The sequence below is a fragment of the Anopheles nili genome (genome assembly GCF_943737925.1).
Source record: "Anopheles nili chromosome X unlocalized genomic scaffold, idAnoNiliSN_F5_01 X_unloc_3, whole genome shotgun sequence".
Taxonomy (NCBI): Eukaryota; Metazoa; Arthropoda; class Insecta; order Diptera; family Culicidae; genus Anopheles; species Anopheles nili.
The window spans coordinates 276,372-420,550 of record NW_026525489.1 but is presented as its reverse complement, the minus strand read 5'-3'; the positions used below and the strand labels follow the sequence as shown (position 1 = coordinate 420,550).

Below are 144,179 nucleotides of genomic sequence, written 5' to 3'. Positions count from 1 at the left end.
TCGCACACGTACAATCTTAAACAGTGTGGTTTTGATTTCATCAGAAACTAAATCCGCGAACCATTTCACAAACATTTGCTAATTATAAAAATCACATTTATATCCTCATAAGGACGTTTGATAGATATGGAAACACCGTTCCCAATTAAAAACCAGATAGCGAAGCTGCTATAAGTTAATACATGGGGTCATTTGGAAGCCCACAAACAAAAGTAAAAGGTAAAACCGTTTTTGAAACATTTGCTAAGGATTGAAATCACATTTATGTCGTCACAAGGACTTTTAATGGATATCGCAACATCGTTCCTAATTCAAAGCCAGATAGCGAGGCTTTTATTACTGAAATCATGGGATCATTTAGAAGCCCACAAACAAAGGTTTTATATTTAAAACCAACATGTAGATCAATCGATTTGATCGGATTGTTGAATGGTCTTGGATTCAAAATCCAGTCTGCATGAAAATCTAATGCAACTAGCAACGTTGAACATTTTCATTCAATCTTAATTGAAATGTTTAAGCAGAATTCAAATGTCATATCATTTCACCATCAGATCAATTAACTGTAATGATCGATAAATTCAGTAAGACATTTTATGAAATCGTCGCACACGTACAATCTAAAACAGTTTGGTGTTATTTTTAACAGAAACTATATCCGTGAACCATTTCTCAAACATTTGCTACTGATAAAAATCACATTTATATCGTCATAAGGACTTTTGATGGATATGGCAACACCGTTCCCAATCCAAAACCAGATAGCGAAGCTTCTATAACTCAATACATGGGGTCATTTAGAAACCCACAAACAAAAGTAAAAGGTTGCACCATTTCTGAAGCATTTGCCATTCATTTAGAAGCCCACAAACAAAAGTAAAAGGTTAAACCATTTCTGAAACACTTACTAAGGATAGAAATCACATTTATATCATCACAAGGACTTTTAATGGATATCGCAACATCGTTCCTAATCCAAAGCCAGAAAGCGAGGCTTTTATAACTAAAATCATGGGATCATTTAGAAGGCCACAAACAAAAGTATTAGATTTAAAACCAACATGTAGATCAATCGATTTGATCGGATTGTTGAATGGTCTTGGATTCAAAATCCAGTCTGCATGAAAATCTAATGCAACTAGCAACGTAGAACATTTTCATTCAATCTTAATTGAAATGTTTAAGCAGAATTCAAATGTCATATCATTTCACCATCAGATCAATTAACTGTAATGATCGATAAATTCAGTAAGACATTTTATGAAATCGACGCCCACATACAAACTTAAACAGTGTCGTGTTAATTTGATCAGAAACTAAATCCGTGAACCATTTCTCAAACATTTGCTACTGATTAAAATCACATTTATATTGTCATAAGGACTTTTGATGGATATGGCAACACCGTTACCAATCCAAAACCAGATAGCGAAGCTGCTATAAGTTAATACATGGGGTCATTTGGAAGCCCACAAACAAAAGTAAAAGGTAAAACCGTTTTTGAAACATTTGCTAAGGATTAAAATCACATTTATATCGTCACAAGGACTTTTAATGGATATCGCAACACGTTCCTAATTCAAAGCCAGATAGCGAGGCTTTTATAACTGAAATCATGGGATCATTTAGAAGCCAACAAACAAAAGTATTATATTTAAAACCAACATGTAGATCAATCGATTTGATCGGATTGTTGAATGATCTTGGATTTGAAAACCAAATTTTGAAAGGGTCGTTTATGTGTATGATACTCCATAGGGTTTTGGTGTTATTTTCATCAGAAACTAAATCCGTGACCCATTTTTCAAACATTTGCTAATGATGAAAATCACTTTTATATGGTCAAAAGGACGTTTGATAGATATGGCAACACCGTTCCCAATCCAAAACCAGATAGCGAAGCTGCTATAAGTTAATACATGGGGTCATTTGGAAGCCCACAAACAAAAGTAAAAGGTTAAACCGTTTTTGAAACATTTGCTAAGGATTAAAATCACATTTATATCGTCACAAGGACTTTTAATGGATATCGCAACACGTTCCTAATTCAAAGCCAGATAGCGAGGCTTTTATAACTGAAATCATGGGATCATTTAGAAGCCAACAAACAAAAGTATTATATTTAAAACCAACATGTAGATCAATCGATTTGATCGGATTGTTGAATGATCTTGGATTTGAAAACCAAATTTTGAAAGGGTCGTTTATGTGTATGATACTCCATAGGGTTTTGGTGTTATTTTCATCAGAAACTAAATCCGTGACCCATTTTTCAAACATTTGCTAATGATGAAAATCACTTTTATATGGTCAAAAGGACGTTTGATAGATATGGCAACACCGTTCCCAATCCAAAACCAGATAGCGAAGCTGCTATAAGTTAATACATGGGGTCATTTGGAAGCCCACAAACAAAAGTAAAAGGTTAAACCGTTTTTGAAACATTTGCTAAGGATTAAAATCACATTTATATCGTCACAAGGACTTTTAATGGATATCGCAACATCGTTCCTAATTCAAAGCCAGATAGCGAGGCTTTTATTACTGAAATCATGGGATCATTTAGAAGCCCACAAACAAAGGTTTAATATTTAAAACCAACATGTAGATCAATCGATTTGATCGGATTGTTGAATGATCTTGGATTAAAAATATAGTCTGCATGAAAATCTAATGCAACTAGCAACGTAGAACATTTTCATTCAATCTTAATTGAAATGTTTAAGCAGAATTCAAATGTCATATCATTTCACCATCAGATCAATTAACTGTAATGATCGATAAATTCAGTAAGACATTTTATGAAATCGACGCCCACATACAAACTTAAACAGTGTCGTGTTAATTTGATCAGAAACTAAATCCGTGAACCATTTCTCAAACATTTGCTACTGATTAAAATCACATTTATATTGTCATAAGGACTTTTGATGGATATGGCAACACCGTTCCCAATCCAAAACCAGATAGCGAAGCTGCTATAAGTTAATACATGGGGTCATTTGGAAGCCCACAAACAAAAGTAAAAGGTAAAACCGTTTTTGAAACATTTGCTAAGGATTAAAATCACATTTATATCGTCACAAGGACTTTTAATGGATATCGCAACACGTTCCTAATTCAAAGCCAGATAGCGAGGCTTTTATAACTGAAATCATGGGATCATTTAGAAGCCAACAAACAAAAGTATTATATTTAAAACCAACATGTAGATCAATCGATTTGATCGGATTGTTGAATGATCTTGGATTTGAAAACCAAATTTTGAAAGGGTCGTTTATGTGTATGATACTCCATAGGGTTTTGGTGTTATTTTCATCAGAAACTAAATCCGTGACCCATTTTTCAAACATTTGCTAATGATGAAAATCACTTTTATATGGTCAAAAGGACGTTTGATAGATATGGCAACACCGTTCCCAATCCAAAACCAGATAGCGAAGCTGCTATAAGTTAATACATGGGGTCATTTGGAAGCCCACAAACAAAAGTAAAAGGTTAAACCGTTTTTGAAACATTTGCTAAGGATTAAAATCACATTTATATCGTCACAAGGACTTTTAATGGATATCGCAACATCGTTCCTAATTCAAAGCCAGATAGCGAGGCTTTTATTACTGAAATCATGGGATCATTTAGAAGCCCACAAACAAAGGTTTAATATTTAAAACCAACATGTAGATCAATCGATTTGATCGGATTGTTGAATGATGTTGGATTAAAAATATAGTCTGCATGAAAATCTAATGCAACTAGCAACGTAGAACATTTTTATTCAATCTTAATTGAAATGTTCAAGACAGCAGAATTCAAACGTCATATCATTTCACCATCAGATCAATTAACTGTAATGATCGATAAATTCAGTAAGACATTTTATGAAATCGACGCACACAAACAAACTTAAACAGTTTGGTGTTACTTTCATCAGAAACTCAATCCGTGAACCATTTCTCAAACATTTGCTAATGATAAAAATCACATTTATATCGTCATAAGGACTTTTGATGGATATGGCAACACCGTTCCCAATCCAAAACCAGATAGCGAAGCTGCTATAAGTTAATACATGGGGTCATTTGGAAGCCCACAAACAAAAGTAAAAGGTAAAACCGTTTTTGAAACATTTGCTATGGATAGAAATCACATTTATATCATCACAAGGACTTTTAATTGATATCGCAACATCGTTCCTAATTCAAAGCCAGAAAGCGAGGCTTTTATAACTAAAATCATGGGATCATTTAGAAGCCCACAAACAAAAGTATTAGATTTAAAACCAACATGTAGATCAATCGATTTGATCAGATTGTTGAATGGTCTTGGATTTAAAATCCAGTCTGCGTGAAAATCTAATGCAACTAGCAACGTAGAACATTTTCATTCAATCTTAATAGAAATGTTCAAGACAGCAGAATTCAAATGTCATATCATTTCACCATCAGATCAATTAACTGTAATGATCGATAAATTCAGTAAGACATTTTATGAAATCGACGCACACAAACAAACTTAAACAGTTTGGTGTTACTTTCATCAGAAACTCAATCCGTGAACCATTTCTCAAACATTTGCTAATGATAAAAATCACATTTATATCGTCATAAGGACTTTTGATGGATATGGCAACACCGTTCCCAATCCAAAACCAGATAGCGAAGCTGCTATAAGTTTATACATGGGGTCATTTGGAAGCCCACATACAAAAGTAAAAGGTTAAACCGTTTTTGAAACATTTGCTAAGGATTAAAATCACATTTATATCGTCACAAGGACTTTTAATGGATATCGCAACATCGTTCCTAATTCAAAGCCAGATAGCGAGGCTTTTATAACTGAAATCATGGGATCATTTAGAAGCCCACATACAAAAGTATAACATTTAAAACCAACATGTAGATCAATCGATTTGATCAGATTGTTGAATGGTCTTGGATTTAAAATCCAGTCTGCGTGAAAATCTAATGCAACTAGCAACGTAGAACATTTTCATTCAATCTTAATTGAATTGTTCAAGACAGCAGAATTCAAATGTCATATCATTTCATTATCAGATCAATTAACTGTAATGATCGATAAATTCAGTAAGAAATTTTATGAAATCGTAGCACACAAACAAACTTAAACAGTATGGTGTTGATTTCATCATAAACTAAATCCGTGAACCATTTCTCAAACATTTGCTTCTGATTTAAATCACTTTTATATCGTCATAAGGACTTTTGATGGATATGGCAACACCGTTCCCAATCCAAAACCAGATAGCGAAGCTGCTATAAGTTAATACATGGGGTCATTTGGAAGCCCACAAACAAAAGTAAAAGGTTAAACCGTTGCTGAAACATTTGCTAAGGATTAAAATCACATTTATGTCGTCACAAGGACTTTTAATGGATATCGCAACATCGTTCCTAATTCAAAGCCAGATAGCGAGGCTTTTATTACTGAAATCATGGGATCATTTAGAAGCCCACATACAAAAGTATAACATTTAAAACCAACATGTAGATCAATCGATTTGATCGGATTGTTGAATGATCTTGGATTTAAAATCCAGTCTGCGTGAAAATCTAATGCAACTAGCAACGTAGAACATTTTCATTCAATCTTAATTGAAATGTTCAAGACAGCAGAATTCAAATGTCATATCATTTCACCATCAGATCAATTAACTGTAATGATCGATAAATTCAGTAAGACATTTTATGAAATCGTCGCACACGTACAATCTTAAACAGTGTGGTTTTGATTTCATCAGAAACTAAATCCGTGAACCATTTCACAAACATTTGCTGATTATAAAAATCACATTTATATCCTCATAAGGACGTTTGATAGATATGGAAACACCGTTCCCAATCCAAAACCAGATAGCGAAGCTGCTATAAGTTAATACATGGGGTCATTTGGAAGCCCACAAACAAAAGTAAAAGGTAAAACCGTTTTTGAAACATTTGCTAAGGATTGAAATCACATTTATGTCGTCACAAGGACTTTTAATGGATATCGCAACATCGTTCCTAATTCAAAGCCAGATAGCGAGGCTTTTATTACTGAAATCATGGGATCATTTAGAAGCCCACAAACAAAGGTTTTATATTTAAAACCAACATGTAGATCAATCGATTTGATCGGATTGTTGAATGGTCTTGGATTCAAAATCCAGTCTGCATGAAAATCTAATGCAACTAGCAACGTTGAACATTTTCATTCAATCTTAATTGAAATGTTTAAGCAGAATTCAAATGTCATATCATTTCACCATCAGATCAATTAACTGTAATGATCGATAAATTCAGTAAGACATTTTATGAAATCGTCGCACACGTACAATCTAAAACAGTTTGGTGTTATTTTCAACAGAAACTATATCCGTGAACCATTTCTCAAACATTTGCTACTGATACAAATCACATTTATATCGTCATAAGGACTTTTGATGGATATGGCAACACCGTTCCCAATCCAAAACCAGATAGCGAAGCTTTTATAACTCAATACATAGGGTCATTTAGAAACCCACAAACAAAAGTAAAAGGTTAAACCATTTCAGAAGCATTTGCCATTCAGTTAGAAGCCCACAAACAAAAGTAAAAGGTTAAACCATTTCTGAAACACTTACTAAGGATAGAAATCACATTTATATCATCACAAGGACTTTTAATGGATATCGCAACATCGTTCCTAATCCAAAGCCAGAAAGCGAGGCTTTTATAACTAAAATCATGGGATCATTTAGAAGGCCACAAACAAAAGTATTAGATTTAAAACCAACATATAGATCAATCGATTTGATCGGATTGTTGAATGGTCTTGGATTTAAAATCCAGTCTGCGTGAAAATCTAATGCAACTAGCAACGTAGAACATTTTCATTCAATCTTAATTGAATTGTTCAAGACAGCAGAATTCAAATGTCATATCATTACACTATCAGATCAATTAACTATAATGATCGATAAATTCAGTAAGACATTTTATGAAATCGACGCACACGTACAAACTTAAACAGTGTGGTGTTGATTTTATCATAAACTAAATCCGTGAACCATTTCTCAAACATTTGCTACTGATAAAAATCACATTTATATCGTCATAAGGACTTTTGATGGATATGGCAACACCGTTCCCAATCCAAAACCAGATAGCGAAGCTGCTATAAGTTAATACATGGGGTCATTTGGAAGCCCACAAACAAAAGTAAAAGGTAAAACCGTTTTTGAAACATTTGCTAAGGATTAAAATCACATTTATATCGTCACAAGGACTTTTAATGGATATCGCAACACGTTCCTAATTCAAAGCCAGATAGCGAGGCTTTTATAACTGAAATCATGGGATCATTTAGAAGCCCACAAACAAAGGTTTAATATTTAAAACCAACATGTAGATCAATCGATTTGATCGGATTGTTGAATGATCTTGGATTTGAAAACCAAATTTTGAAAGGGTCGTTTATGTGTATGATACTCCATAGGGTTTTGGTGTTATTTTCATCAGAAACTCAATCCGTGACCCATTTTTCAAACATTTGCTAATGATGAAAATCACTTTTATATGGTCATAAGGACGTTTGATGGATATGGCAACACCGTTCCCAATCCAAAACCAGATAGCGAAGCTGCTATAAGTTAATACATGGGGTCATTTGGAAGCCCACAAACAAAAGTAAAAGGTTAAACCGTTTTTGAAACATTTGCCAAGGATTAAAATCACATTTATATCGTCACAAGGACTTTTAAAGGATATCGCAACATCGTTCCTAATTCAAAGCCAGATAGCGAGGCTTTTATTACTGAAATCATGGGATCATTTAGAAGCCCACAAACAAAGGTTTAATATTTAAAACCAACATGTAGATCAATCGATTTGATCGGATTGTTGAATGATCTTGGATTAAAAATATAGTCTGCATGAAAATCTAATGCAACTAGCAACGTAGAACATTTTCATTCAATCTTAATTGAAATGTTCAAGACAGCAGAATTCAAACGTCATATCATTTCACCATCAGATCAATTAACTGTAATGATCGATAAATTCAGTAAGACATTTTATGAAATCGACGCACACAAACAAACTTAAACAATTTGGTGTTAATTTGATCAGAAACCTGATCCGTGAATCATTTTTCAAACATTTGCTAATGATTTAAATCACATTTATGTCGTCATAAGGACGTTTGATGAATATGGCAACAACGTTCCCAATCCAAAACCAGATAGCGAAGCTGCTATAAGTTAATACATGGGGTCATTTGGAAGCCCACAAACAAAAGTAAAAGGTTAAACCGTTTTTGAAACATTTGCTAAGGATTAAAATCACATTTATATCGTCACAAGGACTTTTAATGGATATCGCAACATCGTTCCTAATTCAAAGCCAGATAGCGAGGCTTTTATTACTGAAAACATGGGATCATTAAGAAGCCAACAAACAAAAGTATTAGATTTAAAACCGACATGTAGATCAATCGAATTGATCGGAATGTTGAATGATCTTGGATTTAAAATCCAGTCTGCATGAAAATCTAATGCAACTAGCAACGTAGAACATTTTCATTCAATCTTGATTGAAATGTTCAAGACAGCAGAATTCAAATGTCATATCATTTCACCATCAGATCAATTAACTGTAATGATCGATAAATTCAGTAAGACATTTTATGAAATCGACGCACACTTACAAACTTAACCAGTTTGGTGTTATTTTCAACAGAAACTATATCCGTGAACCATTTCTCAAACATTTGCTAATGATACAAGTCACATTTATATCGTCATAAGGACTTTTGATAGATATGGCAACACCAGATAGCGAAGCTTCTATAACTCAATACATGGGGTCATTTAGAAACCCACAAACAATAGTAAAAGGTTAAACCATTTCAGAAGCATTTTCCATTCATTAAGAAGCCCACAAACAAAAGTAAAAGGTTAAACCATTTCTGAAACACTTACTAAGGATAGAAATCACATTTATATCATCACAAGGATTTTTAATGGATATCGCAACATCGTTCCTTATCCAAAGCCAGAAAGCAAGGCTTTTATAACTAAAATCATGGGATCATTTAGAAGCCCACAAACAAAAGTATTAGATTTAAAACCAACATGTAGATCAATCGATATGATCAGATTGTTGAATGGTCTTGGATTTAAAATCCAGTCTGCGTGAAAATCTAATGCAACTAGCAACGTAGAACATTTTCATTCAATCTAAATTGAAATGTTCAAGACAGCAGAATTCAAATGTCATATCATTTCACCATCAGATCAATTAACTGTAATGATCGATAAATTCAGTAAGACATTTTATGAAATCGACACACACGTACAAACTTAAACAGTGTGGTGTTATTTTCAACAGAAACTATATCCGTGAACCATTTCTCAAATATTTGCTAATGATACAAATCACATTTATATCGTCATAAGGACTTTTGATGGATATGGCAACACCGTTCCCAATCCAAAACCAGATAGCGAAGCTTCTATATTTCAATACATGGGGTCATTTAGAAACCCACAAACAAAAGTAAAAGGTTAAACCATTTCAGAAGCATTTGCCATTCATTAAGAAGCCCACAAACAAAAGTAAAAGGTTAAACCATTTCTGAAACACTTACTAAGGATAGAAATCACATTTATATCATCACAAGGACTTTTAATGGATATCGCAACATCGTTCCTAATCCAAAGCCAGATAGCGAGGCTTTTATTACTGAAATCATGGGATCATTTAGAAGCCCACAAACAAAGGTTTAATATTTAAAACCAACATGTAGATCAATCGATTTGATCGGATTGTTGAATGATCTTGGATTAAAAATATAGTCTGCATGAAAATCTAATGCAACTAGCAACGTAGAACATTTTCATTCAATCTTAATTGAAATGTTCAAGACAGCAGAATTCAAATGTCATATCATTTCACTATCAGATCAATTAACTGTAATGATCGATAAATTCAGTAAGACATTTTATGAAATGGACGCACACGTACAAACTTAATCAATTTGGTGTTAATTTGATCAGAAACCAAATCCGTGAATCATTTTTCAAATATTTGCTAATGATTTAAATCACATTTATGTCGTCATAAGGACGTTTGATGAATATGGCAACAACGTTCCCAATCCAAAACCAGATAGCGAAGCTGCTATAAGTTAATACATGGGGTCATTTGCAAGCCCACAAACGAAAGTAAAAGGTAAAACCGTTTTTGAAACATTTGCTAAGGATTAAAATCACAGTTATGTCGTCACAAGGACTTTTAATGGATATCGCAACATCGTTCCTAATTCAAAGCCAGATAGCGAGGCTTTTATTACTGAAATCATGGGATCATTTAGAAGCCCACATACAAAAGTATAACATTTAAAACCAACATGTAGATCAATCGATTTGATCGGATTGTTGAATGATCTTGGATTTAAAATCCAGTCTGCGTGAAAATCTAATGCAACTAGCAACGTAGAACATTTTCATTCAATCTTAATTGAAATGTACAAGACAGCAGAATTCAAATGTCATATCATTTCACCATCAGATCAATTAACTGTAATGATCGATAAATTCAGTAAGACATTTTATGAAATCGTCGCACACGTACAATCTTAAACAGTGTGGTTTTGATTTCATCAGAAACTAAATCCGTGAACCATTTCACAAACATTTGCTGATTATAAAAATCACATTTATATCGTCATAAGGACGTTTGATGGATATGGCAACACCGTTCCCAATCCAAAACCAGATAGCGAAGCTGCTATAAGTTAATACATGGGGTCATTTGGAAGCCCACAAACAAAAGTAAAAGGTAAAACCGTTGCTGAAACATTTGCTAAGGATTAAAAGCACATTTATAACGTCACAAGGACTTTTAATGGTTATCGCAACATCGTTCCTAATTCAAAGCCAGATAGCGAGGCTTTTATTACTGAAATCATGGGATCATTTAGAAGCCCACAAACAAAGGTTTTATATTTAAAACCAACATGTAGATCAATCGATTTGATCGGATTGTTGAATGGTCTTGGATTCAAAATCCAGTCTGCATGAAAATCTAATGCAACTAGCAACGTTGAACATTTTCATTCAATCTTAATTGAAATGTTTAAGCAGAATTCAAATGTCATATCATTTCACCATCAGATCAATTAACTGTAATGATCGATAAATTCAGTAAGACATTTTATGAAATCGTCGCACACGTACAATCTTAAACAGTGTGGTTTTGATTTCATCAGAAACTAAATCCGTGAACCATTTCACAAACATTTGCTGATTATAAAAATCACATTTATATCGTCATAAGGACGTTTGATGGATATGGCAACACCGTTCCCAATCCAAAACCTGATAGCGAAGCTGCTATAAGTTAATACATGGGGTCATTTGGAAGCCCACTAACAATAGTAAAAGGTTAAACCGTTTCTGAAGCATTTGCCATTCAGTTAGAAGCCCACAAACAAAAGTAAAAGGTAAAAGCGTTGCTGAAACATTTGCTAAGGATTAAAATCACATTTATGTCGTCACAAGGACTTTTAATGGATATCGCAACATCGTTCCTAATTCAAAGCCAGATAGCGAGGCTTTTATTACTGAAATCATGGGATCATTTAGAAGCCCACAAACAAATGTTTTATATTTAAAACCAACATGTAGATCAATCGATTTGATCGGATTGTTGAATGATCTTGGATTAAAAATATAGTCTGCATGAAAATCTAATGCAACTAGCAACGTAGAACATTTTCATTCAATCTTAATTGAAATGTTCAAGACAGCAGAATTCAAATGTCATATCATTTCACCATCAGATCAATTAACTGTAATGATCGATAAATTCAGTAAGACATTTTATGAAATCGTCGCACACGTACAATCTTAAACAGTGTGGTTTTGATTTCATCAGAAACTAAATCCGTGAACCATTTCACAAACATTTGCTAATTATAAAAATCACATTTATATCCTCATAAGGACGTTTGATAGATATGGAAACACCGTTCCCAATCCAAAACCAGATAGCGAAGCTGCTATAAGTTAATACATGGGGTCATTTGGAAGCCCACCAACAAAAGTAAAAGGTTAAACCGTTTCTGAAGCATTTGCCATTCAGTTAGAAGCCAACAAACAAAAGTAAAAGGTAAAACCGTTGCTGAAACATTTGCTAAAGAATTAAAGCTTATTTATATCGTCACAAGGACTTTTAATGGATATCGCAACATCGTTCCTAATTCAAAGCCAGATTGCGAGGCTTTTATTACTGAAATCATGGGATCATTTAAAAGCCCACAAGCAAAGGTTTATTATTTAAAACCAACATGTAGATCAATCGATTTGATCGGATTGTTGAATGATCTTGGATTAAAAATATAGTCTGCATGAAAATCTAATGCAACTAGCAACGTAGAACATTTTCATTCAATCTTAATTGAATTGTTCAAGACAGCAGAATTCAAATGTGATATCATTTCATTATCAGATCAATTAACTGTAATGATCGATAAATTCAGTAAGACATTTTATGAAATGGACGCACACGTACAAACTTAAACAATTTGGTGTTAATTTGATCAGAAACCTAATCCGTGAATTATTTTTCAAACATTTGCTAATGATTTAAATCACATTTATGTCGTCATAAGGACGTTTGATGAATATGGCAACAACGTTCCCAATCCAAAACCAGATAGCGAAGCTGCTATAAGTTAATACATGGGGTCATTTGGAAGCCCACAAACAAAAGTAAAAGGTTAAACCGTTTTTGAAACATTTGCTAAGGATTAAAATCACATTTATATCGTCACAAGGACTTTTAAAGGATATCGCAACATCGTTCCTAATTCAAAGCCAGATAGCGAGGCTTTTATTACTGAAAACATGGGATCATTAAGAAGCCAACAAACAAAAGTATAAGATTTAAAACCGACATGTAGATCAATCGATTTGATCGGATTGTTGAATGTTCTTGGATTTAAAATCCAGTCTGCATGAAAATCTAATGCAACTAGCAACGTAGACCATTTTCATTCATTCTAAATTAAAATGTTCAAGACAGCAGAATTCAAATGTCATATCATTTCACCATCAGATCAATTAACTGTAATGATCGATAAATTCAGTAAGACATTTTATGAAATCGACACACACGTACAAACTTAACCAGTTTGGTGTTATTTTCAACAGAAACTATATCCGTGAACCATTTCTCAAACATTTGCTAATGATACAAATCACATTTATATCGTCATAAGGACTTTTGATGGATATGGCAACACCGTTCCCAATCCAAAACCAGATAGCGAAGCTTCTATAACTCAATACATGGGGTCATTTAGAAACCCACAAACAAAAGTAAAAGGTTAAACCATTTCAGAAGCATTTGCCATTCATTAAGAAGCCCACAAACAAAAGTAAAAGGTTAAACCATTTCTGAAACACTTACTAAGGATAGAAATCACATTTATATCATCACAAGGACTTTTAATGGATATCGCAACATCGTTCCTAATCCAAAGAGAGAAAGCGAGGCTTTTATAACTAAAATCATGGGATCATTTAGAAGGCCACAAACAAAAGTATTAGATTTAAAACCAACATATAGATCAATCGATTTGATCGGATTGTTGAATGGTCTTGGATTTAAAATCCAGTCTGCGTGAAAATCTAATGCAACTAGCAACGTAGAACATTTTCATTCAATCTTAATTGAATTGTTCAAGACAGCAGAATTCAAATGTCATATCATTTCACTATCAGATCAATTAACTGTGATGATCGATAAATTCAGTAAGACATTTTATGAAATCGACGCACACTTACAAACTTAAACATGGTGGTGTTGATTTCATCATAAACTAAATCCATGAACCATTTCTCAAACATTTGCTTCTGATTTAAATCACATTTATATCGTCATAAGGACTTTTGATGGATATGGCAACACCGTTCCCAATCCAAAACCAGATAGCGAAGCTGCTATAAGTTAATACATGGGGTCATTTGGAAGCCCACAAACAAAAGTAAAAGGTTAAACCGTTGCTGAAACATTTGCTAAGGATTAAAATCACATTTATATCGTCACAATGACTTTTAATGGATATCGCAACATCGTTCCTAATTCAAAGCCAGATAGCGAGGCTTTTATTACTGAAATCATGGAATCATTTAGAAGCCCACAAACAAAGGTTTTATATTTAAAACCGACATGTAGATCAATCGAATTGATCGGATTGTTGAATGATCTTGGATTTAAAATCCAGTCGGCATGAAAATCTAATGCAACTAGCAACGTAGAACATTTTCATTCAATCTTAATTGAAATGTTCAAGACAGCAGAATTCAAATGTCATATCATTTCACTATCAGATCAATTAACTGTAATGATCGATAAATTCAGTAAGACATTTTATGAAATCGACACACACGTACAAACTTAACCAGTTTGGTGTTATTTTCAACAGAAACTATATCCATAAACCATTTCTCAAACATTTGCTTATGATACAAATCACATTTATATCGTCATAAGGACTTTTGATGGATATGGCAACACCGTTCCCAATCCAAAACCAGATAGCGAAGCTGCTATAACTCAATACATGGGGTCATTTAGAAACCCACAAACAAAAGTAAAAGGTTAAACCATTTCAGAAGCATTTGCCATTCATTAAGAAGCCCACAAACAAAAGTAAAAGGTTAAACCATTTCTGAAACACTTACTAACGACAGAAATCACATTTATATCATCACAAGGACTTTTAATGGATATCGCAACATCGTTCCTAATCCAAAGCCAGAAAGCGGGGCTTTTATAACTAAAATCATGGGATCATTTAGAAGGCCACAAACAAAAGTATTAGATTTAAAACCAACATATAGATCAATCGATTTGATCGGATTGTTGAATGGTCTTGGATTTAAAATCCAGTCTGCGTGAAAATCTAATGCAACTAGCAACGTAGAACATTTTCATTCAATCTTAATTGAATTGTTCAAGACAGCAGAATTCAAATGTCATATCATTTCACTATCAGATCAATTAACTGTGATGATCGATAAATTCAGTAAGACATTTTATGAAATCGACGCACACTTACAAACTTAAACAGTGTGGTGTTGATTTCATCAGAAACTAAATCCGTGAACCATTTCACAAACATTTGCTAATTATAAAAATCACATTTATATCCTCTTAAGGACGTTTGATAGATATGGAAACACCGTTCCCAATCCAAAACCAGATAGCGAAGCTGCTATAAAATAATTCATGGGGTCATTTGGAAGCCCACCAACAAAAGTAAAAGGTTAAACCGTTTCTGAAACATTTGCTAAGGATTAAAAGCACATTTATATCGTCACAAGGACTTTTAATGGATATCGCAACATCGTTCCTAATTCAAAGCCAGATTGCGAGGCTTTTATAACTGAAATCATGGGATCATTTAGAAGCCCACAAACAAAGGTTTAATGTTTAAAACCAACATATAGATCAATCGATTTGATCGGATTGTTGAATGATCTTGGATTTAAAATCCAGTCTGCATGAAAATCTAATGCAACTAGCAACGTAGAACATTTTCATTCAATCTAAATTGAAATGTTCAAGACAGCAGAATTCAAATGTCATATCATTTCACCATCAGATCAATTAACTGTAATGATCGATAAATTCAGTAAGACATTTTATGAAATCGTCGCACACGTACAATCTTAAACAGTATGGTTTTGAGTTCATCAGAAACTAAATCCGTGAACCATTTCACAAACATTTTCTAATTATAAAAACCCCATTTATATCCTCTTAAGGACGTTTGATAGATATGGAAACACCGTTCCCAATCTAAAACCAGATAGCGAAGCTGCTATAAGTTAATACATGGGGTCATTTGGAAGCCCACTAACAAAAGTAAAAGGTTAAACCGTTTCTGAAGCATTTACCATTCAGTTAGAAGCCCACAAACAAAAGTAAAAGGTAAAACCGTTGCTGAAACATTTGCTAAAGATTAAAAGCACATTTATATCGTCACAAGGACTTTTAATGGATATCGCAACATCGTTCCTAATTCAAAGCCAGATAGCGAGGCTTTTATTACTGAAATCATGGGATCATTTAGAAGCCAACAAACAAAAGTATTAGATTTAAAACCAACATGTAGATCAATCGATTTGATCGGATTGTTGAATGATCTTGGATTTAAAATCCAGTCTGCATGAAAATCTAATGCAACTAGCAACGTAGAACATTTTCATTCAATCTAAATTGAAATGTTCAAGACAGCAGAATTCAAATGTCATATCATTTCACCATCAGATCAATTAACTGTAATGATCGATAAATTCAGTAAGACATTTTATGAAATCGTCGCACACGTACAATCTTAAACAGTATGGTTTTGAGTTCATCAGAAACTAAATCCGTGAACCATTTCACAAACATTTTCTAATTATAAAAACCCCATTTATATCCTCTTAAGGACGTTTGATAGATATGGAAACACCGTTCCCAATCTAAAACCAGATAGCGAAGCTGCTATAAGTTAATACATGGGGTCATTTGGAAGCCCACTAACAAAAGTAAAAGGTTAAACCGTTTCTGAAGCATTTACCATTCAGTTAGAAGCCCACAAACAAAAGTAAAAGGTAAAACCGTTGCTGAAACATTTGCTAAAGATTAAAAGCACATTTATATCGTCACAAGGACTTTTAATGGATATCGCAACATCGTTCCTAATTCAAAGCCAGATAGCGAGGCTTTTATTACTGAAATCATGGGATCATTTAGAAGCCAACAAACAAAAGTATTAGATTTAAAACCAACATGTAGATCAATCGATTTGATCGGATTGTTGAATGATCTTGGATTTAAAATCCAGTCTGCATGAAAATCTAATGCAACTAGCAACGTAGAACATTTTCATTCAATCTTAATTGAAATGTTCAAGACAACAGAATTCAAATGTCATATCATTTCACCATCAGATCAATTAACTGTAATGATCGATAAATTCAGTAAGACATTTTATGAAATCGACGCACACTCACAAACTTAAACAGTGTGGTGTAAATTTTATCCGAAACTAAATCCGTGAACCATTTCTCAAACATTTGCTACTGATAAAAATCACATTTATATCGTCATAAGGACGTTTGATGGATATGGCAACACCGTTCCCAATCCAAAACCAGATAGCGAAGCTGCTATAAGTTAATACATGGGGTCATTTGGAAGCCCACAAACAAAAGTAAAAGGTAAAACCGTTGCTGAAACATTTGCTAAGGATTAAAAGCACATTTATATCGTCACAAGGACTTTTAATGGTTATCGCAACATCGTTCCTAATTCAAAGCCAGATTGCGAGGCTTTTATTACTGAAATCATGGGATCATTTAGAAGCCCACAAACAAAGGTTTAATGTTTAAAACCAACATATAGATCAATCGATTTGATCGGATTGTTGAATGATCTTGGATTAAAAATATAGTCTGCATGAAAATCTAATGCAACTAGCAACGTAGAACATTTTCATTCAATCTTAATTGAAATGTTCAAGACAGCAGAATTAAAATGTCATATCATTTCATTATCAGATCAATTAACTGTAATGATCGATAAATTCAGTAAGACATTTTATGAAATGGACGCACACGTACAAACTTAAACAATTTGGTGTTAATTTGATCAGAAACCTAATCCGTGAATCATTTTTCAAACATTTGCTAATGATTTAAATCACATTTATGTCATCATAAGGACGTTTGATGAATATGGCAACAACGTTCCCAATCCAAAACCAGATAGCGAAGCTGCTATAAGTTAATACATGGGGTCATTTGGAAGCCCACAAACAAAAGTAAAAGGTTAAACCGTTGCTGAAACATTTGCTAAGGATTAAAATCACATTTATATCGTCACAATGACTTTTAATGGATATCGCAACATCGTTCCTAATTCAAAGCCAGATAGCGAGGCTTTTATTACTGAAATCATGGAATCATTTAGAAGCCCACAAACAAAGGTTTTATATTTAAAACCGACATGTAGATCAATCGAATTGATCGGATTGTTGAATGATCTTGGATTTAAAATCCAGTCTGCATGAAAATCTAATGCAACTAGCAACGTAGAACATTTTCATTCAATTTTAATTGAAATGTTCAAGACAGCAGAATTCAAATGTCATATCATTTCACTATCAGATCAATTAACTGTAATGATCGATAAATTCAGTAAGACATTTTATGAAATCGACACACACGTACAAACTTAAACAGTTTGGTGTTATTTTCAACAGAAACTATATCCATAAACCATTTCTCAAACATTTGCTTATGATACAAATCACATTTATATCGTCATAAGGACTTTTGATGGATATGGCAACACCGTTCCCAATCCAAAACCAGATAGCGAAGCTGCTATAACTCAATACATGGGGTCATTTAGAAACCCACAAACAAAAGTAAAAGGTTAAACCATTTCAGAAGCATTTGCCATTCATTAAGAAGCCCACAAACAAAAGTAAAAGGTTAAACCATTTCTGAAACACTTACTAACGATAGAAATCACATTTATATCATCGCAAGGACTTTTAATGGATATCGCAACATCGTTCCTAATCCAAAGCCAGAAAGCGAGGCTTTTATAACTAAAATCATGGGATCATTTAGAAGGCCACAAACAAAAGTATTAGATTTAAAACCAACATATAGATCAATCGATTTGATCGGATTGTTGAATGGTCTTGGATTTAAAATCCAGTCTGCGTGAAAATCTAATGCAACTAGCAACGTAGAACATTTTCATTCAATCTTAATTGAATTGTTCAAGACTTTCTTCTTTCTTTCTTTATCAGGCGCTACAACCGCTTGGCGGTCTTGGCCTGCTCCAGGAGAAACCGGAACCGCTCGCGGTCGAGCGCCGTCGTCTGCCAATCGTTGATCCCGGCCTTTTTGGCGGACGCATCCACGCCATCACTCCATCTCAGTTTGGGCCTACCACGCCTCCTCTGTCCATGTGGGCAGCCTAAAAGGACTTTACGGGCTGGGTCGTCCGGTGCCATTCTAATGACATGACCAGCCCACCGGAGCCTGGCGAGTCTAATTCGCTGCACGAGTTCGTAGAGCTCGTCATTGTATCGGCTCCTCCATTGTCCTTCCACACATACGGGGCCAAAAATCCTTCTGAGCATCTTCCTCTCGAACGCGGCTAAGAGGGTTTCGTCAGTTTTGGACAAGGTCCATGTCTCAGAGGCGTATGTGAGTACTGGAACTATGAGTGTTTTATATAGTTCCAGCTTCAGCCGTCGCGACAGGTATTTTGAGTGGAGAAGTTTCCTCAGGCTGTAGTATGACCGGTTGGCTGCCAGCACCCTTGCGCGTAATTCAACTTCTATGCTACTGTTGGTGCTGACTTTTGACCCAAGATAGGTGAAGTTTTGGACGACTTCAAAGGTTCGCTCACCTATCTGTACGTCACCCCTGCGTAGACTCGCATTAGTATTTGTTAGCAGGGCCGCTGACGGTGCCACCATCATTTTGGTTTTTGCCTCGTTAATCTCCAAACCGAGGTTCTCAGCCGCCTGCTCAATCCGTTTGTAAGCCTCTGCTACATAGGAGAGCCGCAAACCAATGATGTCTATGTCATCAGCGTATGCCAGAATCTGGATTGACTTGTAGAAGATGGTCCCCGAGGTTTCCACTCCTGAGTCTCGGATGGCCCTCTCTAGCGCCAGGTTGAAAAGGAGACAGGCAAGCCCATCGCCCTGGCGCAGACCCTTGGTGGTAGCAAAGGGCCTTGAGAGTTTTCCATCCACCATCACCTGGCATGTGACGTTGGTCATGGTCATTTTAACAAGCCTGGTAAGCTTGGCCGGGATTCCAAAAGAGCTCATTGCGTCGTAAAGTTTTACCCTGGCTATGCTGTCGTATGCGGCTTTGAAGTCTATGAAGAGATGGAAAGATTGGAGCTGTTGCTCCGCCATCTTCTCCAAGATCTGCCGCATGGTGAAGATCTGGTCAGCGGTTGATTTTCCTTTTCGGAATCCCCTCTGATAGTTTCCCACTATCTCTTCTACGAATGGGACAAGTCTCTCTTGCAAGACTAAGGAGAAGATCTTATAGGCGGTATTCAACACCGTAATACCCCTGTAATTGCTGCACTGTAGCCTGTCTCCTTTCTTGTATATGGGATAGATGATACCAAGATTCCAATCACGAGGTATCGATTCGCTATCCCACACCTCAGTAATTATTTGATGAATTTCGCGTTCAAGTGCTGCACCTCCGTTTTTGATCAGTTCGGCTGATATTCCGTCGGTGCCGGGTGCTTTATTATTCTTCAACCGACGGATTGCTTTTCGGGTTTCGTCCATGCTAGGTGGCAGTAGCATGACATCATCCGCTAGTGGAGACTCTAGCTGTTCGTTGAACTGATCATTTAGTAATTCATCAAAATACTGAGCCCATCGCGAGAGGACCTCTGGCTGGTAGCTGACCAGATTTCCATCCTTATTTCGACATCAGGTCACCTTAGGTATAAAGGTTTTTCGATGACCTGCTATCTCTTGGTAAAACTTTTTTCCTGGGCCGTATCGCACTCTGATTCCTTGGAGCTCCTGCACTCGTTGTTCTTCCCACTGATGTTTCTTGGTGCGGTGTACTCTTTTTTCTTCTCGTCTGAGCCGTATGTAATTCTCTGCGCATGCCCGCGTTCTATGCCGCTGCTGCATTGCTCGGTATGCGCAGTTCTTACGTTCCGTCACAAGTCTACATTCGTCGTCGAACCAGCCAGATTTGGTGTTGCCCCGACGTGGTGGTAGTGTGGATTTTGCACAGTTCAATATCTTTGTTTTTAGAGCGCTCCACCGTTCGCTCGTAGTGTTGTATGGATTTGCTGGTAATAGAGACTCTCCTAAAGCGGATTCGAATGCCTGTTGGACTTTAGCGTCCTTTAGGGAGTCCGTGTTGAGCCGGGCCTGCATTTTTTCCTCATCCCCTTTGTCACGGGGACGGGCGATTCTGCAACGTATCACTAAGCCAACCAGATAGTGATCGGAATCGATGTTGGCTCCTCTATAGGTTCTGACGTTTAACAGGCTCGACTGTCTTCGGCGGCTTATCAGCACGTGGTCGATCTGGTTGGAGGTGGCTCCATCTGGGGACACCCAAGTAGCTTTGTGGATGTCCCGACGCGCAAACTTGGTACTTCCCACAACCAGATTACTTGCTGCTGCAAGTTGGACCAATCTATTACCATTGTCATTACTGTGCTCATGTAGACTGTGATCACCAATGTATTGGCGATACATTGGCTCCCTACCGACTTTTGCATTGAAGTCCCCCAAGATGATTTTGAGGTCATGCTTAGGGCACTTATCAATGATTTTTGCGAGGCGGCCGTAGAAAAGGTCCTTCTCCTCTTCGTCTTTGTCTTCGGTAGGGGCGTGAACGTTTATGAGGCTGATGTTGAAGAATTTGCCTCGCATGCGCAGGGTGCATAGCCTATCGTCTATAGCCTTGAAGTCGATGACCTCGGATTTCAGCCGCGGACCCACGGCGAAACCCGTTCCGAGCATATGGTGGCGGTCGTGGCAGCTGTAGTACAAGTGGTACCGTTTTTCACCACGTCTGTTTAGCACACCATTCCCTAGCCATCGTATTTCTTGTAGTGCTACAAGGTCCATGTTCAGTGTGGCTAGGGCGTCATCTAGTTGCTTCAAGGCTCCGGCTCTGTGCAGAGTGCGTACGTTCCATGAGCCCATTATCAATGTCCGGGGGCGTTGCAGGGGTCGGTTGCCGTTGAGTCCAGTTCGCAGAATGTCCTGATTGCTTTCCGTAGTCTAAGTTTACTCGAGGCAGGGTGACTGGCCCCGCGCTCGAGCCCCCAGTACCTCTGGAGGGCCTCGGAGCAGTTAAGTTTAGCGTCTGGCTGTACCCCCGACGTTCAGACAGCCCGGTTACCCGCGCTGCCCACCCCCCTCCTGTTTAGCCATGCGTCACCATCCGCCCAAGGGGTTGGAACCAGCCCGTTTACCCAAGCTTAGATATACGATGATACATGTTACCGCTCTGCACGTCGGGGACGTGACGGAATAGGAGTTGGAAAGGAGAGCCTGTGTAGCCTTCTAGAGGCGCCGGATCCTAACCCATTAACAGAGCAAGTCATATCATTTCACTATCAGATCAATTAACTGTGATGATCGATAAATTCAGTAAGACATTTTATGAAATCGACGCACACTTACAAACTTAAACAGTGTGGTGTTGATTTCATCAGAAACTAAATCCGTGAACCATTTCACAAACATTTGCTAATTATAAAAATCACATTTATATCCTCATAAGGACGTTTGATAGATATGGAAACACCGTTCCCAATCCAAAACCAGATAGCGAAGCTGCTATAAAATAATTCATGGGGTCATTTGGAAGCCCACCAACAAAAGTAAAAGGTTAAACCGTTTCTGAAACATTTGCTAAGGATTAAAAGCACATTTATATCGTCACAAGGACTTTTAATGGATATCGCAACATCGTTCCTAATTCAAAGCCAGATTGCGAGGCTTTTATAACTGAAATCATGGGATCATTTAGAAGCCCACAAACAAAAGTATTAGATTTAAAACCAACATGTAGATCAATCGATTTGATCGGATTGTTGAATGGTCTTGGATTTAAAATCCAGTCTGCATGAAAATCTAATGCAACTAGCAACGTAGAACATTTTCATTCAATCTTAATTGAATTGTTCAAGACAGCAGAATTCAAATGTCATATCATTTCACTATCAGATCAATTAACTGTGATGATCGATAAATTCAGTAAGACATTTTATGAAATCGACGCACACAAACAAACTTAAACAATTTGGTGTTAATTTTATCAGAAACTAAATCCGTGAACCATTTCTCAAACATTTGCTAATGATAAAAATCACATTTTTATCGTCGTAAGGTCTCTTGATGGATATGGCAACACCGTTCCCAATCCAAAACCAGATAGCGAAGCTGCTATAAGTTAATACATGGGGTCATTTGGAAGCCCACAAACAAAAGTAAAAGGTAAAACCGTTGCTGAAACATTTGCTAAGAATTAAAAGCACATTTATATCGTCACAAGGACTTTTAATGGATATCGCAACACGTTCCTAAATCAAAGCCAGATAGCGAGGCTTTTATTACTGAAATCATGGGATCATTTAGAAGCCAACAAACAAAAGTATTAGATTTAAAACCAACATGTAGATCAATCGATTTGATCAGATTGTTGAATGGTCTTGGATTTAAAATCCAGTCTGCATGAAAATCTAATGCAACTTGCAACGTAGAACATTTTCATTCAATCTTAATTGAAATGTTCAAGACAGCAGAATTCAAATGTCATATCATTTCACCATCAGATCAATTAACTGTAATGATCGATAAATTCAGTAAGACATTTTATGAAATCGACGCACACAAACAAACTTAAACAATTTTGTGTTAATTTTATCAGAAACTAAGTCCGTGAACCATTTCTCAAACATTTGCTACTGATAAAAATCACATTTATATCGTCATAAGGACTCTTGATGGATATGGCAACACCGTTCCCAATCCAAAACCAGATAGCGAAGCTGCTATAAGTTAATACATGGGGTCATTTGGAAGCCCACCAACAAAAGTAAAAGGTTAAACCGTTTCTGAAGCATTTGCCATTCAGTTAGAAGCCCACAAACAAAAGTAAAAGGTAAAACCGTTGCTGAAACATTTGCTAAGGATTAAAAGCACATTTATATCGTCACAAGGACTTTTAATGGATATCGCAACATCGTTCCTAATTCAAAGCCAGATTGCGAGGCTTTTATTACTGAAATCATGGGATCATTAAGAAGCCAACAAACAAAATTATTATATTTAAAACCAACATGTAGATCAATCGATTTGATCGGATTGTTGAATGTTCTTGTATTTAAAATCCAGTCTGCATGAAAATCTAATGCAACTAGCAACGTAGAACATTTTCATTCAATCTTAATTGAAATGTTCAAGACAGCAGAACTCAAATGTCATATCATTTCACCATCAGATCAATTAACTATAATGATCGATAAATTCAGTTAGACAGTTTATGAAACCGACGCACACAAACAAACTTAAACAGTTTGGTGTTAATTTAATCAGAAACTAAATCCGTGAACCATTTCTCAAACATTTGCTAATGATGAAAATCACATTTATATCCTCATAAGGACGTTTGATAGATATGGAAACACCGTTCCCAATCCAAAACCAGATAGCGAAGCTGCTATAAGTTAATACATGGGGTCATTTGGAAGCCCACAAACAAAAGTAAAAGGTTAAACCGTTTTTGAAACATTTGCTAAGGATTAAAATCACATTTATATCGTCACAAGGACTTTTAATGGATATCGCAACATCGTTCTTATTCAAAGCCAGATTGCGAGGCTTTTATTACTGAAATCATGGGATCATTAAGAAGCCAACAAACAAAAGTATTATATTTAAAACCAACATGTAGATCAATCGATTTGATCGGATTGTTGAATGTTCTTGTATTTAAAATCCAGTCTGCATGAAAATCTAATGCAACTAGCAACGTAGAACATTTTCATTCAATCTTAATTGAATTGTTCAAGACAGCAGAATTCAAATGTCATATCATTTCACTATCAGATCAATTAACTGTGATGATCGATAAATTCAGTAAGACATTTTATGAAATCGACGCACACAAACAAACTTAAACAATTTGGTGTTAATTTTATCAGAAACTAAATCCGTGAACCATTTCTCAAACATTTGCTAATGATAAAAATCACATTTTTATCGTCGTAAGGTCTCTTGATGGATATGGCAACACCGTTCCCAATCCAAAACCAGATAGCGAAGCTGCTATAAGTTAATACATGGGGTCATTTGGAAGCCCACAAACAAAAGTAAAAGGTAAAACCGTTGCTGAAACATTTGCTAAGAATTAAAAGCACATTTATATCGTCACAAGGACTTTTAATGGATATCGCAACACGTTCCTAAATCAAAGCCAGATAGCGAGGCTTTTATTACTGAAATCATGGGATCATTTAGAAGCCAACAAACAAAAGTATTAGATTTAAAACCAACATGTAGATCAATCGATTTGATCAGATTGTTGAATGGTCTTGGATTTAAAATCCAGTCTGCATGAAAATCTAATGCAACTTGCAACGTAGAACATTTTCATTCAATCTTAATTGAAATGTTCAAGACAGCAGAATTCAAATGTCATATCATTTCACCATCAGATCAATTAACTGTAATGATCGATAAATTCAGTAAGACATTTTATGAAATCGACGCACACAAACAAACTTAAACAATTTTGTGTTAATTTTATCAGAAACTAAGTCCGTGAACCATTTCTCAAACATTTGCTACTGATAAAAATCACATTTATATCGTCATAAGGACTCTTGATGGATATGGCAACACCGTTCCCAATCCAAAACCAGATAGCGAAGCTGCTATAAGTTAATACATGGGGTCATTTGGAAGCCCACCAAAAAAAGTAAAAGGTTAAACCGTTTCTGAAGCATTTGCCATTCAGTTAGAAGCCCACAAACAAAAGTAAAAGGTAAAACCGTTGCTGAAACATTTGCTAAGGATTAAAAGCACATTTATATCGTCACAAGGACTTTTAATGGATATCGCAACATCGTTCCTAATGCAAAGCCAGATAGCGAGGCTTTTATTACTGAAATCATGGGATCATTAAGAAGCCAACAAACAAAAGTATTATATTTAAAACCAACATGTAGATCAATCGATTTGATCGGATTGTTGAATGTTCTTGTATTTAAAATCCAGTCTGCATGAAAATCTAATGCAACTAGCAACGTAGAACATTTTCATTCAATCTTAATTGAAATGTTCAAGACAGCAGAACTCAAATGTCATATCATTTCACCATCAGATCAATTAACTATAATGATCGATAAATTCAGTTAGACAGTTTATGAAACCGACGCACACAAACAAACTTAAACAGTTTGGTGTTAATTTAATCAGAAACTAAATCCGTGAACCATTTCTCAAACATTTGCTAATGATGAAAATCACATTTATATCCTCATAAGGACGTTTGATAGATATGGAAACACCGTTCCCAATCCAAAACCAGATAGCGAAGCTGCTATAAGTTAATACATGGGGTCATTTGGAAGCCCACAAACAAAAGTAAAAGGTTAAACCGTTTTTGAAACATTTGCTAAGGATTAAAATCACATTTATATCGTCACAAGGACTTTTAATGGATATCGCAACATCGTTCCTAATTCAAAGCCAGATAGCGAGGCTTTTATTACTGAAATCATGGGATCATTTAGAAGCCCACAAACAAAGGTTTAATATTTAAAACCAACATGTAGATCAATCGATTTGATCGGATTGTTGAATGGTCTTGGATTCAAAATCCAGTGAACGTTCGCGTAAGTTTCGGATCACTTTATCAATAATTTCGCTGCTAGTGGTGTCGAAAGGCAAAGATAGCAAAGAGAGGCCATTCCTTTAATTCTCTTAGTTTTTATACAATTTTTGAGTGCCACTCACGGGAGTGGCAACTCACTATTCACTCAAATCATCACTCGCTGGACTGTCAAACAAATAACTCCTTAACGAAACCAATTGTTCGTTAAGGTTGAACATCTTGGGCGAACATCCAGTCTGCATGAAAATCTAATGCAACTAGCAACGTAGAACATTTTCATTCAATCTTAATTGAAATGTTTAAGCAGAATTCAAATGTCATATCATTTCACCATCAGATCAATTAACTGTAATGATCGATAAATTCAGTAAGACATTTTATGAAATCGTCGCACACGTACAATCTTAAACAGTGTGGTTTTGAGTTCATCAGAAACTAAATCCGTGAACCATTTCACAAACATTTGCTTATTATAAAAATCACATTTATGTCATCATAAGGACGTTTGATAGATATGGAAACACCGTTCCCAATCCAAAACCAGATAGCGAAGCTGCTATAAGTTAATACATGGGGTCATTTGGAAGCCCACAAACAAAAGTAAAAGGTAAAACTGTTGCTGAAACATTTGCTAAAGATTAAAAGCACATTTATATCGTCACAAGGACTTTTAATGGATATCGCAACATCGTTCCTAATTCAAAGCCAGATAGCGAGGCTTTTATTACTGAAATCATGGGATCATTTAGAAGCCAACAAACAAAAGTATTAGATTTAAAACCAACATGTAGATCAATCGATTTGATCGGATTGTTGAATGATCTTGGATTTAAAATCCAGTCTGCATGAAAATCTAATGCAACTAGCAACGTAGAACATTTTCATTCAATCTTAATTGAAATGTTCAAGACAACAGAATTCAAATGTCATATCATTTCACCATCAGATCAATTAACTGTAATGATCGATAAATTCAGTAAGACATTTTATGAAATCGACGCACACTCACAAACTTAAACAGTGTGGTGTAAATTTTATCCGAAACTAAATCCGTGAACCATTTCTCAAACATTTGCTACTGATAAAAATCACATTTATATCGTCATAAGGACGTTTGATGGATATGGCAACACCGTTCCCAATCCAAAACCAGATAGCGAAGCTGCTATAAGTTAATACATGGGGTCATTTGGAAGCCCACAAACAAAAGTAAAAGGTAAAACCGTTGCTGAAACATTTGCTAAGGATTAAAAGCACATTTATATCGTCACAAGGACTTTTAATGGTTATCGCAACATCGTTCCTAATTCAAAGCCAGATTGCGAGGCTTTTATTACTGAAATCATGGGATCATTTAGAAGCCCACAAACAAAGGTTTAATGTTTAAAACCAACATATAGATCAATCGATTTGATCGGATTGTTGAATGATCTTGGATTAAAAATATAGTCTGCATGAAAATCTAATGCAACTAGCAACGTAGAACATTTTCATTCAATCTTAATTGAAATGTTCAAGACAGCAGAATTAAAATGTCATATCATTTCATTATCAGATCAATTAACTGTAATGATCGATAAATTCAGTAAGACATTTTATGAAATGGACGCACACGTACAAACTTAAACAATTTGGTGTTAATTTGATCAGAAACCTAATCCGTGAATCATTTTTCAAACATTTGCTAATGATTTAAATCACATTTATGTCATCATAAGGACGTTTGATGAATATGGCAACAACGTTCCCAATCCAAAACCAGATAGCGAAGCTGCTATAAGTTAATACATGGGGTCATTTGGAAGCCCACAAACAAAAGTAAAAGGTTAAACCGTTGCTGAAACATTTGCTAAGGATTAAAATCACATTTATATCGTCACAATGACTTTTAATGGATATCGCAACATCGTTCCTAATTCAAAGCCAGATAGCGAGGCTTTTATTACTGAAATCATGGAATCATTTAGAAGCCCACAAACAAAGGTTTTATATTTAAAACCGACATGTAGATCAATCGAATTGATCGGATTGTTGAATGATCTTGGATTTAAAATCCAGTCTGCATGAAAATCTAATGCAACTAGCAACGTAGAACATTTTCATTCAATTTTAATTGAAATGTTCAAGACAGCAGAATTCAAATGTCATATCATTTCACTATCAGATCAATTAACTGTAATGATCGATAAATTCAGTAAGACATTTTATGAAATCGACACACACGTACAAACTTAAACAGTTTGGTGTTATTTTCAACAGAAACTATATCCATAAACCATTTCTCAAACATTTGCTTATGATACAAATCACATTTATATCGTCATAAGGACTTTTGATGGATATGGCAACACCGTTCCCAATCCAAAACCAGATAGCGAAGCTGCTATAACTCAATACATGGGGTCATTTAGAAACCCACAAACAAAAGTAAAAGGTTAAACCATTTCAGAAGCATTTGCCATTCATTAAGAAGCCCACAAACAAAAGTAAAAGGTTAAACCATTTCTGAAACACTTACTAACGATAGAAATCACATTTATATCATCGCAAGGACTTTTAATGGATATCGCAACATCGTTCCTAATCCAAAGCCAGAAAGCGAGGCTTTTATAACTAAAATCATGGGATCATTTAGAAGGCCACAAACAAAAGTATTAGATTTAAAACCAACATATAGATCAATCGATTTGATCGGATTGTTGAATGGTCTTGGATTTAAAATCCAGTCTGCGTGAAAATCTAATGCAACTAGCAACGTAGAACATTTTCATTCAATCTTAATTGAATTGTTCAAGACTTTCTTCTTTCTTTCTTTATCAGGCGCTACAACCGCTTGGCGGTCTTGGCCTGCTCCAGGAGAAACCGGAACCGCTCGCGGTCGAGCGCCGTCGTCTGCCAATCGTTGATCCCGGCCTTTTTGGCGGACGCATCCACGCCATCACTCCATCTCAGTTTGGGCCTACCACGCCTCCTCTGTCCATGTGGGCAGCCTAAAAGGACTTTACGGGCTGGGTCGTCCGGTGCCATTCTAATGACATGACCAGCCCACCGGAGCCTGGCGAGTCTAATTCGCTGCACGAGTTCGTAGAGCTCGTCATTGTATCGGCTCCTCCATTGTCCTTCCACACATACGGGGCCAAAAATCCTTCTGAGCATCTTCCTCTCGAACGCGGCTAAGAGGGTTTCGTCAGTTTTGGACAAGGTCCATGTCTCAGAGGCGTATGTGAGTACTGGAACTATGAGTGTTTTATATAGTTCCAGCTTCAGCCGTCGCGACAGGTATTTTGAGTGGAGAAGTTTCCTCAGGCTGTAGTATGACCGGTTGGCTGCCAGCACCCTTGCGCGTAATTCAACTTCTATGCTACTGTTGGTGCTGACTTTTGACCCAAGATAGGTGAAGTTTTGGACGACTTCAAAGGTTCGCTCACCTATCTGTACGTCACCCCTGCGTAGACTCGCATTAGTATTTGTTAGCAGGGCCGCTGATGGTGCCACCATCATTTTGGTTTTTGCCTCGTTAATCTCCAAACCGAGGTTCTCAGCCGCCTGCTCAATCCGTTTGTAAGCCTCTGCTACATAGGAGAGCCGCAAACCAATGATGTCTATGTCATCAGCGTATGCCAGAATCTGGATTGACTTGTAGAAGATGGTCCCCGAGGTTTCCACTCCTGAGTCTCGGATGGCCCTCTCTAGCGCCAGGTTGAAAAGGAGACAGGCAAGCCCATCGCCCTGGCGCAGACCCTTGGTGGTAGCAAAGGGCCTTGAGAGTTTTCCATCCACCATCACCTGGCATGTGACGTTGGTCATGGTCATTTTAACAAGCCTGGTAAGCTTGGCCGGGATTCCAAAAGAGCTCATTGCGTCGTAAAGTTTTACCCTGGCTATGCTGTCGTATGCGGCTTTGAAGTCTATGAAGAGATGGAAAGATTGGAGCTGTTGCTCCGCCATCTTCTCCAAGATCTGCCGCATGGTGAAGATCTGGTCAGCGGTTGATTTTCCTTTTCGGAATCCCCTCTGATAGTTTCCCACTATCTCTTCTACGAATGGGACAAGTCTCTCTTGCAAGACTAAGGAGAAGATCTTATAGGCGGTATTCAACACCGTAATACCCCTGTAATTGCTGCACTGTAGCCTGTCTCCTTTCTTGTATATGGGATAGATGATACCAAGATTCCAATCACGAGGTATCGATTCGCTATCCCACACCTCAGTAATTATTTGATGAATTTCGCGTTCAAGTGCTGCACCTCCGTTTTTGATCAGTTCGGCTGATATTCCGTCGGTGCCGGGTGCTTTATTATTCTTCAACCGACGGATTGCTTTTCGGGTTTCGTCCATGCTAGGTGGCAGTAGCATGACATCATCCGCTAGTGGAGACTCTAGCTGTTCGTTGAACTGATCATTTAGTAATTCATCAAAATACTGAGCCCATCGCGAGAGGACCTCTGGCTGGTAGCTGACCAGATTTCCATCCTTATTTCGACATCAGGTCACCTTAGGTATAAAGGTTTTTCGATGACCTGCTATCTCTTGGTAAAACTTTTTTCCTGGGCCGTATCGCACTCTGATTCCTTGGAGCTCCTGCACTCGTTGTTCTTCCCACTGATGTTTCTTGGTGCGGTGTACTCTTTTTTCTTCTCGTCTGAGCCGTATGTAATTCTCTGCGCATGCCCGCGTTCTATGCCGCTGCTGCATTGCTCGGTATGCGCAGTTCTTACGTTCCGTCACAAGTCTACATTCGTCGTCGAACCAGCCAGATTTGGTGTTGCCCCGACGTGGTGGTAGTGTGGATTTTGCACAGTTCAATATCTTTGTTTTTAGAGCGCTCCACCGTTCGCTCGTAGTGTTGTATGGATTTGCTGGTAATAGAGACTCTCCTAAAGCGGATTCGAATGCCTGTTGGACTTTAGCGTCCTTTAGGGAGTCCGTGTTGAGCCGGGCCTGCATTTTTTCCTCATCCCCTTTGTCACGGGGACGGGCGATTCTGCAACGTATCACTAAGCCAACCAGATAGTGATCGGAATCGATGTTGGCTCCTCTATAGGTTCTGACGTTTAACAGGCTCGACTGTCTTCGGCGGCTTATCAGCACGTGGTCGATCTGGTTGGAGGTGGCTCCATCTGGGGACACCCAAGTAGCTTTGTGGATGTCCCGACGCGCAAACTTGGTACTTCCCACAACCAGATTACTTGCTGCTGCAAGTTGGACCAATCTATTACCATTGTCATTACTGTGCTCATGTAGACTGTGATCACCAATGTATTGGCGATACATTGGCTCCCTACCGACTTTTGCATTGAAGTCCCCCAAGATGATTTTGAGGTCATGCTTAGGGCACTTATCAATGATTTTTGCGAGGCGGCCGTAGAAAAGGTCCTTCTCCTCTTCGTCTTTGTCTTCGGTAGGGGCGTGAACGTTTATGAGGCTGATGTTGAAGAATTTGCCTCGCATGCGCAGGGTGCATAGCCTATCGTCTATAGCCTTGAAGTCGATGACCTCGGATTTCAGCCGCGGACCCACGGCGAAACCCGTTCCGAGCATATGGTGGCGGTCGTGGCAGCTGTAGTACAAGTGGTACCGTTTTTCACCACGTCTGTTTAGCACACCATTCCCTAGCCATCGTATTTCTTGTAGTGCTACAAGGTCCATGTTCAGTGTGGCTAGGGCGTCATCTAGTTGCTTCAAGGCTCCGGCTCTGTGCAGAGTGCGTACGTTCCATGAGCCCATTATCAATGTCCGGGGGCGTTGCAGGGGTCGGTTGCCGTTGAGTCCAGTTCGCAGAATGTCCTGATTGCTTTCCGTAGTCTAAGTTTACTCGAGGCAGGGTGACTGGCCCCGCGCTCGAGCCCCCAGTACCTCTGGAGGGCCTCGGAGCAGTTAAGTTTAGCGTCTGGCTGTACCCCCGACGTTCAGACAGCCCGGTTACCCGCGCTGCCCACCCCCCTCCTGTTTAGCCATGCGTCACCATCCGCCCAAGGGGTTGGAACCAGCCCGTTTACCCAAGCTTAGATATACGATGATACATGTTACCGCTCTGCACGTCGGGGACGTGACGGAATAGGAGTTGGAAAGGAGAGCCTGTGTAGCCTTCTAGAGGCGCCGGATCCTAACCCATTAACAGAGCAAGTCATATCATTTCACCATCAGATCAATTAACTGTGATGATCGATAAATTCAGTAAGACATTTTATGAAATCGACGCACACTTACAAACTTAAACAGTGTGGTGTTGATTTCATCAGAAACTAAATCCGTGAACCATTTCACAAACATTTGCTAATTATAAAAATCACATTTATATCCTCATAAGGACGTTTGATAGATATGGAAACACCGTTCCCAATCCAAAACCAGATAGCGAAGCTGCTATAAAATAATTCATGGGGTCATTTGGAAGCCCACCAACAAAAGTAAAAGGTTAAACCGTTTCTGAAACATTTGCTAAGGATTAAAAGCACATTTATATCGTCACAAGGACTTTTAATGGATATCGCAACATCGTTCCTAATTCAAAGCCAGATTGCGAGGCTTTTATAACTGAAATCATGGGATCATTTAGAAGCCCACAAACAAAAGTATTAGATTTAAAACCAACATGTAGATCAATCGATTTGATCGGATTGTTGAATGGTCTTGGATTTAAAATCCAGTCTGCATGAAAATCTAATGCAACTAGCAACGTAGAACATTTTCATTCAATCTTAATTGAATTGTTCAAGACAGCAGAATTCAAATGTCATATCATTTCACTATCAGATCAATTAACTGTGATGATCGATAAATTCAGTAAGACATTTTATGAAATCGACGCACACAAACAAACTTAAACAATTTGGTGTTAATTTTATCAGAAACTAAATCCGTGAACCATTTCTCAAACATTTGCTAATGATAAAAATCACATTTTTATCGTCGTAAGGTCTCTTGATGGATATGGCAACACCGTTCCCAATCCAAAACCAGATAGCGAAGCTGCTATAAGTTAATACATGGGGTCATTTGGAAGCCCACAAACAAAAGTAAAAGGTAAAACCGTTGCTGAAACATTTGCTAAGAATTAAAAGCACATTTATATCGTCACAAGGACTTTTAATGGATATCGCAACACGTTCCTAAATCAAAGCCAGATAGCGAGGCTTTTATTACTGAAATCATGGGATCATTTAGAAGCCAACAAACAAAAGTATTAGATTTAAAACCAACATGTAGATCAATCGATTTGATCAGATTGTTGAATGGTCTTGGATTTAAAATCCAGTCTGCATGAAAATCTAATGCAACTTGCAACGTAGAACATTTTCATTCAATCTTAATTGAAATGTTCAAGACAGCAGAATTCAAATGTCATATCATTTCACCATCAGATCAATTAACTGTAATGATCGATAAATTCAGTAAGACATTTTATGAAATCGACGCACACAAACAAACTTAAACAATTTTGTGTTAATTTTATCAGAAACTAAGTCCGTGAACCATTTCTCAAACATTTGCTACTGATAAAAATCACATTTATATCGTCATAAGGACTCTTGATGGATATGGCAACACCGTTCCCAATCCAAAACCAGATAGCGAAGCTGCTATAAGTTAATACATGGGGTCATTTGGAAGCCCACCAACAAAAGTAAAAGGTTAAACCGTTTCTGAAGCATTTGCCATTCAGTTAGAAGCCCACAAACAAAAGTAAAAGGTAAAACCGTTGCTGAAACATTTGCTAAGGATTAAAAGCACATTTATATCGTCACAAGGACTTTTAATGGATATCGCAACATCGTTCCTAATTCAAAGCCAGATTGCGAGGCTTTTATTACTGAAATCATGGGATCATTAAGAAGCCAACAAACAAAATTATTATATTTAAAACCAACATGTAGATCAATCGATTTGATCGGATTGTTGAATGTTCTTGTATTTAAAATCCAGTCTGCATGAAAATCTAATGCAACTAGCAACGTAGAACATTTTCATTCAATCTTAATTGAAATGTTCAAGACAGCAGAACTCAAATGTCATATCATTTCACCATCAGATCAATTAACTATAATGATCGATAAATTCAGTTAGACAGTTTATGAAACCGACGCACACAAACAAACTTAAACAGTTTGGTGTTAATTTAATCAGAAACTAAATCCGTGAACCATTTCTCAAACATTTGCTAATGATGAAAATCACATTTATATCCTCATAAGGACGTTTGATAGATATGGAAACACCGTTCCCAATCCAAAACCAGATAGCGAAGCTGCTATAAGTTAATACATGGGGTCATTTGGAAGCCCACAAACAAAAGTAAAAGGTTAAACCGTTTTTGAAACATTTGCTAAGGATTAAAATCACATTTATATCGTCACAAGGACTTTTAATGGATATCGCAACATCGTTCTTATTCAAAGCCAGATTGCGAGGCTTTTATTACTGAAATCATGGGATCATTAAGAAGCCAACAAACAAAAGTATTATATTTAAAACCAACATGTAGATCAATCGATTTGATCGGATTGTTGAATGTTCTTGTATTTAAAATCCAGTCTGCATGAAAATCTAATGCAACTAGCAACGTAGAACATTTTCATTCAATCTTAATTGAATTGTTCAAGACAGCAGAATTCAAATGTCATATCATTTCACTATCAGATCAATTAACTGTGATGATCGATAAATTCAGTAAGACATTTTATGAAATCGACGCACACAAACAAACTTAAACAATTTGGTGTTAATTTTATCAGAAACTAAATCCGTGAACCATTTCTCAAACATTTGCTAATGATAAAAATCACATTTTTATCGTCGTAAGGTCTCTTGATGGATATGGCAACACCGTTCCCAATCCAAAACCAGATAGCGAAGCTGCTATAAGTTAATACATGGGGTCATTTGGAAGCCCACAAACAAAAGTAAAAGGTAAAACCGTTGCTGAAACATTTGCTAAGAATTAAAAGCACATTTATATCGTCACAAGGACTTTTAATGGATATCGCAACACGTTCCTAAATCAAAGCCAGATAGCGAGGCTTTTATTACTGAAATCATGGGATCATTTAGAAGCCAACAAACAAAAGTATTAGATTTAAAACCAACATGTAGATCAATCGATTTGATCAGATTGTTGAATGGTCTTGGATTTAAAATCCAGTCTGCATGAAAATCTAATGCAACTTGCAACGTAGAACATTTTCATTCAATCTTAATTGAAATGTTCAAGACAGCAGAATTCAAATGTCATATCATTTCACCATCAGATCAATTAACTGTAATGATCGATAAATTCAGTAAGACATTTTATGAAATCGACGCACACAAACAAACTTAAACAATTTTGTGTTAATTTTATCAGAAACTAAGTCCGTGAACCATTTCTCAAACATTTGCTACTGATAAAAATCACATTTATATCGTCATAAGGACTCTTGATGGATATGGCAACACCGTTCCCAATCCAAAACCAGATAGCGAAGCTGCTATAAGTTAATACATGGGGTCATTTGGAAGCCCACCAACAAAAGTAAAAGGTTAAACCGTTTCTGAAGCATTTGCCATTCAGTTAGAAGCCCACAAACAAAAGTAAAAGGTAAAACCGTTGCTGAAACATTTGCTAAGGATTAAAAGCACATTTATATCGTCACAAGGACTTTTAATGGATATCGCAACATCGTTCCTAATTCAAAGCCAGATTGCGAGGCTTTTATTACTGAAATCATGGGATCATTAAGAAGCCAACAAACAAAATTATTATATTTAAAACCAACATGTAGATCAATCGATTTGATCGGATTGTTGAATGTTCTTGTATTTAAAATCCAGTCTGCATGAAAATCTAATGCAACTAGCAACGTAGAACATTTTCATTCAATCTTAATTGAAATGTTCAAGACAGCAGAACTCAAATGTCATATCATTTCACCATCAGATCAATTAACTATAATGATCGATAAATTCAGTTAGACAGTTTATGAAACCGACGCACACAAACAAACTTAAACAGTTTGGTGTTAATTTAATCAGAAACTAAATCCGTGAACCATTTCTCAAACATTTGCTAATGATGAAAATCACATTTATATCCTCATAAGGACGTTTGATAGATATGGAAACACCGTTCCCAATCCAAAACCAGATAGCGAAGCTGCTATAAGTTAATACATGGGGTCATTTGGAAGCCCACAAACAAAAGTAAAAGGTTAAACCGTTTTTGAAACATTTGCTAAGGATTAAAATCACATTTATATCGTCACAAGGACTTTTAATGGATATCGCAACATCGTTCTTATTCAAAGCCAGATTGCGAGGCTTTTATTACTGAAATCATGGGATCATTAAGAAGCCAACAAACAAAAGTATTATATTTAAAACCAACATGTAGATCAATCGATTTGATCGGATTGTTGAATGTTCTTGTATTTAAAATCCAGTCTGCATGAAAATCTAATGCAACTAGCAACGTAGAACATTTTCATTCAATCTTAATTGAATTGTTCAAGACAGCAGAATTCAAATGTCATATCATTTCACTATCAGATCAATTAACTGTGATGATCGATAAATTCAGTAAGACATTTTATGAAATCGACGCACACAAACAAACTTAAACAGTTTGGTGTTAATTTAATCAGAAACTAAATCCGTGAACCATTTCTCAAACATTTGCTAATGATAAAAATCACATTTTTATCGTCGTAAGGTCTCTTGATGGATATGGCAACACCGTTCCCAATCCAAAACCAGATAGCGAAGCTGCTATAAGTTAATACATGGGGTCATTTGGAAGCCCACAAACAAAAGTAAAAGGTAAAACCGTTGCTGAAACATTTGCTAAGAATTAAAAGCACATTTATATCGTCACAAGGACTTTTAATGGATATCGCAACACGTTCCTAAATCAAAGCCAGATAGCGAGGCTTTTATTACTGAAATCATGGGATCATTTAGAAGCCAACAAACAAAAGTATTAGATTTAAAACCAACATGTAGATCAATCGATTTGATCAGATTGTTGAATGGTCTTGGATTTAAAATCCAGTCTGCATGAAAATCTAATGCAACTTGCAACGTAGAACATTTTCATTCAATCTTAATTGAAATGTTCAAGACAGCAGAATTCAAATGTCATATCATTTCACCATCAGATCAATTAACTGTAATGATCGATAAATTCAGTAAGACATTTTATGAAATCGACGCACACAAACAAACTTAAACAATTTTGTGTTAATTTTATCAGAAACTAAGTCCGTGAACCATTTCTCAAACATTTGCTACTGATAAAAATCACATTTATATCGTCATAAGGACTCTTGATGGATATGGCAACACCGTTCCCAATCCAAAACCAGATAGCGAAGCTGCTATAAGTTAATACATGGGGTCATTTGGAAGCCCACCAAAAAAAGTAAAAGGTTAAACCGTTTCTGAAGCATTTGCCATTCAGTTAGAAGCCCACAAACAAAAGTAAAAGGTAAAACCGTTGCTGAAACATTTGCTAAAGATTAAAAGCACATTTATATCGTCACAAGGACTTTTAATGGATATCGCAACATCGTTCCTAATTCAAAGCCAGATAGCGAGGCTTTTATTACTGAAATCATGGGATCATTTAGAAGCCCACAAACAAAGGTTTAATATTTAAAACCAACATGTAGATCAATCGATTTGATCGGATTGTTGAATGGTCTTGGATTCAAAATCCAGTGAACGTTCGCGTAAGTTTCGGATCACTTTATCAATAATTTCGCTGCTAGTGGTGTCGAAAGGCAAAGATAGCAAAGAGAGGCCATTCCTTTAATTCTCTTAGTTTTTATACAATTTTTGAGTGCCACTCACGGGAGTGGCAACTCACTATTCACTCAAATCATCACTCGCTGGACTGTCAAACAAATAACTCCTTAACGAAACCAATTGTTCGTTAAGGTTGAACATCTTGGGCGAACATCCAGTCTGCATGAAAATCTAATGCAACTAGCAACGTAGAACATTTTCATTCAATCTTAATTGAAATGTTTAAGCAGAATTCAAATGTCATATCATTTCACCATCAGATCAATTAACTGTAATGATCGATAAATTCAGTAAGACATTTTATGAAATCGTCGCACACGTACAATCTTAAACAGTGTGGTTTTGAGTTCATCAGAAACTAAATCCGTGAACCATTTCACAAACATTTGCTTATTATAAAAATCACATTTATGTCATCATAAGGACGTTTGATAGATATGGAAACACCGTTCCCAATCCAAAACCAGATAGCGAAGCTGCTATAAGTTAATACATGGGGTCATTTGGAAGCCCACAAACAAAAGTAAAAGGTAAAACTGTTGCTGAAACATTTGCTAAAGATTAAAAGCACATTTATATCGTCACAAGGACTTTTAATGGATATCGCAACATCGTTCCTAATTCAAAGCCAGATTGCGAGGCTTTTATTACTGAAATCATGGGATCATTAAGAAGCCAACAAACAAAAGTATTATATTTAAAACCAACATGTAGATCAATCGATTTGATCGGATTGTTGAATGTTCTTGTATTTAAAATCCAGTCTGCATGAAAATCTAATGCAACTAGCAACGTAGAACATTTTCATTCAATCTTAATTGAATTGTTCAAGACAGCAGAATTCAAATGTCATATCATTTCACTATCAGATCAATTAACTGTGATGATCGATAAATTCAGTAAGACATTTTATGAAATCGACGCACACAAACAAACTTAAACAATTTGGTGTTAATTTTATCAGAAACTAAATCCGTGAACCATTTCTCAAACATTTGCTAATGATAAAAATCACATTTTTATCGTCGTAAGGTCTCTTGATGGATATGGCAACACCGTTCCCAATCCAAAACCAGATAGCGAAGCTGCTATAAGTTAATACATGGGGTCATTTGGAAGCCCACAAACAAAAGTAAAAGGTAAAACCGTTGCTGAAACATTTGCTAAGAATTAAAAGCACATTTATATCGTCACAAGGACTTTTAATGGATATCGCAACACGTTCCTAAATCAAAGCCAGATAGCGAGGCTTTTATTACTGAAATCATGGGATCATTTAGAAGCCAACAAACAAAAGTATTAGATTTAAAACCAACATGTAGATCAATCGATTTGATCAGATTGTTGAATGGTCTTGGATTTAAAATCCAGTCTGCATGAAAATCTAATGCAACTTGCAACGTAGAACATTTTCATTCAATCTTAATTGAAATGTTCAAGACAGCAGAATTCAAATGTCATATCATTTCACCATCAGATCAATTAACTGTAATGATCGATAAATTCAGTAAGACATTTTATGAAATCGACGCACACAAACAAACTTAAACAATTTTGTGTTAATTTTATCAGAAACTAAGTCCGTGAACCATTTCTCAAACATTTGCTACTGATAAAAATCACATTTATATCGTCATAAGGACTCTTGATGGATATGGCAACACCGTTCCCAATCCAAAACCAGATAGCGAAGCTGCTATAAGTTAATACATGGGGTCATTTGGAAGCCCACCAAAAAAAGTAAAAGGTTAAACCGTTTCTGAAGCATTTGCCATTCAGTTAGAAGCCCACAAACAAAAGTAAAAGGTAAAACCGTTGCTGAAACATTTGCTAAGGATTAAAAGCACATTTATATCGTCACAAGGACTTTTAATGGATATCGCAACATCGTTCCTAATGCAAAGCCAGATAGCGAGGCTTTTATTACTGAAATCATGGGATCATTAAGAAGCCAACAAACAAAAGTATTATATTTAAAACCAACATGTAGATCAATCGATTTGATCGGATTGTTGAATGTTCTTGTATTTAAAATCCAGTCTGCATGAAAATCTAATGCAACTAGCAACGTAGAACATTTTCATTCAATCTTAATTGAAATGTTCAAGACAGCAGAACTCAAATGTCATATCATTTCACCATCAGATCAATTAACTATAATGATCGATAAATTCAGTTAGACAGTTTATGAAACCGACGCACACAAACAAACTTAAACAGTTTGGTGTTAATTTAATCAGAAACTAAATCCGTGAACCATTTCTCAAACATTTGCTAATGATGAAAATCACATTTATATCCTCATAAGGACGTTTGATAGATATGGAAACACCGTTCCCAATCCAAAACCAGATAGCGAAGCTGCTATAAGTTAATACATGGGGTCATTTGGAAGCCCACAAACAAAAGTAAAAGGTTAAACCGTTTTTGAAACATTTGCTAAGGATTAAAATCACATTTATATCGTCACAAGGACTTTTAATGGATATCGCAACATCGTTCCTAATTCAAAGCCAGATAGCGAGGCTTTTATTACTGAAATCATGGGATCATTTAGAAGCCCACAAACAAAGGTTTAATATTTAAAACCAACATGTAGATCAATCGATTTGATCGGATTGTTGAATGGTTTTGGATTCAAAATCCAGTGAACGTTCGCGTAAGTTTCGGATCACTTTATCAATAATTTCGCTGCTAGTGGTGTCGAAAGGCAAAGATAGCAAAGAGAGGCCATTCCTTTAATTCTCTTAGTTTTTATACAATTTTTGAGTGCCACTCACGGGAGTGGCAACTCACTATTCACTCAAATCATCACTCGCTGGACTGTCAAACAAATAACTCCTTAACGAAACCAATTGTTCGTTAAGGTTGAACATCTTGGGCGAACATCCAGTCTGCATGAAAATCTAATGCAACTAGCAACGTAGAACATTTTCATTCAATCTTAATTGAAATGTTTAAGCAGAATTCAAATGTCATATCATTTCACCATCAGATCAATTAACTGTAATGATCGATAAATTCAGTAAGACATTTTATGAAATCGTCGCACACGTACAATCTTAAACAGTGTGGTTTTGAGTTCATCAGAAACTAAATCCGTGAACCATTTCACAAACATTTGCTTATTATAAAAATCACATTTATGTCATCATAAGGACGTTTGATAGATATGGAAACACCGTTCCCAATCCAAAACCAGATAGCGAAGCTGCTATAAGTTAATACATGGGGTCATTTGGAAGCCCACAAACAAAAGTAAAAGGTAAAACTGTTGCTGAAACATTTGCTAAAGATTAAAAGCACATTTATATCGTCACAAGGACTTTTAATGGATATCGCAACATCGTTCCTAATTCAAAGCCAGATAGCGAGGCTTTTATTACTGAAATCATGGGATCATTTAGAAGCCAACAAACAAAAGTATTAGATTTAAAACCAACATGTAGATCAATCGATTTGATCGGATTGTTGAATGATCTTGGATTTAAAATCCAGTCTGCATGAAAATCTAATGCAACTAGCAACGTAGAACATTTTCATTCAATCTTAATTGAAATGTTCAAGACAACAGAATTCAAATGTCATATCATTTCACCATCAGATCAATTAACTGTAATGATCGATAAATTCAGTAAGACATTTTATGAAATCGACGCACACTCACAAACTTAAACAGTGTGGTGTAAATTTTATCCGAAACTAAATCCGTGAACCATTTCTCAAACATTTGCTACTGATAAAAATCACATTTATATCGTCATAAGGACGTTTGATGGATATGGCAACACCGTTCCCAATCCAAAACCAGATAGCGAAGCTGCTATAAGTTAATACATGGGGTCATTTGGAAGCCCACAAACAAAAGTAAAAGGTAAAACCGTTGCTGAAACATTTGCTAAGGATTAAAAGCACATTTATATCGTCACAAGGACTTTTAATGGTTATCGCAACATCGTTCCTAATTCAAAGCCAGATTGCGAGGCTTTTATTACTGAAATCATGGGATCATTTAGAAGCCCACAAACAAAGGTTTAATGTTTAAAACCAACATATAGATCAATCGATTTGATCGGATTGTTGAATGATCTTGGATTAAAAATATAGTCTGCATGAAAATCTAATGCAACTAGCAACGTAGAACATTTTCATTCAATCTTAATTGAAATGTTTAAGCAGAATTCAAATGTCATATCATTTCACTATCAGATCAATTAACTGTAATGATCGATAAATTCAGTAAGACATTTTATGAAATCGACGCCCACGTACAAACTTAAACAGTGTCGTGTTAATTTGATCAGAAACTAAATCCGTGAACCATTTCTCAAACATTTGCTACTGATACAAATCACATTAATATCGTCATAAGGACTTTTGATGGATATGGCAACACCGTTCCCAATCCAAAACCAGATAGCGAAGCTTCTATAACTCAATACATGGGGTCATTTGGTAGCCCACAAACAAAAGTAAAAGGTTAAACCATTTCAGAAGCATTTGCCATTCAGTTAGAAGCCCACAAACAAAAGTAAAAGGTTAAACCATTTCTGAAACACTTACTAAGGATAGAAATCACATTTATATCATCACAAGGACTTTTAATGGATATCGCAACATCGTTCCTAATCCAAAGCCAGAAAGCGAGGCTTTTATAACTAAAATCATGGGATCATTTAGAAGGCCACAAACAAAAGTATTAGATTTAAAACCAACATGTAGATCAATCGATTTGATCGGATTGTTGAATGGTCTTATATATAAAATCCAGTCTGCGTGAAAATCTAATGCAACTAGCAACGAAGAACATTTTCATTCAATCTTAATTGAATTGTTCAAGACAGCAGAATTCAAATGTCATGTCATTACACTATCAGATCAATTAACTGTAATGATCGATAAATTCAGTAAGACATTTTATGAAATCGACGCACACGTACAAAATTAAACAGTGTGGTGTTGATTTTATCATAAACTAAATCCGTGAACCATTTCTCAAACATTTGCTTCTGATTTAAATCACATTTATATCGTCATAAGGACTTTTGATAGATATGGCAACACCGTTCCCAATCCAAAACCAGATAGCGAAGCTGCTATAAGTTAATACATGGGGTCATTTAGAAACCCACAAACAAAAGTAAAAGGTTGCACCATTTCTTAAGCATTTGCCATTCATTTAGAAGCCCACAAACAAAAGTAAAAGGTTAAACCATTTCTGAAACACTTACTAAGGATAGAAATCACATTTATATCATCACAAAGACTTTTAATGGATATCGCAACATCGTTCCTAATCCGCAACATCGTTCCTCCAGAAAGCGAGGCTTTTATAACTAAAATCATGGGATCATTTAGAAGGCCACAAACTAAAGTATTAGATTTAAAACCAACATGTAGATCAATCGATTTGATCGGATTGTTGAATGGTCTTGGATTCAAAATCCAGTCTGCATGAAAATCTAATGCAACTAGCAACGTAGAACATTTTCATTCAATCTTAATTGAATTGTTTAAGCAGAATTCAACTGTCATATCATTTCACCATCAGATCAATTAACTGTAATGATCGATAAATTCAGTCAGACATTTTATGAAATCGACGCCCACATACAAACTTAATCAGTGTCGTGTTAATTTGATCAGAAACTAAATCCGTGAACCATTTCTCAAACATTTGCTACTGATTAAAATCACATTTATATCGTCATAAGGACTTTTGATGGATATGGCAACACCGTTCCCAATCCAAAACCAGATAGCGAAGCTGCTATAAGTTAATACATGGGGTCATTTGGAAGCCCACAAACAAAAGTAAAAGGTAAAACCGTTTTTGAAACATTTGCTAAGGATTAAAATCACATTTATATCGTCACAAGGACTTTTAATGGATATCGCTACACGTTCCTAATTCAAAGCCAGATAGCGAGGCTTTTATAACTGAAATCATGGGATCATTTAGAAGCCCACAAACAAAAGTATTATATTTAAAACCAACATGTAGATCAATCGATTTGATCGGATTGTTGAATGATCTTGGATTAAAAATCCAGTCTGCATGAAAATCTAATGCAACTAGCAAAGTAGAACATTTTCATTCAATCTTAATTGAAATGTTCAAGACAGCAGGATTCAAATGTCATATCATTTCACCATCAGATCAATTAACTGTAATGATCGATAAATTCAGTAAGACATTTTATGAAATCGACGCACACAAACAAACTTAAACAATTTGGTGATAATTTTATCAGAAACTAAATCCGTGAACCATTTCTCAAACATTTGCTAATGATAAAAATCACATTTTTATCGTCATAAGGTCTCTTGATGGATATGGCAACACCGTTCCAAATCCAAAACCAGATAGCGAAGCTTCTATAACTCAATACATGGGGTCATTTAGAAACCCACAAACAAAAGTAAAAGGTTGCACCATTTCTGAAGCATTTGCCATTCATTTAGAAGCCCACAAACAAAAGTAAAAGGTTAAACCATTTCTGAAACACTTACTAAGGATAGAAATCACATTTATATCATCACAAGGACTTTTAATGGATATCGCAACATCGTTCCTAATCCGCAACATCGTTCCTCCAGAAAGCGAGGCTTTTATAACTAAAATCATGGGATCATTTAGAAGGCCACAAACTAAAGTATTAGATTTAAAACCAACATGTAGATCAATCGATTTGATCGGATTGTTGAATGGTCTTGGATTCAAAATCCAGTCTGCATGAAAATCTAATGCAACTAGCAACGTAGAACATTTTCATTCAATCTTAATTGAATTGTTTAAGCAGAATTCAACTGTCATATCATTTCACCATCAGATCAATTAACTGTAATGATCGATAAATTCAGTCAGACATTTTATGAAATCGACGCCCACATACAAACTTAAACAGTGTCGTGTTAATTTGATCAGAAACTAAATCCGTGAACCATTTCTCAAACATTTGCTACTGATTAAAATCACATTTATATCGTCATAAGGACTTTTGATGGATATGGCAACACCGTTCCCAATCCAAAACCAGATAGCGAAGCTGCTATAAGTTAATACATGGGGTCATTTGGAAGCCCACAAACAAAAGTAAAAGGTAAAACCGTTTTTGAAACATTTGCTAAGGATTAAAATCACATTTATATCGTCACAAGGACTTTTAATGGATATCGCAACGCGTTCCTAATTCAAAGCCAGATAGCGAGGCTTTTATAACTGAAATCATGGGATCATTTAGAAGCCCACAAACAAAAGTATTATATTTAAAACCAACATGTAGATCAATCGATTTGATCGGATTGTTGAATGATCTTGGATTAAAAATCCAGTCTGCATGAAAATCTAATGCAACTAGCAAAGTAGAACATTTTCATTCAATCTTAATTGAAATGTTCAAGACAGCAGGATTCAAATGTCATATCATTTCACCATCAGATCAATTAACTGTAATGATCGATAAATTCAGTAAGACATTTTATGAAATCGACGCACACAAACAAACTTAAACAATTTGGTGTTAATTTTATCAAAAACTAAATCCGTGAACCATTTCTCAAACATTTGCTAATAAAAAAAATCACATTTATATCGTCATAAGGACTGTTACAGACAATTCGGCGCGTGTTTGTTTGTTTACCAGACGTAACGGCACTGACAGGTAGGAGACAGGATAAGAGTGCCGTTACCGAAGGGACAGGGAAACATCGCAGAGATGACGCGGTAAAAAACGGCCATCGCGAGGAGGCCATTGGATTTGAACCGATTTCAACGGAAAAACGCCAGAGAGAGGACGTGAATTTTTTTAACACCATCGCACCATCGCACCGCGCGCGTTTAAAGAACGACCCAACCGAATTAACTTGAATAAAGTGTTAGTGGAATCAGTTAAAAGAACACGTCAGTAGAATTTATTATTACGAACTTTAAGTTGGAGCCGAACTCCAACATTTTAAAAAAATTCACTCGCTTTCTACTTGTGAATCGGTGAACACCAGACTGAGAATGAATCGCGAAAACGATGTACCAAACCCCACCGCGAATTCCACAGTGCGACAACTTTCCGCAGTTCAGCTAGTGGAAGACACTGTTTCGATACAGGAGTTGGTACAGCAAGCCAGGGAAGCGAACGAAAGCTTCGTCAGGCTGACCGCGCAGATCGCTCAGTTGAGCCCAAGCGTGTCGAGAGGGCTCGGAGTGTCGCTGAACGAGCAACGTGTAGGCGCGATATCCCCGTGCATCCGCACAGGAACCGTCGAAGAAGTGACATTTCCTTCGGCCGCCACCCTGCCGCGGAGATCGACGCTTGGGACGCCTTACGTCGGCGGCACCGACCGTGAACCTGGGAGCGCATCGTCGCGACCGGCCATTGCGTTTCCAGATTTCCTTCGTTACGACGTGCAAGCCGGCCCGTCAGGAAGATCGACGCTAAGGACGCCATACAATACCGATACAGAGCGTGAAGCTGTTAACGCATCGCCGCCACCGGCCTTTGCGTTTACCGACTCTTTGCGCTACGACGCGCAAGTCGGCCCGTCATCGGCTCAGCACAGCGAAGCAGAACGGCGTGGTACCACTGGGAGAAGGACAACCGTACCCTCCCAGGGTGAACGTGATCTTCGGCGTGCCCTGGAAGACATGGAGATCGAGCATCTTCGGGAGCGAAACCGCTTGATCCAATCCTTCGAAGCAACGGATCACCAGAGAAGGACTCACCCGCCATCACGTACCAACGCCACCGTGGACAAGGGTTGCGACGAACGGTGCCACTGCGAGGAGGACGGCAAATGGCGCTGCGAGGCCCGTTGCGGCCGGCCATTCGTGAAACGCGGCAAAACGGCTCTGGCAGCCGGTTGCTACGAGAATCCCTCCAAAACGGACGAGTGCTGTGCCACGCTAATCTGCCCTTCAGAGCGGTTCACCGATGGACGTGTCGAACCGACGCCCGTCTCGGAGGAACCGACCACCGCCAAGGCGATCGTGACGAGCTGCATCTACAAGAACCGCTCGTACGACATCAACGAACGGATGGAGATCGGTTGCGAGCAGATCTGTACCTGCAACAGCGATGGTGAGATGGAGTGTGCTCCACGCTGTGCTCCACTTAACTCGACCCGCCCAGAACAGTGCGTCGTCCTGCCTGACCCACACGATCCTTGCTGTAAGCGCGAGTTCTGCGATGTCACGCTGGACGACCACGAGCAGAGCAGCGGTGTGATGATGATGATGGCACCGGCTTCATCTTCATCGTCACCTTCGACGACGGTGGTGCCGGAACGGGATGGAAAAACACCCGGACCGGAAGCTGACCACCGGTCCACCGGATGTGAGTTCAAAGGCCGCACGTACCAGCTGAATGATCAGTTCCACGACGAGTGCAACGCGCTGTGTCTGTGTACGGAGGCTGGTGTGCCCTGTGCCAAGATCGAGTGCCCGTCTGAGTTTGGGTTGGACGTGCTGGATCCGCACTGCCTCAAGTGGGGTCCGGATCCGGCCACATTCCGTGCGATCGCACCCCGCTGTTGCCCGGAGCGGATGCGTTGCATCGACAATGGGACGTGCGAGTATAAGGGTCAGTTCTTCGATAACTGGTCGGATATACCGAGCAATTTGACGGGTTGCGAGCAGCACTGTTACTGTGATACCGGCATCGTCGAATGTCGACCGGCGTGTCCTGCCGTGCCAGCGACGCCACCTTCTCATCTACCGTGTAGCCCACGGAACGCCCGGTTGATGCCGATTCCGGGTGAAGAATGCTGCCAGCACTGGACTTGCAGTGTCAACACCGATAACGGTCTGGCCAGCGGCAGCGACGTGTTGAAGCCGCTGCTTATGCCGGGCACGATCGGGCAATTCCTGCCAACGAAACCGCCTCGCACGGACGCGAAACCCCCACCGGACGCGCCCGGGAAGGAACCGACGCCCTTCTACCCGACGGTGGACGGAAAACCACCGAAGGTACCGCAGGACAAACCCCACAAAAAGTACACCAAGGAGGACGCCGGTAAGAAGGATCACTTCAACAACATCTTCGGTGGCGCCCAACCTGAGGAGCCCGAGCTGGACGATGGCAAGTACGATTACGGCAGCTACGAGGACGCGATGAAACCGGCCACGCTCGGTGTGCAACGTCCCGGTCCGCCCGGGTACTATGGGCCGGAAATCAAGCCCCACTACGGTGCTGATTTTCACCCGTATCTGCACCCGGCTTCGGCAGGCGTCCAACCGGCCGGACAACCCGTTCCGACGGCACCCGGTCAGCCGGGACTACATCCTGGCCAGCATCAGGCGAGTGCGCTCGATAAGCAGCTGTTGAACGTGCTGGGACCAAACGGACCGGGTAGTTTACCGCCCAACATCCGCATCGAGCAGCTGCTGCAGCACATCCACGGGCAGGATCCGAATCTGCCACCGCAAGGACCTCCATTGTTGCATGGCCAGAGCCTCCCGAATGGGCCGCCCTTTGGGCCGGTTGGATCGCAACCATCGACGGGCAACGGCATCAACTACAACCAGTACGGTGCCGGCACACCCGCTGGTGGGCTAGCGTTCTCCGGACTGCAAGTCGACCTGAAAGTGCTCGCCCTGGACGCGATCGATGCGAACACTGTGCGTGTCATTTTCCTCGTGCCGCAGGTGTACGTGGGACTGCATGGTCGCGTTGAGCTGCGATACACGCGCACTCGCAACAACGACACCGCCACATGGCAATCGCAGGTGTTCGCACCACCGGACGATCTGATCGCGACACCACAGCTCGAGTTCGAGCTGCCAGGACTGAACGCCAACACGGAGTATCGCGTGAAGATCACGCTTATCCTGCGAGACGTCAACTCGCAACCGTCTAGTCAGATCTACACCGTCCGTACGCCCTCGGATCGCGTGATCACGCCACCACCCGCGATCGGTTCCGGACACTTCTCGCACATGAGCCACCCAACGAACTTTCTCAAGGAGATCATCCAGGATCCGGAGCTGCGAGCTGCCGAGGTGAACGCGACTTGGGCGAAGATCGCATGGCGCAAGCTGGATGATGAGGAGCTCGATTACGTGGACGGTATACAGCTACGGTACCGTGAGATCGACAGTGTCGTGTACCATGCGACCCCACTCATCCACCGGGCGTTGAGTGAATACACCGTGGAGGGTTTGCAGCCACAAACGCGTTACGAGGTGGGCATTTTCTTCATACCGTTTCCGGGTCACGGTGAAGAGGTGCGGGCTGGTGACATGCTACCGATCACCACCGCCGAGCGGATCGACGTGTACGGATTCGAGGTGGTGGTGAACGCCAGCAAGATCAAAGCCACCAGCGTCGAGGTGAGCTGGTTGGGTGTGCCCTACCCTGAGGACAAGTACATCAAAGGACCGAGCTTTCTATGGCAGACGGAAAAGGAATGGCCAACTTCATCGACGCTACCGCATGATACGACGGAAGAACTACGCCGCAACCTCCTGCATCATTCCAGCACTAAATCACTTATTCAGATCGACCGATTCTCTAATTGGAACAGGCTGCTCAGATCTGTTGGATACGTTATTCGGTTTTCGAATAATTGTATGCACAGAAGAAACGGGAAAAAGACCACGACAGGACCGCTCACTAAGGGAAGAGTAGTGGCTGTCGTCAGAGCCGCCGACGGACAGGTAAGGCGAGCAACTGTGCAGACCGCTAGCGGATTGATGGAACGACCTGCAACAAAAATAGCGGTGTTGGAAGTACGGAAGTAGACCGAGGATAGGCACGGTACAACCAAGCTTACCAAAGTAGACGGACTGATAAGGCGATAGGGAGTGCTGCCGAATTGTTTATCGAACAGATTGCGCACTTGAAACAGGGTAAATTGCCCATCCGAGCAAAGTACCGGGTGGGAGAATGTTACAGACAATTCGGCGCGTGTTTGTTTGTTTACCTGACGTAACGGCACTGACAGGTAGGAGACAGGATAAGAGTGCCGTTACCGAAGGGACAGGGAAACATCGCAGAGATGACGCGGTAAAAAACGGCCATCGCGAGGAGGCCATTGGATTTGAACCGATTTCAACGGAAAAACGCCAGAGAGAGGACGTGAATTTTTTTAACACCATCGCACCATCGCACCGCGCGCGTTTAAAGAACGACCCAACCGAATTAACTTGAATAAAGTGTTAGTGGAATCAGTTAAAAGAACACGTCAGTAGAATTTATTATTACGAACTTTAAGTTGGAGCCGACCTCCAACAAGGACGTTTGATGAATATGGCAACACCGTTCCCAATCCAAAACCAGATAGCGAAGCTGCTATAAGTTAATACATGGGGTCATTTGGAAGCCCACAAACAAAAGTAAAAGGTAAAACCGTTTTTGAAACATTTGCTAAGGATTAAAATCACATTTATATCGTCCTAAGGACTTTTAATGAATATCGCAACATCGTTCCTAATTCAAAGCCAGATAGCGAGGCTTTTATTACTGAAATCATGGGATCATTTAGAAGCCCACAAACAAAGGTTTTATAGTTAAAACCAACATGTAGATCAATCGATTTGATCGGATTGTTGAATGGTCTTGGATTTAAAATCCAGTCTGCATGAAAATCTAATGCAACTAGCAACGTAGAACATTTTCATTCAATCTTAATTGAAATGTTCAAGACAGCAGAATTCAAATGTCATATCATTTCATTATCAGATCAATTAACTGTAATGATCGATAAATTCAGTAAGACATTTTATGAAATCGACGCACACAAACAAACTTAAACAATTTGGTGTTAATTTTATCAGAAACTAAATCCGTGAACCATTTCTCAAACATTTGCTAATAAAAAAAATCACATTTATATCGTCATAAGGACGTTTGATGGATATGGCAACACCGTTCCCAATCCAAAACCAGATAGCGAAGCTGCTATAAGTTAATACATGGGGTCATTTGGAAGCCCACAAACAAAAGTAAAAGGTAAAACCGTTTTGGCAACATTTGCTAAGGATTAAAATCACATTTGTATCGTCACAAGGATTTTTAATGGATATCCCAACATCGTTCCTAATTCAAAGCCAGATAGGGAGGTATTTATTACTGAAATCATGGGATCATTTAGAAGCCCACAAACAAAGGTTTTATAGTTAAAACCAACATGTAGATCAATCGATTTGATCGGATTGTTGAATGGTCTTGGATTTAAAATCCAGTCTGCATGAAAATCTAATGCAACTAGCAACGTAAAACATTTTCATTCAATCTTAATTGAAATGTTCAAGACAGCAGGATTCAAATGTCATATCATTTCACCATCAGATCAATTAACTGTGATGATCGATGAATTAAGTAAGACATTTTATGAAATCGACGCACACAAACAAACTTAAACAATTTGGTGATAATTTTATCAGAAACTCAATCCGTGAACCATTTCTCAAACATTTGCTAATGATAAAAATCACATTTTTATCGTCATAAGGTCTCTTGATGGATATGGCAACACCGTTCCAAATCCAAAACCAGATAGCGAAGCTTCTATAACTCAATACATGGGGTCATTTAGAAACCCACAAACAAAAGTAAAAGGTTGCACCATTTCTGAAGCATTTGCCATTCATTTAGAAGCCCACAAACAAAAGTAAAAGGTTAAACCATTTCTGAAACACTTACTAAGGATAGAAATCACATTTATATCATCACAAGGACTTTTAATGGATATCGCAACATCGTTCCTAATCCGCAACATCGTTCCTCCAGAAAGCGAGGCTTTTATAATTAAAATCATGGGATCATTTAGAAGGCCACAAACTAAAGTATTAGATTTAAAACCAACATGTAGATCAATCGATTTGATCGGATTGTTGAATGGTCTTGGATTCAAAATCCAGTCTGCATGAAAATCTAATGCAACTAGCAACGTAGAACATTTTCATTCAATCTTAATTGAAATGTTCAAGACAGCAGGATTCAAATGTCATATCATTTCACCATCAGATCAATTAACTGTAATGATAGATAAATTCAGTAAGACATTTTATGAAATCGACGCACACAAACAAACTTAAACAGTTTGGTGTTACTTTCATCAGAAACTCAATCCGTGAACCATTTCTCAAACATTTGCTTCTGATTTAAATCACATTTATATCGTCATGAGGACTTTTGATGGATATGGCAACACCGTTCCCAATCCAAAACCAGATAGCGAAGCTGCTATAAGTTAATACATGGGGTCATTTGGAAGCCCACCAACAAAAGTAAAAGGTTAAACCGTTTCTGAAGCATTTGCCATTCAGTTAGAAGCCCACAAACAAAAGTAAAAGGTAAAACCGTTGCTGAAACATTTGCTAAAGATTAAAAGCACATTTATATCGTCACAAGGACTTTTAATGGATATCGCAACATCGTTCCTAATTCAAAGCCAGATAGCGAGGCTTTTATTACTGAAATCATGGGATCATTTAGAAGCCAACAAACAAAAGTATTAGATTTAAAACCAACATGTAGATCAATCGATTTGTTCGGATTGTTGAATGTTCTTGGATTTAAAATCCAGTCTGCATGAAAATCTAATGCAACTAGCAACGTAGAACATTTTCATTCAATCTTAATTGAAATGTTCAAGACAGCAGAATTCAAATGTCATATCATTTCACCATCAGATCAATTAACTGTAATGATCGATAAATTCAGTAAGACATTTTATGAAATCGACGCACACAAACAAACTTAAACAATTTGGTGTTAATTTTATCAGAAACTAAATCCGTGAACCATTTCTCAAACATTTGCTAATGATAAAAATCACATTTATTTCGTCATAAGGACTTTTGATGGATATGGCAACACCGTTCCCAATCCAAAACCAGATAGCGAAGCAGCTATAAATTAATACATGGGGTCATTTGGAAGCCCACAAACAAAAGTAAAAGGTAAAACCGTTGCTGAAACATTTGCTAAGGATTAAAATCACATTTATATCGTCCTAAGGACTTTTAATGGATATCGCAACATCGTTCCTAATTCAAAGCCAGATAGCGAGGCTTTTATAACTAAAATCATGGGATCATTTAGAAGGCCACAAACAAAAGTATTAGATTTAAAACCAACATATAGATCAATCGATTTAATCGGATTGTTGAATGGTCTTGAATATAAAATCCAGTCTGCGTGAAAATCTAATGCAACTAGCAACGAAGAACATTTTCATTCAATCTCAATTGAATTGTTCAAGACAGCAGAATTCAAATGTCATATCATTTCACTATCAGATCAATTTACTGTAATGATCGATAAATTCAGTAAGACATTTTATGAAATCGACGCACACAAACAAACTTAAACAATTTGGTGTTAATTTTATCAGAAACTAAATCCGTGAACCATTTCTCAAACATTTGCTAATGATAAAAATCACATTTATTTCGTCATAAGGACTTTTGATGGATATGGCAACACCGTTCCCAATCCAAAACCAGATAGCGAAGCAGCTATAAGTTAATACATGGGGTCATTTGGAAGCCCACAAACAAAAGTAAAAGGTAAAACCGTTGCTGAAACATTTGCTAAGGATTAAAATCACATTTATATCGTCCTAAGGACTTTTAATGGATATCGCAACATCGTTCCTAATTCAAAGCCAGATAGCGAGGCTTTTATAACTAAAATCATGGGATCATTTAGAAGGCCACAAACAAAAGTATTAGATTTAAAACCAACATATAGATCAATCGATTTAATCGGATTGTTGAATGGTCTTGAATATAAAATCCAGTCTGCGTGAAAATCTAATGCAACTAGCAACGAAGAACATTTTCATTCAATCTCAATTGAATTGTTCAAGACAGCAGAATTCAAATGTCATATCATTTCACTATCAGATCAATTTACTGTAATGATCGATAAATTCAGTAAGACATTTTATGAAATCGACGCACACAAACAAACTTAAACAATTTGGTGTTAATTTTTAATCAGAAACTAAATCCGTGAACCATTTCTCAAACATTTGCTAATGATAAAAATCACATTTATTTCGTCATAAGGACTTTTGATGGATATGGCAACACCGTTCCCAATCCAAAACCAGATAGCGAAGCAGCTATAAGTTAATACATGGGGTCATTTGGAAGCCCACAAACAAAAGTAAAAGGTAAAACCGTTGCTGAAACATTTGCTAAGGATTAAAATCACATTTATATCGTCCTAAGGACTTTTAATGGATATCGCAACATCGTTCCTAATTCAAAGCCAGATAGCGAGGCTTTTATAACTAAAATCATGGGATCATTTAGAAGGCCACAAACAAAAGTATTAGATTTAAAACCAACATATAGATCAATCGATTTAATCGGATTGTTGAATGGTCTTGAATATAAAATCCAGTCTGCGTGAAAATCTAATGCAACTAGCAACGAAGAACATTTTCATTCAATCTCAATTGAATTGTTCAAGACAGCAGAATTCAAATGTCATATCATTTCACTATCAGATCAATTTACTGTAATGATCGATAAATTCAGTAAGACATTTTATGAAATCGACGCACACAAACAAACTTAAACAATTTGGTGTTAATTTTATCAGAAACTAAATCCGTGAACCATTTCTCAAACATTTGCTAATGATAAAAATCACATTTATTTCGTCATAAGGACTTTTGATGGATATGGCAACACCGTTCCCAATCCAAAACCAGATAGCGAAGCAGCTATAAGTTAATACATGGGGTCATTTGGAAGCCCACAAACAAAAGTAAAAGGTAAAACCGTTGCTGAAACATTTGCTAAGGATTAAAATCACATTTATATCGTCCTAAGGACTTTTAATGGATATCGCAACATCGTTCCTAATTCAAAGCCAGATAGCGAGGCTTTTATAACTAAAATCATGGGATCATTTAGAAGGCCACAAACAAAAGTATTAGATTTAAAACCAACATATAGATCAATCGATTTAATCGGATTGTTGAATGGTCTTGAATATAAAATCCAGTCTGCGTGAAAATCTAATGCAACTAGCAACGAAGAACATTTTCATTCAATCTCAATTGAATTGTTCAAGACAGCAGAATTCAAATGTCATATCATTTCACTATCAGATCAATTTACTGTAATGATCGATAAATTCAGTAAGACATTTTATGAAATCGACGCACACAAACAAACTTAAACAATTTGGTGTTAATTTTATCAGAAACTAAATCCGTGAACCATTTCTCAAACATTTGCTAATGATAAAAATCACATTTATTTCGTCATAAGGACTTTTGATGGATATGGCAACACCGTTCCCAATCCAAAACCAGATAGCGAAGCAGCTATAAGTTAATACATGGGGTCATTTGGAAGCCCACAAACAAAAGTAAAAGGTAAAACCGTTGCTGAAACATTTGCTAAGGATTAAAAGCACATTTATATCGTCACAAGGACTTTTAATGGATATCGCAACATCGTTCCTAATTCAAAGCCAGATAGCGAGGCTTTTATTACTGAAATCATGGGATCATTTAGAAGCCAACAAACAAAAGTATTAGATTTAAAACCAACATGTAGAACAATCGATTTTATCGGATTGTTGAATGTTCTTGGATTTAAAATCCAGTCTGCATGAAAATCTAATGCAACTAGCAACGTAGAACATTTTCATTCAATCTTAATTGAAATGTTCAAGCAGAATTCAAATGTCAAATCATTTCACCATCAGATCAATTAACTGTAATGATCGATAAATTCAGTAAGACATTTTATGAAATCGACGCACACAAACAAACTTAAACAATTTGGTGTTAATTTTATCAGAAACTAAATCCGTGAACCATTTCTCAAACATTTGCTGATAAAACAAATCACATTTATATCGTCATAAGGACGTTTGATGGATATGGCAACACCGTTCCCAATCCAAAACCAGATAGCGAAGCTGCTATAAGTTAATACATGGGGTCATTTGGAAGCCCACAAACAAAAGTAAAAGTTTAAACCGTTTTTGAAACATTTGCTAAGGATTAAAATCACATTTATATCGTCACAAGGACTTTTAATGGATATCGCAACATCGTTCCTAATTCAAAGCCAGATAGCGAGGCTTTTATTACTGAAATCATGGGATCATTTAGAAGCCAACAAACAAAAGTATTAGATTTAAAACCAACATGTAGATCAATCGATTTGATCGGATTGTTAAATGTTCTTGGATTTAAAATCCAGTCTGCATGAAAATCTAATGCAACTAGCAACGTAGAACATTTTCATTCAATCTTAATTGAAATGTTCAAGACAGCAGAATTCAAATGTCATATCATTTCACCATCAGATCAATTAACTGTAATGATCGTTGAATTCAGTAAGACATTTTATGAAATCGACGCACACGTACAATCTTAAACAGTGTGGTTTTGATTTCATCAGAAACTAAATCCGTGAACCATTTCTCAAACATTTGCTTCTGATTTAAATCACATTTATATCGTCATAAGGACGTTTGATGGATATGGCAACACCGTTCCCAATCCAAAACCAGATAGCGAAGCTGCTATAAGTTAATACATGGGGTCATTTGGAAGCCCACAAACAAAAGTAAAAGGTAAAACCGTTTTTGAAACATTTGCTAAGGATTAAAAGCACATTTATATCGTCACAAAGACTTTTAATGGATATCGCAACATCGTTTCTAATTCAAAGCCTGATAGCGAGGCTTTTATTACTGAAATCATGGGATCATTTAGAAGCCCACAAACAAAGGTTTTATATTTAAAACCAACATGTAGATCAATCGATTTGATCGGATTGTTGAATGATCTTGGATTTAAAATCCAGTCTGCATGAAAATCTAATGCAATTTGCAACGTAGAACATTTTCATTCAATCTTAATTGAAATGTTCAAGACAGCAGAATTCAAATGTCATATCATTTCACCATCAGATCAATTAACTGTAATGATCGATAAATTCAGTAAGACATTTTATGAAATCGACGCACACAAACAAACTTAAACAATTTGGTGTTAATTTTATCAGAAACTAAGTCCGTGAACCATTTCTCAAACATTTGCTACTGATAAAAATCACATTTATATCGTCATAAGGACTTTTGATGGATATGGCAACACCGTTCCCAATCCAAAACCAGATAGCGAAGCTGCTATAAGTTAATACATGGGGTCATTTGGAAGCCCACCAACAAAAGTAAAAGGTTAAACCGTTTCTGAAGCATTTGCCATTCAGTTAGAAGCCCACAAACAAAAGTAAAAGGTAAAACCGTTGCTGAAACATTTGCTAAGGATTAAAAGCACATTTATATCGCCACAAGGACTTTTAATGGATATCGCAACATCGTTCCTAATTCAAAGCCAGATAGCGAGGCTTTTATTACTGAAATCATGGGATCATGAAGAATCCAACAAACAAAAGTATTATATTTAAAACCAACATGTAGATCAATCGATTTGATCGGATTGTTGAATGTTCTTGGATTTAAAATCCAGTCTGCATGAAAATCTAATGCAACTAGCAACATAGAACATTTTCATTCAATCTTAATTGAAATGTTCAAGACAGCAGAACTCAAATGTCATATCATTTCACCATCAGATCAATTAACTATAATGATCGATAAATTCAGTACGACAGTTTATGAAACCGACGCACACAAACAAACTTAAACAGTTTGGTGTTAATTTAATCACAAACTAAATCCGTGAACCATTTCTCAAACATTTGCTAATGATGAAAATCACATTTATATCCTCATAAGGACGTTTGATAGATATGGAAACACCGTTCCCAATCCAAAACCAGATAGCGAAGCTGCTATAAGTTAATACATGGGGTCATTTGGAAGCCCACAAACAAAAGTAAAAGGTTAAACCGTTTTTGAAACATTTGCTAAGGATTAAAATCACATTTATATCGTCACAAGGACTTTTAATGGATATCGCAACATCGTTCCTAATTCAAAGCCAGATAGCGAGGCTTTTATTACTGAAATCATGGGATCATTTAGAAGCCCACAAACAAAGGTTTTATATTTAAAACCAACATGTAGATCAATCGATTTGATCGGATTGTTGAATGGTCTTGGATTCAAAATCCAGTCTGCATGAAAATCTAGTGCAATTTGCAAAGTAGAACATTTTCATTCAATCTTAATTGAAATGTTTAAGCAGAATTCAAATGTCATATCATTTCATCATCAGATCAATTAACTGTAATGATCGATAAATTCAGTAAGACATTTTATGAAATCGTCGCACACGTACAATCTTAAACAGTGTGGTTTTGATTTCATCAGAAACTAAATCCGTGAACCATTTCACAAACATTTGCTTATTATAAAAATCCCATTTATATCCTCATAAGGACGTTTTATAGATATGGAAACACCGTTCCCAATCCAAAACCAGATAGCGAAGCTGCTATAAGTTAAAACATGGGGTCATTTGGAAGCCCACCAACAAAAGTAAAAGGTTAAACCGTTTCTGAAGCATTTGCCATTCAGTTAGAAGCCAACAAACAAAAGTAAAAGGTAAAACCGTTGCTGAAACATTTGCTAAAGATTAAAAGCTTATTTATATCGTCACAAGGACTTTTAATGGATATCGCAACATCGTTCCTAATTCAAAGCCAGATTGCGAGGCTTTTATTACTGAAATCATGGGATCATTTAGAAGCCCACAAACAAAGGTTTATTATTTAAAACCAACATGTAGATCAATCGAATTGATCGGATTGTTGAATGATCTTGGATTTAAAATCCAGTCTGCATGAAAATCTAATGCAACTAGCAACGTAGAACATTTTCATTCAATCTTAATTGAAATGTTCAAGACAGCAGAACTCAAATGTCATATCATTTCACCATCAGATCAATTAACTGTAATGATCGATAAATTCAGTAAGACATTTTATGAAATCGACACACACGTACAAACTTAATCAGTCTGGTGTTATTTTCAACAGAAACTATATCCGTGAACCATTTCTCAAACATTTGCTTATGATACAAATCACATTTATATCGTCATAAGGACTTTTGATGGATATGGCAACACCGTTCCCAATCCAAAACCAGATAGCGAAGCTTCTATAACTCAATACATGGGGTCATTTAGAAACCCACAAACAAAAGTAAAAGGTTAAACCATTTCAGAAGCATTTGCCATTCATTGAGAAGCCCACAAACAAAAGTAAAAGGTTAAACCATTTCTGAAACACTTACTAAGGATAGAAATCACATTTATATCATCACAAGGACTTTTAATGGATATCGCAACATCGTGCCTAATCCAAAGCCAGATAGCGAGGCTTTTATTACTGAAATCATGGGATCATTAAGAAGCCAACAAACAAAAGTATTAGATTTAAACCAAATCTATTAGATAAACCAGTCTGCATGAAAATCTAATGCCATTAGCAACGTAGAACATTTTCATTCAATCTTAATTGAAATGTTCAAGACAGCAGAATTCAAATGTCATATCATTTCACCATCAGATCAATTAACTGTAATGATCGATAAATTCAGTAAGACATTTTATGAAATCGTCGCACACGTACAATCTTAAACAGTGTGGTTTTGAGTTCATCAGAAACTAAATCCGTGAACCATTTCACAAACATTTGCTTATTATAAAAATCACATTTTTATCCTCATAAGGACGTTTGATAGATATGGAAACACCGTTCCCAATCCCAAACCAGAAAGCGGAGCTGCTATGTGTTAATACATGGGGTCATTTGGAAGCCCACCAACAAAAGTAAAAGGTTAAACCTTTTCTGAAGCATTTGCCATTCAGTTAGAAGCCCACAAAAAAAAGTAAAAGGTAAAACCGTTTTTGAAACATTTGCTAAGGATTAAAAGCACATTTATATCGTCACAAGGACTTTTAATGGATATCGCAACATCGTTCCTAATTCAAAGCCAGATAGCGAGGCTTTTATTACTGAAATCATGGGATCATTTAGTAGCCAACAAACAAAAGTATTAGATTTAAAACCAACATGTAGATCAATCGATTTGATCGGATTGTTGAATGTTCTTGGATTTAAAATCCAGTCTGCATGAAAATCTAATGCAACTAGCAACGTAGAACATTTTCATTCAATCTTAATTGAAATGTTCAAGACAGCAGAATTCAAATGTCATATCATTTCACCATCAGATCAATTAACTGTAATGATCGATAAATTCAGTAAGACATTTTATGAAATCGACGCACACAAACAAACTTAAACAATTTGGTGTTAATTTTATCAGAAACTAAATCCGTGAACCATTTCTCAAACATTTGCTAATGATAAAAATCACATTTATATCGTCATAAGGACTTTTGATGGATATGGCAACACCGTTCCCAATCCAAAACCAGATAGCGAAGCTGCTATAAGTTAATACATGGGGTCATTTGGAAGCCCACAAACAAAAGTAAAAGGTAAAACCGTTGCTGAAACATTTGCTAAGGATTAAAAGCACATTTATATCGTCACAAAGACTTTTAATGGATATCGCAACATCGTTTCTAATTCAAAGCCTGATAGCGAGGCTTTTATTACTGAAATCATGGGATCATTTAGAAGCCCACAAACAAAAGTATTAGATTTAAAACCAACATGTAGATCAATCGATTTGATCAGATTGTTGAATGGTCTTGGATTTAAAATCCAGTCTGCATGAAAATCTAATGCAATTTGCAACGTAGAACATTTTCATTCAATCTTAATTGAAATGTTCAAGACAGCAGAATTCAAATGTCATATCATTTCACCATCAGATCAATTAACTGTAATGATCGATAAATTCAGTAAGACATTTTATGAAATCGTCGCACACGTACAATCTTAAACAGTGTGGTTTTGAGTTCATCAGAAACTAAATCCGTGAACCATTTCACAAACATTTGCTAATTATAAAAATCACATTTTATCCTCATAAGGACGTTTGATAGATATGGAAACACCGTTCCCAATCCAAAACCTGATAGCGATGCTGCTATAAGTTAATACATGGGGTCATTTGGAAGCCCACAAACAAAAGTAAAAGGTAAAACCGTTTTTGAAACATTTGCTAACGATTAAAATCACATTTATATCGTCACAAGGACTTTTAATGGATATCGCAACATCGTTCCTAATTCAAAGCCAGATAGCGAGGCTTTTATTACTGAAATCGTGGGATCATTTAGAAGCCCACAAACAAAAGTATTAGATTTAAAACCAACATGTAGATTAATCGATTTGATCGGATTGTTGAATGGTCTTGGATTTAAAATCCAGTTTGCATGAAAATCTAATGCAACTAGCAACGTAGAACATTTTCATTCATTCTTAATTGAAATGTTCAAGACAGCAGAATTCAAATGTCATATCATTTCATCATCAGATCAATTAACTGTAATGATCGATAAATTCAGTAAGACATTTTATGAAATCGTCGCACACGTACAATCTTAAACAGTGTGGTTTTGATTTCATCAGAAACTAAATCCGTGAACCATTTCACAAACATTTGCTTATTATAAAAATCCCATTTATATCCTCATAAGGACGTTTTATAGATATGGAAACACCGTACCCAATCCAAAACCAGATAGCGAAGCTGCTATAAGTTAAAACATGGGGTCATTTGGAAGCCCACCAACAAAAGTAAAAGGTTAAACCGTTTCTGAAGCATTTGCCATTCAGTTAGAAGCCAACAAACAAAAGTAAAAGGTAAAACCGTTGCTGAAACATTTGCTAAAGATTAAAAGCTTATTTATATCGTCACAAGGACTTTTAATGGATATCGCAACATCGTTCCTAATTCAAAGCCAGATTGCGAGGCTTTTATTACTGAAATCATGGGATCATTTAGAAGCCCACAAACAAAGGTTTATTATTTAAAACCAACATGTAGATCAATCGAATTGATCGGATTGTTGAATGATCTTGGATTTAAAATCCAGTCTGCATGAAAATCTAATGCAACTAGCAACGTAGAACATTTTCATTCAATCTTAATTGAAATGTTCAAGACAGCAGAATTCAAATGTCATATCATTTCATTATCAGATCAATTAACTGTAATGATCGATAAATTCAGTAAGACATTTTATGAAATCGTCGCACACGTACAATCTTAAACAGTGTGGTTTTGAGTTCATCAGAAACTAAATCCGTGAACCATTTCACAAACATTTGCTAATTATAAAAATCACATTTTATCCTCATAAGGACGTTTGATAGATATGGAAACACCGTTCCCAATCCAAAACTTGATAGCGATGCTGCTATAAGTTAATACATGGGGTCATTTGGAAGCCCACAAACAAAAGTAAAAGGTAAAACCGTTTTTGAAACATTTGCTAACGATTAAAATCACATTTATATCGTCACAAGGACTTTTAATGGATATCGCAACATCGTTCCTAATTCAAAGCCAGATAGCGAGGCTTTTATTACTGAAATCATGGGATCATTTAGAAGCCCACAAACAAAAGTATTAGATTTAAAACCAACATGTAGATCAATCGATTTGATCGGATTGTTGAATGGTCTTGGATTTAAAATCCAGTTTGCATGAAAATCTAATGCAACTAGCAACGTAGAACATTTTCATTCATTCTTAATTGAAATGTTCAAGACAGCAGAATTCAAATGTCATATCATTTCACCATCAGATCAATTAACTGTAATGATCGATAAATTCAGTAAGACATTTTATGAAATCGACGCACACGTACAATCTTAAACAGTGTGGTTTTGATTTCATCAGAAACTAAATCCGTGAACCATTTCACAAACATTTGCTTATTATAAAAATCACATTTACATCCTCATAAGGACGTTTGATAGATATGGAGACACCGTTCCCATTCCAAAACCAGATAGCGAAGCTGCTATAAGTTAATACATGGAGTCATTTGGAAGCCCACCAACAAAAGTAATAGGTTAAACCGTTTCTGAAGCATTTGCCATTCAGTTAGAAGCCAACAAACAAAAGTAAAAGGTAAAACCGTTGCTGAAACATTTGCTAAAGATTAAAAGCTTATTTATATCGTCACAAGGACTTTTAATGGATATCGCAACATCGTTCCTAATTCAAAGCCAGATTGCGAGGCTTTTATTACTGAAATCATGGGATCATTTAGAAGCCCACAAACAAAGGTTTATTATTTAAAACCAACATGTAGATCAATCGATTTGATCGGATTGTTGAATGATCTTGGATTTAAAATCCAGTCTGCATGAAAATCTAATGCAACTAGCAACGTAGAACATTTTCATTCAATCTTAATTGAAATGTTCAAGACAGCAGAATTCAAATGTCATATCATTTCATTATCAGATCAATTAACTGTAATGATCGATAAATTCAGTAAGACATTTTATGAAATGGACGCACACGTACAAACTTAAACAGTGTGGTTTTGATTTCATCAGAAACTAAATCCGTGAACCATTTCACAAACATTTGCTTATTATAAAAATCCATTTAATATCCTCATAAGGACGTTTTATAGATATGGAAACACCGTTCCCAATCCAAAACCAGATAGCGAAGCTGCTATAAGTTAATACATGGGGTCATTTGGAAGCCCACAAACAAAAGTAAAATGTAAAACCGTTTTTGAAACATTTGCTAAGGATTAAAATCTCATTTATATCGTCACAAGGACTTTTAATGGATATCGCAACATCGTTCCTAATTCAAAGCCAGATTGCGAGGCTTTTATTACTGAAATCATGGGATCATTTAGAAGCCCACAAACAAAGGTTTTATAGTTAAAACCAACATGTAGATCAATCGATTTGATCGGATTGTTGAATGATCTTGGATTTAAAATCCAGTCTGCATGAAAATCTAATGCAACTAGCAACGTAGAACATTTTCATTCATTCTTAATTGAAATGTTCAAGACAGCAGAATTCAAATGTCATATCATTTCACCATCAGATCAATTACCTGTAATGATCGATAAATTCAGTAAGACATTTTATGAAATCGACGCACACGTACAATCTTAAACAGTGTGGTTTTGATTTCATCAGAAACTAAATCCGTGAACCATTTCACAAACATTTGCTTATTATAAAATTCACATTTACATCCTCATAAGGACGTTTGATAGATATGGAGACACCGTTCCCATTCCAAAACCAGATAGCGAAGCTGCTATAAGTTAATACATGGGGTCATTTGGAAGCCCACCAACAAAAGTAATAGGTTAAACCGTTTCTGAAGCATTTGCCATTCAGTTAGAAGCCAACAAACAAAAGTAAAAGGTAAAACCGTTGCTGAAACATTTGCTAAAGATTAAAAGCTTATTTATATCGTCACAAGGACTTTTAATGGATATCGCAACATCGTTCCTAATTCAAAGCCAGATTGCGAGGCTTTTATTACTGAAATCATGGGATCATTTAGAAGCCCACAAACAAAGGTTTATTATATAAAACCAACATGTAGATCAATCGATTTGATCGGATTGTTGAATGATCTTGGATTAAAAATATAGTCTGCATGAAAATCTAATGCAACTAGCAACGTAGAACATTTTCATTCAATCTTAATTGAAATGTTCAAGACAGCAGAATTCAAATGTCATATCATTTCACTATCAGATCAATTAACTGTAATGATCGATAAATTCAGTAAGACATTTTATGAAATCGACGCACACGTACAAACTTAAACAGTGTGGTGTCGATTTCATCATAAACTAAATCCGTGAACCATTTCTCAAACATTTGCGTCTGATTTAAATTACATTTATATTGTCATAAGGACTTTTGATGTATATGGCAACACCGTTCCCAATCCAAAACCAGATAGCGAAGCTGCTATAAGTTAATACATGGGGTCATTTGGAAGCCCACAAACAAAAGTAAAATGTAAAACCGTTTTTGAAACATTTGCTAAGGATTAAAATCTCATTTATATCGTCACAAGGACTTTTAATGGATATCGCAACATCGTTCCTAATTCAAAGCCAGATTGCGAGGCTTTTATTACTGAAATCATGGGATCATTTAGAAGCCCACAAACAAAGGTTTTATAGTTAAAACCAACATGTAGATCAATCGATTTGATCGGATTGTTGAATGATCTTGGATTTAAAATCCAGTCTGCATGAAAATCTAATGCAACTAGCAACGTAGAACATTTTCATTCAATCTAAATTGAAATGTTCAAGACAGCAGAATTCAAATGTCATATCATTTCATTATCACATCAATTAACTGTAATGATCGATAAATTCAGTAAGACATTTTATGAAATCGACGCACACAAACAAACTTAAACAGTTTGGTGTTACTTTCATCAGAAACTCAATCCGTGAACCATTTCTCAAACATTTGCTAATGATAAAAATCACATTTATATCATCATAAGGACTTTTGATGGATATGGCAACACCGTTCCCAATCCAAAGCCAGATAGCGAAGCTGCTATAAGTTAATACATGGGGTCATTTGGAAGCCCACAAACAAAAGTAAAAGGTAAAAACGTTTTTGAAACATTTGCTATGGATAGAAATCACATTTATATCATCACAAGGACTTTTAATTGATATCGCAACATCGTTCCTAATTCAAAGCCAGATAGCGAGGCTTTTATAACTGAAATCATGGAATCATTTAGAAGCCCACAAACAAGAGTATTAGGTTTAAAACCAACATGTAGAACAATCGATTTGATCGGATTGTTGAATGTTCTTGGATTTAAAATCCAGTCTGCATGAAAATCTAATGCAACTAGCAACGTAGAACATTTTCATTCAATCTTAATTGAAATGTTCAAGACAGCAGAATTCAAATGTCATATCATTTCACTATCAGATCAATTAACTGTAATGATCGATAAATTCAGTAAGACATTTTATGAAATCGACACACACGTACAAACTTAAACAGTTTGGTGTTATTTTCAACAGAAACTATATCCGTGAACCATTTCTCAAACATTTGCTAATGATACAAATCACATTTATATCGTCATAAGGACTTTTGATGGATATGGCAACACCGTTCCCAATCCAAAACCAGATAGCGAAGCTTCTATAACTCAATACATGGGGTCATTTAGAAACCCACAAACAAAAGTAAAAGGTTAAACCATTTCAGAAGCATTTGCCATTCATTAAGAAGCCCACAAACAAAAGTAAAAGGTTAAACCATTTCTGAAACACTTACTAAGGATAGAAATCACATTTATATCATCACAAGGACTTTTAATGGATATCGCAACATCGTTCCTAATCCAAAGCCAGAAAGCGAGTCTTTTATAACTAAAATCATGGGATCATTTAGAAGGCCACAATCAAAAGTATTAGATTTAAAACCAACATATAGATCAATCGATTTGATCGGATTGTTGAATGTTCTTGGATTTCAAATCTCGTCTGCATGAAAATCTAATGCAACTAGCAACGTAGAACATTTTCATCCAATCTTAATTGAATTGTTTAAGACAGCAGAATTCAAATGTCATATCATTTCACTATCAGATCAATTAACTGTAATGATCGATAAATTCAGTAAGACATTTTATGAAATCGACGCACACGTACAAACTTAAACAGTGTGGTGTTGATTTCATCAGAAACTAAATCCGTGAACCATTTCTCAAACATTTGCTACTGATTTAAATCACATTTATGTCGTCATAAGGACGTTTGATGAATATGGCAACAACGTTCCCAATCCAAAACCAGATAGCGAAGCTGCTATAAGTTAATACATGGGGTCATTTGGAAGCCCACAAACAAAAGTAAAAGGTTAAACCGTTTTTGAAACATTTGCTAAGGATTAAAATCACATTTATGTCGTCACAAGGACTTTTAATGGATATCGCAACATCGTTCCTAATTCAAAGCCAGGTAGCGAGGCTTTTATTACTGAAATCATGGGATCATTTAGAAGCCCACATACAAAAGTATAACATTTAAAACCAACATGTAGATCAATCGATTTGATCGGATTGTTGAATGATCTTGGATTTAAAATCCAGTCTGCGTGAAAATCTAATGCAACTAGCAACGTAGAACATTTTCATTCAATCTTAATTGAAATGTTCAAGACAGCAGAATTCAAATGTCATATCATCTCACCATCAGATCAATTAACTGTAATGATCGATAAATTCAGTAAGACATTTTATGAAATCGTCGCACACGTACAATCTTAAACAGTGTGGTTTTGATTTCATCAGAAACTAAATCCGTGAACCATTTCACAAACATTTGCTAATTATAAAAATCACATTTATATCCTCATAAGGACGTTTGATAGATATGGAAACACCGTTCCCAATCCAAAACCAGATAGCGAGGCTGCTATAAGTTAATACATGGGGTCATTTGGAAGCCCACAAACAAAAGTAAAAGGTTAAACCGTTTTTGAAACATTTGCTAAGGATTAAAATCACATTTATGTCTTCACAAGGACTTTTAATGGATATCGCAACATCGTTCCTAATTCAAAGCCAGATAGCGAGGCTTTTATTACTGAAATCATGGGATCATTTAGAAGCCCACAAACAAAGGTTTTATATTTAAAACCAACATGTAGATCAATCGATTTGATCGGATTGTTGAATGGTCTTGGATTCAAAATCCAGTCTGCATGAAAATCTAATGCAACTAGCAACGTTGAACATTTTCATTCAATCCTAATTGAAATGTTTAAGCAGAATTCAAATGTCATATCATTTCACCATCAGATCAATTTACTGTAATGATCGATAAATTCAGTAAGACATTTTATGAAATCGTCGCACACGTACAATCTTAAACAGTGTGGTTTTGCTTTCATCAGAAACTAAATCCGTGAACCATTTCACAAACATTTGCTTATTATAAAAATCCCATTTATATCCTCATAAGGACGTTTGATAGATATGGAAACACCGTTCCCAATCCAAAACCAGATAGCGAAGCTGCTATAAGTTAATACATGGGGTCATTTGGAAGCCCACAAACAAAAGTAAAAGGTTAAACCGTTTTTGAAACATTTGCTAAGGATTAAAATCACATTTATGTCTTCACAAGGACTTTTAATGGATATCGCAACATCGTTCCTAATTCAAAGCCAGATAGCGAGGCTTTTATTACTGAAATCATGGGATCATTTAGAAGCCCACAAACAAAGGTTTTATAGTTAAAACCAACATGTAGATCAATCGATTTGATCGGATTGTTGAATGATCTTGGATTTAAAATCCAGTCTGCATGAAAATCTAATGCAACTAGCAACGTAGAACATTTTCATTCAATCTAAATTGAAATGTTCAAGACAGCAGAATTCAAATGTCATATCATTTCATTATCACATCAATTAACTGTAATGATCGATAAATTCAGTAAGACATTTTATGAAATCGACGCACACAAACAAACTTAAACAGTTTGGTGTTACTTTCATCAGAAACTCAATCCGTGAACCATTTCTCAAACATTTGCTAATGATAAAAATCACATTTATTTCGTCATAAGGACTTTTGATGGATATGGCAACACCGTTCCCAATCCAAAACCAGATAGCGAAGCAGCTATAAGTTAATACATGGGGTCATTTGGAAGCCCACAAACAAAAGTAAAAGGTTAAACCGTTTTTGAAACATTTGCTAAGGATTAAAATCACATTTATGTCGTCACAAGGACTTTTAATGGATATCGCAACATCGTTCCTAATTCAAAGCCAGGTAGCGAGGCTTTTATTACTGAAATCATGGGATCATTTAGAAGCCCACATACAAAAGTATAACATTTAAAACCAACATGTAGATCAATCGATTTGATCGGATTGTTGAATGATCTTGGATTTAAAATCCAGTCTGCGTGAAAATCTAATGCAACTAGCAACGTAGAACATTTTCATTCAATCTTAATTGAAATGTTCAAGACAGCAGAATTCAAATGTCATATCATTTCACTATCAGATCAATTAACTGTAATGATCGATAAATTCAGTAAGACATTTTATGAAATCGACGCACACGTACAAACTTAAACAGTGTGGTGTTGATTTCATCAGAAACTAAATCCGTGAACCATTTCACAAACATTTGCTAATTATAAAAATCACATTTATATCCTCATAAGGACGTTTGATAGATATGGAAACACCGTTCCCAATCCAAAACCAGATAGCGAAGCTGCTATAAGTTAATACATGGGGTCATTTGGAAGCCCACCAACAAAAGTAAAAGGTTAAACCGTTTCTGAAGCATTTTCCATTCAGTTAGAAGCCAACAAACAAAAGTAAAAGGTAAAACCGTTGCTGAAACATTTGCTAAAGATTAAAAGCTTATTTATATCGTCACAAGGACTTTTAATGGATATCGCAACATCGTTCCTAATTCAAAGCCAGATTGCGAGGTTTTTATTACTGAAATCATGGGATCATTTAGAAGCCCACAAACAAAGGTTTATTATTTAAAACCAACATGTAGATCAATCGATTTGTTCGGATTGTTGAATGATCTTGGATTAAAAATATAGTCTGCATGAAAATCTAATGCAACTAGCAACGTAGAACATTTTCATTCAATCTTAATTGAAATGTTCAAGACAGCAGAATTCAAATGTCATATCATTTCACTATCAGATCAATTAACTGTAATGATCGATAAATTCAGTAAGACATTTTATGAAATCGACGCACACGTACAAACTTAAACAGTGTGGTGTTGATTTCATCATAAACTAAATCCGTGAACCATTTCTCAAACATTTGCGTCTGATTTAAATTACATTTATATCGTCATAAGGACTTTTGATGTATATGGCAACACCGTTCCCAATCCAAAACCAGATAGCGAAGCTGCTATAAGTTAATACATGGGGTCATTTGGAAGCCCACAAACAAAAGTAAAATGTAAAACCGTTTTTGAAACATTTGCTAAGGATTAAAATCTCATTTATATCGTCACAAGGACTTTTAATGGATATCGCAACATCGTTCCTAATTCAAAGCCAGATTGCGAGGCTTTTATTACTGAAATCATGGGATCATTTAGAAGCCCACAAACAAAGGTTTTATAGTTAAAACCAACATGTAGATCAATCGATTTGATCGGATTGTTGAATGATCTTGGATTTAAAATCCAGTCTGCATGAAAATCTAATGCAACTAGCAACGTAGAACATTTTCATTCAATCTAAATTGAAATGTTCAAGACAGCAGAATTCAAATGTCATATCATTTCATTATCACATCAATTAACTGTAATGATCGATAAATTCAGTAAGACATTTTATGAAATCGACGCACACAAACAAACTTAAACAGTTTGGTGTTACTTTCATCAGAAACTCAATCCGTGAACCATTTCTCAAACATTTGCTAATGATAAAAATCACATTTATATCATCATAAGGACTTTTGATGGATATGGCAACACCGTTCCCAATCCAAAGCCAGATAGCGAAGCTGCTATAAGTTAATACATGGGGTCATTTGGAAGCCCACAAACAAAAGTAAAAGGTAAAAACGTTTTTGAAACATTTGCTATGGATAGAAATCACATTTATATCATCACAAGGACTTTTAATTGATATCGCAACATCGTTCCTAATTCAAAGCCAGATAGCGAGGCTTTTATAACTGAAATCATGGAATCATTTAGAAGCCCACAAACAAGAGTATTAGATTTAAAACCAACATGTAGAACAATCGATTTGATCGGATTGTTGAATGTTCTTGGATTTAAAATCCAGTCTGCATGAAAATCTAATGCAACTAGCAACGTAGAACATTTTCATTCAATCTTAATTGAAATGTTCAAGACAGCAGAATTCAAATGTCATATCATTTCACTATCAGATCAATTAACTGTAATGATCGATAAATTCAGTAAGACATTTTATGAAATCGACACACACGTACAAACTTAAACAGTTTGGTGTTATTTTCAACAGAAACTATATCCGTGAACCATTTCTCAAACATTTGCTAATGATACAAATCACATTTATATCGTCATAAGCACTTTTGATGGATATGGCAACACCGTTCCCAATCCAAAACCAGATAGCGAAGCTTCTATAACTCAATACATGGGGTCATTTAGAAACCCACAAACAAAAGTAAAAGGTTAAACCATTTCAGAAGCATTTGCCATTCATTAAGAAGCCCACAAACAAAAGTAAAAGGTTAAACCATTTCTGAAACACTTACTAAGGATAGAAATCACATTTATATCATCACAAGGACTTTTAATGGATATCGCAACATCGTTCCTAATCCAAAGCCAGAAAGCGAGTCTTTTATAACTAAAATCATGGGATCATTTAGAAGGCCACAATCAAAAGTATTAGATTTAAAACCAACATATAGATCAATCGATTTGATCGGATTGTTGAATGTTCTTGGATTTAAAATCTCGTCTGCATGAAAATCTAATGCAACTAGCAACGTAGAACATTTTCATCCAATCTTAATTGAATTGTTCAAGACAGCAGAATTCAAATGTCATATCATTTCACTATCAGATCAATTAACTGTAATGATCGATAAATTCAGTAAGACATTTTATGAAATCGACGCACACGTACAAACTTAAACAGTGTGGTGTTGATTTCATCAGAAACTAAATCCGTGAACCATTTCTCAAACATTTGCTACTGATTTAAATCACATTTATGTCGTCATAAGGACGTTTGATGAATATGGCAACAACGTTCCCAATCCAAAACCAGATAGCGAAGCTGCTATAAGTTAATACATGGGGTCATTTGGAAGCCCACAAACAAAAGTAAAAGGTTAAACCGTTTTTGAAACATTTGCTAAGGATTAAAATCACATTTATGTCGTCACAAGGACTTTTAATGGATATCGCAACATCGTTCCTAATTCAAAGCCAGGTAGCGAGGCTTTTATTACTGAAATCATGGGATCATTTAGAAGCCCACATACAAAAGTATAACATTTAAAACCAACATGTAGATCAATCGATTTGATCGGATTGTTGAATGATCTTGGATTTAAAATCCAGTCTGCGTGAAAATCTAATGCAACTAGCAACGTAGAACATTTTCATTCAATCTTAATTGAAATGTTTAAGCAGAATTCAAATGTCATATCATCTCACCATCAGATCAATTAACTGTAATGATCGATAAATTCAGTAAGACATTTTATGAAATCGACACACACGTACAAACTTAAACAGTTTGGTGTTATTTTCAACAGAAACTATATCCGTGAACCATTTCTCAAACATTTGCTAATGATACAAATCACATTTATATCGTCATAAGGACTTTTGATGGATATGGCAACACCGTTCCCAATCCAAAACCAGATAGCGAAGCTTCTATAACTCAATACATGGGGTCATTTAGAAACCCACAAACAAAAGTAAAAGGTTAAACCATTTCAGAAGCATTTGCCATTCATTAAGAAGCCCACAAACAAAAGTAAAAGGTTAAACCATTTCTGAAACACTTACTAAGGATAGAAATCACATTTATATCATCACAAGGACTTTTAATGGATATCGCAACATCGTTCCTAATCCAAAGCCAGAAAGCGAGTCTTTTATAACTAAAATCATGGGATCATTTAGAAGGCCACAATCAAAAGTATTAGATTTAAAACCAACATATAGATCAATCGATTTGATCGGATTGTTGAATGTTCTTGGATTTAAAATCTCGTCTGCATGAAAATCTAATGCAACTAGCAACGTAGAACATTTTCATCCAATCTTAATTGAATTGTTCAAGACAGCAGAATTCAAATGTCATATCATTTCACTATCAGATCAATTAACTGTAATGATCGATAAATTCAGTAAGACATTTTATGAAATCGACGCACACGTACAAACTTAAACAGTGTGGTGTTGATTTCATCAGAAACTAAATCCGTGAACCATTTCTCAAACATTTGCTACTGATTTAAATCACATTTATGTCGTCATAAGGACGTTTGATGAATATGGCAACACCGTTCCCAATCCAAAACCAGATAGCGAAGCTTCTATAACTCAATACATGGGGTCATTTAGAAACCCACAAACAAAAGTAAAAGGTTAAACCATTTCAGAACCATTTGCCATTCAGTTAGAAGCCCACAAACAAAAGTAAAAGGTTAAACCATTTCTGAAACACTTACTAAGGATAGAAATCACATTTATATCATCACAAGGACTTTTAATGGATATCGCAACATCGTTCCTAATCCAAAGCCAGAAAGCGAGGCTTTTATAACTAAAATCATGGGATCATTTAGAAGGCCACAAACAAAAGTATTAGATTTAAAACCAACATATAGATCAATCGATTTGATCGGATTGTTGAATGGTCTTGGATATAAAATCCAGTCTGCGTGAAAATCTAATGCAACTAGCAACGAAGAACATTTTCATTCAATCTTAATTGAATTGTTCAAGACAGCAGAATTCAAATGTCATATCATTTCACTATCAGATCAATTAACTGTGATGATCGATAAATTCAGTAAGCCATTTTATGAAATCGACGCACACTTACAAACTTAAACAGTGTGGTGTTGATTTCATCAGAAACTAAATCCGTGAACCATTTCTCAAACATTTGCTACTGATTTAAATCACATTTATATCGTCATAAGGACTTTTGATGGATATGGCAACACCGTTCCCAATCCAAAACCAGATAGCGAAGCTGCTATAACTCAATACATGGGGTCATTTAGAAACCCACAAACAAAAGTAAAAGGTTGCACCATTTCTGAAGCATTTGCCATTCATTTAGAAGCCCACAAACAAAAGTAAAAGGTTAAACCATTTCTGAAACACTTACTAAGGATAGAAATCACATTTATATCATCACAAGGACTTTTAATGGATATCGCAACATCGTTCCTAATTCAAAGCCAGATTGCGAGGCTTTTATAACTGAAATCATGGGATCATTTAGAAGCCCACAAACAAAAGTGTTAGATTTAAAACCAACATGTAGATCAATCGATTTGATCGGATTGTTGAATGATCTTGGATTCGAAATCCAAATTTTGAAAGGGTCGTTTATGTGTCTGATACTCCATAGGGTTTTGGTGTTATGTTCATCAGAAACTAAATCCGTGACCCATTTCTCAAACATTTGCTAATGATGAAAATCACTTTTATATGGTCATAAGGACGTTTGATAGATATGGCAACACCGTTCCCAATCCAAAACCAGATAGCGAAGCTGCTATAAGTTAATACATGGGGTCATTTGGAAGCCCACAAACAAAAGTAATAGGTAAAACCGTTTTGGCAACATTTGCTAAGGATTAAAATCACATTAAAATCGTCACAAGGACTTTTAATGGATATCGCAACATCGTTCCTAATTCAAAGCCAGTTAGCGAGGCTTTTATTACTGAAATCATGGGATCATTTAGAAGCCCACAAACAAAGGTTTTATATTTAAAACCAACATGTAGATCAATCGATTTGATCGGATTGTTGAATGATCTTGGATTTAAAATCCAATCTGCATGCATCCAGTCCAGTCCAGTAATGATCGATAAATTCAGTAAGACATTTTATGAAATCGACGCCCACGTACAAACTTAAACAGTGTCGTGTTAATTTGATCAGAAACTAAATCCGAGAACCATTTCTCAAACATTTGCTACTGATAAAAACACATTTATATCGTCTTGAGGCCTTTTGATGGATATGGCAACACCGTTCCCAATCCAAAACCAGATAGCGAAGCTGCTATAAGTTAATACATGGGGTCATTTGGAAGCCCACAAACAAAAGTAAAAGATAAAACCGTTTTTGAAACATTTGCTAAGGATTAAAATCACATTTATATCGTCACAAGGACTTTTAATGAATATCGCAACATCGTTCCTAATTCAAAGCCAGATAGCGAGGCTTTTATTACTGAAATCATGGGATCATTTAGAAGTCAACAAACAAAAGTATTAGATTTAAAACCAACATGTAGATCAATCGATTTGATCGGATTGTTGAATGTTCTTGGATTTAAAATCCAGTCTGCATGAAGATCTAATGCAACTAGCAACATAGAACATTAGCATTCGATCTTAATTGAAATGTTCAAGACAGCAGAATGCAAATGTCATATCATTTCATTATCAGATCAATTAACTGTAATGATCGATAAATTCAGTAAGACATTTTATGAAATCGACGCACACGTACAAACTTAAACAGTTTGGTGTTATTTTCAACAGAAACTATATCCGTGAACCATTTCTCAAACATTTGCTACTGATACAAATCACATTTATATCGTCATAAGGACTTTTGATGGATATGGCAACACCGTTCCCAATCCAAAACCAGATAGCGAAGCTTCTATAACTCAATACATGGGGTCATTTAGAAACCCACAAACAAAAGTAAAAGGTTAAACCATTTCAGAACCATTTGCCATTCAGTTAGAAGCCCACAAACAAAAGTAAAAGGTTAAACCATTTCTGAAACACTTACTAAGGATAGAAATCACATTTATATCATCACAAGGACTTTTAATGGATATCGCAACATCGTTCCTAATCCAAAGCCAGAAAGCGAGGCTTTTATAACTAAAATCATGGGATCATTTAGAAGGCCACAAACAAAAGTATTAGATTTAAAACCAACATATAGATCAATCGATTTGATCGGATTGTTGAATGGTCTTGGATTTAAAATCCAGTCTGCGTGAAAATCTAATGCAACTAGCAACGAAGAACATTTTCATTCAATCTTAATTGAATTGTTCAAGACAGCAGAATTCAAATGTCATATCATTTCACTATCAGATCAATTAACTGTGATGATCGATAAATTCAGTAAGACATTTTATGAATTCGACGCACACTTACAAACTTAAACAGTGTGGTGTTGATTTCATCAGAAACTAAATCCGTGAACCATTTCTCAAACATTTGCTACTGATTTAAATCACATTTATATCGTCATAAGGACTTTTGATGGATATGGCAACACCGTTCCCAATCCAAAACCAGATAGCGAAGCTGCTATAACTCAATACATGGGGTCATTTAGAAACCCACAAACAAAAGTAAAAGGTTGCACCATTTCTGAAGCATTTGCCATTCATTTAGAAGCCCACAAACAAAAGTAAAAGGTTAAACCATTTCTGAAACACTTACTAAGGATAGAAATCACATTTATATCATCACAAGGACTTTTAATGGATATCGCAACATCGTTCCTAATTCAAAGCCAGATTGCGAGGCTTTTATAACTGAAATCATGGGATCATTTAGAAGCCCACAAACAAAAGTGTTAGATTTAAAACCAACATGTAGATCAATCGATTTGATCGGATTGTTGAATGATCTTGGATTCGAAATCCAAATTTTGAAAGGGTCGTTTATGTGTCTGATACTCCATAGGGTTTTGGTGTTATGTTCATCAGAAACTAAATCCGTGACCCATTTCTCAAACATTTGCTAATGATGAAAATCACTTTTATATGGTCATAAGGACGTTTGATAGATATGGCAACATCGTTCCCAATCCAAAACCAGATAGCGAAGCTGCTATAAGTTAATACATGGGGTCATTTGGAAGCCCACAAACAAAAGTAATAGGTAAAACCGTTTTGGCAACATTTGCTAAGGATTAAAATCACATTAAAAACGTCACAAGGACTTTTAATGAATATCGCAACATCGTTCCTAATTCAAAGCCAGTTAGCGAGGCTTTTATTACTGAAATCATGGGATCATTTAGAAGCCCACAAACAAAGGTTTTAAATTCAAAACCAACATGTAGATCAATCGACTTGATCGGATTGTTGAATGATCTTGGATTTAAAATCCAATCTGCATGCATCCAGTCCAGTCCAGTAATGATCGATAAATTCAGTAAGACATTTTATGAAATCGACTCACACAAACAAACTTTAACAGTTTGGCGTTAATTTGATCAGGAAATAAATCCGTGAACCATTTCACAAACATTTGCTAATGATAAAAATCACATTAATATCGTCATAAGGACGTTTGATGGATATGGCAACACCGTTCGCAATCCAAAACCTGATAGCGAAGGTGCTATAAGTTAATACATGGGGTCATTTGGAAGCCCACAAACAAAAGTAAAAGGTAAAACCGTTTTTGAAACATTTGCTTAGGAATAAAATCACATTTATATCGTCACAAGGACTTTTAATGGATATCGCAACACGTTCCTAATTCAAAGCCAGATAGCGAGGCTTTTATTACTGAAATCATGGGATCATTTACAAGCCCACAAACAAAGGTTTTATATTTAAAACCAACATGTAGATCAATCGATTTGATCGGATTGTTGAATGGTCTTGGATTCAAAATCCAGTCTGCATGAAAATCTAATGCAACTAGCAACGTTGAACATTTTCATTCAATCTTAATTGAAATGTTTAAGCAGAATTCAAATGTCATATCATTTCACCATCAGATCAATTAACTGTAATGATCGATAAATTCAGTAAGACATTTTATGAAATCGTCGCACACGTACAATCTTAAACAGTGTGGTTTTGATTGCATCAGAAACTAAATCCGTGAACCATTTCACAAACATTTGCTTATTATAAAAATCCCATTTATATCCTCATAAGGACGTTTGATAGATATGGAAACACCGTTCCCAATCCAAAACCAGATAGCGAAGCTGCTATAAGTTAATACATGGGGTCATTTGGAAGCCCACCAACAAAATAAAAAGGTTAAACCGTTTCTGAAGCATTTGCCATTCAGTTAGAAGCCAACAAACAAAAGTAAAAGGTAAAACCGTTGCTGAAACATTTGCTAAAGATTAAAAGCTTATTTATATCGTCACAAGGACTTTTAATGGATATCGCAACATCGTTCCTAATTCAAAGCCAGATTGCGAGGCTTTTATTACTGAAATCATGGGATCATTTAGAAGCCCACAAACAAAGGTTTATTATTTAAAACCAACATGTAGATCAATCGATTTGTTCGGATTGTTGAATGATCTTGGATTAAAAATATAGTCTGCATGAAAATCTAATGCAACTAGCAACGTAGAACATTTTCATTCAATCTTAATTGAAATGTTCAAAACAGCAGAATTCAAATGTGATATCATTTCATTATCAGATCAATTAACTGTAATGATCGATAAATTCAGTAAGACATTTTATGAAATGGACGCACACGTACAAACTTAAACAATTTGGTGTTAATTTTATCAGAAACCTAATCCGTGAATCATTTTTCAAACATTTGCTAATGATTTAAATCACATTTATGTCGTCATAAGGACGTTTGATGAATATGGCAACAACGTTCCCAATCCAAAACCAGATAGCGAAGCTGCTATAAGTTAATACATGGGGTCATTTGGAAGCCCACAAACAAAAGTAAAAAGTTAAACCGTTTTTGAAACATTTGCTAAGGATTAAAATCACATTTATATCGTCACAAGGACTTTTAATGGATATCGCAACATCGTTCCTAATTCAAAGCCAGATAGCGAGGCTTTTATTACTGAAAACATGGGATCATTAAGAAGCCAACAAACAAAAGTATTAGATTTAAAACCGACATGTAGATCAATCGAATTGATCGGATTGTTGAATGATCTTGGATTTAAAATCCAGTCTGCGTGAAAATCTAATGCAACTAGCAACGTAGAACATTTTCATTCAATCTTAATTGAAATGTTCAAGACAGCAGAATTCAAATGTCATATCATTTCACCATCAGATCAATTAACTGTAATGATCGATAAATTCAGTAAGACATTTTATGAAATCGACACACACGTACAAACTTAACCAGTTTGGTGTTATTTTCAACAGAAACTATATCTTTGAACCATTTCTCAAACATTTGCTAATGATACAAATCACATTTATATCGTCATAAGGACTTTTGATGGATATGGCAACACCGTTCCCAATCCAAAACCAGATAGCGAAGCTTCTATAACTCAATACATGGGGTCATTTAGAAACCCACAAACAAAAGTAAAAGGTTAAACCATTTCAGAAGCATTTGCCATTCATTAAGAAGCCCACAAACAAAAGTAAAAGGTTAAACCATTTCTGAAACACTTACTAAGGATAGAAATCACATTTATATCATCACAAGGACTTTTAATGGATATCGCAACATCGTTCCTAATCCAAAGCCAGAAAGCGAGGCTTTTATAACTAAAATCATGGGATCATTTAGAAGGCCACAAACAAAAGTATTAGATTTAAAACCAACATATAGATCAATCGATTTGATCGGATTGTTGAATGGTCTTGGATTTAAAATCCAGTCTGCATGAAAATCTAATGCAACTAGCAACGTAGAACATTTTCATTCAATCTTAATTGAAATGTTCAAGACAGCAGAATTCAAATGTCATATCATTTCATTATCAGATCAATTAACTGTAATGATCGATAAATTCAGTAAGACATTTTATGAAATGGACGCACACGTACAAACTTAAACAATTTGGTGTTAATTTGATCAGAAATCTAATCCGTGAATCATTTTTCAAACATTTGCTAATGATTTAAATCACATTTATATCGTCATAAGGACTTTTGATGGATATGGCAACACCGTTCCCAATCCAAAACCAGATAGCGAAGCTTCTATAACTCAATACATGGGGTCATTTAGAAACCCACAAACAAAAGTAAAAGGTTAAACCATTTCAGAAGCATTTGCCATTCATTAAGAAGCCCACAAACAAAAGTAAAAGGTTAAACCATTTCTGAAACACTTACTAAGGATAGAAATCACATTTATATCATCACAAGGACTTTTAATGGATATCGCAACATCGTTCCCAATCCAAAGCCAGAAAGCGAGTCTTTTATAACTAAAATCATGGGATCATTTAGAAGGCCACAAACAAAAGTATTAGATTTAAAACCAACATATAGATCAATCGATTTGATCGGATTGTTGAATGTTCTTGGATTTAAAATCCAGTCTGCGTGAAAATCTAATGCAACTAGCAACGTAGAACATTTTCATTCAATCTTAATTGAAATGTTCAAGACAGCAGAATTCAAATGTCATATCATTTCATTATCAGATCAATTAACTGTAATGATCGATAAATTCAGTAAGACAGTTTATGAAATGGACGCACACGTACAAACTTAAACAATTTGGTGTTAATTTGATCAGAAATCTAATCCGTGAATCATTTTTCAAACATTTGCTAATGATTTAAATTACATTTATATCGTCATAAGGACTTTTGATGTATATGGCAACACCGTTCCCAATCCAAAACCAGATAGCGAAGCTGCTATAAGTTAATACATGGGGTCATTTGGAAGCCCACAAACAAAAGTAAAATGTAAAACCGTTTTTGAAACATTTGCTAAGGATTAAAATCACATTTATATCGTCACAAGGACTTTTAATGGATATCGCAACATCGTTCCTAATTCAAAGCCAGATTGCGAGGCTTTTATTACTGAAATCATGGGATCATTTAGAAGCCCACAAACAAAGGTTTTATAGTTAAAACCAACATGTAGATCAATCGATTTGATCGGATTGTTGAATGATCTTGGATTAAAAATCCAGTCTGCATGAAAATCTAATGCAACTAGCAACGTAGAACATTTTCATTCAATCTAAATTGAAATGTTCAAGACAGCAGAATTCAAATGTCATATCATTTCATTATCACATCAATTACCTGTAATGATCGATAAATTCAGTAAGACATTTTATGAAATCGACGCACACAAACAAACTTAAACAGTTTGGTGTTACTTTCATCAGAAACTCAATCCGTGAACCATTTCTCAAACATTTGCTAATGATAAAAATCACATTTATATCATCATAAGGACTTTTGATGGATATGGCAACACCGTTCCCAATCCAAAACCAGATAGCGAAGCTGCTATAAGTTAATACATGGGGTCATTTGGAAGCCCACAAACAAAAGTAAAAGGTAAAACCGTTTTTGAAACATTTGCTATGGATAGAAATCACATTTATATCATCACAAGGACTTTTAATTGATATCGCAACATCGTTCCTAATTCAAAGCCAGATAGCGAGGCTTTTATAACTGAAATCATGGAATCATTTAGAAGCCCACAAACAAGAGTATTAGATTTCAAACCAACATGTAGAACAATCGATTTGATCGGATTGTTGAATGTTCTTGGATTTAAAATCCAGTCTGCATGAAAATCTAATGCAACTAGCAACGTAGAACATTTTCATTCAATCTTAATTGAAATGTTCAAGACAGCAGAATTCAAATGTCATATCATTTCACTATCAGATCAATTAACTGTAATGATCGATAAATTCAGTAAGACATTTTATGAAATCGACACACACGTACAAACTTAAACAGTTTGGTGTTATTTTCAACAGAAACTATATTCGTGAACCATTTCTCAAACATTTGCTAATGATACAAATCACATTTATATCGTCATAAGGACTTTTGATGGATATGGCAACACCGTTCCCAATCCAAAACCAGATAGCGAAGCTTCTATAACTCAATACATGGGGTCATTTAGAAACCCACAAACAAAAGTAAAAGGTTAAACCATTTCAGAAGCATTTGCCATTCATTAAGAAGCCCACAAACAAAAGTAAAAGGTTAAACCATTTCTGAAACACTTACTATGGATAGAAATCACATTTTTATCATCACAAGGACTTTTAATGGATATCGCAACATCGTTCCTAATCCAAAGCCAGAAAGCGAGGCTTTTATAACTAAAATCATGGGATCATTTAGAAGGCCACAATCAAAAGTATTAGATTTAAAACCAACATATAGATCAATCGATTTGATCGGATTGTTGAATGTTCTTGGATTTAAAATCAAGTCTGCATGAAAATCTAATGCAACTAGCAACGTAGAACATTTTCATCCAATCTTAATTGAATTGTTCAAGACAGCAGAATTCAAATGTCATATCATTTCACTATCAGATCAATTAACTGTAATGATCGATAAATTCAGTAAGACATTTTATGAAATCGACGCACACGTACAAACTCAAACAGTGTGGTGTTGATTTCATCAGAAACTAAATCCGTGAACCATTTCACAAACATTTGCTACTGATTTAAATCACATTTATGTCGTCATAAGGACGTTTGATGAATATGGCAACAACGTTCCCAATCCAAAACCAGATAGCGAAGCTGCTATAAGTTAATACATGGGGTCATTTGGAAGCCCACAAACAAAAGTAAAAGGTTAAACCGTTTTTGAAACATTTGCTAAGGATTAAAATCACATTTATGTCGTCACAAGGACTTTTAATGGATATCGCAACATCGTTCCTAATTCAAAGCCAGATAGCGAGGCTTTTATTACTGAAATCATGGGATCATTTAGAAGCCCACATACAAAAGTATAACATTTAAAACCAACATGTAGATCAATCGATTTGATCGGATTGTTGAATGATCTTGGATTTAAAATCCAGTCTGCGCGAAAATCTAATGCAACTAGCAACGTAGAACATTTTCATTCAATCTTAATTGAAATGTTCAAGACAGCAGAATTCATATGTCATATCATTTCACCATCAGATCAATTAACTGTAATGATCGATAAATTCAGTAAGACATTTTATGACATCGACGCACACAAACAAACTTAAACAATTTGGTGTTAATTTTATCAGAAACTAAATCCGTGAACCATTTCTCAAACATTTGCTACTGATAAAAATCACATTTATATCGTCATAAGGACTTTTGATGGATATGGCAACACCGTTCCCAATCCAAAACCAGATAGCGAAGCTGCTATAAGTTAATACATGGGGTCATTTGGAAGCCCACAAACAAAAGTAAAAGGTAAAACCGTTGCTGAAACATTTGCTAAGGATTAAAAGCACATTTATATCGTCACAAGGACTTTTAATGGATATCGCAACATCGTTCCTAATTCAAAGCCAGATTGCGAGGCTTTTATAACTGAAATCATGGGATCATTTAGAAGCCCACAAACAAAGGTTTAATATTTAAAACCAACATATAGATCAATCGATTTGATCGGATTGTTGAATGATCTTGGATTAAAAATATAGGCTGCATGAAAATCTAATGCAACTAGCAACGTAGAACATTTTCATTCAATGTTAATTGAAATGTTCAAGACAGCAGAATTCAAATGTCATATCATTTCACCATCAGATCAATTAACTGTAATGATCGATAAATTCAGTAAGACATTTTATGAAATCGACACACACGTACAAACTTAAACAGTTTGGTGTTATTTTCAACAGAAACTATATCCATGAACCATTTCTCAAACATTTGCTTATGATACAAATCACATTTATATCGTCATAAGGACTTTTGATGGATATGGCAACACCGTTCCCAATCCAAAACCAGATAGCGAAGCTGCTATAAGTTAATACATGGGGTCATTTGGAAGCCCACAAACAAAAGTAAAAGGTAAAACCGTTTTTGAAACATTTGCTATGGATAGAAATCACATTTATATCATCACAAGGACTTTTAATTGATATCGCAACATCGTTCCTAATTCAAAGCCAGATAGCGAGGCTTTTATAACTGAAATCATGGGATCATTTAGAAGCCCACATACAAAAGTATAACATTTAAAACCAACATGTAGATCAATCGATTTGATCAGATTGTTGAATGGTCTTGGATTTAAAATCCAGTCTGCGTGAAAATCTAATGCAACTAGCAACGTAGAACATTTTCATTCAATCTTAATTGAAATGTTCAAGACAGCAGAATTCAAATGTCATATCATTTCACCATCAGATCAATTAACTGTAACGATCGATAAATTCAGTAAGACATTTTATGAAATCGACGCACACAAACAAACTTAAACAATTTGGTGTTAATTTTATCAGAAACTAAATCCGTGAACCATTTCTCAAACATTTGCTAATGATAAAAATCACATTTACATCGTCATAAGGACTTTTGATGGATATGGCAACACCGTTCCCAATCCAAAACCAGATAGCGAAGCTGCTATAAGTTAATACATGGGGTCATTTAGAAACCCACAAACAAAAGTAAAAGGTTAAACCGTTTTTGAAACATTTGCTACTGATTAAAATCACATTTATATCGTCATAAGGACTTTCAATGGATATCGCAACATCGTTCCTAATTCAAAGCCAGATAGCGAGGCTTTTATTACTGAAATCATGGGATCATTTAGAAGCCCTCAAACAAAGGTTTTATATTTAAAACCAACATGTAGGTCAATCGATTTGATCGGATTGTTGAATGATCTTGGATTTAAAATCGAGTCTGCATGAAAATCTAATGCAACTAGCAACGTAGAACATTTTCATTCAATCTTAATTGAAATGTTCAAGACAGCAGAATTCAAATGTCATATCATTTCATTATCAGATCAATTAACTGTAATGATCGATAAATTCAGTAAGACATTTTATGAAATGGACGCACACGTACAAACTTAAACAATTTGGTGTTAATTTTATAAGAAACTAAATCCGTGAAACATTTCTCAAACATTTGCTACTGATTTAAATCACATTTATATCGTCATAAGGACTTTTGATGGATATGGCAACACCGTTCCCAATCCAAAACCAGATAGCGAAGCTGCTATAAGTTAATACATGGGGTCATTTGGAAGCCTACAAACAAAAGTAAAAGGTAAAACCGTTTTTGAAACATTTGCTATGGATAGAAATCACATTTATATCCTCACAAGGACTTTTAATTGATATCGCAACATCGTTCCTAATTCAAAGCCAGATAGCGAGGCTTTTATAACTGAAATCATGGAATCATTTGGAAGCCCACAAACAAGAGTATTAGATTTAAAACCAACATGTAGAACAATCGATTTGATCGGATTGTTGAATGTTCTTGGATCTAAAATCCAGTCTGCATGAAAATCTAATGCAACTAGCAACGTATAACATTTTCATTCAATCTTAATTGAAATGTTCAAGACAGCAGAATTCAAATGTCATATCATTTCACTATCAGATCAATTAACTGTAATGATCGATAAATTCAGTAAGACATTTTATGAAATCGACACACACGTACAAACTTAAACAGTTTGGTGTTATTTTCAACAGAAACTATATCCGTGAACCATTTCTCAAACATTTGCTAATGATACAAATCACATTTATATCGTCATAAGGACTTTTGATGGATATGGCAACACCGTTCCCAATCCAAAACCAGATAGCGAAGCTTCTATAACTCAATACATGGGGTCATTTAGAAACCCACAAACAAAAGTAAAAGGTTAAACCATTTCAGAAGCATTTGCCATTCATTAAGAAGCCCACAAACAAAAGTAAAAGGTTAAACCATTTCTGAAACACTTACTAAGGATAGAAATCACATTTATATCATCACAAGGACTTTTAATGGATATCGCAACATCGTTCCTAATCCAAAGCCAGAAAGCGAGGCTTTTATAACTAAAATCATGGGATCATTTAGAAGGCCACAAACAAAAGTATTAGATTTAAAACCAACATATAGATCAATCGATTTGATCGGATTGTTGAATGTTCTTGGATTTAAATTCCAGTCTGCATGAAAATCTAATGCAACTAGCAACGTAGAACATTTTCATTCAATCTTAATTGAATTGTTCAAGACAGCAGAATTCAAATGTCATATCATTTCACTATCAGATCAATTAACTGTAATGATCGATAAATTCAGTAAGACATTTTATGAAATCGACACACACGTACATACTTAAACAGTATGGTGTTGATTTCATCATAAACTAAATCCGTGAAACATTTCTCAAACATTTGCTTCTGATTTAAATCACATTTATATCGTCATAAGGACTTTTGATGGATATGGCAACACCGTTCCCAATCCAAAACCAGATAGCGAAGCTGCTATAAGTTAATACATGGGGTCATTTGGAAGCCCACAAACAAAAGTAAAAGGTAAAACCGTTTTTGAAACATTTGCTAGAGATTAAAATCATATTTATGTCGTCACAAGGACTTTTAATGGATATCGCAACATCGTTCCTAATTCAAAGCCAGATTGCGAGGCTTTTATTACTGAAATCATGGGATCATTTAGAAGCCCACATACAAAAGTATAACATTTAAAACCAACATGTAGATCAATCGATTTGATCGGATTGTTGAATGATCTTGGATTTAAAATCCAGTCTGCGTGAAAATCTAATGCAACTAGCAACGTAGAACATTTTTATTCAATCTTAATTGAAATGTTCAAGACAGCAGAATTCAAATGTCATATCATTTCACCATTAGATCAATTAACTGTAATGATCGATAAATTCAGTAAGACATTTTATGAAATCGTCGCACACGTACAATCTTAAACAGTGTGGTTTTGATTTCATCAGAAACTAAATCCGCGAACCATTTCACAAACATTTGCTAATTATAAAAATCACATTTATATCCTCATAAGGACGTTTGATAGATATGGAAACACCGTTCCCAATCCAAAACCAGATAGCGATGCTGCTATAAGTTAATACATGGGGTCATTTGGAAGCCCACAAACAAAAGTAAAAGGTAAAACCGTTTTTGAAACATTTGCTATGGATAGAAATCACATTTATATCATCACAAGGACTTTTAATTGATATCGCAACATCGTTCCTAATTCAAAGCCAGATAGCGAGGCTTTTATAACTGAAATCATGGAATCATTTAGAAGCCCACAAACAAGAGTATTAGATTTAAAACCAACATGTAGAACAATCGATTTGATCGGATTGTTGAATGTTCTTGGATTTAAATTCCAGTCTGCATGAAAATCTAATGCAACTAGCAACGTAGAACATTTTCATTCAATCTAAATTGAATTGTTCAAGACAGCAGAATTCAAATGTCATATCATTTCACTATCAGATCAATTAACTGTAATGATCGATAAATTCAGTAAGACATTTTATGAAATCGACACACATGTACATACTTAAACAGTTTGGTGTTATTTTCAACAGAAACTATATCCGTGAACCATTTCTCAAACATTTGCTAATGATACAAATCACATTTATATCGTCATAAGGACTTTTGATGGATATGGCAACACCGTTCCCAATCCAAAACCAGATAGCGAAGCTTCTATAACTCAATACATGGGGTCATTTATAAACCCACAAACAAAAGTAAAAGGTTAAACCATTTCAGAAGCATTTGCCATTCATTAAGAAGCCCACAAACAAAAGTAAAAGGTTAAACCATTTCTGAAACACTTACTAAGGATAGAAATCACATTTATATCATCACAAGGACTTTTAATGGATATCGCAACATCGTTCCTAATCCAAAGCCAGAAAGCGAGGCTTTTATAATTAAAATCATGGGATCATTTAGAAGGCCACAAACAAAAGTATTAGATTTAAAACCAACATATAGATCAATCGATTTGATCGGATTGTTGAATGGTCTTGGATTTAAAATCCAGTCTGCGTGAAAATCTAATGCAACTAGCAACGTAGAACATTTTCATTCAATCTTAATTGAATTGTTCAAGACAGCAGAATTCAAATGTCATATCATTTCATTATCAGATCAATTAACTGTAATGATCGATAAATTCAGTAAGAAATTTTATGAAATCGACGCACACAAACAAACTTAAACAGTATGGTGTTGATTTCATCATAAACTAAATCCGTGAACCATTTCTCAAACATTTGCTTCTGATTTAAATCACATTCATATCGTCATAAGGACTTTTGATGGATATGGCAACACCGTTCCCAATCCAAAACCAGATAGCGAAGCTGCTATAAGTTAATACATGGGGTCATTTGGAAGCCCACAAACAAAAGTAAAAGGTTAAACCGTTTTTGAAACATTTGCTAAGGATTAAAATCACATTTATGTCGTCACAAGGACTTTTAATGGATATCGCAACATCGTTCCTAATTCAAAGCCAGATAGCGAGGCTTTTATTACTGAAATCATGGGATCATTTAGAAGCCCACATACAAAAGTATAACATTTAAAACCAACATGTAGATCAATCGATTTGATCGGATTGTTGAATGATCTTGGATTTAAAATCCAGTCTGCGTGAAAATCTAATGCAACTAGCAACGTAGAACATTTTCATTCAATCTTAATTGAAATGTTCAAGACAGCAGAATTCAAATGTCATATCATTTCATCATCAGATCAATTAACTGTAATGATCGATAAATTCAGTAAGACATTTTATGAAATCGTCGCACACGTACAATCTTAAACAGTGTGGTTTTGATTTCATCAGAAACTAAATCCGCGAACCATTTCACAAACATTTGCTAATTATAAAAATCACATTTATATCCTCATAAGGACGTTTGATAGATATGGAAACACCGTTCCCAATCCAAAACCAGATAGCGAAGCTGCTATAAGTTAATACATGGGGTCATTTGGAAGCCCACAAACAAAAGTAAAAGGTAAAACCGTTTTTGAAACATTTGCTAAGGATTAAAATCACATTTATGTCGTCACAAGGACTTTTAATGGATATCGCAACATCGTTCCTAATTCAAAGCCAGATAGCGAGGCTTTTATTACTGAAATCATGGGATCATTTAGAAGCCCACAAACAAAGGTTTTATATTTAAAACCAACATGTAGATCAATCGATTTGATCGGATTGTTGAATGGTCTTGGATTCAAAATCCAGTCTGCATGAAAATCTAATGCAACTAGCAACGTTGAACATTTTCATTCAATCTTAATTGAAATGTTTAAGCAGAATTCAAATGTCATATCATTTCACCATCAGATCAATTAACTGTAATGATCGATAAATTCAGTAAGACATTTTATGAAATCGTCGCACACGTACAATCTTAAACAGTGTGGTTTTGATTTCATCAGAAACTAAATCCGTGAACCATTTCACAAACATTTGCTTATGATAAAAATCACATTTATATCCTCATAAGGACGTTTGATAGATATGGAAACACCGTTCCCAATCCAAAACCAGATAGCGAAGCTGCTATAAGTTAATACATGGGGTCATTTGGAAGCCCACCAACAAAAGTAAAAGGTTAAACCGTTTCTGAAGCATTTGCCATTCATTTAGAAGCCCACAAACAAAAGTAAAAGGTAAAACCGTTGCTGAAACATTTGCTAAGGATTAAAATCACATTTATGTCGTCACAAGGACTTTTAATGGATATCGCAACATCGTTCCTAATTCAAAGCCAGATTGCGAGGCTTTTATTACTGAAATCATGGGATCATTTAGAAGCCCACAAGCAAAGGTTTATTATTTAAAACCAACATGTAGATCAATCGATTTGATCGGATTGTTGAATGGTCTTGGATTTAAAATCCAGTCTGCGTGAAAATCTAATGCAACTAGCAACGTAGAACATTTTCATTCAATCTTAATTGAATTGTTCAAGACAGCAGAATTCAAATGTCATATCATTTCATTATCAGATCAATTAACTGTAATGATCGATAAATTCAGTAAGAAATTTTATGAAATCGACGCACACAAACAAACTTAAACAGTATGGTGTTGATTTCATCATAAACTAAATCCGTGAACCATTTCTCAAACATTTGCTTCTGATTTAAATCACATTTATATCGTCATAAGGACTTTTGATGGATATGGCAACACCGTTCCCAATCCAAAACCAGATAGCGAAGCTGCTATAAGTTAATACATGGGGTCATTTGGAAGCCCACCAACAAAAGTAAAAGGTTAAACCGTTTCTGAAGCATTTGCCTTTCAGTTAGAAGCCAACAAACAAAAGTAAAAGGTAAAACCGTTTTTGAAACATTTGCTATGGATAGAAATCACATTTATATCATCATAAGGACTTTTAATTGATATCGCAACATCGTTCCTAATTCAAAGCCAGATAGCGAGGCTTTTATAACTGAAATCATGGAATCATTTAGAAGCCCACAAACAAGAGTATTAGATTTAAAACCAACATGTAGAACAATCGATTTGATCGGATTGTTGAATGTTCTTGGATTTAAATTCCAGTCTGCATGAAAATCTAATGCAACTAGCAACGTAGAACATTTTCATTCAATCTTAATTGAATTGTTCAAGACAGCAGAATTCAAATGTCATATCATTTCACTATCAGATCAATTAACTGTGATGATCGATAAATTCAGTAAGACATTTTATGAAATCGACGCACACAAACATACTTAAACAGTTTGGTGTTATTTTCAACAGAAACTATATCCGTGAACCATTTCTCAAACATTTGCTAATGATACAAATCACATTTATATCGTCATAAGGACTTTTGATGGATATGGCAACACCGTTCCCAATCCAAAACCAGATAGCGAAGCTTCTATAACTCAATACATGGGGTCATTTAGAAACCCACAAACAAAAGTAAAAGGTTAAACCATTTCAGAAGCATTTGCCATTCATTAAGAAGCCCACAAACAAAAGTAAAAGGTTAAACCATTTCTGAAACACTTACTAAGGATAGAAATCACATTTATATCATCACAAGGACTTTTAATGGATATCGCAACATCGTTCCTAATTCAAAGCCAGAAAGCGAGGCTTTTATAATTAAAATCATGGGATCATTTAGAAGGCCACAAACAAAAGTATTAGATTTAAAACCAACATATAGATCAATCGATTTGATCGGATTGTTGAATGATCTTGGATTTAAAATCCAGTCTGCGTGAAAATCTAATGCAACTAGCAACGTAGAACATTTTCATTCAATCTTAATTGAAATGTTCAAGACAGCAGAATTCAAATGTCATATCATTTCACCATCAGATCAATTAACTGTAATGATCGATAAATTCAGTAAGACATTTTATGAAATCGTCGCACACGTACAATCTTAAACAGTGTGGTTTTGATTTCATCAGAAACTAAATCCGCGAACCATTTCACAAACATTTGCTAATTATAAAAATCACATTTATATCCTCATAAGGACGTTTGATAGATATGGAAACACCGTTCCCAATCCAAAACCAGATAGCGAAGCTGCTATAAGCTAATACATGGGGTCATTTGGAAGCCCACAAACAAAAGTAAAAGGTAAAACCGTTTTTGAAACATTTGCTATGGATAGAAATCACATTTATATCATCATAAGGACTTTTAATTGATATCGCAACATCGTTCCTAATTCAAAGCCAGATAGCGAGGCTTTTATAACTGAAATCATGGAATCATTTAGAAGCCCACAAACAAGAGTATTAGATTTAAAACCAACATGTAGAACAATCGATTTGATCGGATTGTTGAATGTTCTTGGATTTAAATTCCAGTCTGCATGAAAATCTAATGCAACTAGCAACGTAGAACATTTTCATTCAATCTTAATTGAATTGTTCAAGACAGCAGAATTCAAATGTCATATCATTTCACTATCAGATCAATTAACTGTAATGATCGATAAATTCAGTAAGACATTTTATGAAATCGACACACACGTACATACTTAAACAGTTTGGTGTTATTTTCAACAGAAACTATATCCGTGAACCATTTCTCAAACATTTGCTAATGATACAAATCACATTTATATCGTCATAAGGACTTTTGATGGATATGGCAACACCGTTCCCAATCCAAAACCAGATAGCGAAGCTGCTATAAGTTAATACATGGGGTCATTTGGAAGCCCACAAACAAAAGTAAAAGGTACAACCGTTTTTGAAACATATGCTATGGATAGAAATCACATTTATATCATCACAAGGACTTTTAATGGATATCGCAACATCGTTCCTAATCCAAAGCCAGAAAGCGAGGCTTTTATAACTAAAATCATGGGATCATTTAGAAGGCCACAAACAAAAGTATTAGATTTAGAACCAACATATAGATCAATCGATTTGATCGGATTGTTGAATGATCTTGGATTTAAAATCCAGTCTGCATGAAAATCTAATGCAACTAGCAACGTAGAACATTTTCATTCAATCTAAATTGAAATGTTCAAGACAGCAGAATTCAAATGTCATATCATTTCACCATCAGATCAATTAACTGTAATGATCGATAAATTCAGTAAGACATTTTATGAAATCGTCGCACACGTACAATCTTAAACAGTATGGTTTTGAGTTCATCAGAAACTAAATCCGTGAAACATTTCACAAACATTTTCTAATTATAAAAATCCCATTTATATCCTCATAAGGACGGTTGATAGATATGGAAACACCGTTCCCAATCCAAAACCAGATAGCGAAGCTGCTATAAGTTAATACATGGGGTCATTTGGAAGCCCACTAACAAAAGTAAAAGGTTAAACCGTTTCTGAAGCATTTGCCATTCAGTTAGAAGCCCACAAACAAAAGTAAAAGGTAAAACCGTTGCTGAAACATTTGCTAAAGATTAAAAGCACATTTATGTCGTCACAAGGACTTTTAATGGATATCGCAACATCGTTCCTAATTCAAAGCCAGTTAGCGAGGCTTTTATTACTGAAATCATGGGATCATTTAGAAGCCAACAAACAAAAGTATTAGATTTAAAACCAACATGTAGATCAATCGATTTGATCGGATTGTTGAATGTTCTTGGATTTAAAATCCAGTCTGCATGAAAATCTAATGCAACTAGCAACGTAGAACATTTTCATTCAATCTTAATTGAAATGTTCAAGACAACAGAATTCAAATGTCATATCATTTCACCATCAGATCAATTAACTGTAATGATCGATAAATTCAGTAAGACATTTTATGACATCGACGCACACAAACAAACTTAAACAATTTGGTGTTAATTTTATCAGAAACTAAATCCGTGAACCATTTCTCAAACATTTGCTACTGATAAAAATCACATTTATATCGTCATAAGGACTTTTGATGGATATGGCAACACCGTTCCCAATCCAAAACCAGATAGCGAAGCTGCTATAAGTTAATACATGGGGTCATTTGGAAGCCCACAAACAAAAGTAAAAGGTAAAACCGTTGCTGAAACATTTGCTAAGGATTAAAAGCACATTTATATCGTCACAAGGACTTTTAATGGATGTCGCAACATCGTTCCTAATTCAAAGCCAGATTGCGAGGCTTTTATTACTGAAATCATGGGATCATTTAGAAGCCCACAAACAAAGGTTTAATATTTAAAACCAACATATAGATCAATCGATTTGATCGGATTGTTGAATGATCTTGGATTAAAAATATAGTCTGCATGAAAATCTAATGCAACTAGCAACGTAGAACATTTTCATTCAATGTTAATTGAAATGTTCAAGACAGCAGAATTCAAATGTCATATCATTTCACCATCAGATCAATTAACTGTAATGATCGATAAATTCAGTAAGACATTTTATGAAATCGACACACACGTACAAACTTAAACAGTTTGGTGTTATTTTCAACAGAAACTATATCCATGAACCATTTCTCAAACATTTGCTTATGATACAAATCACATTTATATCGTCATAAGGACTTTTGATGGATATGGCAACACCGTTCCCAATCCAAAACCAGATAGCGAAGCTGCTATAAGTTAATACATGGGGTCATTTGGAAGCCCACAAACAAAAGTAAAAGGTAAAACCGTTTTTGAAACATTTGCTATGGATAGAAATCACATTTATATCATCACAAGGACTTTTAATTGATATCGCAACATCGTTCCTAATTCAAAGCCAGATAGCGAGGCTTTTATAACTGAAATCATGGGATCATTTAGAAGCCCACATACAAAAGTATAACATTTAAAACCAACATGTAGATCAATCGATTTGATCAGATTGTTGAATGGTCTTGGATTTAAAATCCAGTCTGCGTGAAAATCTAATGCAACTAGCAACGTAGAACATTTTCATTCAATCTTAATTGAAATGTTCAAGACAGCAGAATTCAAATGTCATATCATTTCACCATCAGATCAATTAACTGTAACGATCGATAAATTCAGTAAGACATTTTATGAAATCGACGCACACAAACAAACTTAAACAATTTGGTGTTAATTTTATCAGAAACTAAATCCGTGAACCATTTCTCAAACATTTGCTAATGATAAAAATCACATTTATATCGTCATAAGGACTTTTGATGGATATGGCAACACCGTTCCCAATCCAAAACCAGATAGCGAAGCTGCTATAAGTTAATACATGGGGTCATTTAGAAACCCACAAACAAAAGTAAAAGGTTAAACCGTTTTTGAAACATTTGCTACTGATTAAAATCACATTTATATCGTCATAAGGACTTTCAATGGATATCGCAACATCGTTCCTAATTCAAAGCCAGATAGCGAGGCTTTTATTACTGAAATCATGGGATCATTTAGAAGCCCTCAAACAAAGGTTTTATATTTAAAACCAACATGTAGGTCAATCGATTTGATCGGATTGTTGAATGATCTTGGATTTAAAATCGAGTCTGCATGAAAATCTAATGCAACTAGCAACGTAGAACATTTTCATTCAATCTTAATTGAAATGTTCAAGACAGCAGAATTCAAATGTCATATCATTTCATTATCAGATCAATTAACTGTAATGATCGATAAATTCAGTAAGACATTTTATGAAATGGACGCACACGTACAAACTTAAACAATTTGGTGTTAATTTTATCAGAAACTAAATCCGTGAACCATTTCTCAAACATTTGCTACTGATTTAAATCACATTTATATCGTCATAAGGACTTTTGATGGATATGGCAACACCGTTCCCAATCCAAAACCAGATAGCGAAGCTGCTATAAGTTAATACATGGGGTCATTTGGAAGCCTACAAACAAAAGTAAAAGGTTAAACCATTTCAGAAGCATTTGCCATTCATTAAGAAGCCCACAAACAAAAGTAAAAGGTTAAACCATTTCTGAAACACTTACTAAGGATAGAAATCACATTTATATCATCACAAGGACTTTTAATGGATATCGCAACATCGTTCCTAATCCAAAGCCAGAAAGCGAGTCTTTTATAACTAAAATCATGGGATCATTTAGAAGGCCACAAACAAAAGTATTAGATTTAAAACCAACATATAGATCAATCGATTTGATCGGATTGTTGAATGGTCTTGGATTTAAAATCCAGTCTGCATGAAAATCTAATGCAACTAGCAACGTAGAACATTTTCATCCAATCTTATTTGAATTGTTCAAGACAGCAGAATTCAAATGTCATATCATTTCACCATCAGATCAATTAACTGTAATGATCGATAAATTCAGTAAGACATTTTATGAAATCGACGCACACAAACAAACTTAAACAATTTGGTGTTAATTTTATCAGAAACTAAATCCGTGAACCATTTCTCAAACATTTGCTAATGATAAAAATCACATTTATATCGTCATAAGGACTTTTGATGGATATGGCAACACCGTTCCCAATCCAAAACCAGATAGCGAAGCTGCTATAAGTTAATACATGGGGTCATTTAGAAACCCACAAACAAAAGTAAAAGGTTAAACCGTTTTTGAAACATTTGCTACTGATTAAAATCACGTTTATATCGTCATAAGGACTTTCAATGGATATCGCAACATCGTTCCTAATTCAAAGCCAGATAGCGAGGCTTTTATTACTGAAATCATGGGATCATTTAGAAGCCCTCAAACAAAGGTTTTATATTTAAAACCAACATGTAGGTCAATCGATTTGATTGGATTGTTGAATGATCTTGGATTTAAAATCGAGTCTGCATGAAAATCTAATGCAACTAGCAACGTAGAACATTTTCATTCAATCTTAATTGAAATGTTCAAGACAGCAGAATTCAAATGTCATATCATTTCATTATCAGATCAATTAACTGTAATGATCGATAAATTCAGTAAGACATTTTATGAAATGGACGCACACGTACAAACTTAAACAATTTGGTGTTAATTTTATCAGAAACTAAATCCGTGAACCATTTCTCAAACATTTGCTACTGATTTAAATCACATTTATATCGTCATAAGGACTTTTGATGGATATGGCAACACCGTTCCCAATCCAAAACCAGATAGCGAAGCTGCTATAAGTTAATACATGGGGTCATTTGGAAGCCCACAAACAAAAGTAAAAGGTAAAACCGTTTTTGAAACATTTGCTATGGATAGAAATCACATTTATATCCTCACAAGGACTTTTAATTGATATCGCAACATCGTTCCTAATTCAAAGCCAGATAGCGAGGCTTTTATAACTGAAATCATGGAATCATTTAGAAGCCCACAAACAAGAGTATTAGATTTAAAACCAACATGTAGAACAATCGATTTGATCGGATTGTTGAATGTTCTTGGATCTAAAATCCAGTCTGCATGAAAATCTAATGCAACTAGCAACGTATAACATTTTCATTCAATCTTAATTGAAATGTTCAAGACAGCAGAATTCAAATGTCATATCATTTCGCTATCAGATCAATTAACTGTAATGATCGATGAATTCAGTAAGACATTTCATGAAATCGACACACACGTACAAACTTAAACAGTTTGGTGTTATTTTCAACAGAAACTATATCCGTGAACCATTTCTCAAACATTTGCTAATGATACAAATCACATTTATATCGTCATAAGGACTTTTGATGGATATGGCAACACCGTTCCCAATCCAAAACCAGATAGCGAAGCTTCTATATTTCAATACATGGGGTCATTTAGAAACCCACAAACAAAAGTAAAAGGTTAAACCATTTCAGAAGCATTTGCCATTCATTAAGAAGCCCACAAACAAAAGTAAAAGGTTAAACCATTTCTGAAACACTTACTAAGGATAGAAATCACATTTATATCATCACAAGGACTTTTAATGGATATCGCAACATCGTTCCTAATCCAAAGCCAGAAAGCGAGTCTTTTATAACTAAAATCATGGGATCAATTAGAAGGCCACAAACAAAAGTATTAGATTTAAAACCAACATATAGATCAATCGATTTGATCGGATTGTTGAATGTTCTTGGATTTAAAATCCAGTCTGCATGAAAATCTAATGCAACTAGCAACGTAGAACATTTTCATCCAATCTTATTTGAATTGTTCAAGACAGCAGAATTCAAATGTCATATCATTTCACTATCAGATCAATTAACTGTAATGATCGATAAATTCAGTAAGACATTTTATGAAATCGACACACACGTACAAACTTAAACAGTTTGGTGTTATTTTCAACAGAAACTATATCCGTGAACCATTTCTCAAACATTTGCTAATGATACAAATCACATTTATATCGTCATAAGGACTTTTGATGGATATGGCAACACCGTTCCCAATCCAAAACCAGATAGCGAAGCTTCTATAACTCAATACATGGGGTCATTTAGAAACCCACAAACAAAAGTAAAAGGTTAAACCATTTCAGAAGCATTTGCCATTCATTAAGAAGCCCACAAACAAAAGTAAAAGGTTAAACCATTTCTGAAACACTTACTAAGGATAGAAATCACATTTATATCATCACAAGGACTTTTAATGGATATCGCAACATCGTTCCTAATTCAAAGCCAGATTGCGAGGCTTTTATTACTGAAATCATGGGATCATTTAGAAGCCCACAAACAAAGGATTTATAGTTAAAACCAACATGTAGATCAATCGATTTGATCGGATTGTTGAATGATCTTGGATTTAAAATCCAGTCTGCATGAAAATCTAATGCAACTAGCAACGTAGAACATTTTCATTCAATCTAAATTGAAATGTTCAAGACAGCAGAATTCAAATGTCATATCATTTCATTATCAGATCAATTAACTGTAATGATCGATAAATTCAGTAAGAAATTTTATGAAATCGACGCACACAAACAAACTTAAACAGTTTGGTGTTACTTTCATCAGAAACTCAATCCGTGAACCATTTCACAAACATTTGCTTCTGATTTAAATCACATTTATATCGTCATAAGGACTTTTGATGGATATGGCAACACCGTTCCCAATCCAAAACCAGATAGCGAAGCTGCTATAAGTTAATACATGGGGTCATTTGGAAGCCCACAAACAAAAGTAAAAGGTAAAACCGTTTTTGAAACATTTGCTATGGATAGAAATCACATTTATATCATCACAAGGACTTTTAATTGATATCGCAACATCGTTCCTAATTCAAAGCCAGATAGCGAGGCTTTTATAACTGAAATCATGGGATCATTTAGAAGCCCACATACAAAAGTATAACATTTAAAACCAACATGTAGATCAATCGATTTGATCAGATTGTTGAATGGTCTTGGATTTAAAATCCAGTCTGCGTGAAAATCTAATGCAACTAGCAACGTAGAACATTTTCATTCAATCTTAATTGAAATGTTCAAGACAGCAGAATTCAAATGTCATATAATTTCACCATCAGATCAATTAACTGTAATGATCGATAAATTCAGTAAGACATTTTATGAAATCGACGCACACAAACAAACTTAAACAATTTGGTGTTAATTTTATCAGAAACTAAATCCGTGAACCATTTCTCAAACATTTGCTAATGATAAAAATCACATTTATATCGTCATAAGGACTTTTGATGGATATGGCAACACCGTTCCCAATCCAAAACCAGATAGCGAAGCTGCTATAAGTTAATACATGGGGTCATTTGGAAGCCCACAAACAAAAGTAAAAGGTAAAACCGTTTTTGAAACATTTGCTATGGATAGAAATCACATTTATATCATCACAAGGACTTTTAATTGATATCGCAACATCGTTCCTAATTCAAAGCCAGATAGCGAGGCTTTTATTACTGAAATCATGGGATCATTTAGAAGCCCACAAACAAAAGTATAACATTTAAAACCAACATGTAGATCAATCGATTTGATCGGATTGTTGAATGTTCTTGGATTTAAAATCCAGTCTGCATGAAAATCTAATGCAACTAGCAACGTAGAACATTTTCATCCAATCTTATTTGAATTGTTCAAGACAGCAGAATTCAAATGTCATATCATTTCACTATCAGATCAATTAACTGTAATGATCGATAAATTCAGTAAGACATTTTATGAAATCGACACACACGTACAAACTTAAACAGTTTGGTGTTATTTTCAACAGAAACTATATCCGTGAACCATTTCTCAAACATTTGCTAATGATACAAATCACATTTATATCGTCATAAGGACTTTTGATGGATATGGCAACACCGTTCCCAATCCAAAACCAGATAGCAAAGCTGCTATAAGTTAATACATGGGGTCATTTGGAAGCCCACAAACAAAAGTAAAAGGTAAAACCGTTTTGGCAACATTTGCTAAGGATTAAAATCACATTTGTATCGTCACAAGGACTTTTAATGGATATCGCAACATCGTTCCTAATACAAATCCAGATAGGGAGGTATTTATTACTGAAATCATGGGATCATTTAGAAGCCCACAAACAAAGGTTTTATATTTAAAACCAACATGTAGAACAATTGATTTGATCGGATTGTTGAATGTTCTTGGATTTAAAATCCAGTCTGCATGAAAATCTAATGCAACTAGCAACGTAAAACATTTTCATTCAATCTTAATTGAAATGTTCAAGACAGCAGAATTCAAATGTCATATCATTTCACCATCAGATCAATTAACTATAATGATCGATAAATTCAGTTAGACAGTTTATGAAACCGACGAACACAAACAAACTTAAACAGTTTGGTGTTTATTTTATCAGAAACTAAATCCGTGAACCATTTCTCAAACATTTGCTAATGATAAAAAACACATTTATATCGTCATAAGGACTTTTGATGGATATGGAACCACCGTTCCCAATCCAAAACCAGATAGCGAAGCTGCTATAAGTTAATACATGGGGTCATTTGGAAGTCCACCAACAAAAGTAAAAGGTAAAACCGTTTTTGAAACATTTGCTATGGATAGAAATCACATTTATATCCTCACAAGGAATTTTAATTGATATCGCAACATCGTTCCTAATTCAAAGCCAGATAGCGAGGCTTTTATAACTGAAATCATGGAATCATTTAGAAGCCCACAAACAAGAGTATTAGATTTAAAACCAACATGTAGAACAATCGATTTGATCGGATTGTTGAATGTTCTTGGATTTAAAATCCAGTCTGCATGAAAATCTAATGCAACTAGCAACGTAGAACATTTTCATCCAATCTTTTTTGAATTGTTCAAGACAGCAGAATTCAAATGTCATATCATTTCACTATCAGATCAATTAACTGTAATGATCGATAAATTCAGTAAGACATTTTATGAAATCGACGCACACGTACAAACTTAAACAGTGTGGTGTTATTTTCAACAGAAACTATATCCGTGAACCATTTCTCAAACATTTGCTAATGATACAAATCACATTTATATCGTCATAAGGACTTTTGATGGATATGGCAACACCGTTCCCAATCCAAAACCAGATAGCGAAGCTTCTATAACTCAATACATGGGGTCATTTAGAAACCCACAAACAAAAGTAAAAGGTTAAACCATTTCAGAAGCATTTGCCATTCATTAAGAAGCCCACAAACAAAAGTAAAAGGTTAAACCATTTCTGAAACACTTACTAAGGATAGAAATCACATTTATATCATCACAAGGACTTTTAATGGATATCGCAACATCGTTCCTAATTCAAAGCCAGATTGCGAGGCTTTTATTACTGAAATCATGGGATCATTTAGAAGCCCACAAACAAAGGTTTTATAGTTAAAACCAACATGTAGATCAATCGATTTGATCGGATTGTTGAATGATCTTGGATTTAAAATCCAGTCTGCATGAAAATCTAATGCAACTAGCAACGTAGAACATTTTCATTCAATCTAAATTGAAATGTTCAAGACAGCAGAATTCAAATGTCATATCATTTCATTATCAGATCAATTAACTGTAATGATCGATAAATTCAGTAAGAAATTTTATGAAATCGACGCACACAAACAAACTTAAACAGTTTTGTGTTACTTTCATCAGAAACTCAATCCGTGAACCATTTCACAAACATTTGCTTCTGATTTAAATCACATTTATATCGTCATAAGGACTTTTGATGGATATGGCAACACCGTTCCCAATCCAAAACCAGATAGCGAAGCTGCTATAAGTTAATACATGGGGTCATTTGGAAGCCCACAAACAAAAGTAAAAGGTAAAACCGTTTTTGAAACTTTTGCTATGGATAGAAATCACATTTATATCATCACAAGGACTTTTAATTGATATCGCAACATCGTTCCTAATTCAAAGCCAGATAGCGAGGCTTTTATTACTGAAATCATGGGATCATTTAGAAGCCCACATACAAAAGTATAACATTTAAAACCAACATGTAGATCAATCGATTTGATCAGATTGTTGAATGGTCTTGGATTTAAAATCCAGTCTGCGTGAAAATCTAATGCAACTAGCAACGTAGAACATTTTCATTCAATCTTAATTGAAATGTTCAAGACAGCAGAATTCAAATGTCATATCATTTCACCATCAGATCAATTAACTGTAATGATCGATAAATTCAGTAAGACATTTTATGAAATCGACGCACACAAACAAACTTAAACAATTTGGTGTTAATTTTATCAGAAACTAAATCCGTGAACCATTTCTCAAACATTTGCTAATGATAAAAATCACATTTATATCGTCATAAGGACTTTTGATGGATATGGCAACACCGTTCCCAATCCAAAACCAGATAGCGAAGCTGCTATAAGTTAATACATGGGGTCATTTGGAAGCCCACAAACAAAAGTAAAAGGTAAAACCGTTTTTGAAACATTTGCTATGGATAGAAATCACATTTATATCATCACAAGGACTTTTAATTGATATCGCAACATCGTTCCTAATTCAAAGCCAGATAGCGAGGCTTTTATTACTGAAATCATGGGATCATTTAGAAGCCCACATACAAAAGTATAACATTTAAAACCAACATGTAGATCAATCGATTTGATCAGATTGTTGAATGGTCTTGGATTTAAAATCCAGTCTGCGTGAAAATCTAATGCAACTAGCAACGTAGAACATTTTCATTCAATCTTAATTGAAATGTTCAAGACAGCAGAATTCAAATGTCATATCATTTCACCATCAGATCAATTAACTGTAATGATCGATAAATTCAGTAAGAAATTTTATGAAATCGACGCACACAAACAAACTTAAACAGTTTGGTGTTACTTTCATCAGAAACTCAATCCGTGAACCATTTCACAAACATTTGCTTCTGATTTAAATCACATTTATATCGTCATAAGGACTTTTGATGGATAAGGCAACACCGTTCCCAATCCAAAACCAGATAGCGAAGCTGCTATAAGTTAATACATGGGGTCATTTGGAAGCCCACAAACAAAAGTAAAAGGTAAAACCGTTTTTGAAACATTTGCTATGGATAGAAATCACATTTATATCATCACAAGGACTTTTAATTGATATCGCAACATCGTTCCTAATTCAAAGCCAGATAGCGAGGCTTTTATAACTGAAATCATGGGATCATTTAGAAGCCCACATACAAAAGTATAACATTTAAAACCAACATGTAGATCAATCGATTTGATCAGATTGTTGAATGGTCTTGGATTTAAAATCCAGTCTGCGTGAAAATCTAATGCAACTAGCAACGTAGAACATTTTCATCCAATCTTATTTGAATTGTTCAAGACAGCAGAATTCAAATGTCATATCATTTCACTATCAGATCAATTAACTGTAATGATCGATAAATTCAGTAAGACATTTTATGAAATCGACACACACGTACAAACTTAAACAGTTTGGTGTTATTTTCAACAGAAACTATATCCGTGAACCATTTCTCAAACATTTGCTAATGATACAAATCACATTTATATCGTCATAAGGACTTTTGATGGATATGGCAACACCGTTCCCAATCCAAAACCAGATAGCGAAGCTTCTGTAACTCAATACATGGGGTCATTTAGAAACCCATAAACAAAAGTAAAAGGTTAAACCATTTCAGAAGCATTTGCCATTCATTAAGAAGCCCACAAACAAAAGTAAAAGGTTAAACCATTTCTGAAACACTTACTAAGGATAGAAATCACATTTATATCATCACAAGGACTTTTAATGGATATCGCAACATCGTTCCTAATTCAAAGCCAGATTGCGAGGCTTTTATTACTGAAATCATGGGATCATTTAGAAGCCCACAAACAAAGGATTTATAGTTAAAACCAACATGTAGATCAATCGATTTGATCGGATTGTTGAATGATCTTGGATTTAAAATCCAGTCTGCATGAAAATCTAATGCAACTAGCAACGTAGAACATTTTCATTCAATCTAAATTGAAATGTTCAAGACAGCAGAATTCAAATGTCATATCATTTCATTATCAGATCAATTAACTGTAATGATCGATAAATTCAGTAAGAAATTTTATGAAATCGACGCACACAAACAAACTTAAACAGTTTGGTGTTACTTTCATCAGAAACTCAATCCGTGAACCATTTCACAAACATTTGCTTCTGATTTAAATCACATTTATATCGTCATAAGGACTTTTGATGGATATGGCAACACCGTTCCCAATCCAAAACCAGATAGCGAAGCTGCTATAAGTTAATACATGGGGTCATTTGGAAGCCCACAAACAAAAGTAAAAGGTAAAACCGTTTTTGAAACATTTGCTATGGATAGAAATCACATTTATATCATCACAAGGACTTTTAATTGATATCGCAACATCGTTCCTAATTCAAAGCCAGATAGCGAGGCTTTTATAACTGAAATCATGGGATCATTTAGAAGCCCACATACAAAAGTATAACATTTAAAACCAACATGTAGATCAATCGATTTGATCAGATTGTTGAATGGTCTTGGATTTAAAATCCAGTCTGCGTGAAAATCTAATGCAACTAGCAACGTAGAACATTTTCATTCAATCTTAATTGAAATGTTCAAGACAGCAGAATTCAAATGTCATATCATTTCACCATCAGATCAATTAACTGTAATGATCGATAAATTCAGTAAGACATTTTATGAAATCGACGCACACAAACAAACTTAAACAATTTGGTGTTAATTTTATCAGAAACTAAATCCGTGAACCATTTCTCAAACATTTGCTAATGATAAAAAACACATTTATATCGTCATAAGGACTTTTGATGGATATGGCAACACCGTTCCCAATCCAAAACCAGATAGCAAAGCTGCTATAAGTTAATACATGGGGTCATTTGGAAGCCCACAAACAAAAGTAAAAGGTAAAACCGTTTTGGCAACATTTGCTAAGGATTAAAATCACATTTGTATCGTCACAAGGACTTTTAATGGATATCGCAACATCGTTCCTAATACAAATCCAGATAGGGAGGTATTTATTACTGAAATCATGGGATCATTTAGAAGCCCACAAACAAAGGTTTTATATTTAAAACCAACATGTAGAACAATTGATTTGATCGGATTGTTGAATGTTCTTGGATTTAAAATCCAGTCTGCATGAAAATCTAATGCAACTAGCAACGTAAAACATTTTCATTCAATCTTAATTGAAATGTTCAAGACAGCAGAATTCAAATGTCATATCATTTCACCATCAGATCAATTAACTATAATGATCGATAAATTCAGTTAGACAGTTTATGAAACCGACGAACACAAACAAACTTAAACAGTTTGGTGTTTATTTTATCAGAAACTAAATCCGTGAACCATTTCTCAAACATTTGCTAATGATAAAAAACACATTTATATCGTCATAAGGACTTTTGATGGATATGGAACCACCGTTCCCAATCCAAAACCAGATAGCGAAGCTGCTATAAGTTAATACATGGGGTCATTTGGAAGTCCACCAACAAAAGTAAAAGGTAAAACCGTTTTTGAAACATTTGCTATGGATAGAAATCACATTTATATCCTCACAAGGAATTTTAATTGATATCGCAACATCGTTTCTAATTCAAAGCCAGATTGCGAGGCTTTTATAACTGAAATCATGGAATCATTTAGAAGCCCACAAACAAGAGTATTAGATTTAAAACCAACATGTAGAACAATCGATTTGATCGGATTGTTGAATGTTCTTGGATTTAAAATCCAGTCTGCATGAAAATCTAATGCAACTAGCAACGTAGAACATTTTCATCCAATCTTTTTTGAATTGTTCAAGACAGCAGAATTCAAATGTCATATCATTTCACTATCAGATCAATTAACTGTAATGATCGATAAATTCAGTAAGACATTTTATGAAATCGACGCACACGTACAAACTTAAACAGTGTGGTGTTATTTTCAACAGAAACTATATCCGTGAACCATTTCTCAAACATTTGCTAATGATACAAATCACATTTATATCGTCATAAGGACTTTTGATGGATATGGCAACACCGTTCCCAATCCAAAACCAGATAGCGAAGCTTCTATAACTCAATACATGGGGTCATTTAGAAACCCACAAACAAAAGTAAAAGGTTAAACCATTTCAGAAGCATTTGCCATTCATTAAGAAGCCCACAAACAAAAGTAAAAGGTTAAACCATTTCTGAAACACTTACTAAGGATAGAAATCACATTTATATCATCACAAGGACTTTTAATGGATATCGCAACATCGTTCCTAATTCAAAGCCAGATTGCGAGGCTTTTATTACTGAAATCATGGGATCATTTAGAAGCCCACAAACAAAGGTTTTATAGTTAAAACCAACATGTAGATCAATCGATTTGATCGGATTGTTGAATGATCTTGGATTTAAAATCCAGTCTGCATGAAAATCTAATGCAACTAGCAACGTAGAACATTTTCATTCAATCTAAATTGAAATGTTCAAGACAGCAGAATTCAAATGTCATATCATTTCATTATCAGATCAATTAACTGTAATGATCGATAAATTCAGTAAGAAATTTTATGAAATCGACGCACACAAACAAACTTAAACAGTTTTGTGTTACTTTCATCAGAAACTCAATCCGTGAACCATTTCACAAACATTTGCTTCTGATTTAAATCACATTTATATCGTCATAAGGACTTTTGATGGATATGGCAACACCGTTCCCAATCCAAAACCAGATAGCGAAGCTGCTATAAGTTAATACATGGGGTCATTTGGAAGCCCACAAACAAAAGTAAAAGGTAAAACCGTTTTTGAAACTTTTGCTATGGATAGAAATCACATTTATATCATCACAAGGACTTTTAATTGATATCGCAACATCGTTCCTAATTCAAAGCCAGATAGCGAGGCTTTTATTACTGAAATCATGGGATCATTTAGAAGCCCACATACAAAAGTATAACATTTAAAACCAACATGTAGATCAATCGATTTGATCAGATTGTTGAATGGTCTTGGATTTAAAATCCAGTCTGCGTGAAAATCTAATGCAACTAGCAACGTAGAACATTTTCATTCAATCTTAATTGAAATGTTCAAGACAGCAGAATTCAAATGTCATATCATTTCACCATCAGATCAATTAACTGTAATGATCGATAAATTCAGTAAGACATTTTATGAAATCGACGCACACAAACAAACTTAAACAATTTGGTGTTAATTTTATCAGAAACTAAATCCGTGAACCATTTCTCAAACATTTGCTAATGATAAAAATCACATTTATATCGTCATAAGGACTTTTGATGGATATGGCAACACCGTTCCCAATCCAAAACCAGATAGCGAAGCTGCTATAAGTTAATACATGGGGTCATTTGGAAGCCCACAAACAAAAGTAAAAGGTAAAACCGTTTTGGCAACATTTGCTAAGGATTAAAATCACATTTGTATCGTCACAAGGACTTTTAATGGATATCGCAACATCGTTCCTAATTCAAATCCAGATAGGGAGGTATTTATTACTGAAATCATGGGATCATTTAGAAGCCCACAAACAAAGGTTTTATATTTAAAACCAACATGTAGATCAATCGATTTGATCGGATTGTTGAATGTTCTTGGATTTAAAATCCAGTCTGCATGAAAATCTAATGCAACTAGCAACGTAAAACATTTTCATTCAATCTTAATTGAAATGTTCAAGACAGCAGAATTCAAATGTCATATCATTTCATTATCAGATCAATTAACTGTAATGATCGATAAATTCAGTAAGAAATTTTATGAAATCGACGCACACGTACAAACTTAAACAGTGTGGTGTTACTTTCATCAGAAACTCAATCCGTGAACCATTTCACAAACATTTGCTACTGATTTAAATCACATTTATGTCGTCATAAGGACTTTTGATGGATATGGCAACACCGTTCCCAATCCAAAACCAGATAGCGAAGCTGCTATAAGTTAATACATGGGGTCATTTGGAAGCCCACAAACAAAAGTAAAAGGTAAAACCGTTTTTGAAACATTTGCTATGGATAGAAATCACATTTATATCATCACAAGGACTTTTAATTGATTTCGCAACATCGTTCCTAATTCAAAGCCAGATAGCGAGGCTTTTATAACTGAAATCATGGAATCATTTAGAAGCCCACAAACAAGAGTATTAGATTTAAAACCAACATGTAGAACAATCGATTTGATCGGATTGTTGAATGTTCTTGGATTTAAAATCCAGTCTGCATGAAAATCTAATGCAACAAGCAACGTAAAACATTTTCATTCAATCGTAATTGAAATGTTCAAGACAGCAGAATTCAAATGTCATATCATTTCACCATCAGATCAATTAACTATAATGATCGATAAATTCAGTTAGACAGTTTATGAAACCGACGAACACAAACAAACTTAAACAGTTTGGTGTTTATTTTATCAGAAACTCAATCCGTGAACCATTTCACAAACATTTGCTAATGATAAAAAACACATTTATTTCGTCATAAGGACTTTTGATGGATATGGCAACACCGTTCCCAATCCAAGACCAGATAGCGAAGCTGCTATAAGTTAATACATGGGGTCATTTGGAAGTCCACCAACAAAAGTAAAAGGTAAAACCGTTTTTGAAACATTTGCTAAGGATTAAAATCACATTTGTATCGTCATAAGGACTTTTAATTGATATCGCAACATCGTTCCTAATTCAAAGCCAGATAGCGAGGCTTTTATAACTGAAATCATGGAATCATTTAGAAGCCCACAAACAAGAGTATTAGATTTAAAACCAACATGTAGAACAATCGATTTGATCGGATTGTTGAATGTTCTTGGATCTAAAATCCAGTCTGCATGAAAATCTAATGCAACTAGCAACGTAGAACATTTTTATTCAATCTTAATTGAAATGTTCAAGACAGCAGAATTCAAATGTCATATCATTTCACTATCAGATCAATTAACTGTAATGATCGATAAATTCAGTAAGACATTTTATGAAATCGACGCACACGTACAAACTTAAACAGTGTGGTGTTGATTTCATCATAAACTAAATCCGTGAACCATTTCTCAAACATTTGCTTCTGATTTAAATCACATTTGTTTCGTCATAAGGACTTTTGATGGATATGGCAACACCGTTCCCAATCCAAAACCAGATAGCGAAGCTGCTATAAGTTAATACATGGGGTCATTTGGAAGTCCACCAACAAAAGTAAAAGGTAAAACCGTTTTTGAAACATTTGCTAAGGATTAAAATCACATTTATATCGTCACAAGGACTTTTAATGGATATCGCAACATCGTTCCTAATTCAAAGCCAGATTGCGAGGCTTTTATAACTGAAATCATGGAATCATTTAGAAGCCCACAAACAAGAGTATTAGATTTAAAACCAACATGTAGAACAATCGATTTGATCGGATTGTTGAATGTTCTTGGATTTAAAATCCAGTCTGCATGAAAATCTAATGCAACTAGCAACGTAAAACATTTTCATTCAATCGTAATTGAAATGTTCAAGACAGCAGAATTCAAATGTCATATCATTTCACCATCAGATCAATTAACTATAATGATCGATAAATTCAGTTAGACAGTTTATGAAACCGACGAACACAAACAAACTTAAACAGTTTGGTGTTTATTTTATCAGAAACTCAATCCGTGAACCATTTCACAAACATTTGCTAATGATAAAAAACACATTTATATCGTCATAAGGACTTTTGATGGATATGGCAACACCGTTCCCAATCCAAAACCAGATAGCGAAGCTGCTATAAGTTAATACATGGGGTCATTTGGAAGTCCACCAACAAAAGTAAAAGGTAAAACCGTTTTTGAAACATTTGCTAAGGATTAAAATCACATTTGTATCGTCATAAGGACTTTTAATTGATATCGCAACATCGTTCCTAATTCAAAGCCAGATAGCGAGGCTTTTATAACTGAAATCATGGAATCATTTAGAAGCCCACAAACAAGAGTATTAGATTTAAAACCAACATGTAGAACAATCGATTTGATCGGATTGTTGAATGTTCTTGGATCTAAAATCCAGTCTGCATGAAAATCTAATGCAACTAGCAACGTAGAACATTTTTATTCAATCTTAATTGAAATGTTCAAGACAGCAGAATTCAAATGTCATATCATTTCACTATCAGATCAATTAACTGTAATGATCGATAAATTCAGTAAGACATTTTATGAAATCGACGCACACGTACAAACTTAAACAGTGTGGTGTTGATTTCATCATAAACTAAATCCGTGAACCATTTCTCAAACATTTGCTTCTGATTTAAATCACATTTGTTTCGTCATAAGGACTTTTGATGGATATGGCAACACCGTTCCCAATCCAAAACCAGATAGCGAAGCTGCTATAAGTTAATACATGGGGTCATTTGGAAGTCCACCAACAAAAGTAAAAGGTAAAACCGTTTTTGAAACATTTGCTAAGGATTAAAATCACATTTATATCGTCACAAGGACTTTTAATGGATATCGCAACATCGTTCCTAATTCAAAGCCAGATTGCGAGGCTTTTATAACTGAAATCATGGAATCATTTAGAAGCCCACAAACAAGAGTATTACATTTAAAACCAACATGTAGAACAATCGATTTGATCGGATTGTTGAATGTTCTTGGATCTAAAATCCAGTCTGCATGAAAATCTAATGCAACTAGCAACGTAGAACATTTTCATTCAATCTTAATTGAAATGTTCAAGACAGCAGAATTCAAATGTCATATCATTTCACTATCAGATCAATAAACTGTAATGATCGATAAATTCAGTAAGACATTTTATGAAATCGACACACACGTACAAACTTAAACAGTTTGGTGTTATTTTCAACAGAAACTATATCCGTGAACCATTTCTCAAACATTTGCTAATGATACAAATCACATTTATATCGTCATAAGGACTTTTGATGGATATGGCAACACCGTTCCCAATCCAAAACCAGATAGCGAAGCTTCTATAACTCAATACATGGGGTCATTTAGAAACCCACAAACAAAAGTAAAAGGTTAAACCATTTCAGAAGCATTTGCCATTCATTAAGAAGCCCACAAACAAAAGTAAAAGGTTAAACCATTTCTGAAACACATACTAAGGATAGAAATCACATTTATATCATCACAAGGACTTTTAATGGATATTGCAACATCGTTCCTAATCCAAAGCCAGAAAGCGAGTCTTTTATAACTAAAATCATGGGATCATTTAGAAGGCCACAAACAAAAGTATTAGATTTAAAACCAACATATAGATCAATCGATTTGATCGGATTGTTGAATGTTCTTGGATTTAAAATCCAGTCTGCATGAAAATCTAATGCAACTAGCAACGTAGAACATTTTCATCCAATCTTATTTGAATTGTTCAAGACAGCAGAATTCAAATGTCATATCATTTCACTATCAGATCAATTAACTGTAATGATCGATAAATTCAGTAAGACATTTTATGAAATCGACACACACGTACAAACTTAAACAGTTTGGTGTTATTTTCAACAGAAACTATATCCGTGAACCATTTCTCAAACATTTGCTAATGATACAAATCACATTTATATCGTCATAAGGACTTTTGATGGATATGGCAACACCGTTCCCAATCCAAAACCAGATAGCGAAGCTTCTATAACTCAATACATGGGGTCATTTAGAAACCCACAAACAAAAGTAAAAGGTTAAACCATTTCAGAAGCATTTGCCATTCATTAAGAAGCCCACAAACAAAAGTAAAAGGTTAAACCATTTCTGAAACACTTACTAAGGATAGAAATCACATTTATATCATCACAAGGACTTTTAATGGATATCGCAACATCGTTCCTAATTCAAAGCCAGATTGCGAGGCTTTTATTACTGAAATCATGGGATCATTTAGAAGCCCACAAACAAAGGTTTTATAGTTAAAACCAACATGTAGATCAATCGATTTGATCGGATTGTTGAATGATCTTGGATTTAAAATCCAGTCTGCATGAAAATCTAATGCAACTAGCAACGTAGAACATTTTCATTCAATCTAAATTGAAATGTTCAAGACAGCAGAATTCAAATGTCATATCATTTCATTATCAGATCAATTAACTGTAATGATCGATAAATTCAGTAAGAAATTTTATGAAATCGACGCACACAAACAAACTTAAACAGTTTGGTGTTACTTTCATCAGAAACTAAATCCGTGAACCATTTCACAAACATTTGCTACTGATTTAAATCACATTTATATCGTCATAAGGACTTTTGATGGATATGGCAACACCGTTCCCAATCCAAAACCAGATAGCGAAGCTGCTATAAGTTAATACATGGGGTCATTTGGAAGCCCACAAACAAAAGTAAAAGGTAAAACCGTTTTTGAAACATTTGCTATGGATAGAAATCACATTTATATCATCACAAGGACTTTTAATTGATATCGCAACATCGTTCCTAATTCAAAGCCAGATAGCGAGGCTTTTATAACTGAAATCATGGGATCATTTAGAAGCCCACATACAAAAGTATAACATTTAAAACCAACATGTAGATCAATCGATTTGATCAGATTGTTGAATGGTCTTGGATTTAAAATCCAGTCTGCGTAAAAATCTTATGCAACTAGCAACGTAGAACATTTTCATTCAATCTTAATTGAAATGTTCAAGACAGCAGAATTCAAATGTCATATCATTTCACCATCAGATCAATTAACTGTAATGATCGATAAATTCAGTAAGACATTTTATGAAATCGACGCACACGTACAAACTTAAACAGTGTGGTGTTGATTTCATCATAAACTAAATCCGTGAACCATTTCTCAAACATTTGCTTCTGATAAAAATCACATTTATATCGTCATAAGGACTTTTGATGGATATGGCAACACCGTTCCCAATCCAAAACCAGATAGCGAAGCTGCTATAAGTTAATACATGGGGTCATTTGGAAGCCCACAAACAAAAGTAAAATGTAAAACCGTTTTTGAAACATTTGCTAAGGATTAAAATCACATTTATATCGTCACAAGGACTTTTAATGGATATCGCAACATCGTTCCTAATTCAAAGCCAGATTGCGAGGCTTTTATTACTGAAATCATGGGATCATTTAGAAGCCCACAAACAAAGGTTTTATAGTTAAAACCAACATGTAGATCAATCGATTTGATCGGATTGTTGAATGTTCTTGGATTTAAAATCCAGTCTGCATGAAAATCTAATGCAACTGGCAACGTAGAACATTTTCATTCAATCTTAATTTAAATGTTCAAGACAGCAGAATTCAAATGTCATATCATTTCATTATCAGATCAATTAACTGTAATGATCGATAAATTCAGTAAGACATTTTATGAAATCGACGCACACAAACAAACTTAAACAATTTGGTGTTAATTTTATCAGAAACTAAATCCGTGAACCATTTCTCAAACATTTGCTAATGATAAAAATCACATTTTTATCGTCATAAGGTCTCTTGATGGATATGGCAACAACGTTTCCAATCCAAAACCAGATAGCGGAGCTGCTATATCTCAACACATGGGGTCATTTAGAAGCCCAAAACAAAAGTAAAAGGTTAAACCATTTCTGAAGCATTTGCCATTCATTTAGAAGCCCACAAACAAAAGTAAAAGGTTAAACCATTTCTGAAACACTAACTAACGATAGAAATCACATTTATATCATCACAAGGACTTTTAATGGATATCGCAACATCGTTCCTAATTCAAAGCCAGATAGCGAGGCTTTTATAACTGAAATCATGGAATCATTTAGAAGCCCACAAACAAGAGTATTAGATTTAAAACCAACATGTAGAACAATCGATTTGATCGGATTGTTGAATGTTCTTGGATTTTAAATCCAGTCTGCATGAAAATCTAATGCAACTAGCAACGTAGAACATTTTCATTCAATCTTAATTGAAATGTTCAAGACAGCAGAATTCAAATGTCATATCATTTCACTATCAGATCAATTAACTGTAATGATCGATAAATTCAGTAAGACATTTTATGAAATCGACACACACGTACAAACTTAAACAGTTTGTTGTTTTTTTCAACAGAAACTATATCCGTGAACCATTTCTCAAACATTTGCTAATGATACAAATCACATTTATATCGTCATTAGGACTTTTGATGGATATGGCAACACCGTTCCCAATCCAAAACCAGATAGCGAAGCTTCTATAACTCAATACATGGGGTCATTTAGAAACCCACAAACAAAAGTAAAAGGTTAAACCATTTCAGAAGCATTTGCCATTCATTAAGAAGCCCACAAACAAAAGTAAAAGGTTAAACCATTTCTGAAACACTAACTAACGATAGAAATCACATTTATATCATCACAAGGACTTTTAATGGATATCGCAACATCGTTCCTAATTCAAAGCCAGATAGCGAGGCTTTTATTACTGAAATCATGGGATCATTTAGAAGCCCACATACAAAAGTATAACATTTAAAACCAACATGTAGATCAATCGATTTGATCGGATTGTTGAATGATCTTGGATTTAAAATCCAGTCTGCATGAAAATCTAATGCAACTAGCAACGTAAAACATTTTCATTCAATCGTAATTGAAATGTTCAAGACAGCAGAATTCAAATGTCATATCATTTCACCATCAGATCAATTAACTATAATGATCGATAAATTCAGTTAGACAGTTTATGAAACCGACGAACACAAACAAACTTAAACAGTTTGGTGTTTATTTTATCAGAAACTCAATCCGTGAACCATTTCACAAACATTTGCTAATGATAAAAAACACATTTATATCGTCATAAGGACTTTTGATGGATATGGCAACACCGTTCCCAATCCAAAACCAGATAGCGAAGCTGCTATAAGTTAATACATGGGGTCATTTGGAAGCCCACAAACAAAAGTAAAAGGTAAAACCGTTTTTGAAACATTTGCTATGGATAGAAATCACATTTAAATCATCACAAGGACTTTTAATTGATATCGCAACATCGTTCCTAATTCAAAGCCAGATAGCGAGGCTTTTATAACTGAAATCATGGAATCATTTAGAAGCCCACAAACAAGAGCATTAGATTTAAAACCAACATGTAGAACAATCGATTTGATCGGATTGTTGAATGTTCTTGGATTTAAAATCCAGTCTGCATGAAAATCTAATGCAACTAGCAACGTAGAACATTTTCATTCAATCTTAATTGAAATGTTCAAGACAGCAGAATTCAAATGTCATATCATTTCACTATCAGATCAATTAACTGTAATGATCGATAAATTCAGTAGGACATTTTATGAAATCGACACACACGTACAAACTTAAACAGTTTGTTGTTATTTTCAACAGAAACTATATCCGTGAACCATTTCTCAAACATTTGCTAATGATACAAATCACATTTATATCGTCATAAGGACTTTTGATGGATATGGCAACACCGTTCCCAATCCAAAACCAGATAGCGAGGCTTCTATATCTCAATACATGGGGTCATTTAGAAACCCACAAACAAAAGTAAAAGGTTAAACCATTTCAGAAGCATTTGCCATTCATTAAGAAGCCCACAAACAAAAGTAAAAGGTTAAACCATTTCTGAAACACTTACTAAGGATAGAAATCACATTTATATCATCACAAGGACTTTTAATGAATATCGCAACATCGTTCCTAATCCAATGCCAGAAAGCGAGTCTTTTATAACTAAAATCATGGGATCATTTAGAAGGCCACAAACAAAACTATTAGATTTAAAACCAACATGTAGATCAATCGATTTGATCGGATTGTTGAATGTTCTTGGATTTAAAATCCAGTCTGCATGAAAATCTAATGCAACTAGCAACGTAGAACATTTTCATTCAATCTTAATTGAAATGTTCAAGACAGCAGAATTCAAATGTCATATCATTTCACCATCAGATCAATTAACTGTAATAATCGATAAATTCAGTAAGACATTTTATGAAATCGTCGCACACGTACAATCTTAAACAGTGTGGTTTTGATTTCATCAGAAACTAAATCCGTGAACCATTTTACAAACATTTGCTAATTATAAAAATCCCATTTATATCCTCATAAGGACGTTTGATAGATATGGCAACACCGTTCCCAATCCAAAACCAGATAGCGAAGCTGCTATAAGTTAATACATGGGGTCATTTATAAGCCCGCAAACAAAAGTAAAAGGTTAAACCGTTGCTGAAACATTTGCTAAGGATTAAAATCACATTTATATCGTCACAAGGACTTTTAATGGATATCGCAACATCGTTCCCAATTCAAAGCCAGATTGCGAGGCTTTTATTACTGAAATCATGGGATCATTTAGAAGCCAACAAACAAAAGTATTAGATTTAAAACCAACATAAAGATCAATCGATTTGATCGGATTGTTGAATGTTCTTGGATTTAAAATCCAGTCTGCATGAAAATCTAATGCAACTAGCAACGTAGAACATTTTCATTCAATCTTAATTGAAATGTTCAAGACAGCAGAATTCAAACGTCATATCATTTCACCATCAGATCAATTAACTGTAATGATCGATAAATTCAGTACGACAGTTTATGAAATCGTCGCACACGTACAATCTTAAACAGTGTGGTTTTGAGTTCATCAGAAACTAAATCCGTGAACCATTTCACAAACATTTGCTTATTATAAAAATCACATTTATATCCTCATAAGGACGTTTGATAGATATGGCAACACCGTTCCCAATCCAAAACCAGATAGCGAAGCTGCTATAAGTTAATACATGGGGTCATTTGGAAGCCCACAAACAAAAGTAAAAGGTTAAACCGTTTTTGAAACATTTGCTATGGATAGAAATCACATTTATATCATCACAAGGACTTTTAATGGATATCGCAACATCGTTCCTAATCCAAAGCCAGAAAGCGAGGCTTTTTTAACTAAAATCATGGGATCATTTAGAAGGCCACAAACAAAAGTATTAGATTTAAAACAAACATATAGATCAATCGATTTGATCGGATTGTTGAATGGTCTTGGATATAAAATCCAGTCTGCGTGAAAATCTAATGCAACTAGCAACGAAGAACATTTTCATTCAATCTTAATTGAATTGTTCAAGACAGCAGAATTCAAATGTCATATCATTTCACTATCAGATCAATTAACTGTGATGATCGATAAATTCAGTAAGACATTTTATGAAATCGACGCACACTTACAAACTTAAACAGTGTGGTGTTGATTTCATCAGAAACTAAATCCGTGAACCATTTCTCAAACATTTGCTACTGATTTAAATTACATTTATATCGTCATAAGGACTTTTGATGGATATGGCAACACCGTTCCCAATCCAAAACCAGATAGCGAAGCTGCTATAAGTTAATACATGGGGTCATTTGGAAGCCCACAAACAAAAGTAAAAGGTAAAACCGTTTTTGAAACATTTGCTAAGGATTGAAATCACATTTATATCGTCACAAGGACTTTTTATGGATATCGCAACATCGTTCCTAATTCAAAGCCAGTTAGCGAGGCTTTTATTACTGAAATCATGGGATCATTTAGAAGCCCACAAACAAAGGTTTAATATTTAAAACCAACATGTAGATCAATCGATTTGATCGGATTGTTGAATGATCTTGTATTAAACAAACAGTGTGCATGAAAATCTAATTCAATTTGCAACGTAGAACATTTTCATTCAATCTTAATTGAAATGTTCAAGACAGCAGAATTCAAATGGCATATCATTTCATTATCAGATCAATTAACTGTAATGATCGATAAATTCAGTAAGACATTTTATGAAATGGACGCACACGTACAAACTTAAACAATTTGGTGTTAATTTGATCAGAACCCTAGTACGTGAATCATTTTTCAAACATTTGCCAATGATTTAAATCACATTTATGTCATCATAAGGACGTTTGATTTATATGGCAACACCGTTTCCAATCCAAAACCAGATAGCGAAGCTGCTATAAGTTAATACATGGGGTCATTTGGAAGCCCACAAACAAAAGTAAAAGGTTAAACCGTTTTTGAAACATTTGCTAAGGATTAAAATCACATTTATATCGTCACAAGGACTTTTAATGGATATCGCAACATCGTTCCTAATTCAAAGCCAGATAGCGAGGCTTTTATTACTGAAATCATGGGATCATTTAGAAGCCCACAAACAAAGGTTTTATATTTAAAACCGACATGTAGATCAATCAAATTGATCGGATTGTTGAATGGTCTTGGATTTAAAATCCAGTCTGCATGAAAATCTAATGCAACTAGCAATGTAGAACATTTTGATTCAATCTTAATTGAAATGTTCAAGACAGCAGAATTCAAATGTCATATCATTTCACTATCAGATCAATTAACTGTAATGATCGATAAATTCAGTTAGACATTTTATGAAATGGACGCCCACGTACAAACTTAAACAGTGTCGTGTTAATTTGATCAGAAACTAAATCCGAGAACCATTTCTCAAACATTTGCTACTGATAAAAACACATTTATATCGTCATAAGGCCTTTTGATGGATATGGCAACACCGTTCCCAATCCAAAACCAGATAGCGAAGCTGCTATAAGTTAATACATGGGATCATTTGGAAGCCCACAAACAAAAGTAAAAGGTAAAACCGTTTTTGAAACATTTGCTAAGGATTAAAATCACATTTATATCGTCACAAGGACTTTTAATGGATATCGCAACATCGTTTCTAATTCAAAGCCAGATAGCGAGGCTTTTATTACTGAAATCATGGGATCATTTAGAAGCCCACAAACAAAAGTTTTATATTTAAAACCAACAAGTAGATCAATCGATTTGATCGGATTGTTGAATGATCTTGGATTTAAAATCCAGTCTGCATGAAAAACTAGTGCAATTTGCAACGTAGAACATTTTCATTCAATCTTAATTGAAATGTTCAAGACAGCAGAACTCAAATGTCATATCATTTCACCATCAGATCAATTAACTGTAATGATCGATAAATTCAGTAAGACTAAATAGCGAAGCTTCTATACTAAACTAAATAGCGAAGCTTCTATAACTCAATACATGGGGTCATTTAGAAACCCACAAACAAAAGTAAAAGGTTAAACCATTTCAGAAGCATTTGCCATTCATTAAGAAGCCCACAAACAAAAGTAAAAGGTTAAACCATTTCTGAAACACTTACTAAGGATAGAAATCACATTTATATCATCACAAGGACTTTTCATGGATATCGCAACATCGTTCCTAATTCAAAGCCAGATAGCGAGGCTTTTATAACTGAAATCATGGAATCATTTAGAAGCCAACAAACAAAAGTATTAGATTTAAAACCAACATGTAGATCAATCGATTTGATCGGATTATTGAATGATCTTGGATTTGATAACCAAATTTTGAAAGGGTCGTTTATGTGTCTGATACTCCATAGGGTTTTGGTGTTATTTTCATCAGAAACTAAATCCGTGACCCATTTCTCAAACATTTGCTAATGATGAAAATCACTTTTATATGGTCATAAGGACGTTTGATAGATATGGCAACACCGTTCCCAATCCAAAACCAGATAGCGAAGCTATCTTGGATTTAAAATCCAGTCTGCATGAAAATCTAATGCAACTAGCAACGTAGAACATTTTCATTCAATCCTAATTGAAATGTTCAAGCAGAATTCAAATGGCATATCATTTCACCATCAGATCAATTAACTGTAATGATCGATAAATTCAGTAAGAAATTTGATGAAATCGACGCACACAAACAAACTTAAACAATTTGGTGTTAATTTTATCAGAAACTAAATCCGTGAATCCGTCATAAGGACTTTTGATGGACATGGCAACACCGTTCCCAATCCAAAACCAGATAGCGAAGCTGCTATAAGTTAATACATGGGGTCATTTGGAACAAAATTAAAAGTTTAAACCATTTCTGAAGCATTTGCCATTCATTTAGAAGCCCACAAACAAAAGTAAAAGGTAAAACCGTTTCTGACATATTTGCTAAGGATTAAAAACACATTTATATCGTCACAAGGACTTTTAATGGACATCGCAACATCGTTTCTAATTCAAAGCCAGATAGCGAGGCTTTTATTACTGAAATCATGGGATCATTTAGAAGCCCACAAACAAAGGTTTTATATTTAAAACCGACATATAGATCAATCGATTTGATCGGATTGTTGAATGATCTTGGATTTAAAATCCAGTCTGCATGAAAATCTAATGCAATTTGCAACGTAGAACATTTTCATTCAATCTTAATTGAAATGTTCAAGCAGAATTCAAATGTCATATCATTTCACCATCAGATCAATTAACTGTAATGATCGATAAATTCAGTTAGACAGTTTATGAAACCGACGAACACAAACAAACTTAAACAGTTTGGTGTTAATTTTATCAGAAACTAAATCCGTGAACCATTTCTCAAACATTTGCTAATGATGAAAATCACATTTATATCGTCATAAGGACTTTTGATGGATATGGAACCACCGTTCCCAATCCAAAACCAGATAGCGAAGCTGCTATAAGTTAATACATGGGGTCATTTGGAAGCCCACCAACAAAAGTAAAAGGTTAAACCGTTTCTGAAGCATTTGCCATGCAGTTAGAAGCCCACAAACAAAAGTAAAAGGTAAAACCGTTTTTGAAACATTTGCTGAGGATTAAAAGCACATTTATATCGTCACAAGGACTAGTTATGGAAAACGATAGCTCGATTCAGATAAAAAATAATTTTATTTATTTTTTCTCGGTTTGGACAACACGTCCGTCCTAGCTGAACCTCACTATCGAACTCAACTCGGCCTGTCTCTGATCTTCGTTTATATGGAAGTCTTGATAAGGTTTGATCGCGTTCGATCCTGTCTGTTCTTTAGAATTTCCGCTCGCAATAGCCCTAACATCCGTGGGGTGCGTACGTTGCTGATGGGACAGTCTCGTCGTCTTCCATTGGGGTGCACATGATATTGACTCTCTCATGGCTTCCGCTTCCGTAGGGTGCGTACGATCTTCATGTGACTTATCCGGACATCACGTTGGAGTGTGTACGTTGCTGATGGGACAGTCTCGTCGTCTTCCGTTGGGGTGCACATGATATTGACTCTCTCATGGCTTCCGCTTCCGTAGGGTGCGTACGATCTTCATGTGACTTATCCGGACATCACGTTGGAGTGTGTACGTTGCTGATGCGACAGTCTCGTCGTCTTCCGTTGGGGTGCACATGATATTGACTCTCTCATGGCTTCCGTTGGGGTGCACACGATCTTGACCCTGATGGCTTCCGTTGGGGAGAACTCGATCTTGACTCTCTTGAATTCAATATTGCTGAAGGGAAACTGTCTAGTCTGAAGTGTCTTGTACCGGTTTCGATATAGATCACTTCTCGATCTCGGTGTTGCTAACTCCTCCCCTCTTAAATTACTTTGTCCTCAAAGTATGTTTAAATGTTTGGAACGAGTTTGGGATAATAGTGAATGTTTCGATTCGCGGTGTACTTATTTCTTGCAATGGAATATCGATCTCGATATTTGTTCTTTTACATCGTGGCATATATCGTACCATGGCAACAAGTATTATAGGCAATAGTATTATTCCTCCAATGGATCCAAATAAATTTATCTTAAAAGTCAAGGATTCATTTTGCAAACTTATAAAATTTAATTTCTTTCGATGCTCTAAGGTGAGGTTTTGTAAATACGTAGTTGGCGGTATGTCGACGGTTTCAGTTTCGTCGGCCATCAATCCTACAGTTGATTTTAATGTTTTTGTTGTCATGATTGTTTCGAAATTCGAAAATTCTTCGCCATTAATGTATATGTTGCATTTTCCGAACTGAATAAGGAATGAACCTTTTAGTGATTGACTTGCCTCACTGCAGTTAGAAGATACTTCTACCATTGCATCATTTATCAGTATTTTTCAGAGTTTATGCGTTTAATGATTCCGTTGGCATAAACTTTTTCATATGTGCAATTAGAATGTTGTCCTTGTAAAAGATTGTAAATGCATTTGTTAGGAGGTTGCATATCGATACCTTCACAAATATATGTGCCTGTTTCTTCTTCTTTGCATTGTTGCATCGTTTCATATATATGTGTATTGTTTTTAATTATGTAATTACGTTGTAGCAAGATTCTCTTATCATTGTTTATAATAGAATCAATATAGTTATACTCATACGTATATGGCATTTGATGAGGATACTTCAACATGTATACTATATGTGTTGAATTTAAAATTACTTGAGCCGTTGATTTGGCGAGCATTTCTTCAATTGATGATACGATAATATTATGGCTTGAAAGAAATTGAGCCATTTGTTTAAGATCTTCAAGCGATAGAAGTTTACTGTTTGGAATGCCATGTCTTGCAGATATGATTGCTTCCTCTATTGTTTCTAGGTAATTTTGTAATGAATCGAAATTTAACATCACTAACATATGATGTATCAAGAATGCTTGTTCCATAAGATGTGTACTTTCCATTTTGAGGACCTTATTTGCAATATCGGTTACTTCTTGAATTCTTTGATTAATCTGATAATTAATCAGTAACTGACGGTTATTTTCAGCAATGAGAGAATTAAGTGAGCCGTTTATAATACGTAGATCTTCGGCGTCTGGGTTTCCTGCTATCCATATCCATGCCGTGCCTATTGCGTCCCACCTCTTATGTCTGTGCGCGATAGGGTTAATTTTTTCTAATGTTTCTTGTAGCCTTCGTACTTTGTATTTAACAATCAGTATAGTTTTTAAACGATTTTTCCTCAAATTAACTTTGTGTATCTTTCTATTGCTTGAATCAATTACAAATGTAGGATGATTCTCCTTGATTTTTATCAATTTAAACTAACAGTCACGTTTATTGTTTGATTTAACTTTCTCGTAAGCAGTAGAATCTGGTTCGTAATCTTGATATTTTTTATCAATAATCTTTTCCTGATATTCTTGATGTATCTTTAAAATTTGTTTATCAATTTCTTCTCTTTGCCTAGCTCTCTCTTTGAATGATGAGTTTTCACAAATTTCTCCTGAATATATATTTTTTGGAGTATTTTTAATTACACTGTGTATCGAATTATTGTATTTATACACTGCCTCTTGTATAAGCGTCTGAATGGATATATTTGGTTTTAATGCTTTAATACATCTTGACAATTCTCGTATAGTAGAATGGCATCTTTCGATTTGTCCATTTGATTCCGACCTGTTCACAGGTGTCTTAAAAATTTTTATTCCAAGATTTCGGATTGATTGTTCGATTACATTTGAGTTAAATGTGCTTTCATTATCTGACACTATAATGCTTGGTAAATCCCAATTATACATCAATTGTATTAGTACTTCTTTTATATCCGCTATTGATTTAGATTTAATTGGTAATATTTTCAAATATTTGGAAAATTTATCCAATGATGAAATAAATAAAAAGTGTGCATTGTATGCGAAAATATCTATGTGCACAATTTCACCAGGATATGTAGGAATTGGTGTTTTCACTGGGATAAATTTTTGAGGATTTCGATCATATTTTTGGGTAGTACAAATTTCGCATGTTTTAGTGAAATTCTGTATGACCTTTCGCATACTGGGAAAGTAAAATTTTTTAATAAATTGTAGGGAATTTTCTTTCGCGTTTCTATGAGCGAAATTATGAATCTCTTTTATTTTTTCTAATTGCGTTTCCTCTTCTTTCAAATCTTCTACAATTTTCTGAGTAAATCGAATTTTCATTGTCTTAGGATTATACAAATCCTTAAAAATTTCTTGAATTATTCCCATTGTTTGTTCACTGCATAATATACCATTTCTTAAATTGGGATTTAGAAATTCTTTCATTTTTGCCGTCAGAAACGTCTTAGTAAATTCTGGTTCATCAAATGTGTGTCTATGAAATCCATTGAATGGTGTATTGTGCTCGTAATTTGAAGCATTGTTCAATCTAAAAATTAATTGATTTTTGAAAACGTTGATTGGAGCTTCTGTTGCTAGTATATAATGACTATCATCATTTTCTGCAGAGTGCTGAGTAGGTGTTAATGAATTAATTTGCACTCTCGATAATGCATCTGCAACTATATTTGATTTACCAGGTTTATAATTCATTTCATAATCATGTTCTTCAATAAACGCTTTCCATCTCTTTAGCTTTGCGTTATTATTTTTTGGTGAGATAGCAAATGTTAATGGTTGGTGATCAGTAAAAATTTTTAGTTTTGCTCCGTAAATATAATTTCTTAGGGATTGCAATGCCCATACGATACCTAACATCTCTTTTTCGTTAGTCGCGTAGTTTTTTTCAGTTTTCGATAGTGTTCTTGAAATAAACGTGATGGGTCTTTCTCCATCATCAAATCTTTGTGACAAAACTGCTCCAATAGCTTTGTCTGAAGCGTCAGTGGTTAAAAGGAATTCTTTCTCAAAATCTGGATATGCTAGTACATCCTTTGAAGATAAAATGTCTTTAAGAATTTGGAATGATCTCTTTGCTTCGTCGTCGAATTTAACTGGATAATTTTTTGATTGAGATTTTGTTATTTGGCGATGGCCATCCTCCCCTCTTAAGAGTTTTGTTAAGGGTTTTGCGATTGTTGCATAATTCTTAACAAATCTTCTATAATATCCTGAAAGTCCAAGAAATGCACGAAGTTCTTTTACATTTGTTGGCTCGGGATATTTTTGGATACATTCAATTTTCTTCATGTTGGGTTTAAGACCATTTTTAGAAACAATAAAACCCAAAAACTCGACTTCTGTTTTTAAAAATTCCGATTTATCTGGCTGAATTTTAAAATTTGCTTCTCTCAATGTTTCAAAAATTATTTTAATATTAGTTAGATGTTCTTCGATTGTCTTTCCAAATATAATTATGTCATCTATATAGACATGACATATTTTTCCAATGTGTTCACGAAGAACGTCATCCATGACTCTTTGAAAAATTGATGGTGCATTTTTTAATCCGAATGGGAGTCCTAAAAATTCATATTTTCCGTTATTGACTGAAAATGCCGTTTTTTCAATATCTTTGGTAGCTAATGGAATCTGATGAAATCCCGATGCTAAATCCAAAGTAGTAAAAAAATTGTTTTGTCCCAAATTTGCAAGCACAGCTGAAGTATCTGGAATAGGATACTTGTCACTAATTGTTTTTGAATTTATTTTCCTGTAATCAATGACCAATCTATACTTTTTTTCTTGCGAAGCATCAACCTTTTTTGGTACGACCCATATGGGTGAATTATAAGGTGAACGTGATGGTCTAATAATACCATCATTTAACATTTTGTTAATTTGTTTATCCACTTCATTTTTTAAGGATTGGGGATAAGGATAACTTTTACCATATACCGGTTCGTTGTCCGTTGTCCGAATAGTTGCTTCAATCTTCGTAGTGAAAGGCAGTTTTTCGTCTGGTGGCTGAAAAAGATCTTGAAATTTATCAAGTAGCGAGTATAATTTTTCTTTTTCTTTAGAACATAGATGTTCATCCCGAATTTGAATTTTGTTAATTTCTTGGAAAGTATGCAATTTTAAAGGTATTACTCCTTTCTTGTTAATGATTAGATTTTGTGCAGCAGTGTCTATTACTGCTTTTAATTCTGTTAATGTGTCATGGCCAATTATCGCATCAAATGTCTTAAGTCCATTTAAGTGGAAAAAAATCACATTTATATCCGAATAAGGCTCAAAAAATTTTGCTTGAGAATACTTTTCTATCTTTATGTCTCCTCCCACTGAAGAAACAAAAAATGGTTTTTCAACTTGATGCGAAATTCTCGCATATTTAGATTGGATGAAATTCTTATTTGAACCTGTATCAATAAGGATTTTTAATGGCTCTCCTCGATTACCATAAAAAAGAAAATATGGCAACGAGGACTTTAGCCTAAAAAATTAAGCTCTGCATTTTGATTCATACTTTCATCATTGCGATATTCTTGGTGGGTTTGTCTTGCTTCCATATTAAACATTCTTGGCCTTTTAAGTGGACGATGCTGATTAGAATTGTTTGGCCGATTGGGGGATTAAATTGGCGCGAGTGTATAGATGGATCAACTTCCATAGGCTGTGGCCTGGAATGTTGGAATGGCCTATGCGGTTTGGGCATAAAATTGGGGGCATTATATGTTCTCATTGGTGTATTTGGAGGAACATATCTCCTATTATCGTGATTGTTTGGCCTTTGTTGGAAAACAGGCTTCGGGGGTAATAGTGGATAATTATTTCTCACGTTTGAGAAATTTCTTGGTGTGTATGTTGTCTCTTGCGGACAAGGTCTCACGATTGATTTCCTATATTCTGCATTTTGAAAATCAATGCAGTAACTATAAGCTGCGGCCAAAGATTTTGGCTCGAAATTTCGTATAAATTTACTTAGGTCTCCATCCAGACCTCTAGTAAAGGCATCGATGGCCTTTCGATTATATGTTTCGATAAGTGCTTTGGTAGCTTCAGGATGACTGAATCTGTCATCCGATTTTATTTGATTTGCGATGAGCGACAACGTTCTGTTGACCTCATCATAGTATATCTCCAGTGTTCGTCCTTTTTGTTTTGAGCTCATTAGTTGATAGTCTAATGTTTCTAGATCCCGTTTTTCTCCGTAATATGTTAACAGAGTTTTCTTTATATGGAACCAATTGATTCCAACATTAGATGCTACTAATGCATCATTTGCTTCATTTCTAACCTTCCTCCGTATGGCCTTGCATATCATATGATATTTGTTCTGTTGTGCCAAAGGAAAGCTAGAGTTTGTCTGGTATAGCCGTACTAGGCTTTCTGCATCCTCTATCCAACAATTGAGTTCCCTGGGATCTCCTGTGAAAGTTGGTAAATCCTTCACAGTGTCCGGTATTTTTTCGAATGAAGTTGTATCGATGGCTACTCCATTCGCGTCTGCGAAAAATATCGGAGGATCATCATAGTTTGTAGATGATATACTTGCTGATACACTTTCTAAATTTGCCAATCGTGACAGAATTTGTTGGATTTGGTTTTCCATTTTCCTGTCTTTTTTAATTTTTAAGTTTTTAAACTGACAAATAAGACTTTCCAGCTTAAAAGATTAACTACACGATTATTAAGGATACTTATGTCCTTTTTAGTGTGGGTTAAAAAGCTTGTCAGAATACTTTCTTCTTTTTCAACACTCTTATTTTTCAAAGCACTGTTATTCCTCAAAACACTTTTATCGTTTCTTCTTACTCACAAATTTTATTACTTACAGTAATATGTTGATGCTACTTTTGAATTTATTACTTACAGTAATATGGTTGTAGCCAAACCCTTCATGGTGTCCTTTTGTTAAATGCGCCGTTCCTTTCCAGTGCAACTGCGGTTGTCCCTTTTTTCCTGAAGCGAGTGATTAGCTGTCCAGGTGACTCAGGTCGCTGGTTGACGTCTGCTTGTAGCGGTCCGGTGACGGTAGAAAATGATTTACTCACTTCACACTTTCAAACACTGATTACACGTTATTTTCACTGATTTTACCACTCGATCTTTTACTTCTAACGCGAACCGTTGACTTTACCTTGAAGGGTCCCTATTCGGGCGCCAGTTATGGAAAACGATAGCTCGATTCAGATAAAAAATAATTTTATTTATTTTTTCTCGGTTTGGACAACACGTCCGTCCTAGCTGAACCTCACTATCGAACTCAACTCGGCCTGTCTCTGATCTTCGTTTATATGGAAGTCTTGATAAGGTTTGATCGCGTTCGATCCTGTCTGTTCTTTAGAATTTCCGCTCGCAATAGCCCTAACATCCGTGGGGTGCGTACGTTGCTGATGGGACAGTCTCGTCGTCTTCCGTTGGGGTGCACATGATATTGACTCTCTCATGGCTTCCGCTTCCGTAGGGTGCGTACGATCTTCATGTGACTTATCCGGACATCACGTTGGAGTGTGTACGTTGCTGATGCGACAGTCTCGTCGTCTTCCGTTGGGGTGCACATGATATTGACTCTCTCATGGCTTCCGTTGGGGTGCACACGATCTTGACCCTGATGGCTTCCGTTGGGGAGAACTCGATCTTGACTCTCTTGAATTCAATATTGCTGAAGGGAAACTGTCTAGTCTGAAGTGTCTTGTACCGGTTTCGATATAGATCACTTCTCGATCTCGGTGTTGCTAACTGACTTTTAATGGATATCGCAACATCGTTCCTAATTCAAAGCGAGATAGCGAGGCTTTTATTACTGAAATCATGGGATCATTTAGAAGCCCACAAACAAAAGTATTAGATTTAAAACCAACATGTAGATCAATCGATTTGATCGGATTGTTGAATGTTCTTGGATTAAAAATCCAGTCTGCATGAAAATCTAATGCAACTAGCAACGTAGAACATTTTCATTCAATCTTAATTGAAATGTTCAAGACAGCAGAATTCAAATGTCATATCATTTCACCATCAGATCAATTAACTGTTATGATCGATAAATTCAGTAAGACATTTTATGAAATCGACGCACACAAACAAACTTAAACAATTTGGTGTTAATTTTATCAGAAACTAGATCCGTGAACCATTTCTCAAACATTTGCTTCTGATAAAAATCACATTTATATCGTCATAAGGACTTTTGATGGATATGGCAACACCGTTCCCAATCCAAAACCAGATAGCGAAGCTGCTATAAGTTAATACATGGGGTCATTTGGAAGCCCACAAACAAAAGTAAAAGGTTAAACCGTTTTTGAAACATTTGCTAAGGATTAAAATCACATTTATATCGTCACAAGGACTTTTAATGGATATCGCAACATTGTTCCTAATTCAAAGCCAGATAGCGAGGCTTTTATTACTGAAATCATGGGATCATTTAGAAGCCAACAAACAAAGGTTTTAAATCCTACATGTGAATCAATCGAATTGATCGGATTGTTGAATGATCTTGGATTTAAAATCCAGTCTGCATGAAAATCTAATGCAACTAGCAACGTAGAACATTTTCATTCAATCTTAATTGAAATGTTCAAGACAGCAGAATTCAAATGTCATATCATTTCACTATCAGATCAATTAACTGTAATGATCGATAAATTCAGTAAGACATTTTATGAAATCGACACACACGTACAAACTTAAACAGTTTGGTGTTATTTTCAACAGAAACTATATCCGTGAACCATTTCTCAAACATTTGCTAATGATACAAGTCACATTTATATCGTCATAAGGACTTTTGACGGATATGGCAACACCGTTCCCAATCCAAAACCAGATAGCGAAGCTTCTATAACTCAATACATGGGGTCATTTAGAAACCCACAAACAAAAGTAAAAGGTTAAACCATTTCAGAAGCATTTGCCATTCAGTTAGAAGCCCACAAACAAAAGTAAAAGGTTAAACCATTTCTGAAACACTTACTAAGGATAGAAATCACATTTATATCATCACAAGGACTTTTAATGGATATCGCAACATCGTTCCTAATCCAAAGCCAGAAAGCGAGGCTTTTTTAACTAAAATCATGGGATCATTTAGAAGGCCACAAACAAAAGTATTAGATTGAAAACCAACATATAGATCAATCGATTTGATCGGATTGTTGAATGGTCTTGGATATAAAATCCAGTCTGCGTGAAAATCTAATGCAACTATCAACGAAGAACATTTTTATTAAATCTTAATTGAATTGTTCAAGACAGCAGAATTCAAATGTCATATCATTTCACCATCAGATCAATTAACTGTGATGATCGATAAATTCAGTAAGACATTTTATGAAATCGACGCACACTTACAAACTTAAACAGTGTGGTGTTGATTTCATCAGAAACTAAATCCGTGAACCATTTCTCAAACATTTGCTACTGATTTAAATCACATTTATATCGTCATAAGGACTTTTGATGGATATGGCAACACCGTTCCCAATCCAAAACCAGATAGCGAAGCTGCTATAAGTTAATACATGGGGTCATTTGGAAGTCCACAAACAAAAGTAAAAGGTAAAACCGTTTTTGAAACATTTGCTAAGGATTGAAATCACATTTATATCGTCACAAGGACTTTTAATGGATATCGCAACATCGTTCCTAATTCAAAGCCAGTTAGCGAGGCTTTTATTACTGAAATCATGGGATCATTTAGAAGCCCACAAACAAAGGTTTAATATATAAAACCAACATGTAGATCAATCGATTTGATCGGATTGTTGAATGATCTTGTATTAAACAAACAGTGTGCATGAAAATCTAATTCAATTTGCAACGTAGAACATTTTCATTCAATCTTAATTGAAATGTTCAAGACAGCAGAATTCAAATGGCATATCATTTCATTATCAGATCAATTAACTGTAATGATCGATAAATTCAGTAAGACATTTTATGAAATGGACACACACGTACAAACTTAAACAATTTGGTGGTAATTTGATCAGAACCCTAATCCGTGAATCATTTTTCAAACATTTGCTAATGATTTAAATCACATTTATGTCATCATAAGGACGTTTGATGAATATGGCAACACCGTTCCCAATCCAAAACCAGATAGCGAAGCTTCTATAACTCAATACATGGGGTCATTTAGAAACCCACAAACAAAAGTAAAAGGTTAAACCATTTCTGAAGCATTTGCCATACATTTAGAAGCCCACAAACAAAAGTAAAAGGTTAAACCATTTCTGAAACACTTACTAAGGATAGAAATCACATTTATATCATCACAAGGACTTTTAATGGATATCGCAACATCGTTCCTAATTCAAAGCCAGATTGCGAGGCTTTTATTACTGAAATCATGGGATCATTTAGAAGCCCACAAACAAAAGTGTTATATTTAAAACCAACATGTAGATCAATCGATTTGATCGGATTGTTGAATGATCTTGGATTAAACAAACAGTGTGCATGAAAATCTAATTCAATTTGCAACGTAGAACATTTTCATTCAATCTTAATTGAAATGTTCAAGACAGCAGAATTCAAATGGCATATCATTTCATTATCAGATCAATTAACTGTAATGATCGATAAATTCAGTAAGACATTTTATGAAATGGACGCACACGTACAAACTTAAACAATTTGGTGGTAATTTGATCAGAACCCTAATCCGTGAATCATTTTTCAAACATTTGCTAATGATTTAAATCACATTTATGTCATCATAAGGACGTTTGATGAATATGGCAACACCGTTCCCAATCCAAAACCAGATAGCGAAGCTTCTATAACTCAATACATGGGGTCATTTAGAAACCCACAAACAAAAGTAAAAGGTTAAACCATTTCTGAAGCATTTGCCATACATTTAGAAGCCCACAAACAAAAGTAAAAGGTTAAACCATTTCTGAAACACTTACTAAGGATAGAAATCACATTTATATCATCACAAGGACTTTTAATGGATATCGCAACATCGTTCCTAATCCAAAGCCAGAAAGCGAGGCTTTTTTAACTAAAATCATGGGATCATTTAGAAGGCCACAAACAAAAGTATTAGATTTAAAACCAACATATAGATCAATCGATTTGATCGGATTGTTGAATGGTCTTGGATATAAAATCCAATCTGCGTGAAAATCTAATGCAACTAGCAACGTAGAACATTTTCATTCAATCTTAATTGAATTGTTCAAGACAGCAGAATTCAAATGTCATATCATTTCACTATCAGATCAATTAACTGTGATGATCGATAAATTCAGTAAGACATTTTATGAAATCGACGCACACTTACAAACTTAAACAGTGTGGTGTTGATTTCATCAGAAACTAAATCCGTGAACCATTTCTCAAACATTTGCTACTGATTTAAATCATATTTATATCGTCATAAGGACTTTTGATGGATATGGCAACACCGTTCCCAATCCAAAACCAGATAGCGAAGCTGCTATAAGTTAATACATGGGGTCATTTGGAAGCCCACAAACAAAAGTAAAAGGTAAAACCGTTTTTGAAACATTTGCTAAGGATTGAAATCACATTTATATCGTCACAAGGACTTTTAATGGATATCGCAACATCGTTCCTAATTCAAAGCCAGTTAGCGAGGCTTTTATTACTGAAATCATGGGATCATTTAGAAGCCCACAAACAAAGGTTTAATATTTAAAACCAACATGTAGATCAATCGATTTGATCGGATTGTTGAATGATCTTGGATTTAAAATATAGTCTGCATGAAAATCTAATGCAACTAGCAACGTAGAACATTTTCATTCAATCTTAATTGAAATGTTCAAGACAGCAGAATTCAAACGTCATATCATTTCACCATCAGATCAATTAACTGTAATGATCGATAAATTCAGTAAGACATTTTATGAAATCGACGCACACAAACAAACTTAAACAATTTGGTGTTAATTTTATCAGAAACTAGATCCGTGAACCATTTCTCAAACATTTGCTTCTGATAAAAATCACATTTATATCGTCATAAGGACTTTTGATGGATATGGCAACACCGTTCCCAATCCAAAACCAGATAGCGAAGCTGCTATAAGTTAATACATGGGGTCATTTGGAAGCCCACAAACAAAAGTAAAAGGTTAAACCGTTTTTGAAACATTTGCTAAGGATTAAAATCACATTTATATCGTCACAAGGACTTTTAATGGATATCGCAACATTGTTCCTAATTCAAAGCCAGATAGCGAGGCTTTTATTACTGAAATCATGGGATCATTTAGAAGCCAACAAACAAAGGTTTTAAATCCTACATGTGAATCAATCGAATTGATCGGATTGTTGAATGATCTTGGATTTAAAATCCAGTCTGCATGAAAATCTAATGCAACTAGCAACGTAGAACATTTTCATTCAATCTTAATTGAAATGTTCAAGACAGCAGAATTCAAATGTCATATCATTTCACTATCAGATCAATTAACTGTAATGATCGATAAATTCAGTAAGACATTTTATGAAATCGACACACACGTACAAACTTAAACAGTTTGGTGTTATTTTCAACAGAAACTATATCCGTGAACCATTTCTCAAACATTTGCTAATGATACAAGTCACATTTATATCGTCATAAGGACTTTTGACGGATATGGCAACACCGTTCCCAATCCAAAACCAGATAGCGAAGCTTCTATAACTCAATACATGGGGTCATTTAGAAACCCACAAACAAAAGTAAAAGGTTAAACCATTTCAGAAGCATTTGCCATTCAGTTAGAAGCCCACAAACAAAAGTAAAAGGTTAAACCATTTCTGAAAGACTTACTAAGGATAGAAATCACATTTATATCATCACAAGGACTTTTAATGGATATCGCAACATCGTTCCTAATCCAAAGCCAGAAAGCGAGGCTTTTTTAACTAAAATCATGGGATCATTTAGAAGGCCACAAACAAAAGTATTAGATTGAAAACCAACATATAGATCAATCGATTTGATCGGATTGTTGAATGGTCTTGGATATAAAATCCAGTCTGCGTGAAAATCTAATGCAACTATCAACGAAGAACATTTTTATTAAATCTTAATTGAATTGTTCAAGACAGCAGAATTCAAATGTCATATCATTTCACCATCAGATCAATTAACTGTGATGATCGATAAATTCAGTAAGACATTTTATGAAATCGACGCACACTTACAAACTTAAACAGTGTGGTGTTGATTTCATCAGAAACTAAATCCGTGAACCATTTCTCAAACATTTGCTACTGATTTAAATCACATTTATATCGTCATAAGGACTTTTGATGGATATGGCAACACCGTTCCCAATCCAAAACCAGATAGCGAAGCTGCTATAAGTTAATACATGGGGTCATTTGGAAGCCCACAAACAAAAGTAAAAGGTAAAACCGTTTTTGAAACATTTGCTAAGGATTGAAATCACATTTATATCGTCACAAGGACTTTTAATGGATATCGCAACATCGTTCCTAATTCAAAGCCAGTTAGCGAGGCTTTTATTACTGAAATCATGGGATCATTTAGAAGCCCACAAACAAAGGTTTAATATATAAAACCAACATGTAGATCAATCGATTTGATCGGATTGTTGAATGATCTTGTATTAAACAAACAGTGTGCATGAAAATCTAATTCAATTTGCAACGTAGAACATTTTCATTCAATCTTAATTGAAATGTTCAAGACAGCAGAATTCAAATGGCATATCATTTCATTATCAGATCAATTAACTGTAATGATCGATAAATTCAGTAAGACATTTTATGAAATGGACGCACACGTACAAACTTAAACAATTTGGTGGTAATTTGATCAGAACCCTAATCCGTGAATCATTTTTCAAACATTTGCTAATGATTTAAATCACATTTATGTCATCATAAGGACGTTTGATGAATATGGCAACACCGTTCCCAATCCAAAACCAGATAGCGAAGCTTCTATAACTCAATACATGGGGTCATTTAGAAACCCACAAACAAAAGTAAAAGGTTAAACCATTTCTGAAGCATTTGCCATACATTTAGAAGCCCACAAACAAAAGTAAAAGGTTAAACCATTTCTGAAACACTTACTAAGGATAGAAATCACATTTATATCATCACAAGGACTTTTAATGGATATCGCAACATCGTTCCTAATTCAAAGCCAGATTGCGAGGCTTTTATTACTGAAATCATGGGATCATTTAGAAGCCCACAAACAAAAGTGTTATATTTAAAACCAACATGTAGATCAATCGATTTGATCGGATTGTTGAATGATCTTGGATTAAACAAACAGTGTGCATGAAAATCTAATTCAATTTGCAACGTAGAACATTTTCATTCAATCTTAATTGAAATGTTCAAGACAGCAGAATTCAAATGGCATATCATTTCATTATCAGATCAATTAACTGTAATGATCGATAAATTCAGTAAGACATTTTATGAAATGGACGCACACGTACAAACTTAAACAATTTGGTGGTAATTTGATCAGAACCCTAATCCGTGAATCATTTTTCAAACCTTTGCTAATTATTTAAATCACATTTATGTCATCATAAGGACGTTTGATGAATATGGCAACACCGTTCCCAATCCAAAACCAGATAGCGAAGCTTCTATAACTCAATACATGGGGTCATTTAGAAACCCACAAACAAAAGTAAAAGGTTAAACCATTTCTGAAGCATTTGCCATACATTTAGAAGCCCACAAACAAAAGTAAAAGGTTAAACCATTTCTGAAACACTTACTAAGGATAGAAATCACATTTATATCATCACAAGGACTTTTAATGGATATCGCAACATCGTTCCTAATCCAAAGCCAGAAAGCGAGGCTTTTTTAACTAAAATCATGGGATCATTTAGAAGGCCACAAACAAAAGTATTAGATTTAAAACCAACATATAGATCAATCGATTTGATCGGATTGTTGAATGGTCTTGGATATAAAATCCAATCTGCGTGAAAATCTAATGCAACTAGCAACGTAGAACATTTTCATTCAATCTTAATTGAATTGTTCAAGACAGCAGAATTCAAATGTCATATCATTTCACTATCAGATCAATTAACTGTGATGATCGATAAATTCAGTAAGACATTTTATGAAATCGACGCACACTTACAAACTTAAACAGTGTGGTGTTGATTTCATCAGAAACTAAATCCGTGAACCATTTCTCAAACATTTGCTACTGATTTAAATCATATTTATATCGTCATAAGGACTTTTGATGGATATGGCAACACCGTTCCCAATCCAAAACCAGATAGCGAAGCTGCTATAAGTTAATACATGGGGTCATTTGGAAGCCCACAAACAAAAGTAAAAGGTAAAACCGTTTTTGAAACATTTGCTAAGGATTGAAATCACATTTATATCGTCACAAGGACTTTTAATGGATATCGCAACATCGTTCCTAATTCAAAGCCAGTTAGCGAGGCTTTTATTACTGAAATCATGGGATCATTTAGAAGCCCACAAACAAAGGTTTAATATTTAAAACCAACATGTAGATCAATCGATTTGATCGGATTGTTGAATGATCTTGTATTAAACAAACAGTGTGCATGAAAATCTAATTCAATTTGCAACGTAGAACATTTTCATTCAATCTTAATTGAAATGTTCAAGACAGCAGAATTCAAATGTCATATCATTTCACTATCAGATCAATTAACTGTAATGATCGATAAATTCAGTTAGACATTTTATGAAATCGACACACACGTACAAACTTAAACAGTTTGGTGTTATTTTCAACAGAAACTATATCCGTGAACCATTTCTCAAACATTTGCTACTGGTACAAATCACATTTATATCGTCATAAGGACTTTTGATGGATATGGCAACACCGTTCCCAATCCAAAACCAGATAGCGAAGCTTCTATAACTCAATACATGGGGTCATTTAGAAACCCACAAACAAAAGTAAAAGGTTAAACCATTTCAGAAGCATTTGCCATTCAGTTAGAAGCCCACAAACAAAAGTAAAAGGCTAAACCATTTCTGAAACACTTACTAAGGATAGAAATCACATTTATATCATCACAAGGACTTTTAATGGATATCGCAACATCGTTCCTAATCCAAAGCCAGAAAGCGAGGCTTTTATAACTAAAATCATGGGATCATTTAGAAGGCCACAAACAAAAGTATTAGATTTAAAACCAACATATAGATCAATCGATTTGATCGGATTGTTGAATGGTCTTGGATATAAAATCCAGTCAGCGTGAAAATCTAATGCAACTAGCAACGTAGAACATTTTCATTCAATCTTAATTGAATTGTTCAAGACAGCAGAATTCAAATGTCATATCATTTCACTATCAGATCAATTAACTGTGATGATCGATAAATTCAGTAAGACATTTTATGAAATCGACGCACACTTACAAACTTAAACAGTGTGGTGTTGATTTCATCAGAAACTAAATCCGTGAACCATTTCTCAAACATTTGCTACTGATTTAAATCACATTTATATCGTCATAAGGACTTTTGATGGATATGGCAACACCGTTCCCAATCCAAAACCAGATAGCGAAGCTGCTATAAGTTAATACATGGGGTCATTTGGAAGCCCACAAACAAAAGTAAAAGGTAAAACCGTTTTTGAAACATTTGCTAAGGATTGAAATCACATTTATATCGTCACAAGGACTTTTAATGGATATCGCAACATCGTTCCTAATTCAAAGCCAGTTAGCGAGGCTTTTATTACTGAAATCATGGGATCATTTAGAAGCCCACAAACAAAGGTTTAATATTTAAAACCAACATGTAGATCAATCGATTTGATCGGATTGTTGAATGATCTTGTATTAAACAAACAGTGTGCATGAAAATCTAATGCAATTTGCAATGTAGAACATTTTCATTCAATCTAAATTGAAATGTTCAAGACAGCAGAATTCAAATGTCATATCATTTCACTATCAGATCAATTAACTGTAATGATCGATAAATTCAGTTAGACATTTTATGAAATCGACACACACGTACAAACTTAAACAGTTTGGTGTTATTTTCAACAGAAACTATATCCGTGAACCATTTCTCAAACATTTGCTACTGGTACAAATCACATTTATATCGTCATAAGGACTTTTGATGGATATGGCAACACCGTTCCCAATCCAAAACCAGATAGCGAAGCTTCTATAACTCAATACATGGGGTCATTTAGAAACCCACAAACAAAAGTAAAAGGTTAAACCATTTCAGAAGCATTTGCCATTCAGTTAGAAGCCCACAAACAAAAGTAAAAGGCTAAACCATTTCTGAAACACTTACTAAGGATAGAAATCACATTTATATCATCACAAGGACTTTTAATGGATATCGCAACATCGTTCCTAATCCAAAGCCAGAAAGCGAGGCTTTTATAACTAAAATCATGGGATCATTTAGAAGGCCACAAACAAAAGTATTAGATTTAAAACCAACATATAGATCAATCGATTTGATCGGATTGTTGAATGGTCTTGGATATAAAATCCAGTCAGCGTGAAAATCTAATGCAACTAGCAACGTAGAACATTTTCATTCAATCTTAATTGAATTGTTCAAGACAGCAGAATTCAAATGTCATATCATTTCACTATCAGATCAATTAACTGTGATGATCGATAAATTCAGTAAGACATTTTATGAAATCGACGCACACTTACAAACTTAAACAGTGTGGTGTTGATTTCATCAGAAACTAAATCCGTGAACCATTTCTCAAACATTTGCTACTGATTAAAATCACATTTATATCGTCATAAGGACTTTTGATGGATATGGCAACACCGTTCCCAATCCAAAACCAGATAGCGAAGCTGCTATAAGTTAATACATGGGGTCATTTAGAAACCCACAAACAAAAGTAAAAGGTTGCACCATTTCTGAAGCATTTGCCATTCATTTAGAAGCCCACAAACAAAAGTAAAAGGTTAAACCATTTCTGAAACACTTACTAAGGATAGAAATCACATTTATATCATCACAAGGACTTTTAATGGATATCGCAACATCGTTCCTAATTCAAAGCCAGATTGCGAGGCTTTTATTACTGAAATCATGGGATCATTTAGAAGCCCACAAACAAAAGTGTTATATTTAAAACCAACATGTAGATCAATCGATTTGATCGGATTGTTGAATGATCTTGGATTCGAAATCCAAATTTTGAAAGGGTCGTTTATGTGTCTGATACTCCATAGGGTTTTGGTGTTATGTTCATCAGAAACTAAATCCGTGACCCATTTCTCAAACATTTGCTAATGATTTAAATCACTTTTATAGGGTCATAAGGACGTTTGATAGATATGGCAACACCGTTCGCAATCCAAAACCTGATAGCGAAGCTGCTATAAGTTAATACATGGGGTCATTTGGAATCCCACAAACAAAAGTAAAAGGTAAAACCGTTTTTGAAACTTTTGCTAAGGAATAAAATCACATTTATATCGTCACAAGGACTTTTAATGGATATCGCAACACGTTCCTAATTCAAAGCCAGATAGCGAGGCTTTTATTACTGAAATCATGGGATCATTTAGAAGCCCACAAACAAAGGTTTTATATTTAAAACCAACATGTAGATCAATCGATTTGATCGGATCGTTGAATGGTCTTGGATTCAAAATCCAGTCTGCATGAAAATCTAATGCAACTAGCTACGTTGAACATTTTCATTCAATCTTAATTGAAATGTTTAAGCAGAATTCAAATGTCATATCATTTCACTATCAGATCAATTAACTGTAATGATCGATAAATTCAGTAAGACATTTTATGAAATGGACGCCCGAGTACAAACTTAAACAGTGTCGTGTTAATTTGATCAGAAACTAAATCCGAGAACCATTTCTCAAACATTTGCTACTGATAAAAACACATTTATATCGTCATAAGGCCTTTTGATGGATATGGCAACACCGTTCCCAATCCAAAACCAGATAGCGAAGCTGCTATAAGTTAATACATGGGGTCATTTGGAAGCCCACAAACAAAAGTAAAAGGTAAAACCGTTTTTGAAACATTTGCTCAGGATTAAAATCACATTTATATCGTCACAAGGACTTTTAATGGATATCGCAACATCGTTCCTAATTCAAAGCCAGATAGCGAGGCTTTTATTACTGAAATCATGGGATCATTTAGAAGCCCACATACAAAAGTATAACATTTAAAACCAACATGTAGATCAATCGATTTGATCGGATTGTTGAATGATCTTGGATTTAAAATCCAGTCTGCATGAAAATCTAATGCAACTAGCAACGTAGAACATTTTCATTCAATCTTAATTGAAATGTTCAAGACAGCAGAATTCAAATGTCATATCATTTCACCATCAGATCAATTAACTGTAATGATCGTTAATTTCAGTAAGACATTTTATGAAATCGTCGCACACGTACAATCTTAAACAGTGTGGTTTTGATTTCATCAGAAACTAAATCCGTGAACCATTTCACAAACATTTGCTAATTATAAAAATCAAATTTATATCCTCATAAGGACGTTTGATAGATATGGCAACACCGTTCCCAATCCAAAACCAGATAGCGAAGCTGCTATAAGTTAATACATGGGGTCATTTGGAAGCCCACAAACAAAAGTAAAAGGTTAAACCGTTTTTGAAACATTTGCTAAGGATTAAAATCACATTTATATCGTCACAAGGACTTTTAATGGATATCGCAACATCGTTCCTAATTCAAAGCCAGATAGCGAGGCTTTTATTACTGAAATCATGGGATCATTTAGAAGCCCACAAACAAAAGTTTTATATTTAAAACCAACATGTAGATCAATCGATTTGATCGGATTGTTGAATGAACTTGTATTAAACAAACAGTGTGCAAGAAAATCTAATGCAATTTGCAATGTAGAACATTTTCATTCAATCTTAATTGAAATGTTCAAGACAGCAGAATTCAAATGTCATATCATTTCATTATCAGATCAATTAACTGTAATGATCGATAAATTCAGTAAGACATTTTATGAAATGGACGCACACGTACAAACTTAAACAATTTGGTGTTAATTTGATCAGAACCCTAATCCGTGAATCATTTTTCAAACATTTGCTAATGATTTAAATCACATTTATGTCATCATAAGGACGTTTGATGAATATGGCAACAACGTTCCCAATCCAAAACCAGATAGCGAAGCTGCTATAAGTTAATACATGGGGTCATTTGGAAGCCCACAAACAAAAGTAAAAGGTTAAACCGTTTTTGAAACATTTGCTAAGGATTAAAATCACATTTATATCGTCACAAGGACTTTTAATGGATATCGCAACATCGTTCCTAATTCAAAGCCAGATTGCGAGGCTTTTATTACTGAAATCATGGGATCATTTAGAAGCCCACAAACAAAGGTTTTATAGTTAAAACCAACATGTAGATCAATCGATTTGATCGGATTGTTGAATGATCTTGGATTTAAAATCCAGTCTGCATGAAAATCTAATGCAACTAGCAACGTAGAACATTTTTATTCAATCTAAATTGAAATGTTCAAGACAGCAGAATTCAAATGTCATATCATTTCGTTATCAGATCAATTAACTGTAATGATCGATAAATTCAGTAAGACATTTTATGAAATGGACGCCCACGTACAAACTTAAACAATTTGGTGTTAATTTTATCAGAAACTAAATCCGTGAACCATTTCTCAAACATTTGCTAATGATAAAAATCACATTTATATCGTCATAAGGACTTTTGATGGATATGGCAACACCGTTCCCAATCCAAAACCAGATAGCGAAGCTGCTATAAGTTAATACATGGGGTCATTTGGAAGCCCACAAACAAAAGTAAAAGGTTAAACCATTTCTGAAACACTTACTAAGTATTAAAATCACATTTATATCGTCACAAGGACTTTTAATGGATATCGCAACATCGTTCCTAATTCAAAGCCAGATTGCGAGGCTTTTATAACTGAAATCATGGGATCATTTAGAAGCCCACAAACAAAAGTGTTAGATTTAAAACCAACATGTAGATCAATCGATTTGATCGGATTGTTGAATGATCTTGGATTTGAAATCCAAATTTTGAAAGGGTCGTTTATGTGTCTGATACTCCATAGGGTTTTGGTGTTATTTTCATCAGAAACTAAATCCGTGACCCATTTCTCAAACATTTGCTACTGATTAAAATCTCATTTATATCGTCATAAAGACTTTTGATGGATATGGCAACACCGTTCCCAATCCAAAACCAGATAGCGAAGCTGCTATAAGTTAATTAATGGGGTCATTTAGAAACCCACAAACAAAAGTAAAAGGTTAAACCGTTTCTGAAGCATTTGCCATTCAGTTAGAAGCCCACAAACAAAAGTAAAAGGTAAAACCGTTGCTGAAACATTTGCTAAAGATTAAAAGCACATTTATATCGTCACAAGGACTTTTAATGGATATCGCAACATCGTTCCTAATTCAAAGCCAGATAGCGAGGCTTTTATTACTGAAATCATGGGATCATTTAGAAGCCAACAAACAAAAGTATTAGATTTAAAACCAACATGTAGATCAATCGATTTGATCGGATTGTTGAATGTTCTTGGATTTAAAATCCAGTCTGCATTAAAATCTAATGCAACTAGCAACGTAGAACATTTTCATTCAATCTTAATTGAATTGTTCAAGACAGCAGAATTCAAATGTCATATCATTTCACTATCAGATCAATTAACTGTGATGATCGATAAATTCAGTAAGACATTTTATGAAATCGACGCACACTTACAAACTTAAACAGTGTGGTGTTGATTTCATCAGAAACTAAATCCGTGAACCATTTCTCAAACATTTGCTATTGATTTAAATCACATTTATATCGTCATAAGGACTTTTGATGGATATGGCAACACCGTTCCCAATCCAAAACCAGATAGCGAAGCTGCTATAAGTTAATACATGGGGTCATTTGGAAGCCCACAAACAAAAGTAAAAGGTTAAACCGTTTTTGAAACATTTGCTAAGGATTAAAAGCACATTTATATCGTCACAAGGGCTTTTAATGGATATCGCAACATCGTTCCTAATTCAAAGCCAGATAGCGAGGCTTTTATTACTGAAATCATGGGATCATTTAGAAGCCAACAAACAAAAGTATTAGATTTAAAACCAACATGTAGATCAAACGATTTGATCAGACTGTTGAATGGTCTTGGATTTAAAATCCAGTCTGCATGAAAATCTAATGCAACTAGCAAAGTAGAACATTTTCATTCAATCTTAATTGAAATGTTCAAGCAGAATTCAAATGTCATTTCATTTCACCATCAGATCAATTAACTGTAATGATCGATAAATTCAGTAAGACATTTTATGAAATCGTCGCACACGTACAATCTTAAACAATTTGGTGTGAATTTTATCAGAAACTAAATCCGTGAACCATTTCTCAAACATTTGCTAATAAAAAAAATCACATTTATATCGTCATAAGGACGTTTGATGGATATGGCAACACCGTTCCCAATCCAAAACCAGATAGCGAAGCTGCTATAAGTTAATACATGGGGTCATTTGGAAGCCCACAAACAAAATTAAAAGGTTAAACCGTTTTTGAAACATTTGTTAAGGAATAAAATCACATTTATATCGTCATAAGGACTTTTGATGGATATGGCAACACCGTTCCCAATCCAAAACCAGATAGCGAAGCTGCTATAAGTAAATACATGGGGTCATTTGGAAGCCCGCAAACAAAAGTAAAAGGTAAAACCGTTTTTGAAACATTTGCTAAGGATTGAAATCACATTTATATCGTCACAAGGACTTTTAATGGATATCGCAACATCGTTCCTAATTCAAAGCCAGATAGCGAGGCTTTTATTACTGAAATCATGGGATCATTTAGAAGCCAACAAACAAAAGTATTAGATTTAAAACCAACATGTAGATCAATCGATTTGATCGGATTGTTGAATGTTCTTTGATTTAAAATCAAGTCTGCATGAAAATCTAATGCAACTAGCAACGTAGAACATTTTCATTCAATCTTAATTGAAATGTTCAAGACAGCAGAATTCAAATGTCATATCATTTCACCATCAGATCAATTAACTGTAATGATCGATAAATTCAGTTAGACATTTTATGAAATCATCGCACACGTACAATCTTAAACAATGTGGTTTTGATTTCATCAGAAACTAAATCCGTGAACCATTTCACAAACATTTGCTAATTATAAAATTCACATTTATATCCTCATAAGGACGTTTGATAGATATGGAAACACCGTTCCCAATCCAAAACCAGATAGCGAAGCTGCTATAAGTTAATACATGGGGTCATTTGGAAGCCCACAAACAAAATTAAAAGGTTAAACCGTTTTGAAACATTTGTTAAGGATTAAAATCACATTTATATCGTCATAAGGTCTTTTGATGGATATGGCAACACCGTTCCCAATCCAAAACCAGATAGCGAAGCTGCTATAAGTTAATACATGGGGTCATTTGGAAGCCCACAAACAAAAGTGAAAGGTAAAACCGTTTTTGAAACATTTGCTAACGATTGAAATCACATTTATATCGTCACAAGGACTTTTAATGGATATCGCAACATCGTTCCTAATTCAAAGCCAGATAGCGAGGCTTTTATTACTGAAATCATGGGATCATTTAGAAGCCAACAAACAAAAGTATTAGATTTAAAACCAACATGTAGATCAATCGATTTGATCGGATTGTTGAATGTTCTTGGATTTAAAATTAAGTCTGCATGAAAATCTAGTGCAGCTAGCAATGTAGAACATTTTCATTCAATCTAAATTGAAATGTTCAAGACAACAGAATTCAAATCTCATATCATTTCACCATCAGATTAATTAACTGTAATCATTGATAAATTCAGTGAGACATTTTATGAAATCGACGCACACAAAAAACTTAAACAGTGTGGTGTTGATTTCATAAGAAACTAAATCCGTGAACCATTTCTCAAACATTTGCTACTGATTTAAATCACATTTATGTCGTCATAAGGACGTTTGATGAATATGGCAACAACGTTTCCAATCCAAAACCAGATAGCGAAGCTGCTATAAGTTAATACATGGGGTCATTTGGAAGCCCACAAACAAAAGTAAAAGGTAAAATCGTTGCTGAAACATTTGCTAAGGATTAAAAGCACATTTATATCGTCACAAGGACTTTTAATGGATATCGCAACATCGTTCCTAATTCAAAGCCAGATAGCGAGGCTTTTATTACTGAAATCATAGGATCATTTAGAAGCCCACAAACAAAGGTTTTATATTTAAAACCGACATGTAGATCAATCG

General features: G+C 35.1%; 1 protein-coding gene across 1 annotated transcript; it reads left to right on the top strand.

The window, feature by feature from the left end:
* The first annotated feature begins 46,895 nt into the window (after positions 1 to 46,895).
* Positions 46,896 to 120,475, top strand: LOC128729680 (putative epidermal cell surface receptor). Its single transcript, XM_053823081.1, has 2 exons — positions 46,896 to 49,639; positions 120,454 to 120,475. Exons 1-2 carry the CDS (start codon positions 46,896 to 46,898, stop codon positions 120,473 to 120,475), a joined length of 2,766 nt encoding a protein of 921 aa, XP_053679056.1.
* The last annotated feature ends 23,704 nt before the right edge of the window (positions 120,476 to 144,179 follow it).

Bases quoted from the DNA above. Each gene is read 5' to 3' on its own strand.
- LOC128729680 (XM_053823081.1), top strand. From the start codon at position 46,896: ATGGAGATCGAGCATCTTCGGGAGCGAAACCGCTTGATCCAATCCTTC. The intron at 49,640-120,453 runs GCAGACGGAAAA...CCGCTTCCGTAG, and splicing joins AAAGGACCGAGCTTTCTATG to GGTGCGTACGATCTTCATGT.